Source organism: Prionailurus bengalensis, chromosome A1 (genome assembly GCF_016509475.1).
Source record: "Prionailurus bengalensis isolate Pbe53 chromosome A1, Fcat_Pben_1.1_paternal_pri, whole genome shotgun sequence".
Taxonomy (NCBI): domain Eukaryota; kingdom Metazoa; phylum Chordata; class Mammalia; order Carnivora; family Felidae; genus Prionailurus; species Prionailurus bengalensis.
In genome coordinates this window covers 158336117-158480295 of record NC_057343.1, presented here as the reverse complement: position 1 = coordinate 158480295, position 144179 = coordinate 158336117, and the positions used below count along the sequence as shown (strand labels likewise).

The following is a 144179-nucleotide window of genomic DNA, read 5'->3' as shown; positions in this document are numbered from 1 at the left end:
TAATTTCTCTTATAAATGATGATAGTCATTTATAGACTGGTATTAAGAATCTTGTCACTGAGAACCCTTTCCTTAGACTCATTAACATTGAGCTCTAGGCAATTGAATTAATTAGCTTGGAAAGTATCTTCAACCCCACTTCTCCAGGATGCAAATAACCAAAGAGCTCAAAGAATCAGATTTATTTTCTGCATACAGCTTTTCTAGGAGGAAGTGAAAACTGACAATATTATGACTATTGCTAATACTGCTACTACCAATAACCATAATAATGGCTACTATTTATTGATAAGTACTATTAAGCACTTTATATTTAAGTTTTTTCTTTATTCAATATGTAACATATTATTTGCCAGAATACAAAAGTTACAAAAGAAACAAAGCATCAACAAATTAAATGTGTGTGTGTGTGTGTGTGTGTGTGTGTGTGTTATGTATGTGTGTGCTTTCTTTCAGTTCCTTTCCTCAGTCCCTTGGTTCCTTTCCCCAGAGAACACCACAATTATTGGTTCATTAGGTATCCTTCCAGGATAACAAAACAAGTATGTATTCATATATTGTAAATCCCACTATATACACATAAATATATATGTGTGTGTATATAGTATATATGTATGGATGGATTTCTATACATATATGTTTTTTCTGTGCTTCCCATGTGAATTGCAACATTCTATTGATACTGTTCTACATCTTACATCTATCTTTTAATATCTCTTAGCTCTTCATATAAGCCTCTTTTTTTCAATGGTTACATGGTACATTATTTCTGGAAGTAAAATTTTTTTAAAAAATAAAACCTTAGATGGTATGGCATTTCTTATAGATTTTTTCCCCAATCTGTTACATTTACAGCATTCTATAATAATAACCGGTCTTCATTATGGACACTCATATGTCTTTGGAATCATTCAGGAAAAACTAAAATTATGTTTATGTTTAGTATAACTAGTGTATGTAATTTAGTATGCTTATTATAATTTTTCTTTAAAGCATATTCTCAACACAACTGTTTTTACGGATCAAAGATCCCTGAATACTATGTATCTTACTATCCACCCATTGGCAAGATTCCTCAGATTCGTTCATCGCACACATTATTCTTCACCACCACTAGGTGGTGCTCACACATTAACGTCTCTACCTGAGCATCTGCCTTTCACCAGGTCCTAGGTTAGTCCCCACACTGGACACGGCCAGATTTTAATGAAACTGCACCATATACCCTATGAAGTATGTTTCTAAGCCCGATAAACTTGACCCAGATCCCCAGAGTGAGGACGATAGTGGTAAGGTACTCTATTCAGAAAAGCAGACGTCTACCCACAGTGGTAAGGAAATGACTAAGGCGGGTGTAGTAGAAGTGACTGGACCGGACTGTTCTTCCTGGTCATGCTTTCAATAGTAAGTTAATCTCCCACTCCAGGGACTGGCCCAGTGATGCTGAACGGTGAGGCCAGCACCCAGCTCACAAAGAGCCCTTCCATGACCTTCCAACTACCACAGCCTGGCTGGCATGTGCACTAGGGAAAGAAGGTCTAGGCAAAGGACCACTGTGGGAGCCTCCAGTAGGATGGCCCTGCTCTGCCCTGGTATGTGGTCTGGGATAGAAGCTCAGCCTCTGCCAGGACAGGCGGCTTGACACAGGAGGCAAAAATCCAGATTGCCCCAATCTGTGAACAAAGCTTCTCTCCCCATTTCCTGGAGTTCTTTCCATTACATTCAGTCTCTCAAGTAACTTCTGAGCCACTTCCCAAAAAAAACACAAGGACATACTAACTTCAAAAAAAGACAGACCTCCATATCTAGGTCAGGGTACAAACATGGGCCACGGTGTGTGTGCTATACTCCCAAATGCTACAGTAGCACAGAAAAAGATGTGATCTGCGTGGACCAGGGCAAGAAAGAAGTCTCATGGGAGGTGGCACTTAGAATGACAGAAGTGTAATGCTTGGAGCTGGAAAGGCCTTGGCAAACATCTGGGGGGAGGGGGCATCCCAAACAGTTCCTCAGAGTCCTAGGGCTTCGAGGAGTTACCTCAGGAGTCTCCTGGGAAGGCTGAGTTCTGCACAAGCCATGTTTGAAGAACCCTGACGCTTGTTTCTGGTTTTTGTTTGTTTGTTTGTTGTTTGTTTGTTTGCTTGCTTTTTAAGCTGGAACCACTGGTCTAATCCAAACTTCTCATTTTACAAATGAGAACACTTAGCAGGATAGGAACCTTCCCTAAGTCACACACAGTAGGGAACATTTTGGATATGATGAAAAAGAAGAAGGAACAAGAAAGAACCAAATTTCTTCTGACCCACGGGCTAAAAAAGAATATTTTGGGGGGCACCTGGGTGGCTCTGTCGGTTAAGTGTCTGACTTTGGCTCAGGTCATGGTCTCACGGTTTGTGAGTTCAAGCCCCACATCGGGTTCTGTGCTGACAGCTCAGAACCTGGAGCCTGCTTCAGATTCTGTGTCTCCTTCTCTCTGTCCCTCCCCAACTTGTGCTCTCTCTATGTCTCTCAAAAAATAAATAAACCTCAAAAAAAATTTTAAAAAAAAGAATATTTGTCAAGCCAGGTGAACCTAAAGGCAGTTTACAGTTGCCTCACAGTTTCAATTAAGATATACATTTTTTCTGGGGCGCCTGGGTGGCGCAGTCGGTTAAGCGTCCGACTTCAGCCAGGTCACGATCTCGCGGTCCGTGAGTTCGAGCCCCGCGTCGGGCTCTGGGCTGATGGCTCAGAGCCTGGAGCCTGCTTCCGATTCTGTGTCTCCCTCTCTCTCTGCGCCTCCCCCATTCATGCTCTGTCTCTCTCTGTCCCAAAAACAAATAAACGTTGAAAAAAAAATTAAAAAAAAAGATATACATTTTTTCTTAGCAGAGACACAGGCATGGAGCCTCAGATGCAACATATATTTCATACTTACTAAACCCAAACACACAGCCATAGAACTTGAAAAGTAACAGAATACTCATGTCCATAGTCCAGATGCATTTTTTTTTCTTTTTCATCTTTTTCACTTACTTTCTTAAAGCCATTTCCTACTCTTTGTCAAAATACAATGAAGAAAAAGGCAACATTCCTTCCTGGGAGCCTGATCCAAGCTTGATCAAGCGCCTGATCCAGGCTTGGCAGTGGATACACTAGCAGACATTGGCAAAAAAACAAAAACAAAAACAAAAAACAAACAAAAAAAAAAACCTATCTCAGTTTGAATATTTTTCCTCATTCTCACCAACTTCTGTTTCCCCTTATTTTAGAAAATGTGAAATTATTTCCAGAGTAGGTTCAAGACTTTAAGTCAAGACATGAGTTTGGAAAACCAAGAATGAGCACAGAAAGATCAACTCTTTAAAAATGGTGGGAAATCTATTATCTAGGTCACAAGGAAAAGGACCCTGTTGCTTTTCTACTACCCTTGTGAAAAGAAAACAGAAAGTTCCTCCTAAGTTTCCTGCTATACTTAGGTGTAAGAAGCCCACCTCAAACCAACTTCAGCCAAAAAGAGACGTGATAAGCCCAGGCAATGGGAAGGTTCAGGGTTGGATCATACTGAACCAGAGGCAGGTGTTCCAATAAGTTTATCAGGTATCTATTTCTCCCTCTCTTGTCTCCACTTCATTCTGGCTGATTTCATCATCACTCAGACTTTCCTGAAGGGAAGGCAAAATGTCAACAGTTGGAGGTATACAAATGTAAAGCCTTCCAGGAACAGAACACCTGTATCCCAATAGCTCCAGGGAGTTGCATCTCATTGGCTCTGGTGGTATCACGTGCCTCACTTTGGACATACTGGTTTGGTTTGTTTTTTTTTTTTAGTTTTTGGTTTTTTGTTTTTTTTTTTTTTTCAACGTTTATTTATTTTTGGGACAGAGAGAGACAGAGCATGAACGGGGGAGGGGCAGAGAGAGAGGGAGACACAGAATTGGAAACAGGCTCCAGGCTCTGAGCCATCAGCCCAGAGCCCGACGCGGGGCTCGAACTCACGGACCGCGAGATCGTGACCTGGCTGAAGTCGGACGCTTAACCGACTGCGCCACCCAGGCGCCCCATGCTGGTTTGGTTCTGATGGGCCAGCCTGTGTCGCATGCCCACCCCCACAGTGGGATTTGAGAACTCACCAGAGGTCGTGTCCTGCTAGAACTGAGTCTTAAAGGGTAGAACCTAAACCAAGGGCCACTAGTAGGACAGGGGCAGTTCTCCAAAAGGGAAAGATAGGTTCTGCTGCTGGAAGAAGGGACGCAGAGCAAGCAAACACCACAACTGGCTACTCCCACCACCTGCCCAGCTCTGCTGCTCCCTCTGCTGATTGGATAATACACACCTGATACCTTTGGCAGTCAACAGAACCATTAGCTAAGCTACCCTGCCCATTCAACTATGTGATCATTAAACAAACTTTTTTTGTAGTAAGCGCTGAACTTGGACTGAGCTCATGTGGGGAGGGTTACTTCCAGGATCCACTGTGTCAGGAAGTACCACAGACTGACCAGATCCTCAGGGCCACATTTTGAGCCTTGACTGATTGTCAGCTACTTTTTCTTCCTTCCTATAGGTCCCGGTTACCAGCTGTTTCATTTTTCTTTCTGTTTCCTGGGAGTTTTTTCCTCTGCTAATTTTGGGCCTAGGACACATCTTTCCAGCTACCTTTGACACTCTTGAAGACGAGGAGCAAGATTTTCTTCTTCATTAGAACTAGAGATATACTGAGGACTGGGAACTATCAAAGATTCAGAAGTCTTGGGGTGTCTGGGTGGCTGTCAATTGAGCATCTGACTTTGGCTTGGGTCATGATCTCATGGCTCAGAGTCCCCTTTGGAGACCCTGTCTCCCTCTCTGTGCCCCTCCTCACTAGCGCTTTCTCTCTCCCAAAAATAAATAAACAAGCTAAGATTCAGAAGTCTTAGTTTTCTCATGCTCATTATTCCTGATCACCACCCTTTGCAGTTCCCTAAACTTAAGAAGTTCCAGAACCTTCATAACATTTCTGTCTCTTCTTACATGCATGAAAGTGGAACCCCCAGAATCTCTCTCCCACCCCGGATATTAGCAGTACCAGCTACCACTTACTGAGCACTTACTGTGGGCTGGGCACTATGGAAAATACTTCAGTATATTATGTCATGTAATCCTCACCTCTCCTCTGAGGGAGGATCCCATATTGTCCAATCTAATATTGTCCATCAAAGAGGACACTGGGGGCTGGAGAGATGAAGTCACCTGGCTGAATTCACATGACCAGTCAGTGACGGCAAGGGACTGAAACTAGGTATGCCTGACACTCAAACCATGCTCCTGCCCACTATGCACTGTCCTCCATGGATCTCTGCTTCAGAAAGCCCCTTTTCAGCATGGAAGCCTAAAGGCACAGAATGACAAGACCAGACAAGGGTATATTGGAAGACCACTTAGGAGCCCCCGGACTCAAGAACACCATTTGCACCTCCAGTGGTTACAGGGATGAGTGATTTCAATCCCGATGTCTGACAATGTACCCCTCCCCCACAGTCAACATACACAGAAGAGGTTATTATAATAAGGTTACTTTCCACCTGTTACCCCAGCTGATGCCTAGCCAAAATCACCTCTGTTTTATGTAATTGAGAGTTTCACAACCTTATTGCATTCAAGTGCCCTTCTGATAAGTGCAAAATTCTTACTACCACTGTCCCAAAGTCTGGATTGGTCCCCAGTAGTCTCTTCCCTTCCATCTGTCTTTTGCTTTACCCCAATGTCACCATTGTCACCAGTCAAAGGATTTCACTGAACTTCACTTCCTGTAGTTTGAATTACAAGAGAAATCCCCTTTTCTATTTTCCATCTATAAAACTATTGTGTAAAATTGAATATGATTTTCACAATATGCCCAACTATACCTAAAATATTTAACAGCTCAGATGGCATGGGCCCCAACCAATCAGAACCGCTCCTGGTCCTTACAGCATGCTGGTGACTACCACCAGAACATCTGTCCATCCACCCAGCCAGGAGTCCTGCAGTACTACCTGAGGGCACCGCTCCCGCCACCACAAATGCAAACAACTAAAGCAGGTCCTAGTGTTTCTGCGAATATAGCCACAGACCTCCACCAAGTAAGGAAGAAAAAAAACTGGAGGTTGCATGATTCTCTTTCTCCTTTCTTTTACATAAAACTTCCTTCCTTAACAATTTCTTCTTGTACGAGGGAATGGAATTTTCCACCATGAGTAACAACAGCCAAGAGGGCTACTGTGTGTCAGAATGAGGACCTACACTCCATTGTGTTTCTATCAGGGGCATCACCCTGCTACTCATCTCAAAATTCAACTATTAGGAAACTTAGTGGGTTTCTATACAGCATACACCCACTTAGTCCTCCCAAAGGAAGCTTGTGAAGTCATGAGGGGGTGTGCCATTTGGTTTCATAATCCATGAACATTGACCCAGTCCTGGGAGAAGCCAACACCCAAAGCTGAGCACTTCTGCTCTTGTATGGATGAAACGAGGAGCTTGGTGACATGGCTGGGACCTTGGCCCCTCCTGTGAACATGCCGACATTGAGCCTTCAGGTCATGTCAGAAGTGAGGAGCACTGCTCAGTCCAGAGCAGGGGCACCTGGGTGGCTCAGTGGTTGGGTGTCTGACTCCAGCTCAGGTCACGATCTCAGGGTCCGTGAATCTGAGCCCAGCGTCGGGCTCTGTGCTGACAGCTCAGAGCCTGGAGCCTGCTTCGGATTCTGTGTGTCCCTCTCTCTCTGCCCCTCCTCCGCTTGCACTCTGTGTGTGTGTCTCTCTCTCAAAAATAAACATTAAAAAAAAAAAAAGAGCAGAAGGGCTCCAAAGAGGTGGGGCCAGAGTCAGAAGGAAGGTTAAAAACTTTCATGGATACAATGTGGCTGCTGAAAGGATTTATTAAGTCCATGTGAAGAACCCTTTGTTGATTCCCAGAAATAACTAGAAGGTCTTCACAAGGACCACTTCTCCACTGGTAGATTCAGAGAAAAAGAAATAAATAAAAACACTAAAACAGATTCTGTATTTTTGTTCACAAAAAATAAGGTATATTTAATGCCATCAAACTGTATGGAGAATCTGTGGGTAAGTGTTCCCGGGAATGTAAAGGCGAGCTCCCTTCCTCTGGATCCTACTACAGGCATGTTAGAGGAAGGTAGTCAAGGTACTTCTGGGATTCTGAGGAAGCAGAAACCTGAACAATCAGCTCTTGAGATCTCTTTAGCATGAAGTCAAACCTCCAATTCCTGGGCTTTTGAAAAAGCCCCAAAGTTCCCCAATATTAACAATTCCTGGGTTTAATCTCTCTCAGTCGTCTGACTGCAAACTCCCGACTCCCCTCCGACTGTGGGTGCAAAACCCCAGCTCCCTTTCAGTTCTGGGAAAGAACACACTCATGTGACCAAGAAATAAAATAACCCAAAAACTCCAACTGTAGGAAAATGGTTACATGTGTTAGGGTTCATTCATTAAATGGAACTAAGTAGCCTTTACAAAGCTGAGTTGGAGGGACAGAAGTATAGTCTTCCTGACCCAAGCAAGGGCAGAACAGTGAGCTTACTCACAGTCCTATGCTACTGTTTAAGAAAAAAATACATAAACAACTATCTCCAGAAATGTAGTTGCACTTAGAGAGAGGCACTTGAGGCTTGGGGTCAGGAGTAGGGGGAAGCATGTCTTTTTAAATGATTTTTGGTAGCAATGAACCAGAGTTAACTTTGAAACATTTCTAATGAGGAAGAAGGGGAAGCAGCTGCCCACACAAAAGAATTAGGGAACAAGTTGCAACTTCACTGAAGATGTCCTGAAAGAGGCAGAGGAGGGCTCTCCATATCTACACCCCGCATAAAACTGTAGAGATTTCCGGTCCCACAGTCCCTCTTTGAACACCTGCTATCAGGAGTTCCTCTGCCAGCCTTTCCCAATCACACCGTTAGCTCTGCGGGCTCTGTTCATGCATCCTCCTTTCTCTGCACATCAAACGTCAGTTCTACCTCCTTTTTTAAAGCCACAGATGGAAACTTCCTCCCTCAATGACCTACCAGTAAACCAATAAATCTCTGTGCATGGTGGGAATCATCCCACTACCTTAGGGCATAAGAATTGCCACATCGCTTAGTTTCTCTAATGAAAATGAAATCTGGATGTGCCCCATCCCTCCTTTGGGATCATCAAAGAACTCTAGAGTTCTAAAGTTTCTAGGATCCAGGAACATTGGGCAGGAGCCCTGAGGGCACCGTGGTAGCCATCCCCATCTCCCTGCACATTGTCCAGGCCCTCGGCTCCGTCTGTAGCATCCTCAAATGGGCTCAACACCTCCAGGCCACCTTCCTGCACTTCACACTGGTGTATCACAGCTGAGGATGCTGGATGGTGAGAGGCACACAGGTTCCCAATTCTCAAGACCTGCCACCCTCCCCCTGCCATCAGAGCCAGGCCCCTCCCTTCTTCCCTTCAAAGCCCACTTCCCATCCCCTCCTTTTTCCAGCTCCTAATGTTTCAAAACTAGTACTTTCATCATAAAACCCAATAGAGCATACACTGACCCCTTCCCAATCCAGGACAAGATAATCTAGAACTCAGAACACAAAGGCCTGATTGTCCTGCCTATAAGGGGGAAAAGGAAGTTAACTGCACCACAGAAAATCTCTCCATGGTGGTTATTAATCCAGTACGCTGGATGAATGTACTCAATCTTTGCTTGATAAAAAGAGGGAAATACTTTCGATAAATAAATAGGGACACTTTCACAAGGAGGTAAGGGCACTTCTTAGCTAGGGTAGCTGAGACCCATTTTCCTGAATTTAGTGCCAATTTACTATTGACTTAAGGGAGAAATTTCCACTGTAAAAAAAGCACCTCACAGGGGAGGTAAGCTTCCCAACGTCTGGCAAGTGAGCCTGAACACAAAGAGAATTTCCTGCCTCCTGGAAAGGACATATCTCTGAGTCTTCCTCTGAGGAAGGAAGGTCTTGAGTGGGAGCATAAACCCAAGCAGTTCTGATTCAACTAGTCCGGGGTGGGACCCAGGCAGGTATATTTTTAAAGCTCCTCAGGTGCATCTTATGTGCAGACAGACCCATATATAAACCTAAAGCTGTTAATTTCACCAGTGCCGTAGATTGGTTTCCTAATCCCAATCTCTATATCTCCCCAGCATATCCTCAAGTAAACATTCTGTGCATGTTCTCCAAGAATTCATGCTCTACACAGTGTCCAGAGCAACACATTTAGATGCCAATGTCCCCTTTTTAGTGTTAGGGCCCTTTTTCCTCCTGTGTCTCCCTTTCAGTACCAGGTGTTGGAAGTGGAGGTCCCAGTCACCCTCATTAGGACTTTAGAGGAAAGCTGAGACCCTTCTGCTTCGGTAGCTAGGTAGGACGTGGCAGAGCAGGGCAGTGATGAAATGGCAGAGCAGGGTTGCAGAAAGCTGTGCACTGGGGATCCAGGGTCTCGACAACTGAGTTGCACACCCTCATCTCCCCAGCTGGCCAGGCCCAGACTTCCCTTCTGTGCTGCACTCCCCACAACCACAGAGACAGATAAGCATGCCAGCTCTCTCCCCTTCCTTCACCAGTTGCGCCAGCTGTGAGTTCTACACCAACTCCCCTGCTGTTGACACAATGTGACTATTTACTCATGAGGCAATGAAGACCTTAGGAAGGGTTTGAAGTCAATCAGGCTTGTGGAGGATGGAGACATCACTCAAGTTGTCCCTCTCTGTCCTGCTATAAATGGACAGGGCTTGTCCCTCCCCTAACCTTCCCTAATGACAATGCTCTGCACCAATATTTCTAACCTACGTGTTCTAACAAGCACATTTCCCCAGACTTTCAGAGGGGATTCAGAAGACTTCCGTGTAGCCCTTTCCAGTTCCCAGCTCTCCGTGTGCCTGAGGGGTCCCAGAAATCCAGTTAGAGTGAGGTGATGCTCACCCTGAGCACAAGAAAGGCCTTGAAGGCTGGGTCTCCAAGCCATTTCATCAGTTGTATTGTTTGAGACCCTTGAGACCAGCCACTCATGCAACATCGTAGTTTGAGCCAAGACTCAGATGTTCCCTCTTGCGGGATGACTTTTTCATTTTCACAAAATACCCTCAGTTTCTGAGCATGTGCTATTTCTATCACACACAAACTGGCCTTTGTTGGCACCTGTCCCTACACTACAGGACCACAGGACAGCCTCATGTTCTGGCTCCAGCACTGCAAAGCCATGGGGTGACAATCTGCCTTCTCCAAAAATAGTTCGATTTTTTAGTAATTGAGAGTCCAAAAGAGAATCCTTAAAATTCCATATTCTGAAAACTGTACAGAAATTACTCTTCCACAGTCCTAATAAGGCTGCAGTTGGTTTCTCTTCCCTTCCCCACTGCCCTCTAGCTGCTGAGGGATTCTGACTGTTTGATCCAGACTTTGTCATTTAGCCTCTTCGCAACTTTCTGGTAGCCTCATAACTGAGGAAGTGAGGGATTTTGGCCTGGGGCATTCCCTCTCCCTTTTATGACCCTCTATTGGTCAGTTCCCACCACAGTCGTGATTAATAAATGTGGGATGTGTCCCCTCATGTCTGTATTATCACCTTTCAGTTCTCCAAGTTCCCAAGAGGGTTTCAAGAGTGATCACAGTTTTCATTTTTGGTCTTTGTTCTTCCTCATTTTTCTTACATCAGTAAGACATGAAACAAGTTTCAAATAATACAGACATCTACAGAGCAAGGCTGAGGACCTGCGCCATCCTTCCCATGACCTTCCCCCTCAGAGGCTACTCTACCCACCATTTGCAATGCATCCTATGACCCTCCTTTCTAGGCATTGACATCATACGTAGTGGATGGATCCATGCACCGATATCATTTATTTCTTATATTTTATATACAGATATTATTTTGCATCTTGTAATACTTGATTATGTTTTTCACTCAGAAATCTTTCATGTTAGGATACATAGATATATCTCATTCATATATATGTGTATATATCACACACAAACATATAATACTCCCATAGCCTACACTTTTATATTTGTACAGAAGACACTGTCTTATATATATGATTCTGCCATTGGGTTTTCAGACTCCAGAAAACTCAGCACATACATAGCTCCCTCTTCATTGTTAACAGCTGCACCATCTTCCAGCCTATGGATGTGCCAAAATTGACCAGAAGCCCAATGAAGAACGTTCTTATTACAAATAGACTTGCCGTCTATCTTCAGTCAAGCCTCATGTTCTGCGGAGGAAGTCTGAACCCTGCAGGCTGTTGTGTGGGGCAGGATGCAGGGCAGAAGGGGATGACAGGAGGGCCTGTAGGCAAGGAAGGGCCAAGGGGCAGCTGTTTCCTCTTGATTCATCTCCTACCGTTCCGGTGATTTTGTTCAATCGTTACTGTCGGCTCAGATCTTTATTTGCCAGTTTTAGCTCCTTTTAGGTTTATCCCAAGCGCCCTGGACGAGTCCTTCCCAATGGCACTCCATACACTTGTGCCCAGCAGTGGCCTCTGCATGGGCACAGCAGCTGTCCTCCCATTACAGGGGTTCCGGCCCTGTGACTCACTGCCTTTGGGGCTTGTCCCTCAGGGCTCAGGAATGTTTTTCACAACCGGTTACACCTGAATGTAGCTTCTACAGCTACAGAAGGCAGGTGCTGTACATCTGATAATACGAAAACATTAATTTAAGATTTTGACGTATTGGTGACTAATTGATCTAGGAGGTTTGCTTTCCTCTAGTACTGCCTCCTTGGTCAAACAGACCTCAGACCTCAGTTCGTTGTAGGGTCATTTTAGCCAAAGAAAAGTGGGTTTCCCAAGAATGGCATGAAGCTGCTTTTGTTGTTGTTGTTGTTGTTGTTGTTGTTGTTGTTTTTAAATTTTGTTTTGTTTCAGCTACTCATATTTAGTCATGCTGTCAAGTATCGACCAGGTGTCCAGGAGCCAGAATTCCCTGTCATTGAGCATAAACTTCTTTTTTATTTAAATATGATTCTTAATCTCTGCTAACCACAACCAGTTTTTCATCTTCATTTTGCCATTAATTCCTCCCATTCTGCTCCTTCATGATCTACTGGCTTCACCTGGCTCCTCGCCAGCCTGGAGGCCATGGTTCGCTGTTGCAGCCAAGTGTCAGAGTCGAGAGTCCCCTGTCTCTTGGGCTCTCACTGTGGTCCCCTGACTTGCCCATTCTTGGCCCCAGAAGCACCCCTCAAGTCGGTCCCTGTCACCCCAGCACTCTCCCTGGAGATGCGCCCCTTCTTCTTGCCAAGGTTAACTCCACTGCCTGCCCTCTGTCCCTGATCCTCAGTTCTGGTCTGTGACCTTGCTCCATCAACCACCCTCTCTTTCACTCATATTTTCCTCCTTCAGCTGGTTCCTTCCTCTGCAAAAACAGACAAACAAATGTACTTAATGCTCCCTCATACTAAACACTTTTTCTCAACCCTGCTATTTCCTTAAACTATTGCCCTATTGTCACTTCTCTTTCTGCCAAAGGTCTTGAAAGGTTATTTTGCACTGCCTTTCTTCACTTCCTTACTGCCAATCACTACTTTAAATAAGTAAAAAATTAAACATAAGAACAATACCTTCAGGGGCACCTGGGTGGCTCAGTTGGTTGAGCGTCGGACTTCGGCTCAGGTCTTGATCTCGCGGTCTGTGAGTTCGAGCCCCGCATCGGGCTCTGTGCTGGCCGCTTAGAGCCTGGAGCCTGCTTTCGATTCTGTGTCTCCCTCTCTCTCTGCCCCTCCCCTGCTCATGCTCTGTCTCTCTGTCAAAAATAAATAAACATTAAAAAAATTTTTTTTAAATAAAAAAAAAAGAACAATACCTTCATACAGTAAAGATTCAATGAAGAAGGTATGGAATGGAAAATAAACAGCCTTTGCCCGGGAGTGAGATGAATAAGCAGAGCATAGAGGATTCTCTGGGCAATGAAACTTCTCTGCATGGTAGACAAAAGCGATTATACATCTGTTAAACCACATTCAATGGGTTGAATGTGCAGTACCAAGAGAGAGGCCTAATGTGAACTATGGGCTTTAGGTAATCATAATGTGTTTATGTAGGTTCATCAATTGTAATAAATGTATTCATCACTCTGGTGGGGGATGTTGATAATGGGGAGGTTATGCATGTGGAAGGGCAGGGAGCATATAAGAAATTTCTGTATCTTCTTCTACCCATTTATTTTTCTGTGGAATTAAAACTGCTCTAAAAAATAAAATATATTTTAAAAAAACATATACTTGAAACTTATATAATGTTACATGTCAATTATCCCTAAAAAATAAACAAACAAACCTGAGGAGGTGTCATAAATAAAGTAGGGTTCATGGTTACCATGGAGGCAAAAGGCAGAGAAAACAGGCCTTTTTTCCCTTATGGAGGACACAAGGAAACAGCATGAATTCACATACCCACATATACACACTCCACGTGTATGTGTACACACACACATACTGCCCCCTCTCTTCCCCACTGTATGCGCTGAGGATCTTTAGGCTGAATGTTGACCAAACCCTAGGTTGATCCCATGTGAGCAGCTTAGCAGAAGACTTACCCTGACCTGAAAATGATGCTGGAGTCATCTTGGAGACATATTGATGCTGTCCAGCCCCACTCTGGTATGTGGGGTGGGGTGCCTAGACATCTGTGTTAGTTCTCCATTTCAGTGCAAAAATTCCCCCAAATTTATCCACCTAAAACAACAAACATTTTTTCTTTTATTTCATATAGTTTTTGAGAAGCCAGAAACACTGGGTGGCTCAGAGTCTGTCATGAGATTGCAGTTAAGATGTTGGCTGAGATTTAAGTCATCTGAAGGCTTGACTGGGGCTGGAGGATCTACTTTCAAGATGGCCTCCTCAATGGTTATTGACTAGAGACCTTGGCTTTACTAGAGACTTATGACCTACTCTCAGAAGTCACATACCTCATCTCCACAACATTCTGTTGGTTCATAAATGTCAACCCTATTCAATGCAAGAGGGAGCCACACAGGACACCCATTCCAGGACCCCAGTATCACTGAGGGCCAGGTAGATAATGGGGAGGTTATACATGTTGAAGGGCAGGGAGTATATAAGAAATTTCTGTATCTTCTACCCATTTTTTTTTTCCTGTGGAATTAAAACTGTTCTAAAAAATAAAATCCCTCCCTCAGTTTTACAACTGTACTTCTGTATGGTTCCTAGTGTTCCACCAGTCCTTGCTGATTCTTGGGTGGCATCCTTGCTCTCTCTAGTGGACCTCAAACTGCCAACTCAACAGTCATCACTTGAGACTTTAAATAGTCTTCACACCTCCCTAAGTCTGCTTTCCTACCTGCAAATGACAGATACCTACCATAGGGAGATACTCATTGGTTAAATTGTTTTGATAACCTACCTTGGGAAAGGCATAAATGACAGATATGAAACTGCTAAAAACAGTTAGGCCTGGAAGGCATTGCACTCAATCAAAGAAGTAGATAAAACAGTCTGTGGAACAAGAGAGACAGCCATGTTTTCTTTCAGTGTTTGACTAAGCAAGATAGTTCCTACTGGTGACTCACTGCTTCTAAGAAGTTTGCCCTGAGAGTTGGTCATGAATACTGTTTGTTGCCTCCCTGACATGCCTTTTCTCCTTCCTTCTTCCTAGAGAACTCCAGCTTTCCTAGGGAATCTACTCCTCCTCAACATAGCCCATTCCCTCAGGAGAAGCTAAAACCATCTCCACTCCAGGTGTGGACCAGATCTTCTCCAAAAGTAGAGTTATCCCATTCCTTTTCATAATCTTAAAGTCAGGAGTGATCCTGTGAAGAATTTGGATCAGTAGCACAAGGTGAGGTTTACTGTGGGAACACTTCAGAAGTGACCCTCACTAGCTTCCTTGGGACATTTTTGTTCAGAGATGAGGCATCCCACCATCAGGCTGAGGGCAAACCCATCACATGGATAAGGGCAGCGAAATGGAGAATGGATCAGGGAAAAGCAGACCCCTGCTCTTGGTGGTGAAAGGGGATAGTAGACAATAAAATCAGAGTGCCACATGTGGTACAGAATAAGGTTGACTGACTATCCAACAACCTTACAACCAACTGTGCTGTCTCGTCTTGCTGGCCAAGAGAACTCAGCTATCAAGCACACAGCAATGTGCTTAGGCAAGAGAGACCCTGACTTCGGGGTGGGCATTTGAACCAGTACCAGCCCAGGAGATATAAGGGAAGTATGCTGGGGGAAAAGCATGAAAGGAGGAATGCCCTGCCTGTGCCACCCTCTGCCTTCCACCTTTGAACACAGCTGTGTAAAGATGGGTGCTTGCACCTGCTACAGCATGTTCACATGATTCTCTGAAATATCAATCTATGTGCTTTTTCTCAAAGTACCCTAGAATTCCTTAGAGGAAATCCAAGTCACAGCCTGAGGGGAGTCCTCAACCTTCAATCCCCTTCCAGCCACATCCATCCCAAAGGAAATAGGCATAATGCTCTATGAGATATCCTACCTTGGCACCAAGGGCTGGGAAAGAAAGAAACCTAATGTCACTTCCTTATTGGTGCCCCTAATAAAGAGATTCCTAATAAAAAGCTTGGTGTGGTTTGGCATGATTAGGTTGAAGAGATCAGAGGAATAGGGCTTATTCCTTCCCATGAAGCCAATAGCCAGAGTAAGACTACCTGTGGTAAAACACCTGGAAAAGTCAAAGAACCAGTTTTGAACTTAAATGATAATAATAAACCTCAGTGGGACAAGGGGACTCTTCAGTCACCAGTATTAATAGATGATACACTATTAATACTATACAGAGACTGGGCCTGGATCTTAGAAAAAGTGGCAACAAGGGAGACTTTCCAAATATAATATGGTGGAGCCTGTTGGAAAGCAGCCTAGTCTTCCGACCTTGGTTGAACTTCAAGTCCTCCAAGTTGGGGACCATCTCCTTATTCCTCTAGTCATTTGGGATCCAAAAGTATCCAAAGTATCTGCCTTTAAAAGTTGCTGTGAGGATTAGAGATGATGTATGTACAGCCCCTAATGCTGAGCCTGGCACACAGTAGGTACAAAGTAAGTGGTAGCTACCTGTGCTACTGAGTTCAGCACTGAGCAGCCCTGCATAGAGGTGGAAGGTGAAGAAACAATCCAACCAAAGGGACTACAGTTAGAATCAAAGCCAGTGGTCCTTTGTGGTCAAATCTAGAGAGTCCAGAGAGAGAACACCAAACAGGATCAGACTAGACTCTGATAAGGGACACAGCTTCACACCGGAATTTGAATGTGTCTGAGTTTGGAAAGGGCTGCTGGTAACATGGCTCATTCACCTGAACTGCTACAGTGGCACATCACAAGGGCTGAGAGCAGCCATGATTAACCTGGGAAGTCTTGAGAGCAGCTCAGAACCATAGCAGCCTGCTAAGCTGCCCCCTTTTCACCACCTCAAGCCCTGGAGAAGCCAGGACTGGTCCCAGGGTGAGCTCTGAGAGACCCTAGAAGGTTTGGCTGCTTCAAAGCATTCCTTGGAGCTTTTCTGTAGTCAAACTGCATTCAGGTACCCACTGTGTTACTTGGGAGATATGATATAGTCATTAATTGATCATTTAACTGCAAATCTAGCCATGCTTAAAATACACCTATTATGGCTCTTCACTGCCCATGTGTAAAGTCCTCAATATTTAGCTTGGTAAAGGACACCCATCATCTGCCCATCATCAGCTGCTCTGCAGCTGTCTCTCTCCCTTTCTCCCACCTCACAATCCTTATGCTCTATCCACACACAACTACATTCAATACCAAATGCTATTTATGTCTTTTTTGCTTTTCCTGCTTCCTCTGCTTGCAATGCCCTTTCCTCCCTTGTAGACTCACAAACACCTCATCTTTCAAGATTCAGCCTAGCTCACCTTTGTCAACATTTCCCTAACCACACTCAAGGCAGGAATAACCACTCTCTTTTGGTCAGTCTCATGCCCATACATACTTCTATTACACAACCTAGAATACTTTACAATACTTGTGTCCATTTATTGTGTCTGTATTCCCTACTGGACTATAAACTCCTAGGGACTGGGGCTGGATGAAATGGATGCTTGTGTCTGGCCCAGAGTAGTTGATTTAAAACATTTGTTGGATGGAGTCATGGGTGAATGGATAAGGGCCAGTGTGGATCTGTTAATCTTCTCAGTTAGGGTAATACAAGGATGAAAGCCCTTTCCCTACCCTCAAAGAGCTCACTGCAGATGGTAGAAAAGGGGAACAAAGGACAATGAGAGGAAATTAAGTCAGGGCACAGCATGAGAGCCCAGCTGTGGGGGTTACCAGCTCAGGCTGCGGTAAAGAGGTGGGTGCTCATGGATACTTCCTAAAGAAGATAACACATCATCTGGATCCTGTTGGACCAGGGGAGTCAGCCATATAGGGGAGGAGCAGCACTTTAGGCAGAGAGATTAGCAGGTCCAAAGCAATGTGGGTGTGTGCAGCAGAAGTGTGGAAATGGCTCAGTTTCCACAGAGCTTGAATAAAGGAGAAATGTGGGGGAAAGGCAGGGATACAGCTAAAGAGGCAGGGAGGACCAATCACACGGGGCCATAACCCCACTAGGGAATCTGGAGTCTTTCCTAAAGAAAAATGTAAAGCTTCTAAGAAAAAGAGAGAACATGGTAGGATTTGCAAATACAAAGAGCACCCCAGGATCTGTGTGGGGCCAGGCCTTGAGTCCAAGATGGAAATTCTAATAAGATATAGCTGAGAACTGATGAGGGCTGGTCCAAGACAGGGCAGTCAGGATGAAAAGGGTGCTCAGACCAGAGGGGTACAGAGGATGCAAAATTTGTTAGCATTAGGACACTCGGCATAAACAAAAGCAGGAGGTTGGGGGGAAGTAGCAGCACAAATGCCCAGTTTTCTTCCCTGGTCGACACGGCAGATGATGGTACTCATGGGAGCACGCACAGGTATGGAAAAGAGGAGGGTGGCTCCAATTTTGTTCACACTGAGGCTGACATGCCTTAGGAGCCCCCGGATGGGTCTTCTCAGCAGGCAATGAGCTATCCATTTCTGAGGTTTAGGAGAGGAGTCTGGACAAGAAAAATAAACACAGTACTCATCAGCAAACAAGTAACAGCTGAAGCCACATGGACAGATGAAATCTTTAAAGGAGGGTGTGTACCTAGTGAGAAGAGGATCAAGCCCCAGGATACATCACATGAGTGGGCAAAATTCTTGAGAAAGAGTCTGAGACAGAATACCCAGGGATACAGGAAGAATTAAAAAAAAAAAGAGCAAGCTGCAAATGACCTTTTGAAGCGGAGAGCTTCAAGACAGGGCAGTTTCTTGTGTGGTCAAGTTCTACAAAGCGGGCAAGTCATGAAAAAGCCTGAAAAATGTTCATTTGTGGCCAAATTTTCCCAGCCCTCATCAGCCTGTGGGTACACATGAAGCCACACTAATAGAACTAGCCACCGTTTCACACACATCACTAGCTTCTTGCAGGACTTCTACTCCCTGAATAAAAGTCCTCACTTCCCATTATTTCTGGGAGTGCCTGGGAGTGTGGCGCCCAAGCCCAAGAAACGTCCTCACGTGCTCTTGCATACACACCGCCTCTTGATGTCCACAGCACTTGAGGACAGGGCCTCCCCACAGCCCCGACCCCCACCGCCGAGATGGCCCCGAGGTCCACGGGTTCCATCTCTTCACGTGCCAAAGCTACACACCTTCATGATGCCAACACACAGAGTATTCTATGCTCTTCTTCCCTGAGCTGAAGCCACAGCATTTTCTGAGGAATTAAGAGGACACCCACTCTTTGCCATCTGTTTGTGTTCCATGTCTCACATAGTTCCTCGTGAAAATACCTTCTCCAGCTAGGGGGGCCGTCTGTCCTAAGGCTTCAGACACCAGCTGCTGGGACTGAGCTGTGGAGCAGATGACAGAGTCCTCCCCCACCCCACGTACCCCAGTCTCTGCCCTAGGTACTCAACCCCCAGGGGACCCTGTGTACACAGATCTTTGGGAAGATCACTCCACCAATTAACAAAAATTCCACACCCACATTTTTGAGTTAGTCGGTCAGGACACCTGGCCACACAGTGACTTAGCAAAGGAGTTTGAGCAGAATGTCTGATAAGAGTTTGATAAGGAGGTCAGATTGCAAGGACATGAGGAAGGAGTGGGAGGTGGGGAAACCAAAGACAGCAAACGTAACAGCAAGTTTCGTACAACTTGGCTGTTGAGAAAGGGCAGACGCAAGAGAGTAGGGTCAAAGGAGATGAAAGGTGGTGGTGGTGGTTTTTAACAAGGAGGGACTTGTACAGAATCACACACTGGTGAAAAAGACCCAGAAGCGAGGGCCGGGCGAATCCCAGACACTGAGAAGACACAGGCTCTGAGGGAATAGCCAGGTACAAGGCCTGCTGATGAACCTTGGGCCCAGGGAACAGAAGGTGGCTGCCCTGAGGTCCCTGAAGAGACCCAGGGCCTGAGAGAGGAGGGAGGCCACAGGAGTGGGAGCTAAAGGAAGGGGAAAAACAGAGGTAACCAATTCTGGGTTCTGCCCCGTGCTTATGCAGGAGGGAAGTGAAGGGCTGGGCTGGGCAGTTCCAAGCCCAGAGCAGGACAAGTTCCCTCAGGCCTCTGGAGCCTAAGCACATTCTTTTTGTTAACAGAGATCTCACTTATCAGCTCCCTGTCTGTGACTCAAAATCTGCGTTCTTCATTTTGCCATTTAACCTTAGTAATAGTTAGAACTGCTTCTAGGAGCCCATCTTCTTCCCTCTGTCAGTCACACGATGTTGGGGATCCCACCAACAAAATAATCAGTGGAGGTGTCCAGCACAGGCCCCAGTCCCACCTCTTGGAAAAGCATTTCAGTATAAAACCTTCTAGGGGCACTGGGTGGCTCAGTCAATTGAGCATCTGACTTCGACTTCGGCACGATCTCCCGGTTTGTGAGTTCGAGCCCCACATTGGGCTCACTGAAGTCAGCCTGTCAGCATAGAGCCTGCTTCCCATCCTCTGTCCCCCTCTTCCTGCCTCTCCCCAACTTGTGCTCTTCCAAAAGTGAATAAGTATTTTAAAAATAAATAAAATAATAAATAAATAACTTACTTCTCGGGGAAAAGGATGATTCACCTTCAAAGGTGGCTTTTCCTTGATTTATGTATTTAACTTACTGCACACAGAGGGGTCAGAACTGAACCTAGAACAGAAGACTCCACTCCCCCCCACTAGGGACTGTGGGGTGTGCAAAGAACATCACAACTTCCTGTCTTACAGCCCTTGCTTCATATCTTCGTGTCTTCATATGCTTCAGGTGAAGGTGGTAGGAAGGGTCACAAACAGAGGGTTAAACAGAGAAATACACCCTCATTAAGCCTGCAGTTGAAATCAGGGCGGATGTTGGAATTTGCTTTCATGGAAAACTGATGTTCAAGGGTCACAAAAGCAAATGCTTCTGGCGGCCAAGGAGCTAGCCATCGGTAGTAAACCAGAGTCCCTATCTGCCCTGTGGGGGTGGAACGCAGTTACTCAGCCCCAGCAGCTGCCACAGGTCACTGAGACCAGACTTTTCAGAGAAAGGTTGCAAGTCCAGACTCTTTTGTGAAATCTCTGGATTTCTATGTGTTGGGAACTAATAACCATCAACCAGACCAAGCAAAATGCCCAGGGGAGCAACCTCAAGATGGATGCAATTCACAATTTCAGTTTCACTTCCTCTAAAGTGATTTCACTGTGTTCTGTTTCATGAAAGATTCTGTCTCTGTGTGAGTTTTTGCCATCTCTGGGAGGGAAAACAAAGATTTGACTCTAAGGAGCCACTGCTGGCTCGGCCCCCTCCCTGGGGCTGGTCTGCATACTTTATATGCTTCTCCAAAGGGTAATTTGACTGTGCTCTCTGCCAAAGGGCAGGTGCTCCTGAAAGAGCTGAGGTCACACTGCCACCCTTGGCACAGCCACTGATTAAACAGAAGTATGCATTCTTCTCTGCATCTCTAGCTGATGAATCATACGAGACTGACATGACATTGGATCTGTCCCTTTAAAAATCCAGCACGCTGCTGGGCAAACTCCTCCTCCAGGGAGGTTCCTTTAAATAAGCGCCAGCTGGCCAGGCCACCGGTTTACACTCGGAGCATTACCTGCCATTGAGGATTCCTCCCCTGGAGGCGGCTGCCTGTCAGCATGGCTGAAGAGTTTGTGAACTGCAAAATCCAGCCCGGGAAGGTGGTTGTGTTCATCAAGCCCTCCTGCCCCTACTGCAAGAGGACCCAAGAGCTCCTCAGCCAATTGCCCTTCAAACAAGGGGTTTTGGAATTTGTCGATATCACAGCCACCAGTGACACTAGCAAGATTCAAGATTATTTGCAACAGCTCACTGGAGCCAGAACAGTGAGTTCTCAAAGGCTGGGCGAAAGCTCTCAGATTCCTTTATCTTGTGGGGGCTGTGCACAGGATATGCCTGCCTGTGCCTTTCTCTAGGACACCGCTAGGGCTCCGTCACTCAGTCGTCACTCAAGGCGCGGGAGGGCTCTGCGGGGTGGGGGAGGGCGCCAGAGAGAAGACACTGCTCCTGGGACCAGGCAGCTGGACTGCAGCCAAAGGTCCTCGCAGACCCTGTGCTGTGTGTCTGGGAGCGCGGGTCCAGCAGCTGTCTGGGGAGTTGTTGAGCCATCCCGAGTCTTTGTTTCAAGCACTGCCGGGGAAATGACAGTTTTCAGCTTGCAGGGCTGGGGCTAGAAGGTGGGGTGGAGGGGCCGAGTGTGATCCGTACGGTTCTTTTATGAACATGGGAATCGTGTGCGCTCTTTGTTCTGTGTTCACTTGGCCAAGTGGGATTTGCTGTCCTTCAATCTTTTCTCTAAGCTCTCTTTATTACCCAATTAGCTCATTCTTCCATATCTTCTCTAACTCCTCCCACTGGAAAAATCTAAAGGCTCGTTATTTGTCCCTTCTTCTGAACTACAGAAGTTTCCAGGCCTGTCCTGGTAGGAAGTTCAGGGGCCAGAGTTTCAGGCTGGCTCTCACAATGGCTTGCTGTGTGACCCTGGGCAAGACCCCACCTCGATGATCCTCAAGGACCTCCCTGGCTGCAAGATCAGTCTAGCGCAAGGCACCTCCAAGTCCCCTTTGCTCTTAGACCGTGAGCCCCACTAAGAACTGCTGTTCTCTACCTCAAAAGGTTTCCTCTTCCTCAGCACCCATGGCTTCTGGTGGGATGGACAGCCAACCAGGTAGCTTCTACCAGTTGTGGTACTGGGAGTGGTAACTGCCTGTCCACCAGCTCACGCCAGCCCTTCTCGGGATGCACGTTCTCAGACACAGCATTTGCAGAAGCACGTACCCTAGTTCCATTCTAGTTTGACTCAGGATTTTCTCTGGGTTCTGAGTATAAAGCGTTAGAGGCTGTTTCTCCTTTCCTCTCCTGTCAGAAATCAGTATTTTGGTACAGAGGGAGGCTAAACCTGTTAGCCTATTGCTTTCAGGGTGCCAGTTGTGAGCTGAGAACTCTTGTCTCTGCAGCGGGAGGGCTCAGTGGTCAGAGACTCTTGCTGCTAGGCTGGACCGCCAGCTGTGCAGGCTGCCTGGAGTCCGAAGAGAAAGCGGTGCCCAGGACCCCGCAGCGATGGGTGGATCCCTCTCAGCCAGTGGTTCCCAAATGTTGCTGCACATGAGAATCACATGAGGAGCTTTTTACAAAATCTACATGCCCGAGTCATTCCTCATACATGTTAAATCACATGTCAGAAGAAGCAGCCAGCAATAGTTTTAAATCCCCAGATGAAAGGGTACAAACTCTCGGTCTTAAGACGGGTAAGTTCTGAGGTCTCGTGGACAGCATGCTGACTGCAGTTAAGAATACTGTACTGTGCTCTTGCAATCTGCTATGGGAGGAGATCTAAAGTGTTTTCACCACACGGATGCAAAAGTTAACTATGTGAGGTGATGGATGTGTTCATCAACTTGACTGTGTTAATCAGTGCACAGTGTATATGTATATCAAAACATAATATTGGAGACCTTAAATATGTACACATTTATTTTTCAATCACACCTCAATAAGGCCGGGAGGGGAAAATGTTTGTGATCCTCAGGTGATTCCAAAGTCCAGCAAATCTTGGGAGCTACTTCTCAGCCTGGCATCCTCTATTCTTTAGCAGGAGAAACCTCTTCATTCAACACATTTTTTTTTTTCTATTTCTTCATAGAGCAACACTTTTTCATGTGGTCTTAAGTCTATTTTTGAAGTTTTAAAAATACTTCTCACAGGTTCTTGAGTCCTGAATGCATTCCTCCAAGGTAAAGAACAGATCCTTTTAAGGCGTATGCTTCCTGTTCCCTAAGAGTGAAGGGTTTATATGCGAAGAGGCTGGAGACCTGGAAATAGTTGCTATCTTACCCTGTAATGACCTGTAGTGACTGCCCACAGTAAGAGCCGAGCAGGACTTGACTGATGACAGAAACCTAGGTCTTCAATCAGGCCCTGTACCTGAGCAATTGTTTTGGTCTTACTCTGGCCAAAGCTCCTAGATCGGCATCTTGGCTTATTCTTTCTCTAATGCCCTTCTTTACTTTAAGTAGATCCAAGTTCATGAAGCTGATCATTTTCCTTCTCTCTGAAGAACTTCTTTGAACATTTCTTGCAAGGCAGATCTATTGGCAACACATTTCCTCAATTTTTGCTTGTGTGACCAAGTATCTCTCCGTCACTTTTGAAGGAGAGTTTTGTTGGGTACAGCAATTTTGAAACCACCAACTACATACTAGACACTCTACTGGACATTGGAAAACTGTTGTGAACAGAACAAAAACTGTTGCCTTTGTGGAACTGACATTCTAGTATACATGAGAAGTAAAACAGTATGGCAGAGGGTGGTCAGTGATAAGTGCTATGGGGAAAAACTAGGTAAGAAAGGGAGATAGACAGTAGGCAGCAAGGGACAGCTTTCAATGGAGTCATCAGGGCCTCACTGATGTTAGTAGATCTCAAAAGGAGGTGAGAGAGCAAGGCATGCAGAAATTCAGCAGTAGAGTATTCCAGGCAGTGGGGACAGCACATGCAGAGGTCCTGTGGTGGCTGCATGCCTAGCAAGCAGGTCTGTGTGTCTGGAGCAGTGTTGAGTTAGTAGGAAAATAGGAGGAGATGAGGTTGGAGAGGTAATGGGCAACAGGCTGGGAAGGCCTTTTAAAGCTATCATAAGGACTGTGGCTTTTAAAGTGCAATGAGATTCCACTGAAGAGTTGTCAGCAGAAGAATAACCTAATGTTCGTTTTGAAAGGGTCACTGGTGGCTGGGGGGGAAAAGTGACTGTAGGAAGGCCACCTGAAGGCTGAAGCTGGGAGACATCTGGAGGCTAGAGCAGTTCCTCAGATGAGAAATAATGGTGGCTTGTCCCAGGGACTTAGCCAAGGAGGTGGTGACGAGTTTCGGCAGTTGCAGAGCTGGGTCTGAGCACCCTGGAGCACAGAGGAGGAGCCGAGCTGGGGCTGGGGCCCCTAGAAAGGTGTGCCAGGAGAGTACAGGCCCCAGTAACAGCAAGCTTGCTTTCATGGTGGCAGTTTACTTTCTGCTCCTTGACGGTAAGAGACTCTCAGGTTCCTGGAAGAGGCGGCTGGGGCCAGGAGGGGTGCGCACAGAGCACGTGTTTCTCCTTCCTCAACTGAATCAACAGATTGTGGTTCTGTCACCGCTGCCCCCCACGCTGTCACATGCAGCCTGCAGTCAGCTCTGCGTGTGGGTTCCAGTCAGTCACTGCTGTGCCTCAGGTGGTTTTGCTCTTGCCTAGAGGGTGGGTGTAAGGGCAGAGGGGCCTCTCAGCTCTCGGGCAAACCCCCGTCTTTGCCAGATGGTGTGCAAAAACTCCACCCTGGAGACAGCCCGATCATATTTCAGAACCTGTCTCAGGTGGCTGGGGGCTGTTGCTGAGCTTTGGGTTTTCAAAGCCTCGCTTACTGGGGAGGAATAAACTGCTCAGTGTCTACCAGTCATTTGCAAATATGATCCCTGAAGCAGAGGAGTCCACATTACCTGGGAACTTGTCAGAAATGCAAATTCTTGCGCCCGACCCTAGACCTTCTGTATGAGAAATTTGGGCAGGTGGGGGAAAGGTAGTATAAACCTATGTTTTAACCAACCCTTCGTCAGTTATGATGCCTTCGATGACTCATATGTGTCAGAGGGATACCAAAACAGGTGAGCTACAGCATTTAAACATCTTATGATAAGCCAGGAATGAAGGGAGAGTCAGATATCACCACCCCTTCACCAGCTGAGGACAGAGCACACAACAGAGAGAAATGACTCTAATATACTGTGAATCTGAACATCAGGGACAGAGATCTAATGCAAATACTTGTCTGGCTGTATTTAGAAAAAACTCCTTCCTGGTTGTCCTGGCTCAGTCTGCATAAGGGCTCAGGTGTGGTGCCAACTGCAGAGAAACCAGCATTCAATCAGGGTGGTCTCCCTGCAGCCAGCCGAAATTCGTTTCCTGAAATGTGTTTATGTGGAGTGAAATTTTTAGGTCATGGGGACGAGCTAGACAAACCTGTGCACAGCATTCTCCAGCTGACAGACTTGTTGGCTTGAAAATAATTGTTTAGTGAATAATTTCATGCTTCTAACCAAGTTCTAACCGGAAAGAATATACATGAGGAGGTTGTAAAGTGATTTTAAAAGCTTTGGGTCATGGGAAATGTTAGAGGAAGGATAAGATGCCATTCTTTCTAACCTAATGATGAAGGGCCTTACCTATCTTGGCTCATTTGCTTTCTTTAGGTACCTCGGGTCTTTATCGGTAAAGACTGTATAGGTGGATGCACTGACCTAATGGATATGCATCAGAGTGGGGAGCTGCTGAAGCGGCTAAAACAGATTGGAGCTCTACAGTAATTACAGGTGAGTGAAGGGCAGCACGCCCGGCCAGGAACAGTGAGAGATGGTGTAATTCTGCTGTGGGTTTTTTTTAAGTTTATTTATTTATTTTGAGAGAGAGAGAACACCTGTGCATAAGTGGGGAAGGGGCGAAGAGAAGGAAAGACAGAATCCCAAGCAGGCTCTGCACCCTCAGCGCAGATCCCGCCATGCAGCTCAAAGGGACTCAGACCCACAAACCTGGAGATCATGAGCAGAGCCAAGATCTAGAGTCCAATGCTTAACTGACTGAGCTACCCAGGTGCCCCTGCTATGTTTTATTATAATCCAGAAAGACACTTTGGCTAGAGAAAGAGTGATGTGGGGTGATCTCAACTGTGATGTCAGGGCACCTGGGTGGCTCCGTCGGTTGAGTATCTGACTTTCGGCTCAGGTCATGATCTCACAGTTCCTGGGTTCGAGTCCTATGTCGGGCTCTGTGCTGATAGCTCAGAGCCTGGAGACTGCTTCAGATTCTGTGTCTCCCTTTCTCTCTCTGCCCCTTCCCTGCTTACACTGTCTGTCTCTCTCTCAGAAATAAATAAGCATTAAAAAAAATTAATTAAAAAAAAAAGAACTGTGATGTCATTTATGAGCTTCCCACTTTACAAAGAGATTGTGTCAGTGGGAGGAAATGCTTTCACTTGCTCTTCATTTAACAAATACTTATTGAGCACTTACTACATGCCAGACACTGTACTAGGCCCTGGGAATATGGTGACAAACAAAAAGGTAACATGGAACTTACATTCTAGAGAGGTAGACCAACCAAAAACAAGTAAGTAAATAATTCCTGAAACAAATAGAATAATGTGATAGAATGAGGCAGGGGGTAGGGAGCCAATTTAGCTAATAAGCTAAGGGAAGGCCTTTCTCAGCTGGTGGAGCTGAGACCTGGTTGACCAGAGGGGACAGCCATGTAAAGATAAAGCCAAAAAGGTTTTCAGGCAGAGGGAAGAGCAAGTGCAAAGGCCCCTGGGTGACAAGTATGGAATATTCAAGGAGCAGAAAGCAACCAAGAACAGATTGAGTAAAGTGCATGAGAATGAGTAGCAGCAAGAAATGTGGGTGGGGGCAGGGTGCACAGGCCCTGGTAAGTAATTTGATTATTTTACATGCAATGTGAAAGCAAGGTTGTTTTGCATTGCGTATGTTCGCACTGAAAATCAATTCAATTTAATTGGCTTCTCAAACATCGAAACAAAGCTTTCTACAGCTGTCACCCAAAGGAAATCATTGGCTGAATGGAAAGCCAGAGGGTGATGACCTCCTGAAAAAGGAACCCGGGTACTTGTGGGGTCTGACAAGCTCCTCTTTCCCCCAGCTCTTGTTACTGTTAGCTAGCTGTTAGGTAGGCCACACAGAGACTCGGTGGTTTTGATCAGTCAAAGGAGACTTTGACTAATGTATAGTTCTTAAACCAAATATTCTTTGAGGGGTGTTTATTAAAAACTTACATTTGAGCAATGCACATATGTAATTTGTGGTGGTTACTCGAAATAGAAACAGAAGTTTTAAAAAAAAGTCTGAAAAAGTGTAATTGAATACCTTGAAATAAAGTGGCCAATATCAGAAAGCTCCTAATCACAATTCTACTGCATCACCACAGCCAATGAACACTACGTCTGTTTGTGTTAGCCTTCTGGCCTCACCCCGTGTACCAAAGCACTTAAAAGCCAATTAACTGTGGTGCCAAATGTTTCCTATTCTGGAACACTTTTTAGCAATGTAGGCTTAGATTAAAAATAGAAGAAAACTAATGACTTACCTGGAGAGATATGAAAGACCACTGCCCCCACTACGTCTGTGTAGGGGTGGGGATTCGAGTCCCTTTTATTCGCAAGGTCTCTTTATTTGCATTGTCCTTCAGCATTATATGATCTCAGCATTTTGGTGCCAACTGTATCTCAAGGCTATAACAGATGTGCTTAAATAGCAAGAGTAATTGTTCTGGTAATGAAAGAAAAATGAAGGGAATTTACCTTTCCAAGAAAATCCACTTTGTATTTTGTTTTCCCGGCAGGGCAGACGCCAGGATGATACCCCCTTGAGAGCTGGATGGCATTTCAAAGGAGGACCACACTTCCTGGCGGATGGATCTGGGGCTAACGGCCACAGCAACTGTTTACTTAAAATTCTGAAATGTGTTCACCCAAAAAAAGGGGGGGGGTGGATTTTTTGACAAAAACAGCTTTTCCTTCTTTTGACTCAGTATTAAAAGTGGACAAACTTGCCCCAAACCACAGTTTGGAGAAGGTTGACAGACATTTTGGGTTTCTTCTCCATTGGCACTTTGGGTTCCAAAAGACCATGACAAGTTATAGCTTAGGATTGACTCAGTGACCCAAAAGACGTTCTTTCTCTTGGGCACATGTCTCTTATGTTCTCCATATGCTAGGACCCCTCTACCTCTAAGCCAGTGTTTCTCAACCAAGATTACTCCAATCCTCTTTAGGATTAATCTATAATTGGTTTCCTGCTATTGCCTGAAAGTTACTTGGTTGAGTTTAGCTTGATAGAATTTGCATTACAAAAACAATAGGTATTTTGAATGTGCTTTTTCAAGTTATATGTGTCTCCCAGTCATTATCCCCAGCCCACCCCATCCTATCTTGGGAATCACTGCTCTGAATCCGTGTTCTAACCTTGACAACTCACAGATCTCATAGGACATGTTCAACAATTCTGTTGAACCAGTACAGAGACTCTGTACTGGGTCTTAAGGACCCAACTTGGGAAACACCACATGAAACGTTAAGCACTGTTGGTCTTCACTTGGTGCCACAGGGATCAGAGGTATCAGTGTAGCTGCTACAATCACGGGGCTCCTCTGTTATGGAAGATGGTCATTCAGGCAATCCAGAAGAAGAGTGTATTGTTTAGATTATGAACAGAAGTCAAATGCAACATTTAAAATGTTACCACAGGAAATTTACAAACCCCTTCCCCAAGAGTATGTCTGTGAAAGGGGCCAAATTTGAGAAACATGGTCCTAAATGATTGTCTCTCCCTCCTTTGTCCTTCACTCTGTGAAAACTTAAGAGTTCTTCATTGTGAAGTTTGATCTAGAACTGCAACATTAAGTTAATTTCCTTCTGTGGTCTCTAGTGGGAATGGTTAATTTCTTTTCGAATATCCAGAGATGACAGTGATTTTTGCCTAATTCTTTTCATTGTTCCCAGTATCTTAAGGAATGGTATTGTGAAATACACCAAATTAAACTTTATTCATGTTTGTTCTCAATCATTATAAATAAAGGCACATGCTATTATCCTTCACTAAGTACAAACGGTTGATGTGATTTTTAGATTTCATATTGAAATGACAAATAGTTTGAATATGTCAACACTAACCTATTGAATAATGTTTAGAATTCAAAAACAGTCTTTTTCATTTCACATTCTATTTTTCCATTTCTTACCTAATACCCTTCAACCGGATTGCTGTCCATGATTGTGCAAGTTACACACTGCACAACACTGTGCCCTCCAGAGGTTGTGTGGTATTCAACCTGCAGTCTGTGATCCACTCCAGACCATTTGCTAACACTTTCTTTCACACTTCATCCTAAGATGCCCTTTCTTCCCCTTTGATTTACTTTCAAACTTCTCCTTCAAGGCCTGATTAACAGACCATCTCCCCTGTACATACCCTCTCTTCTCACTGCCTTTTGACTATAAAAAACTATTGCTCTCTCTTTTGTATCCCAAAGCACTCTGCATATAAGTACTTCAAAATTCTCACTGGGTTGAATTGAAGTTAATCTTCTGTACTGGTCTTGCCACATTCAGAAATACTCAAAGGGAGGAGTCTCAAACATCTTTGTCCAGACTCTAGCACAGAAGATCTATTTTATCAAAGCAATACATGAATGAAGTTTAAAATCTCAAACAATATTGAAACACTTAGGTGGCTCAGTCGGTTAAGTATCCAACTCTCGATTTCAACTCAGACCATGATCTCACGGTTCAGGGGATCAAGCCCCACATTGGGCTCTGCACTGACAGTGAGAAGCCAAGTTGGGATTCTCTGTCTCTCTCTCTCTCAAAATAAATAAACTTAAAACAATGTCAATACCTAAAGTACTCCTGACTCCACCCATCACAAAAACCCCTGTCTGACCATATATTTATGTTTCATTTAAGCCTATCTAGAAATACTGTAAGACATATTAGACATATATGAGTGTATAGAATGCATAGCTCTATTTAAATTACAGCCATGTATCTGCCTCCTAGGTAAAGAAATAAAGCACCTATATAACAGAGTACTTCTAAGGTACTGATAAAGCACCAGAGAGGCCCATGTGCCCCTTCCTAACATATCCCCTTCCTCTCTCCACAGAGGTAATCACTAGCTCACTCTTATTGTAATCATTCTGATATTTCCCTATGGTTTTACTCCCTAAATATCCCTAAGCGACACATTTTAGTTTTGAAAAGCAGTAACAAACACCAACCCAGCTGAGTAAGGCAAGGACAACATTATCATAATCAGGTGAATGGCCCCAGGAGAAGATAAGCTGAATAGAGGCTCTGGGTCCTAGACTGGCTTCAGCTTCCCTAGGAGTTTACCAAAGGGGCAGCCCCTGAACACTGGGCACCCCATGGTTGGGAAAGCTAGTGTGTGAACAAATACTGGGCATCCTCTAGAAATAGAGTTAATGGAAGGGGGCTGCTCTGCCTTCTCTCCTTCCATGGCCCAACTCCATTTGTCAGGAGCAGGTCAAAGCACACCACTTCTATGTGAGTGTGGCACACCTGTGCCCTCTCCTAGCCAAGTGTGTGGTCTGAAGAAATGTCATCAGCACAAGGCAAGCTAGGTACAGTTAAGGATCTGCTTCAGGCTCATTTGGGTACTCTGTGCTCAAGTTAGGGGAAAAAAAAGGATACAAACTGGAGAACCACCAAATGGATAATTACACTGCTCTGGTCTGGGCTGGTTGCCCTCTATGTCTGGGCACATCTCTCTTCCCTGTAAGGAAGGATCTCCTTTGCTGTCATTCTGGGTACTCTGTTTCTCTCCTGGGATGGACCTCCTATTTCCCACTCTTCGTACATATTTGTTACAGCTAAACTGCTTTAACAACGATGTAGTATTATAATAGATAGAAGCTTGTTTTTCTCTCTCATGACACTCAAGAGACAGGCAGGGGCTTTACTCCCAAAGTCACAATCAACCAAAGGTTGAATGCACCATTTCTGCTCACATCCCATTGGCCAGAATTTGATCTATGGTCCCTGTTAGCTGCAAGAGAGGCCAAACAATGGTGTCCCCAATGGGAACCCCTTGCTCCGCTATAATTCAGAGGTGTCTACACCAAAAGAAAGAAGGGGAGAATGGTTATAAAAACCAAGTTATCAGATTGTGACTTTCTCTTTTTTCAGTCTTTTTTATTTGGGAAGGCCGAATATCCTCCATGGTTTTTAAGAAAGATAATGGGAAGTAAAGTTGTAAAACCTTGCTTGGCTAAAAATGCTTTTATCCTACACTTATATTTGATTGATAGTTCATCTGGCTATAGCTGCTAGTTGGAAATCATTTTCCTCCAAAAGTTTGAAGACACTGATCATTGTCTATTGTTTTCAGTGCTGCTGTTAAGAAGTCTGTTAGGAATCATTTTGATTCCTAAACCTTTATAGATGACCTGCTTGGTTTTCTTACTTGTTTTGTACTGTGGAAGCTTATAGAATCTTCCCTTTAAGACCTGTGCTCTGAAATATTACGGTGATATGCATTGGTAAGGGTCTATTTATCTTCATTCATTTTGGGGGCTCCTTGAAGGTTTGAAGGGTCCATCCACAGTTTTATTGGATTATTTCATAGATACTTTCCTCCCCTCCATTTTCTCTGTATACTCTTTCTGGAACTCCTAGCAGTCAAACATTGGCTTTCCTGGACTTGTCCTTTAATTTTTGTTATATTTTCTCTTATTCTTTCCCTGAGGGATTTACTCATCTTCATCTTACTTTTCTATTGAGTTTTTAATTTCTAATATTATGTTTTTAATTGCCAACAGCTCTTCAGTATTGTCTGAATGTTTCTTTTTTGTAGAAATGTTTTTGTTTCATGAATGCGATATCTTATCTCTCTGAGGTTATTGTGTTTTTTTTAAACTTTTACTGAACTTTTTCCAACTATGATTTTTTCTTATTTCCCAGAGTTCTTTCTTGTTCTTAGTTGTTTTCATTTTTTCTTTTTCCTCTTGTTCTTGTTTATGAATGCAAATGTTTTTTTAATCTCTCAAAGATACTAATTATAGTTGTGACTTATTTATTTACTTATTGACAGAGAGTGTGAGCCAGGGAGGAGCAGAAGAAGAGAGAGAGAGAGAGAGAGAGAGAGAGAGAGAGAAAATCTTAAGCAGGCTCCATACCCAGAATGGAGCCCGATGTGGGGCTCCATCTTACAACCATGAAATCATGACCTGAGCTGAAATCGAGTTGGACTCTTAATCAACTGAGCCACCCAGGTGCCCCCAGTTGGGGTTTTTTAAAAAGCTCTCTCCTGATTCTTACATTTTCTCTTTTCCCTCTGAGTCCCTATTTTCCATTTCTGCTTTACATTTGAAGGCCATTCAATGTTCTGCTCTGAACAGGTGACATCTGGCCGTCTGTGCATATTTAAGAATGAGGCACCAAAACCTGGTTAGACGATTTGTGTGCACAGATTGGGCTCATCAACTGGTGGCCTTCACCACAGTCTTAGTTCAAATGCTACCTTCTCAACAAGGCCTCCCACAACACCTGACTTAAAATTTCACGTGGCATTCCCTATCCCTCTTCCTTGTTTTGTTTTTCTTTACAGCATTCATCCCCTAATACAATGCATAATTTATTTTGTTTACAGTCTGTCTTCACTAAAATATAAGCCTCTTGAGACCAGGATATTGTGTCTGTTGATTTACTGCTCTATCTACAGCATCGAGAAAACTGGCTGCACGTGGTGGGCATTTTGATAAATATCTGTCAGATGTTAGGATGAATACATCAATGAATAAATGACTCAATCAATGAATGAACGATCATGTGCAGATCCCTCAATGGTCAGTTCCTGGGTGTTTTTCTTTTAAGCTGTTCGTTTTCCCCAGTGTCAAAGCTGGGGCATTGGGTCTTGCTGCCAGGTTCTGTCTGCCGAGCAGGGGAAAGGGATTTGGCAGCTTCTGGGCCAGGGTGCAGTCTCTCATGTCCTTTCCTGGTTTCTGTCAGCTCCTGGCTGAATAATTCTCTGTGATACTCAGGGAGAAAAAGGAGTATCATCCAAAGGACATCAAGACATTGGCACAAGGGGTTTGCAAAGAAGGTAACAAGAATAACCAGGCAAAAAAAAAAAAAAAAAAAAAAAATCGTAGCCAAAGCTCTACTCCTTCTGTTTACTTTAAAAAGAAAGCGATTCAATCTCCTGCGGGTGTCTCATTTTCATAACGGCCTGCAGTCTGCTGCTTCCAGCCTGGGCCCTGGAGTGGGACACCTAACAGCCATTCCTCCAAATTCCAGGGCTGTCCAAAGATGGTCCTTATGGGGAGACAACTCGCAGGTTGACAGTGTGGTCTGTATGGCCCAGACCACACTATTTATATCCCCAGTGACTATTTATAGGCCATTATCTTAATATTTGGTTGTAAGAGAAAGCCACACGCCCTAATGCACTGTACCATAGCAATTGTTAGTAGGTCCTGGGATGTATGTTACAGAACCTGGCTCCTGAAATGTTTTAAGTAAAATTTCTTTCTTTTCTTAATAGCCTTTTCTTATTAAATACATTAAACATTTGAAAGAGTAGAATTTAATCTTGCCAATTAATGGGAGAGAATTCTAGCCTGGTCGCTTTAAACACAGGTGATATTTAAATTCAGGTCTATATTTATACACAGATTTCTATTTTCTGTCCCCAGGGGACTTTTCTGGTGAGCTGTGCAGAGCTGAGGGGGGAGAGGAGAAGAAGGGGTGTTAGGAGAGCCAATGAAAGTGCAGAGCTTCGTGTCACCCTCTGGGGTTGCCCCTAGTGCACCTGGGGTTTGATTCTTTATGGCTCTTCCTGCCCAGTCAAGGCCCCCTCCCTGCTAGCAGGGCTGAAGTAGCCTCCGGGTGCCTGCAGCTGAGCTCACTCAGGGAGAGAGAACTGCCTTCTCGATTTTCTCTTGTGTGCCTCATAAGACTTCAACTACTTTATACATAAAATTACAAGTTGTTTTTAAGGTGGGGTATGAAGGTATTTATTTTTGAGAGAGAGGGAGAGAGCACACAGGCAGGTGAGGGGCAGAGAGACAGGGAGGTACAGAATCTGAATCTGAAGTAGGCTCCAGGCTCTGAGCTATCAGGACAGAGCCCGACGTAGGGCTTGAACCTGTGAGCTGTGAGATCATGACCTGAGCTGAAGTCGGATGCTTAAGCAACTGAGCCATCCAGGCGCCTCCCCCACCCCGCCCCTTATTCTTTGTTAAAAAAATAATAATAATGTTTATTTTTGAGAGAGAGAGCACAAGCAGGGGAGGGGCAGAGAGAGAGGAAGATAGAAAATCCAAAACAGGCTCCAGGCTCTTTGCTGTCAGCACAGACAGCCCCAACATGGGGCTCGAGCCCACAGAGGTGAGATTATGACCTGAGCCAAGCCAGATGTCCAACTGACTTAGCCACCCAGGCACTCTATTTGTCTTTTGCTATTATTCTTCCAAGTCATCCTAAGGATCGGGTATGAATGTTCTTTAAGACAATCTGCGCTGCCTTCTAACCAGAGGTGTCAGACACAGACCAGAGGATCCACTCTGGGAAGGAAAAACCAACAACTCCTGGGAAGACCCAATCAGAGACTTTGGCTGGAAGCTGTGGCCACAAGGCCCGTCCCCTAGCATCTAGAATGCAATCCCCCTCTGTGGCAAGAGTGTGCACACAGGGTTGACTCTGATTGCCTTTAACCAGTCACCTGAGTGGAAGATGTCACTCACAAACACAGTCATTGGATGACCAGAGAGTGCAGAGTGTGAGGGAAGAAAAGGATGGATTACAGGCTGCCCTCTCAAAAGAGAAGAATGTGAGTAGACTGAGACAGAAAAAATGTAAGCTAACCTGAAAGTGGCCGTGGTTCTTTTCCCAACCCAGAAAGCCTGAGACAGGCAGCACCAGAGAAGGAATAAATGTGGCTCCGGGCCATTTTTGATGACAACTTATCCCACTCAGGTATGTCCCAATAGACTGTCCTTAATATAACAAGGAAAACTCCCCTTGTCCAAGTGAGGGTTGGAGCAATGAACACAAAGTGCCCCTTCACGCACACCTGAGCTGGCATAAGAAGAGAAATATCCCTTTGTGAGAATCTGGGGAGTGAGGGCTATGTGCTCCCCATAATGAGATGATCTTTAGTGTGAGGCCTCTTCTCTCCACTGATTATTCTTTGGCTTGTGGAGAGTGGACCCTGTGACCTACAGAAACCTGGCATGGTCTCAGGGCTGTTGACAGGGTCAGAACATCCACAGATGTTCCCATTTTCCACAGGTATATACAAAGACGTACCTTTCTATGTATCTTTTACTACATCTATTTTTTTTCTAGTATTTCAAAAAAGGTGAACAATTGGTCTACCTAGTTAGAAGTTTTTCTTGGTTTATTTTCTTGTATGGCAACAGCAGCAGGGAATAAAAGATAAATTCAGTTAAAGGATCACTGCATGTACATAGAATTATCTCTTCAAAACAGTTAATTTAGGGGCGCCTGGGTGGCGCAGTCGGTTAAGCGTCCGACTTCAGCCAGGTCACGATCTCGCGGTCCGTGAGTTCGAGCCCCGCGTCAGGCTCTGGGCTGATGGCTCAGAGCCTGGAGCCTGTTTCCGATTCTGTGTCTCCCTCCCTCTGCCCCTCCCCCGTTCATGCTCTGTCTCTCTCTGTCCCAAAAATAAATAAACGTTGGGAAAAAAAAATCAAAATAGTTAATTTACTTAAAAAGAAAAAAAGCAACTCAGCAGTTATAGTAGCTTTTGACCATTACTGTTTTCTCAGTGGCTAAAGCATAACCACTATATGTGGAGAGGCTGTGGTCTGTCCCATCTTTTAATATCGAAAAAATGGGGAGGGGAGTATTCAGCAGTTTGGAAATATCAGAAGCTATTGTCCTATACCAAAGAGATGGCTAACACCTGGTTCTCAACCTTCCTATTTGCACAGATCAGAATCTAGAAAACAGCCACAGACTAAAGGTAGTAGCAAATAATGGTTAACTCCTATCAAAGTCAGTGTATAATGAATTTTATCCCATGTTTCCCAGGCATTTTTAAAAGGTTATAGAATCTACCCATTGGCTGGAATAGGAGAATATAAAAGTCTGCATGCTCTGATGAAAGCAGCTTAGATAGACTCAGCTGCTATCACCGGAGGCCAAGCTCATTCTATGTTTTGAACATGTTTTCACTCATGTGATCTTCCCAGTGGCCCTATAAGCCAACTATTATTGATGAGAGAGCATGGGGCAAGCTGAGGGCAAAGTACAGGCTAACAGCACCCCCAACCCCAGGGTGTAATATGTGATGTTCCTCGGACACTCCTGGCTACCCAAGAACATAGGAAAGAGCTTTAAGTGCTTGCCATGGTGATGCAAGAAACAAAAGCAAATGAAAAATTAAATTCCCTTACTGCGAACAGCCCACTGACAAGTCCTTGAAACCAGCAGAGTGACCTCCCTCTAGAAGCTCGTTGTCTTGATAACATTTTGCTAGGGGCAAAAGAGCATCTTGGCTTCACATTATCCCAACCTTGAGCATACTGTAAGTCTACTTTAACATGTAAAAATTCCACTGGAAACTTCCTTTATCTCAACTCCCCCAGGGTATATGCTAGCAATCACACTCCAAGCCTATGGCCCCCTGATATACATCTGAAAGTCTCGTGACTGAGGTTTTACCAAACTGTAATAAATGGTGCTTCCCTAGCAACAGCTCACCCCCCTCAAGATCCTGGAAACCTCATTTCCAAAATAGCTTAGAGACCTACTCTATCCCTGACCCCCTCCCAACCTGAGGGCACATAATCAGTTACCCATCATGACCCCAGTGCAGCTCTTTCTGGCCACGGGTCCTGTCCCCATGCTTTAATAAAATCACCTTTTTGGATGTAAAATATCTGCATGCTGAAAACTATAGAAAGCTTATGAAGGAAATTGAAGAAGATATAAAGAAATGGAAAAACATTCCATGCTCACGGATTGGAAGAATAAATATTGTTAAAATGTCAATACTACCCAAAGCTATCTACACATTCAATGCAATCCCAATCAAAATTGCACCAGCATTCTTCTCAAAGCTAGAACAAGCAATCCTAAAATTTGTATAGAACCACAAAAGACCCCGAATAGCCAAAGTAATTTTGAAGAAGAAGACCAAAGCGGGAGGCATCACAATCCCAGACTTTAGCCTCTACTACAAAGCTGTCATCATCAAGACAGCATGGTATTGGCACAAAAACAGACACATAGACCAATGGAATAGAATAGAGACTCCAGAGTTGGACCCACAAAAGTATGGCCAACTGATCTTTGACAAAGCAGGAAAGAATATCCAATGGAAGAAAGACAGTCTGTTTAACAAATGGTGCTGGGAGAACTGGACAGCAACATGCAGAAGATTGAAACTAGACCACTTTCTCACACCATTCACAAAAACAAACTCAAAATGGATAAAGGACCTGAATGTGACACAGGAAACCATCAAAACCCTAGAAGAGAAAGCAGGAAAAAACCTCTCTGACCTCAGCCGCAGCAATTTCATACTTGACACATCCCCAAAGGCAAGGGAATTAAAAGCAAAGATGAACTATTGGGACCTCATGAAGATAAAAAGCTTCTGTACTGCAAAGGAAACAATCAACAAAACTAAAAGGCAACCAACGGAATGGGAAAAGATATTTGCAAATGACATATTGGACAAAGGGCTAGTATCCAAAATCTATAAAGAGCTCACCAAACTCCACACCCGAAAAACAAATAACCCAGTGAAGAAATGGGCAGAAAACATGAATAGACACTTCTCTAAAGAAGACATCCAGATGGCCAACAGGCACATGAAAAGATGCTCAACGTGGCTCCTCATCAGGGAAATACAAATCAAAACCACACTCAGATATCACCTCACGCCAGTCAGAGTGGCCAAAATGAACAAATCAGGAGACTATAGATGCTGGAGAGGATGTGGAGAAATGGGAACCCTCTTGCACTGTTCGTGGGAATGCAAATTGGTGCAGCCGCTCTGGAACACAGTATAGAGGTTCCTCAAAAAATTAAAAATAGACCTACCCTATGACCCAGCAATAGCACTGCTAGGAATTTACCCAAGGGATACAGGAGTACTGATGCATAGGGGCACTTGTACCCCAATGTTTATAGCAGCACTTTCAACAATAGCCAAATGATGGAAAGAGCCTAAATGTCCATCAACTGATAAATGGATAAAGAAATTGTGGTTTATATACACAATGGAATACTACGTGACAATGAGAAAGAATGAAATATGGCCTTTTGCAGCAACGTGGATGGAACTGGAGAGTGGGATGCTAAGTGAAATAAGTCATACAGAGAAAGACAGATACCATATGTTTTCACTCTTATGTGGATCCTGAGAAACTTAACAGAAGACTATAGGGGAGGGGAAGGAAAAAAAAAAGAGAGGGAGGGAGCCAAAGCATAAGAGACTCTTAAAAACTGAGAACAAACTGAGGGTTGATGGGGGTGGGAGGGAGGGGAGGGTGGGTGATGGGCATTGAGGAGGGCACCTGTTGGGATGAGCACTGGGTGTTGTATGGAAACAAATTTGACAATAAATTTCATATTAAAATAAAATAAAATGAAATCACCTTTTTGTACCAAAGACATCTTCAAGAATTCTTTCTTGGCCATCGGCTCCAGACCACTCCACCATCACCCCAAAACTTCATCACTATCACCATCATTTCTGTTCTAAAGATGCAACACACAGAGAGGTTAAGTAGATTACCCAGGATCTCTCAGCAGAGCCAGGATTTGAGTCCAGCAGGCTTCCAGGAGCACATGTGCACATACTTAGAACCATACTGTCCTTCACTAGGCCTTTCACCGTGAGGAAGACCTACAGGTATTTCCTGGTCCAAAGGAATGACTGAAGGGCCTTTGCAGGCCTCTGAGTGCTGAGCCACAACCACAAGAAATGATCTGATACTTCTCCAGCATGACTGTCTCTTAGCTCAGGGTTTCCCAGAATAGATTCTTCAGAACACTGGCTCCATGCCACATTGATAAATCTTACATGAAAAAATGGGTCTGATGGTCAAATGAGTCTGGGGAATGCTGGGCTGCACAACTGGCTGGCTGCAGGAGTTGCACTCATTTTCAAAGTCTATGCATTTTATCTGATAAACATTAAGAATTTACGCACTTGAGGACTTCCAGCATCCAATTCAATATGTAAGAAGCCTAGAAGTTGACACTCCACTTTAACAAGTGAAAAGCTGAATAAACCGAAACATTAATGGTGTTTCTTAGATCCATAAGAGAAATGAAGTCACAGGTTAAACCACTGCCCTCCACATTGGAGAGACTGACAGGCAGATACAGAGAATCACAACTGACCAGAGCAGGGAGCTCCATGAGGATTAGTGTCGGTGCAGGGAGACCTGAACTATAATCGGTGATTTGCTGGAGGCCCAGTGTGGACAATCTAAGAGTTAAAAACTCCAGGGAGCCCCCACTTTTTGTGAGGTCTGCTTCCTATTTTTCTAAAGAGATTCTCACAGTGAATATTGGAGAAAAGTCCCCTCATGCTTCCAGCAGGGGGAGGGGAGAAAAACAAAAACAAAAACAAAAACAACTTTGACACGTGCCACTGTCAGTGCCACATGAACACTGTTTTTCTTAACAAGGTCTATTCTCTCGGGAGTTAACTCTTTAATTTGGGCCTAAACTGCTGGGCTTTTATCAGAAACTAACTGACCTGGAGGAGGCGAAAACCCACCTGTACTCCCTGTAGTCTTCGACAAAGGAAAAAGGAAATGCCCATCTCCATCCTAGCCGTCCTATTGTACCCGGCTAGGGGAGGGGGGATGACGTGTGAACCTTACAGTCCAGAAGCACAGGCTCACTAAAAACTGACACCTACCAAAAGGACTGTGGAAGGCTTCCCCTCCCCCCACACATCATATAACCACATTATTGAAGTCTTATTTACAAAATTTACCCAGGACATCGTGAAAAAATAATAAGGTGTATTAAAAGGCAAAAAGCACAGCTGGAAGAGAGAGAGAGAGAAAGCCTCAGAACCAGATTTAGATATGGCAGGGATGTGGGGATTATCAGGCTGGGAATTTGGAACAACTATGACTAATATGCTAAGGGTTTTAGTAGATAAAGTAGACAGCACACAAGAACAAATGGCAATGTACACAATGAGTTGGAAATTCCAAGAAAGAAACAAAAAGAAATGCTAGAGATAAAAAACACTGTAACAAAAATAAAGAATGCCTTTGATGGGCTCATTAGTAGACTGACATTTGCTATGGTCTCAATGACCCTATCCCCCAAATGTACATGTAGGAATTCTTATACCCAATGTGAAGGTGTTAGAAGGTGGGGCTTTGGGGAGGTTATTAGGTCATGGGAGTGGAGTCCTCATGAGTGGTGTTAGTGCTCTTATAAAAGAACCCACAGAGCTCACTAACCCCTTCCACCACGTAAGGACACAGTGAGAAGCCAGGACCAAGGAACAAGGTTCTCACCTGGCATCTTGACCTTTCTAGCCTCCAGAAATGTGAGATACAAATCTCACTGTTGTTGATAAGATACTCAGTCTATGGTAATTTGTTAAGCAGTTCAAACAAACTAAGATGGAGGAAAGAATCTCTGAGTTTGAGATTATCTCAAAGGGAACTTCCCAAGCTGAAAAGCAAAGAAATAAAAGACAGGGGGAAAAAAATAGAGAGCAGGATATCAAAAAACTATGGGACAATTATAAAAAATGAAATATATGCAAAATGGGAACACCAGAAAGAGAAGAAAAAGGAACAAAAGAAATACTGGAAACAATAAGGACTAAGAATTTCCCAAAATTAATATCAGACACCAAGCCACAGATCCAGGAAGCTCAGAGAACATCAAGCAAGGTAAATGCCAAAAAACTGTCTCTAGGCATATAATTTCAAACTACAGAAATATAAGATAAAGAGAAAACCCTGTAAGAAGGCAGAGGAAAAAAATATCTAACCTATAGAAGAACAAACATAAAAATTACATCTGACTTCTTTTCATAACCCATGCAAGCAGTAGGCTGAAATACTTAAAATGTTGAGAGAAAAATCCCACCAAGTTAGAATTCTATGCCCTGTAAAGTTACCTTTCAAAAGTGAAAGAGAAATAAAGATTTCCTCAGACACACAAAAATGGAAGGAATTTGTTGCCAGTATTCATAACTGAACCAAGAGATAGCAATTTATCCAAAATAAAAATAGCAACAATGTATTTGATTGCATGTGCTTAGGTATATAGTATATGGACATACGTAGGCTTATGTGTAAGTGAAACAAGTGACAGCAATGATACAAGGGAGGGAAGGGAGAATGAGGATTTGTTTGTTACTTATGTGTGAAGCAATACAGTGTTCTTTGAAAGTGGATTTGGATTAGTTGTGAAATGCATACTCAAACTCTAACACAACCACTAGAAAAGGTAAGAAAAAAAATTGATATGCTATGAAAGGAGAAAAAACTAAATCTTATAAAATGCTCAATTAAAACTACAACAAACAAACAAAAAAACAACAGAAAAAGAATGGAAGACAAAAAAATAGTAACAAAGAACTGGGCAAAAAATAAAAAGTAGTAACAAATCCAAGTATACCAGTAATCACTTTGAATGTCGATGGTCAAAATGCACTGATTTAAAGACATTGTCAAAGTGGATCAAAAAATAAGGCATATATTTAAAATGTAAAGATACATACATTAAAACTAAATGGATGGAGAAAGATATGTCATGCTAACACTAATCAAAAGAAAACAGATAAAAGCTATACTAATTTTAGGCAGAGCAGACTTCAAAGACAAGAAAGTTACCAAGGATAAAAAAGGGCATTACATAAGTATAAGGGGTCAATTCTCCAAGAAGACACAACAGTCTTTATAAAGCTACCATTATTTTTTTAAGTGTATTTATTTTGATAGAGAGGGAGAGCACGAGTGGGAGAGCAGCAGAGAGAGAGGGAGAGAGAGAGAATTTCAAGCAGGCTCCACGCTCTGTGCTGAGCCCAATTTGGGGTTCAGTCTCATAACCATAAGATCATGACCTGAGCCGAAATCAAGAGTCAGACACTTAACCAACTGAACCATGCAGACACCCCAATAAATCTACTACTATAATTTAAGAATTCAATACCCCTCTATCAGAAATAGATCCAGTTGGCAAAAAGTCAGTAAGGACATAGTTTAACTCAAATCACATTCAAGCAACTGGATATAATCAACATCTATCGACTACATTCAAAACAGCAGAATACATATTCTTCTCAAGTTTACGTGAAGCATTCATGAAGATAAACCATAAAACACACTTTAACAAACTTAAAAGAATAGAAATCATAAAATATCTGCTCTCATACCAAAGTGGAATTAAATTAGAAATCAATAACAGAGGGGTACCTGGGTGGTTTAGTCAGTTGAGTGTCCAACTTTGGCTCTGATAATGATCTCACGGTTCATGAGTCTGAGCCCCAAGTCGGGCTCTGTGCTGGCACCTCAGGGCCTAGAGCCTGCTTCAGATTCTGTGTCTCCCTCTCTCTCTGCCCCTCTCCTGCTCACACTCTGTCTCTCTTTCCCTCAAAATAAATAAACATTAAAAAAAAAAGAAACCAATAAAATAAAGATACCTAGATAATTTCAAAATACATGGGGATTAAACAACACACTTCCCAATAACACATCATTCAAAGGAGAAATCTCAAGAGAAACTTAAAATATTTTTGACATATATAAAAATAAAAAAGAAAAATGATTCATCAAAACTTGTGGGATGCAGCAAAAATGGTATTTAGAGGCAAATTTATAGCATTGAATATATATGTATATATATACATACACGTATATACATATATGTATATATATATACACATATATATATATATAAAGAGACAAAGATCTAAAACCCATCATCTAAGCTTCTATCTTAGGAAACTAGAAAAGATGAGGAAATTAAAGCCAAATAAAGCAGAAGGTAAGAACAATACAAATAAGAGCAGAAATCAATGACACTGAAAATAAAATCAATAGAGAAAATCAACAAAATCAAAAGTCTGTTCTGTGAAAGATTTGTAAAATCAGTAAGCCTCTAGCCAATCTGCCCATGAAAAAGAGAGGACACAAATTACTAATATCAGAAATGAAAGACAGTACATTACTACAGAGCCCATAAATGAATGCTATGAGCAACTCTATGCCTGCACCTTTGATAATCCAGATGAAATGGGCCAATTCCTTAAAAGACACAATTTGCCAAAATTGACACAAGAAGAAATGGACAATCTGAATAGGCCTATGTCTGTTTCAGAAACTGAATCAATAATTAATAACCTTCAAAACAGAAAGCATCAGGCCCACATGGGCTCACTGGTGAATTCTACCAAACAAGTTTCTACAATCTCTTTGAGCATAAAAACTGAGGGAATATACTTCCTAACTCATTCTAGGAGGCCAGAATTACCCTAATAACAACAAATACATCATAAGAAAACTACAGGTCAATATCATTCATGAACACAAATGCAAAAGTCCTCAACAAATTATTGGCAAATCAAGTCCAACAGTGCATAAAAAGAATTATATACTTTGACCAAGTGGATTTATCTATCTCAGGTATGCAAGGCTGATTCAACATCTGAAAGTCAATTAACATAATCAATCACATTTACAGGCTAAAAGAGAAATCACATGATCATATCAATAAATTCATAAAAAGCATCTGGCAAAATCCAGCATCAACTCATGATAAAAACTCTCAGTAAACTAAGGATACAGGGGAACCTCCTCAACTTGATAAAGTATATGCACAAAAAGCCCACAGCTAACATCATACTTAATGGTGACAAACTTGAAACTTTCCCACTAAGATCAAGTACAAGACAAGGATGTCCCCTCTCACTACTCCTTTTCAACATCTTCCTAGAAATTCAATAAGACATGAAAAGAAATTGAAAGTATACACATTGGGAGACCCCAAAACTCCTGAAATTAATAAGCAATTATAGCAAATTTGCAGGATACAAGATTAATATACAAAAGTCAATCACTTTCCTATATACCAGTGATGAACAAAAGGAATTTGAAATTAAAAACACAATACCATTTATATTAGCACCCCTCAAAAAATACTTATGTATATGTGTAACAAAATATGTAAAAATCTACATGAGGAAAACTATAAAAGTCTGATTAAAAAAAAAAAAAACAAGAAGAACTAAACAAATGGAGAGATATTCTATGTTCATGGATAGAAAGATTCAATATTGTCAAGGTGTCATTTCTTCCCAATTTCATATATGGATTCAATGCAATCCAGTCAAAATCCCAGCAAATTTCTTCTTGGATATCAACAAACTCATTCTAAAAGTTTATGCAGAGAGGCAAAAGATTCAGAATACTGAATACAATATTGAAGAACAAAGCTGGAGGACTGACACCATTTGACTTCAAGGCTTACTTACAAAGCAATAGTAATCAAGATGGTATTGTTAAAAGAATAGACAAATAGATTAATGGAACACAACAGACAGCCCAGAAATTGACCCACATAAATGTAGACAACTGATTTTTGACAAAGGAGCAAAGGCAATGAAATGGAACAAAAACTGCCTTTTAAGCAGATGGTTATGGGACAACTGGACCTTGTTTTGCACATGCAAAACAAAGAATCTCGACACAAACTTTGTAATCCTCACAAAACTTAACTCAGAATGGCTCACAGGCCTAGATGCAAAATACAAAATTACAAAACTCCTAGAAGATAACATGGTAGAAAACTAGATGACCCTGGGTTTGGGTATGACTTTTTATTTTTTTAGTTTTTCATCTTTGTGATGGGAGGAGATGACTTCAGATACAACACCAAAGGCACAACCTATAGGGGAAAAAGTGATAAGCAGGACTTAATTAAAATTAAAAATTCTGTTCTGTGACAGACACTGTCAAAAGAATGAAAAAGCAAGCCACAGATTGGGAGAAAATATTAGCAAACAATGTATCTGATAAAAGATTGTTACCCAAAATATATAAAGAACTCTTAAAACTCAATGTTCAGAAAACAATCTGATTTTTAAATGTTCCAAAGAACTTAACAAATACCTCACCAAAGAAAATATACAAATGGGAAATATGCATATGAAATGATGCTTCACATCATCTGTGATCAGGACAATACAAATTAAAATTAGATACAACTACACACCCATTAGAATGGCCCAAATCCAGAAAGCTGATACCAACAAATGCAGGTAAGGCTATGGAGCAAGAACCCTCATTCATTGCTGGTGGGAATGCAAAATGTCCTAGTCACTTTGGAAGACAGTTTGGTGGCATCTGACAAAACTAAATATACTTGTAACATATAATCCAGTAATTGCACTCCTTGGTATTTACCCAAAGAAGTTGAAAACTGATGTCCACACAAAACCTGCACATGAATGTTTATGGCAGCTTTATTCATAACTGCCAAATTTGAAAGCAATCAAGATGTCCTTCAGTAGGTGGTAGTGAAACTAAACTGTGGTATATATAGACAATGGAATATTACTCATTGCTAAAAAGAAATGAGCTATCAAGTCATGAAAAGACAGAGGAACTTTAGAAGCATAATACTAAGGAAAAGAAGCCAATATGAAAAGGCTACATACTATAGGATTCCAAATATATGACATTCTGGAAAAGGCAAAACTATGAGGCAGTAAAAATACCAGTAGTTGCCAGGGGTTGCAAAAGAGGGATGAATAGGCAAAGTGAAGAGGACTTTTAGAGCAGTGAAACGATTCTGTATGATACTATAATAATGGATGCATATTATATTTGTACCAACCCACAGCAAGTACAATACCAAGAGTGAGCCCTAATATAAACTATGGACTTTGTGTGACTATAACATATCAATGTAGGTTCATCAACTGTAACAAATGCACCACTCTGGTGAGGGATATTGATAATGGGGAAGGTTGTCTATGTGTGAAAGCAGGAGTATATGGGAAATCTCTGTACCTTCTGCTCAATTTTACTGTGAACCTAAAACTGCTCTAAAAAATAAAGTGTATTTAAAAAAAATATGCTCTTAGCCTCACCAAATCCTACCTACATACAAATTTACAACGTCTCTCCCTTTGCCAAGCTATAGGAAGGGGACAACAAAGGATAAATGGTAGGGAAACAGCCTCCCTGAAAGGCATCTCCAGCTTGGAGGATATGGGGTAGGTCACTTAGGGTCCTAAGTAGGTGGGCTCAACCACACTCTAAACCCAGTCTGACACCCTGGACCATCCAGATGTACTAGATCAGCATCTGTGATGTGTTAGATGTGGAAGTTTGATTTGTCCTGGGCATTAGCAGCAGAGCAGTGGCAATAACATGGAAAGAAAGGCTCTCACGCTATCAAATCTCTCCAAGAGACACCCATACAGACACCCATACAGACTCTGTCAGCCCTTGAGGCCTGGCAGTTTTACCTCAGAACTTGTCAGAGCCTTTAATATACCAATGCACATTTTGAATTTCCAAAGTAATAATAAAGTACTCATTACTTCTCAAAGCTTTTAACCAGCAGTCCTTTCCTCAAGAAGCACCTCTCAGAATTTAAGTCACAAGCATTGAGAATGCTGATTTATTACCCTTTCACTTCCCTCCCCTGATTTTGCCAATTCTCATGTGCTTTTCTGTGCATTGCACGTAAAGGATGCTCAACTGGTACATCACGTCAATGATATCTTCCATGTTAGTGTCCTCTAACCTATTTACGCCTTAACAGATAAATGGCGTAAATCCTGAAGTTCTCAATAGTGAAACAAAGTCCATCAAAATCCTCATCTGCTAGAGCAATTCAAGCATCATTGTAACTCAGTCTGTGCCAAGAGTTGTTAGACCCTATGATAGCTGATTTATCAACATAGTCTTAGGCATTAGCAACTGTATAAATGGCATTGTTAAGACTGAAATCTTTCAGATTTCTGTTAACTGCAGCAAGCATGCCACTACCAAACACACACACACACACACACACACACACACACACACACACACACAGGTGTTTATGCTTTTTCTTCATGGAATGTAAAATCCCCTGGTCACAAGGCTGTGTTACAGCTATGACATGGAAGGGAGGGTTAATAACTTCACTAGGGGCATGCAAATCATTGCTCCAGAAACAAAATTTTTCTGTTTTTATCCAGTTTTGCTGCTCTTCACTGAACTCATGTCACAGGTTTACAGTGGTTACTGAACCAGTTGGAAAACATTTTTCTAGCTACTCATGTTTTATTTTCTTTCCTTCCTTCCTTCTTCCTCCCCTCTCTCCATTCCCAACTTCTTTTCTGCCTTTCTTTCTATCTTTCTTCCTTCCTTTCTGGTTTTTTATTTATATGACTTTATTCAGGCATATATTATAGGCCATGTAATTCATCCACTTCACTTGCATAGTTCAGTAAAAGAATGTTCATCAAAGCTGTATAGCTCCTGGGGCACCAGGGTGGCTCAGTTGGTTAAACGTCCGACTCGATATTGGCTAAGGTCATGATCTCTAACTTGTGGCATACAGCCCCACGTGGGGCTCTGCACTGACATCTCTGAGAATGGCTTGGGGTTCTCTCTCTTTTTCTCTCTCTGTCCCTCCACCATTCGTTCTCTCTCTCTCTCTCTCCCTCAAAATGAATACACATTTTTAAAAAATGCTATAAATTTTATGAAAACTGAAACTGAGAAAACTGGTTATTTTTATCCAGCTTTAAACTTATTAAAGTAAAAGTAAAAATAAGACTTCCAATCAGGAGGAGGAAGGGAAAAGCATGAAGTCCAAAGTAAGCCCATGTGAAGGGGACAGTTGGTTACTCAGTAACTCCCTGCCACCTGTGGTAAAAATTCCTGAGGCCCATAAAACTGGTTTAACCAAACTTTGTCCTTCTAGGACCTTCAGTTTAAAGTAGATTATTTGTGATTATGCTCTAATGCTGTTTCCAATTCTTACAGGAAAACTGAATTTTTTTTTTTTAATCAGAAGATAACAAAAAGGTAGGTAATTTTCAGGAAAAAATGCATACTGTGAGACTAGCAAAATCTGTCATTGTAAACAAAATAGATCTAGGGACTCACATTTCCTACTTAAACTCTCGCAAGAGTACACATACAGACTGTCTAAGGCTTTCTGAAAGTTAATTTTACTTTAATTCATTGAGAAGTCAGAGCCCTGCATCACCTCTTGGGCAAGAGAGTCAAAGGTCCAGCACACAGCATCAGCTCAGGGAAACCTCAAGCTCAAGAGGAGACTGGAAGGCCAACAGTCGTGTGAAATGAGGCCTGCAGGAGGCTTAGTGGGTGACCCTGAGTGTCTGAGTCCAGCCTCCCTCCCCTGACTCACCACCCTCAAACTCTCCCGCCCGCACTAAGCAGAAATAGTCCTAGGAGTCTCTGCTCTGCCTGGCTGCCCCATAGGCCGAGGCTTAGGGGGAAACTGTTGGCTTTTGGACAAACTCTTGTGAAGCAAAAACAGAAAATGAGGAAATGGTGAAAAAGCTAGAAAAACTATCAAGGAGACAGAGGAGGGACTTGGGTCTAGAGGTCAATGTTCAAACTGAAAAAGGAAGGGGAGGGGATAGGCTCTCAAGTAGTCAGGTGCTTCAGATCCAAGAGAAATGAATTGTTTAATGGGTTCTCAAAACATGTTCTGTGGACCAGCAGTATCAGCATCACCTAGGAACTTGTTTTAGATGGAAATTCTCAGGCCCCAACCAAGACCAGCAAAGTCAGAACTTTGGGGCTGAGGCCTAGCATTTTGCTTTTAAAAGCCCTTCAGGTAATTCTGGTAACTGCTACAGTTTGAGAACAACTGGTTTAATGAACTACTGAATTAAAGGTACTGGACTCTACTCAACCCCCTCCTTAAATGGTTTTGAGAACAAAGGATGTAATTCATGACACCTTTGTATGAAGGAAAAGGGTATATTAGTTTCCTACTGCTGCTGTAACAAATGAGCACAAACTTAGTGGCATAAAGTGACACAAATTTATTTTCTTATAGTTCTGGAGGTCAGAAGTCCAAAATCAGTCTGATGGGGCTGAAGTTGTCAGCAGGGCTGTTGCCCTCTGAAGGCTCAGGGGAGAATCCATTTCCTTGACTTTTTCAGCTTCTAGCGACTACCCTTCTTCCTTGGCACGTGACCCCTTCATCTTCAAATCCTTCCTCCCTACCTTGCCTCCTGTTGTAACTCTTACTGTACTGCCTCCCTCTCATAAGGGCACTTGAGGTTATAAGGGACCCATTCAGGATAATGGGATGGATTATTGAGATCTTTCCATCTCAAGATCTTTAATCATACCTGCAAAATCCTTTTGCTGTGGAAAGTAACATTCCCAGGTTCTAGGGATAAGAATGTGGATATTTTGGAGGCAGGGGGGCATTATTCTGTCTACCACAGGAGGAAAATGAGAATGTACATTTTCATTGCTCATATTCACATAAGTAAACACTGTAATGACACCTAAGAAACTAATGTAAATGATTACCTATGGGGAATGTGGGAAATAGGGCAAAGGGAAAGAGATGGGAGCAAGGCCTCTTTTCCCAAAGTATACTCGTTATGTTGTTTTGAACTTTCAGCCCCACAGACATATTACCTGTTAGAAAAAGTTAATACTAAAAAACAAAAAGAATGAGAAACTTTTTAAAAACTCTTGGCTGTTGAAATGTTCTACTTGAACATGGGACATCAGAGACTAAACCATGGCAACTCTGTAATCACAGAAGTTGTAAGTATTTAAAGAAAAGTGTTCTAATGGTGATGTGGTTACTAGAGGAAAAGGAATTAAGATATCAGAACACCCATTCTTGGGAACAAAAACAAGACAGGCATGAAGAAATAGATGAGGGCCTAAGCTCATCCTTTAAGAACATCAAGCTCTGACAGTTAAGCAGGGCAACCAAGAGTTTGAGAACACAGCTTCACATGCCAGGAAAATCACTTACATGCAGTTATAGGATCATTTGCATACAAACATGCGCAACACTGGGAGCTGCTCCCCCTCTGTTATTCACAACAGAAACTCTTCTGTTCCCCCCTCAGCTCTTTCTACTGACCTCCAACGGCAACTCCCGGGCAGGACCATTGTGTATATGTTCTGCATCCCCCTCAATGGTCCAGTACGTCTCTCTCTTCCATTTTGTTCATCAAGTCCCCAGAGAGTCAACCACCATGGTCAGTCCAAGTCCCACATGCCAGCTGACTCTGCCTACTCCTGACACAGGACAAACAAAGCCTCAAGTGTGAGGGTACTACTCACTTGCATTAACAAGTTTTTGATTATTGTTCCAACAGAAGCAATTTTGCCTTCTCAAGGGCCATTTATTATATAGAGTCTATGTCAGTCCCATGCTTGTTGGAGGGTTTGGGAAGGGGTCACAAAGATAAATCAAGACATGGTCCTTGTTCTTAAGTTATAGCCAAGTTTAAACCACCAATATATTAATATCTAAAATGCAATAAGTGCCATAAAAAAGGTATGAGTAAAGAGCTATGGAAAGACACATGTAGAAGCAATTACTTCTTACTCACATGCAGAAGCAATTCTCAAGTCCTAGAAGCAAAAGAGATATGATGTGTAAGTGGGGTTTTACAGGACCTGCAGAAGTCTGCACAATAGGGAATGGCAACCCAATCCAAGCCATGAGAAGAGTATGAGCTGTGTAAGTACACAGGTGATGTGGATGGATTCCACGTGTCCAGGCAGGACAATGGGGCTGGTTATGAAAGGCCATGATGGCAGTAAAAACTGTGGAGGTTCTTCTATAGGCAGTAGGGGTCCTCTGGAAGAGAGTGTTGCCAGGTCAGGTTTGTGGTAGGACCATAATTCCAGGGGAATTGTAGAAGCCTTTATTTGTTTAGACTTTACTGGCAATTTAGTAACCTGGGGAGGGACTGTATTATATAATGCACACTCCATTTTCATGTTATGATTGCCTCATCCTTCTCCTCCTCCTATCTGACCTCCTCAGCCCTGAAAAGTTCCACGCTCTTTTTCTTTTTCATTTTTTAAAAATTTACATTGAAATTAGCATATAGTGCAACAATGATTTCAGGAGATTCCTTAATGCCCCTTACCCATTTGGCCCATCCTCCCCCACAACCCCTCCAGTAACCCTCAGTTTGTTCTCCATATTTATGAGTCTCTTCTGTTTTGTCCCCCTCCCTGTTTTTATATTATTTTTGTTTCCCTTCCCTTATGTTCATCTGTTTTGTCTCTTAGTCCTCATATGAGTGAAGTTATATGATTTTTGTCTTTCTCTGACTAATTGCACTTAGCATAATACCCTCCAGTTCCATCCACGTAGTTGCAAATGGCAAGACTTCATTCTTTTGAATTGCTGAGTAATACTCCATTGTGTGTGTGTGTGTGTGTGTGTGTGTGTGTGTGTATATATATATATATACCACAACTTCTTTATCCATTCATCCATCAATGGACATTTGGGCTCTTTCCATACTTTGGTTATTGTTGATAGTGCTGCTATCAACATGGGGGTGCATGTGTCCCTTCGAAACATCACACCTGTATCCCTTGGATAAATGCCTAGTAGTGCAACTGCTGGGTCATAGGGTAGTTCTATTTTTAGTTTTTTTGAGGACCCTCCATACCGTTTTCCAGAGTGGCTGAACCAGCTTGCATTCCCATCTTTTTCTTTTTTAAATTGAGATATAGCTGACATGTAACATCCTGTTAGTGTCTGGTATACAAATAACGACTCAATATTTGTATACCTTATGAAATGATCACCACAGTAAGTCTAGTTATCATGCATCACCACATAGTCGTAATTTTTTTTCTTATGATGAGACCTTTTAAGATCTATTCTCTTAGTAACTTTCAAACAGAGAATACAGTATTAACTAGCCACCATACTGTGCATTACATCTGATGATGACATGTTATAACTAGAAGTTTATAGCTTTGGGCTTCCCTTTACCCATTTCACCCATCCCCAGTCCCCAACCTCCACCTCTGGTAAACACCAGTCTGTTATCTGTATCTACGAGCTTGGTGGCTTCTGTCGTTAAGATTCAACATATAAGTGAGATCGCGTCATATTTGTCCTTCTCAGTCCGACTTGTTTCGATTAATGTAATGCCCTTAAGGTCTATCCATATTGTCACAAATGGCAAGATTTCATACTTTTTATGGCTGAATAATATTCCACTGTGGATATACAACATTATTTTCTTTATCCATTCATTCACTGACACTTAGGTTGTTTCCATGTCTTGGCTGTTGTAAATAATGCTGCAGTGAACATGGAGGTACAGATATCTTTTCAAGTTGCTATTTTCCTTCTTTTCTTTCAGATAAATACCCAAATGTGGAACTGCAACATCATATGGTAGTTCTATTTTTAATTTTTTTAGGAACCTCTACACTGTTTTCCACAGTGGCCGCACCAATCTACATTCCCACCAGCACCACATGAGGGTTACCTTTTCTCCACATCCTAACCAATATTAGTTATCTCATCTTTTTGATAATAGTCATTCTGACAGGTGTGAGGTGATACTTCATTGTGGTTTTGTTTGCATTTCTCTGATGATGAGTGATGCTGAGCATCTTATCATGTTCCTGTTGACCATCTCTATGTCTTCTTTGGAAAAAAAAATCTCTATTTAGATTCTCTGCCCATTTTTCAATCACATTGTTTTATTTTGTTTTGTTGCTATTGAGACATAGGAGTTCTTTACATATTTTGGATATTAACTCATAAGATAAATGATTTGCAAATATTTTCTCCCATTCAGTGGCTTGCCTTTTCATTTTGTTGGAAAGTTCCAATTTCTTAACCCTATATTATGCAGAACGGCTTCATATTTCTCAAAAGTCTTGGCCTCAGCCAACACTCAAGCCACAGGGCTTACTTCTATGCTAAATAATTATCAAAGCATTTTTCTAAATAAAGGCAGTTATTTTGGTAAGAGAAATGCCAGTAGCAGCTGTTAAAGGGAAATATAAATTTCTTTATCTCATCATAGGCATCAGCAACATCAGCAATATTCTAAGTATCTTCTATGTAATGGAAATTATCTGTGAAACATAATTATGCGTGAGAAACACAGGCAGTATTCCCAAATTTATTTCAGCATTTCAACATCCAAGGTAAAATAATTGCAGGACGCTATGTTAAACTTGTTTTAAAAAAAGTTTATTTGTTACAAAATGTTAAATACTAAAACTAAAAACATATAAATCCAGGTCAGGCTATATTAAAATACACACATACCCTTCTTAGCAAAATTATTAAAGATTGAATTAAACAGATGCTTTAAATAAAATAAAGTACTCTTGAGGAAAATTTTTTTCTAATTAACTATGTCAGTGTAGTGTAGTTTTTAAAATTACAATTGAAAAGTTCAGCTGTCTTAGAAGTTAAATTTATCCAATTCTTCAGTTTTCTGTTACTGTCCAATATGAAGCCACCATGCTGGCTTGGACAGGGTGAATTTCAGTTATGTTACTGAAACGTCTATTTTACAAGCCTACTCTCTTATAATATGAACAGAGAGTGGTCAGAAGTATACAAAGGGTTATATAAGGTGAAAACTTGGCCATAAAGAAAAGGCCTTAGTTCTACCACACAGTATCTTCTCTAATTAAAATGATTGGTAAATATACTGAAGCAGAGATGTGCACAAAGCATACATTCATCTAGAAATAATCTTTCAATTTAAAAAAAATTCAAAAAGAGCACTCATTTCTCCAAGATAGTTGATAAATATTTTTAAATTTCCTGTTATTTTAAATTGAGTTAATTCAAAGGTATTGAAGAGTCTAGGTTTAAAAACTAATTTGATTACTGTTCTGACTAGTTCTGAAGAGCCATGACATCAGTGTGTCTGAGTCACTCACACAGGTGGTAAAGCACTTTCATAATAAAAACTACATGCTCAACACTAACAGAGCAACAGCTTCCAAACCTAACTTCCACTCAGGTCAAACAACCTAAAATAGTATCTATGGTCTAGGTAAATGTTAGATTTACAAGTATTTTCAAGAAATACTTTCTTTTGCTTTAGAACTTAATATTTTTTCAATTTCCTAGATTAAAAGTTACTGATTTAGAACATTAAGTGCTGTAATTCACACAGGGTAAGACTACGCTTAGGAAGAACATAAGACTATTGTGTTTTAAAAGACCTTAAATATGATGAATTTCTAGAAATCTACTGTAGTATTTATTCTTTACAATGCTTATCCTTGTCAAGTGGGATTTGCCAATAGTTGATGAACCCAAGTGATTAACATACAAAAAACATAAAATGCATTCCAGTAACCTTCATCAATACAATCTAATTAAAAATATATATAGGGCATTTTTACTGTCTTACTCTAACAGTGCTGATATACATCCAAGGACTAACTATATAGTACTTTGTCTAATACTATGGTATAAAACCATTTAGTTAAACCTTTGAATAGCTGGAAAAATTAGAGGTGTCCTCGAAAGTCCTTAGAAATTAAAAGAAAATTATATCCCAATACTGAATTACAAATGAAAATGATGTTAACAATAAATAGTAATCTGATCTTCCATCGCTCGGCTTGTGAGCTTCTAATGTAATTATTTCTGTTGACATTTGATACAAGAGACACTATAATTCTATCCTAGTACCATTTTCTCTACATGTAATGAGTCTCTGATTTATATCCTTTCTTTTAACTTACTGGGTTATCTTCAAGGTCAAAATTCATGCTACTCCTCATTAAATAACCTTGCGGTCCTCAGAATTCAAACAATTCAAGCTGCTGACATCCTAAGCTTAGTAAGTTACTAAACAAAAAACTCTTGAGCCTTTGCTTACAAATTCTCCAGAAAGCATCTCTTCCTATGAACATCTTTATAAATGATGCATTAAAGTCACACTGGTCAGTCACTTTTATTAACATCCTGGTCTCACAATGATCAAGAAAGCATTTGTTCACCTGTTATGGAACCAGAGCTGTGAGTGTTCTAATGCTGAGACACCACAAGGCACATCTCCCTTGCCTGAGGAGGTGGCAGCAGAGGCAGGAGAGACTTCCCCAAGGATGGGAAACCCCATGTGATTTCTTCCTTCCAGCATGCCTCCTTCTCTTCCCTTGATGTCAATGACTCTTTTTTGCTTTCAGAGAGAATGATGTTTGAGCGATGAAATACAGTACATATCCTGCCAGGAGATACACATAATTTGGGGGCCCCAGTACAAAGTGAAAATGCAGGGCCTTTCTTTAAATATTATGAAGAATACCAAGATGGCAATGGCAGAGCATTGAACCAAGCATGGGCCCCTGTGTTTACACACATTACATGGCCTTAAAGCCAGCTCTGTTTAGATCTCCTGCCCAGTCAGAATCCAGAGAAGAGACAAGGTGGCACAGTTGGGTTGTCCACATAAAAAAATAATTTTTTTTCATGATGGTTTAAACATTGTCACTGATTTGAATCCACGTGGCATTTCACTTTCAAAATTCCATGCAAATTTCTATTCCTTAAAATTTCAGACTGATCAGCTCTACCTTAGATTTTTTCATTATTGAAATAGTCATACCGGGTCTTTAAAATGCCCATTATTTTAATAGAGCAATTAATCAGACATGATGAAATTTTAAAATTAATCCTACATGATTTTTTTTCTTAATTTAAACATTTCTTAACTGGGAGGGGTACTAGTATCACTAAAGCAACAGGGCATCTTAAAGGGAAAAAATAGCTGTATAACAACTTTATATATTAGGATGGTGACGCCTTAGTTTTAGCCTATGGTATATTTTGTTCCCTTTTAAGATCACAATAGTAGTTTTTTGTTTGTTTGTTTGTTTGTTTGGTTTGTTTGTTTTCCAGAGGACTAACAAACACATTAAGCTGTATGGTAATTCTTTTTAACGCCCATATTGGTTTCAGTCACAGAATTTTACTGGAACACAGAGGTATCCCATTCTTCATAATAATAATAATAATAACAATAATAATAATAATAATAAAAAGTGTACGTATATAAAAGCTCTGGGTTACATTACTAAGCAACGACACTTCCGGGAGTGAATATACTTCCTGTATTCCGCAAGCTGCTTCAAGTACATATTCGATGGCCATCTGTGCTTTTCAACAAAACTGCGTTCTTCCACTAAAATTTTTAGAAAAAACAATGTTAATTGCAAATATTTTATTTTGGATCAAGTTTAGATATTAACTCTTGATTCCTTATTTAACAGATGGGATCCAAGCTCTGCTCTGTATCCTCGGCCCTTCACTCAATGCTTCCAAAATTGTTTAACATAATTTTGGTTAAATCAGTCATCAGGATTTATATTACATAATTTACAATAATATACATCTTGCCCACTTCTTTATCAAGTAGTATTTATGTTCTTTTTGTTTTTCTCCCAAATAAGACTTATTTTTCTTGGAGATGACAACAGACTTGCTTTTCATTTAATTAGTTTTCTTTATAGCTGACTTATTCTTCCAAACTGTTTAACATCCTCTCAATTCCATTCTCCACCCAACCACAGTCACCGGATAATCTAACTACTCTGGTAGCAGCTGCCGGTCTTGTCATGGCCCTGGAGACGTCCCTTCCTCAGAGCCCTGTACCCTCTTGCTTTCTAGGCCTGCTTCCTTCTTTTGTGTTGGATCCCTCCACTTGTAGACTCTAGGTCCTTCACTCAGTTTCTTTTCTAGTTTTAGTGAAGCACAACCTTTATTAGCTCCCTGAAAAAGGGGGTACATATGAAGTACTTTTGAGACCATGCTTGTGATGAAACATCTTTATCCTCTTTACATACAATTGTAATTTGGTTTGGTACCAAATTCTAGGTTGAAAACTTCCCTCAAGACGTCGAAGACAGAATTCCACTGCATTCTAGTTTCCAAAGTTATTGAAAACTCTGTTACCATTAAGATTCATAGTTCTTGGCAAGTGATCTGTGTTCTTTTAAAACTTTTAGATTTTTCTATTTGTAGTCAATGTTCTTGCACGTCCCAGTGATGGACCTTGTTCATTCATAAAGCTGAGCACTTAGTAGATCCTTTCAATCTGAAGACTTGGGTCCTTTGGTACTAGGAAAACTTCGTGTATTACTTCTTTGCTAATTTCCTCTCTCCAATTTTATTCTGTATTAACTTCTATTACTCAGATACTTCATCTCCTAGACTGAGCCCCCAGTTTTTTAAAAATCTTTCTCTCTTGTCTCTTTAGCTGTTTGTCTTCCTTTTTATGAGATGCCCTTATCTTTACTTTTCAACTCTTATGTAGTTGTTTCAACTCCATTATTTACTTAGGGTTTTTTGCTTTGTTTTTACTATCATATTTGTAATTTCCAAGAACTATTTCTTGTTCCTGTATTGTTTTAAAATTATGGGGGCGCCTGGGTGGCGCAGTCGGTTAAGCGTCCGACTTCAGCCAGGTCACGATCTCACGGTCCGGGAGTTCGAGCCCCGCGTCGGGCTCTGGGCTGATGGCCTGGAGCCTGTTTCCGATTCTGTGTCTCCCTCTCTCTCTGCCCCTCCCCCGTTCATGCTCTGTCTCTCTCTGTCCCAAAAATAAATAAACGTTGAAAAAAAAAATTTTTTTTTTAAATTATGGTAAAACACAGCATAAAATCTATTATCTTAACGATTTTTAGGTATATAGTTAAGCACATTCACATTGTTGTGCAACCAATCTCCAGAACTCTTTTCATCTTGCAAAACTAAAACTCTATTAACTACTGGTTTTTTTTCAAAACTATCCTGCTTTATGGATTTATATCTCTTATTCTTTCAAAATATTAATTTACAATTTTTAAAGTTTTTTTCCCTATTTTTTGTGCCTCTAAATTCTTTCTCTTGTGTGTTTATTAATTTTATTTTGGTTTTGGTATCTGTCTTCCATGTTGGACACTGCCTCAAGTAATTGCAGATCCCTGGTTATCTCCTTACATTTAAGAGTGAGACACTAGAAAGCTATTTGGATATCTTGTGGTCATGGGTAGGACTTACTGACTGGTAGAATAACTGAGCAGATACTTGTTGGGTTCACTGAAAGAATTCCCAAATGAATGCACCTGTATATTTTTTTCTCTGAGGCCAGAGAAAGATGCTTCAATTTCATGCCCAGAGTATGGGAGCCAGGCAAACACCTGGCTGCCACAAATCCTAGAAGGAGCCTGGAGGCTAAATATACAACATGCACAATTTCACATGACCCCTAAGTTTTCAGTCCAGCTCCTTAACCCATTCTCAGCTATACCTGGAGTTTGTGATTCTATAACATTTTTGGTTTAATTTCTCCAGTAATAAACCTCCCATTCCAGGATGATGAGGGAGAAGGAGTTGTCTGTCTGGGTGGGATGGAGTGCAGCAAAAGCTTCTTCATCAACTTTCAACTAAGTACTGCTTTCAGCCCCAACCCTTATTCTGCTTTCTGAATACCTGGTCCCTCAGGTTTCTAAGGCTTCTTGGTATTCTGCTGGCTGAATCAGCTTGTTTCTCATAGTATTCCCTTCTGTGGGTACTTAGGTTTCTTTCTGCTAAGTCAGTTCCCACTTCTCCATCTACTGTTTGACCTCATATATTATAATTCAGATTAATGAGGACCTGATCCAGGCTGCAGGACACGGATATAAAGAAACAATCTAGCAGCTCAAGGAAGTTAGCTGTAGTTTCATTAGGAAGAAAAGGTGACCTAAGACTACTCCCTTGGTTTAGATTTAAAAAAATAGAAAAGTTATCACAGGTGAGCTCTGGCAGCCAACAAAAACCAAAACAAGACAAAAAAAAAATTTGCAGTATATAATATGTAACACAATATTGGGCCAAATTAAACTGTGGGAATAATGAATCCATAAATGCCAAGGGTAACTCATATTCCTGTGTAGTGCTATTTGTTTTCAAAACAGTCCAGCATATAAAATGTATCTAACATTTAAAAGCTATTTAACTAAGTTCTGTTGCATCAATGCCAGGATTAACATGACATCTTGTCTATTCTCACCTTTCAATTTCTTTTTTTTTTAATGTTTATTTACTTTTGAAGGAGAGAGAGACAGAGTGTTGAGTGGGGGAGGGGCAGAGAGAGAAACACACGCACGCACACAAACACACACACACACAGAATCTGAAGCAGGGTCCAGGCTCTGAGCTGTCAGCACAGAGCCCAATGCTGACGCGGGGCTCGAACTCATGAACCGCGATATCATAACCTCAGCCAAAGTTGGATGCTCAACCAACTGAGCCACCCAGGCGCCCCTCACCTTTCAATTTCTAAACACGCTCAAAGAAGAATTTTTAGTCGAGAGAAAACAGTTCACATAATTCCAATAATAATTTGATAATATCTGAAACCGAAAATGGGAAATTATTTAAGGGAGCTGTAAATTGATGGTGACAAGAACCCTTCCAACTTCAAGTGACACTGTGAAGTACGTCCAGTATAAGGCAACAGGGAGGAGGAGAGGTGACTACGATACTCTGGAGGGGACACGGTCCTTTAAAAGGGCAGCTACTTGCTCAGTTCCAGGTTGCTGCCATGTGGGAAGAGGGGCTGAGAGTAACCAGGTCTTCCAACTTTTCAAAAGAAGACAGAAATGGAAACTGTTACAATTTTTACATGATGACCACTAAAAAAAAGTAATACCACGTGGTCCAAATAAGACACTTGGCAGACTATATTCAGCTACATTCAACCCACAGATTTCCAGTTTGCGACTACTAAATTAGATTAGCAAATTCTCCCTTATCCACCAGGGGCTTTTTTCACTGCCTACAATGACACACCACAGCAGGTCCTAAACATAAACAGGTACCAGTGAATCAGAACATTCGTGATACCTTAACTCCCATCCAAGGAACATAAGACAGTCACTGACATTGCCTCATCTTCTCACCTACCTTCTTAAAGCACACCCTGGAGTCCTGCTTCTCACTCTGCCAGGCAGTCATAACATACTTCACAGTCAATTGTATAAGTGATAAAATAAAAATTTATAACCCAACAGATTTATAGAGCACCTTTCTCCTAAGGTTGTTAATAGTACTCCCTTGTGTGGCATACTTCTATACAAGATAGTAAGTGGAAAACAATCTTATTCTTTTTTTTTTTTTTTACAAATGAAGGGGACCTACGGCAGAATAATGAAGGTGGTTCTAAAATCACAATGTTCACTCGTTTCATTTTGAAAGAACTTCTTAAAGAATAACTGTATAAGAATGTCCCCACTAACAGCAAGAAGCAGACTTTATCTTTATGAATGGAAGGGGTTTGTTTCTTTTTTGCACAAAGTATATGGTTAGTAAATCTCTATATTCTGCTTTAATTTATTATGTTGCCCCACTGCACTAATAGTTAAATTATATGTAAGAAGGCTCCCAATAGGTATACAGTGTTTGTCACCTAACTGAATACAGCTGCCAAAAATAGACTATGTGTTTCCTAGTTTCCTATACTGTGCAAGAAGCTGAAAGAAACCAGAGATTTTCAAACCTGTTAGCAGCAAATTATCTTTTACAAGTAAAACTTTATGGAAAACTCTAAGATATAAAAGCAGGGGCATCCAAGAAGTACAAATTCCAGCCTTCTCTTCTTCCTTCCCTCTTCCCTCAGCTACTTCCAGCTCTCTGCCCCCTCTTCAGAAAACCTTCAGGCATCTCCAAGGACACGTCCCTGTTTAGAGTTTGAAACTACTTAACTAGGTGATCTTTAATTTCCTTTGCCTTTTAACTTGATTATTCCTTGAGCCTATTCTAGGTAACATGAGCAAACCATTGGATCTAAACTGTCTACTCTGATGACTGTTCTGTTCTCATTTTCTTTTTTCTTATGCAGTACTCAGAAACTCACACTGTGATTGGTTTTAAAGTTTATAATTTATCTTACAGATCACATTATGTATACTCTCTGTTCAGTAAGTTTTGCAACATTTATCAACAAAAAAACCCTGTTATTCCCAAGTAATATAATGGATTCCTATATAGATATACTTAAATATAGATATCAGAACAATAGAACTGCTATAAACAGTAAATGATAGTTTCAATTCTTTCACAAGAAAAATTTTTGAAATCTGTACTATTTAAATTTTGCTTCTGACTTAGGTGATTAAAACCAAGATCTCGTTTATCACAGCCAAATACCACCTGAGGTCACCTTAGCTCTCTACTTCAGGAAAAAAAGGTGCATTTAAAAATGGATGGAGCTATAAAACAATCATTAGAAAACTTCTTGTGTAACACAGGTCAAGCTACTTATATAGCCAGCTGATTCTAAGTTAGAGAGTCCTCAATTACCACACTGTGTTTTTGTTTTTTGTTTTTTCTAAATAGGCTTCCACCCAGCACAGAGCCCAACATGTGGCTTGAACCCACCGCCCTGTGATCAAGACCTGAGCTGAGATCAAGAGTCAGATGCTTCACCAACTGAGCCACCCAGGAGCCCCTGCACCGCATATTTAGAGGACTATATGATGCTGACTTATTTTTTTTAACTTTTTGTTTTTTAACAGCTACAATTCCTACAAGTTATGTCTCAAATCTAAGAACAAAAACAGTTTTCTTTTCAAAACAGTAATTAGCAACCTACCTGAAAGATCCTGAAACTCAGGCTTTTGGCTGAAGATGAGGTAGTTCGTGGCGATGAAATGGAGCAGCCAGGTTGAGAGGCACTCGGAGTGGTGAAACTGCAAGAGAAATGGAGTGTGACACCATGCAGGGACCATGAACGCACACCAGGCGGGGAGCACAGTCTGCGACGAGAACCCCACTGGGAGCTCACTGTGTCCATGTTTCCGCCTACTCTGAGAGCAGAAAGGAAAGGGGGGGAATTGCCAACATGTAATCATAAAATTATAGCAGTGAAGACACCAAATCAAATGAACAACAAGCTCCAGTTGCTGGAGCGGCTAAACGTCTGAAGCAGGGGCACCTGCACCAGGAGTTAACAAGACTGGCTGAGGTTCCTGAGGATTTGGTTTAAGCTTTTAATCTAAGGTCACGGCCTTCACCAATTGCACTTCTGTCTGGGTTGCAGAGATAAGATTCTGGTTAGCAAAGGTACACACTTGGCCAAATATGAACCCGTGCACCTGAGGAGCAAACCAAAAAATAGTTTGTGAAGGAAATGTCATCAACCTAAAGTATGAGTTTCAACGTGTACATATGTCTCTGAGAAGGTTCTATATGAACAGTTGCTTCAAACTAGGATATACTGTAACAGTGAGCAGGATTTCCAGCATATTTCTCACTCTGAGTTTCAACAGCTAATGGAAGGAAAACTCGGAGCAACACAGCTACGACATCATCACCTTTGTGCCAGTCCAGTGAGATCCATCTAACCACTCAATTCAGATTACAGTAACTTGCTGGCAGACAGCTTTGATACAGGAGTATAGTTCTGTTTGTTATTACTGCAGTAAAATATATGTAACATAAAATTTACCATTTTAACCTTCTTTAAGGATACCAGAGGCATTAAGTGCATTCATGTTACTCTGCAACCGTCACCACTATCTATTTCCGGAATGTTTTTACCATCCCAAACTGAAACTCTGTACTCAGTAAATAGTAACTCCCCTTTTACCCCTGCCCCTAGTCCCTGGTAACCACTACTCTATTTTCTATGAATTTGACTATTCTAGGTACCTCATAAACACTGAATTAGACAGTAGTTAGGCTTTCTCTGTTTATTTTACTTAGAATAATGTCCTCAAGGTTCATCTATGTTGCAGCACGGATTAAAATTTCATACCTTTTTAAAGCTGAGTAATATTCCACCGTATGTCCATGCCACATTTTATTTATTCACTCATCTATTGATGGGCATTTAGGTTGTTCCCACCTTTATGCTAAATATAGCTCTTAAAAGGGAAGCTCAGGGGCGCCTGGGTGGCTCAGTCGGTTGAGCTTCCGACTTCGGCTCAGGTCATGATCTCACTGTCTGTGAGTTCGAGCCCCGCGTCGGGCTCTGTGCTGACAGCTCAGAGCCTGGAGCCTGCTTCAGATTCTGTATCTCCCTCTCTCTCTAACCCTCCCCTGCTCATGTTCTGTCTCAAAAATAAAATAAAAAACATTAAAAAAAATTTAAAAAAAAAGGGAAGCTCAAAAATATAAGCAATAAGTAATGAGAAATTGAAGAAAAATTTATAATCTCAAATCTTAAGGAGGAAACTCCAGTATTGCTCTTCTAAAAAGTTATAACGTGGGAATATTTTCACATGTAAACCCACAGGTCCCTCTCATTTTCATTATACAAAATCACAAATTCTGACACTTTGTGCAAGAAAGACACTTTAATTCAGCTATGACCACGTCACATTTTAACAATTTTTATTCACCTTATCTTTTAGCAAATGTGAGTGATCTCAAGGAGACAGAATAAGAATGTGCAGCTATTTTAACAGAAGCCAGCAGACTATCAGATGATTAACCCAGAGAAGATAACCCACAAATAAAAGTTCAGAAAATGACCTAAGGGCTGTGCCTTTAAACAGAACGAAGATCACTGAAATGAATAGCTGGCTATAAAAACATGGTTATAATGCAGAATTTTATTTTTGACCAAGATTTAAGATGTCACAATTGTAGGCTTTTAGCCAGAGACAGAATGCATTTCACTGTAAAAACTACTTTTCTGGAAAAATATGTGCTAGGTTTAAACTGCAATAAATAACAGAATAAAAATACTATAAGTCAAATGCTATAGCATTTAATAGTTCTGTGAAGAATAATAATGGTGGAGAAAACACCCAGAAACTCACGAGGAAAAGGCCAGAAACCAAACTGGTGGCCTAAAGCAGCCAAATATTAATGCATAGATCGTAAGTAAGATAAGGAGTTTAAAACTTTAAGATGAGAGTTAACAGGACTTCACAGGCATCACCAATGTTTGGCTAGATAGGATTTAAAAGGGAGTAGGGCTAAGGAGATCTTTACTTCAATTCAGAGAAATTAATCTGATTTAGGGAAAGAAGCTTCTTTTGTATTTTCGAGTCCAACTTGATGGATACTAACCTGAAGGTAGAATCATGGTAACGAACCCAGAAAGGTTAGAGAAGGCCAAGTAACAGAACACCAAACTGCTCCACCACATGGAAGGTATGAAGGACGCTTTCCTGATAAACACTACAAAACTAGCAGAGAGGATAACAGAGTGATCGGAAACCTTGCTTATTCAGAAAGCTACTCAAAGTCTAATTCTGCTAAAAGACAGTTTCCCCTTCTATTAGAGAAACAATGAAGCAAAGTTTAACTAAATTTTGACCAACAGTATGAACTGGTTGGTGAACTAAAGCCTCAAACTAGGAACTTCAAAGACAACTGAGCAAGAAAATTATCCTATTACCTTGGATTTGTAAATCGCCAAGTTAGGGACCAGAATAGAATAGACTAGAATAAAGGAAGACTGGTAAATGGAGACTTAATCCTAGAAAACAGAATAGTCTTCAGAAACAAAGAATAAAATTCCAAAGGAGTTGGTATCTTACACTTTTATTTTTATTTTCATTCTTTTTAACGTTTATTCATTTTTGAGAGACAGAGAGACAGTGTGAGTTGGGGAAGGGCAGAGAGAGGGAGACACAGAATCCAAATCGGGCTCCAGACTCTGGGCAGTCAGCTCAGCACCTGATGAGGGGCTCGAACCCACAAACTGTGAGATCATGGCCTGAGCTGAAGTCAGACGCTTAACCGACAGAGCCACTCAGGCACCTCTGGTATCTTACACTTTTAAAACTGAAGAGAAATAAGTAAAGATAATTACATAATCAAAACCACACAGTCATGGAAAAAATGTCTGACAAAACAATCATCAATGACACTGGTGAGGAAACATATACGTATGTGCATGTGTGCATGTGTTTGTGTGTGTTTGGGGGACGGAGGCACCTAAAAAATCCATGCAAGCATACAAGAAGTTCTTTGAACTAACAGGATACTACAAGATAAGGAAAGAGAAGCTCATGAGCATGTTTTTTGTCTCACAGACTTCTTAGAATAGTATGAAAATGACACACCAGAAATGAACTGAGGTTGTGAAAATACTAAAAAGGACAAAAGAGAATTTTTAAACTAAATCTAGAGGGTAGCTATTTATCCCACACTCAGTGTAAAGATTATTACAAAGATCAAAGTTACTCGGTGTTGTGGGGTTTTTTTCTTTTCTTTTTGTTTTGTTCTCTTTTACTTGCAATAGGAATTACTACCAAAGTCTACTCACTGGGCTAGAGACCCTTGCGGTGTTGGCAAGACTTGCCCTCACGCAGCATACTGCACTTGTGCATTCATCGGCCAGCCAACAGCCTCGGCCCCAAGCTCCAACCATATGCAAGAGTTTACTCGGTTTTGTAAATTCGTTTTTATTTTTAAAATTAACTACATACAATGTTGAGATTTGATTATGAAAGAAATGAACCCCAAAATCATTAAGGAGACAGTAAGATCCTTTAAATGAATTCCATCTATACCCAGAAATATACATGTTGCTTAAATGAATTCATCCCAACCTGGAGGCAAGCATTTAGCTGTCAGAGTCTGTCCTTGGCCCCATTATGTGGCTCCATTTTAGCAACCTGAAAACAAAGTGATTATATTTTTCTAATTTTGGATATCAAAACTGATAGGGATAGCCAATATGTTGTATGCCAGATAATATTTTACAACGTCCTGATAGTCTCCAAAGATGGGTCAGATATACTCCTGTAAAAGAGACCAGAAGGTTCAGCTCACTGTAAGTTCAATATATACCATTACATTCCATGACTGCTGTAAGCCCTACAAATCTCATAAGACAGGGGATAGAATGGTAGAATAACCAAGGGTAGGTTGACATGTCTGGATACATTTCTTACTCCTAGGAATAAAAGAGTTGGAATGAGGAAACAGCAGATTTCTGACTGTAACAGTATCTCCAAGTTCCAGAAGGAGATTTCAAAAAGGCAGACTGAGTTTGTTTATAGATCTGAGTTTATTTATAGATCATACTGTAGGATCTTTGTACCTGCAGTTATTCACAATTAGCTTAACTATGTAAACTCTGTTCCCTAGAATGTGTAGGAATACAGTCCTTAAAAACAAAATGGCTCTAAGCTTAGAAGCCAGAAAGTACAGTGTGCTGGAGTGACTGTCAACTGAAACATTTTTACTGAATATATTCATGATACCACGAGCCAGATCAACAAAAGGCATTTGCAAAGATTAATGAAGTAAACCAATACTTCCTACAAACAACTGGGAACTTCAAAACATGTCCCTGAAGTGGAAGGATGGATGAATGAACAAATAAATGAGTTTAGCCTAACCATCTCTATCAGTGTGTACAGACCAATTCTATCATTTGTCTTTCATGAACCCTAAGATGTGATTGGGTGAAATGCAATGTAAATTCCATTTCCTATAATGCCTATATGGCATAGTAAAGCAACATATTTAAATGACTCTAATAGAGGCTGCCATTCAGTTGAAACATTTCCTATCAGCAAATTCGACCTCCTTAGAAAAGGACTGTGCAAAAATCGTATGCTTCAAAATTGTCTAGCCACAGAAATTGCTGTGAGGGCACTTTACCCTCATTTCACCAAACTTCCAGACTAAGACAAACACTAATAAATCTCTCCATAAGCAGAAACATTTTTTAAGTATAATTTTTAGAAGATTTTTTTTTTTTAAACCAACAACCAGATGCATAGGGCCAATTACCTTGGCTTTCTTGAGCAGGTCAACTATATCCAGGTTCATGGACGCCAGTTCCCTGCTTGGCATGCTCTGCAGCTGTGTGATGATGAACAGCTCACAGATGTGCTGCAGTCTGGACACCTGATACATCTCAGCACAGATCAGAAGACACATAGCCTGAAAAATGCCAGCTGATGTGGGAAGGGAAATAAGAGAAAATGGACAATAAAGCCATTTCTTTTATGACCTGAAACGAAATAACAACAGGCAAACCACCACCAACAACAAAAAATGCTGACCGTATCATCCAATGCACAATAGAATGCACAGAAAAGCTTTGAGGGAGTGAGTCTGCATTATACACTATTATGCCATTTTATTTATTTTTTTAATTTTAAGATTTTGTTTTTAAGTAATCTCTGTGCCCAACACGGCTTGAACTCACAACACTGAGATCAAGAGTCCCACTCTCCACCCACTGAGTCAGCCAGGCACCCCTATTAGGCCGTTTTAAAAAAAAAAAAAATTAATTTAAGCCTTTACACTCCAGAGTGAATCTTTTCGATGTTTTTTTTGTTTGTTTTAAGTTTATTTATTTATTTTGAGAGAGAGCACAGGCAGGAGAAGGGCAGAGAGAGAGGGAGAGAGAGAATCTCAAACAGACTTCACACTGTCAGCGCAGAGCCCCCACAGGGCTCTATCCCAAGAACTGTGAGATCATGATCTGAGCTGAAATCAAGAGTTAGAAGCTTAACCAAATGAGCCATCCAGGCGCCCCCATTGTTTTTTTCGTTTTTTGTTTTTGTTTGTTTTTTTTAATTCTTCAGAGAAGGGGAATCTACAATTGCCCTTAATAACCAATTCTCAGGCTACTGTGTAATTCCTTCTGCTAGCTAAACTAAATCCTTGCAAATTTTTCCTCTCTTGCCTTTACTCCCAGGTTTGTTTGTTTATATTGTGGTAAAACAAACATATCATAAAATTTATCATTAACCATTTTAAAGTGTACGGCTCAGTGGCATTGAAGTACATCCACATTGTTATCTAACTATCATCATCATCCTTCTCTAGAACCTTTTTCTTCCCAAACCAAAACTTCGCACCCATTAAGCAATAACTCCCCATTTCCCCCTTCCCTTAGCCCCTGGAAATCACTCAGGTTATGCTATTTTAATTAATTATTAAAAAAAAATTTTTAATGTTTTTTTTTTTATTTTTGAGAGAGACACAGAGACAGAGTACGAACAGGGGAGTGGCAGGGAGAGAAAAGGAAACAGAATCCAAAGCAGGCTCCAGGCCCTGAGCTGTCAGCAAAGAGCCCGACATGGGGCTTGAACTCAGGAAACAAACCATGAGACCATGACGCTAGCTGAAGTCAGCACTTAACCAACTGAGCCACCTAGGTACTTCTTGTTATTATTGTTGTTTTTTAAACTCTTCCTTCTAAGTGATTTTTCAGGTAATTCTCTTTCTAACCCCTCCTTAAATTCCTCACATTGTTTTGTAGCTAGGAAACAAGAACACTGTGTATGATCAATACTTAACTTAGATTACCTTTCTTTCCCAATGCAAACATTTTAGTATCTGATCTGCTTTTTGACTATTCATTTTGACTCACTTTCCCCCCACACCTTTTACCGACTTTTAAAGTGCTTTGTCCTATAGTTGTTCGCACTTCTCTGAGCATTTTTGTAATTAGTAAGAGAAAACCTAAAATTTGAAGCTTTAATTACTCTAGTGGGAGGATGACTGAGAAACAAACTTTTCTTTTTTTTTTATTTATTTTTAAATTTTTTCTTTTTTAACGTTTATTTATTTTTGAGACAGAGAGAGACAGAGCATGAACGGGGGAGGGTCAGAGAGAGAGGGAGACACAGAATCTGAAACAGACTCCAGGCTCTGGGCGGTCAGCACAAAGCCCAACGCAGGGCTCGAACTCACGGACCGTGAGATCATGACCTGAGCCGAAGTCGGCCACTTAACCGACTGAGGCACCCAGGCGCCCCAAAATGAACTTTTCTTATTTTAAATGTGGGTCCAAGTTTTTATTTAATATACAAATTTGCCAGTACTAAAATAATGAAATAAACAATAACACACATTCTGATGAGAATTGATCTTTCCTTTTTATCAAGCAAAAATGATAAGCCAGTCTTTAACACTGACAGTAGCAACTATAACTGGCTCCAAAGTACTGTACAGCTCGCTGCAAGACCAGAATTAATTCAGTTAAAAAAAGGAATTTTCTGGGGCGCCTGGGTGGCTCATTTGGGTGAACATTGGACTTCGGCTCAGGTCATAGTCTCAAGGTTTGTGAGCTGGATTCCCATGTCGGGTTCTGGGCTGACACCTCAGAGCCTGGAGTCTGCTTCAGATTCTGTGTCTTCCCCTCTCTCTCTCTCTCTCTGCCCCTCCTCCACTTGTTCTCTCTAAAAAATAAACAAACATTAAATTTTTTTTTTTCTTTTTAAAAAAGGAATTTTCTTTTTTTATCTTCTAAACCTTTCACTAGAGGGCTCATGACTTGTTTAAAACTTAAGAGATTTTAATAACACACTGGGAAATCTTCCAAATCTAAAAATGAAAGCAATAAATCTGAAGAGAGGGATGGTCTGAAATGTGTGTTTTCTTTTTATCTTCACTAGGCCAGGTTCTGTTATCAAGGTCACGGGCTCCTGAATGAAGTAAACCACCAGAGATTTGCTCTGGTCCTGTTTGTGGTGGGAGCCATCTGGTGGCCAGAGGATGAAGACTAATTAAAGGGGCTTCCTGCATCCCAAGGCTCTAGGCCTTTTGAAAGGATTTTGCAATTTCTCCAAGGACCCCCTCCCCTCTACTTCCCCCCCACCCACCACCACAGCTGGAAAAAACCTACAAGATCTGTTCCAACCTGCAGCTGCCAAAGATGATTAGTTCTTAGACAAATACAGTCTTAAGTCAGTGAGTAGGGAAATAAATCCTATAGTCCACTAGGCATCCTAAACATCTTAGATAAAGTTTTTGGACAAGTTAGCTTAAGGAGAATATGACTTTAAAAGTCAGAAGAAGGCCTTAAAAAAAAACCCACATTCTCTGGGCCACAGATAACTAAGGGGGGGGGTGTCTCAGAATATCCAAAGTCCTTGAAAGTGCCTCAATCAGAAGTTAGAGCCATAAAAGCAACTACCTAACCCTCTTCTCTTTATGGAAGGATAGTCCTCCAAGGAGCTCTCTGTCCCAATCTATAGAATTAGAGTGGTCACTGGGAACCATCAGACACCTCCATTTCTAGGGTGCCCACAGCACACTATTGGTGCTGGCTGGGACTTACGCCTGAGTCTGAAAGCCTGAAAGAGGTATCCAACCACTGCTCCTCCACCTGAGCTGACTGAAAACTGACTGTTATCCCAACACCACCTCCACCTGATTAGCACATCCCATGATGTCAACTCTGATAAGTCTTACACAAAAACAAATTTCACAGAATGCAATTTATCAAAATGAGTGACAAGGAAATAAAGAATTAGGAGATATTACTCGATATTTATACTGCTCACCTGGGCAACAGGAGTCTGTGTATAGATATTCTAAGAATGACAAGAAAGTCTCTTTGGAAACTCCATAAACTGGAATCAGAACACTCTTTGCTTCCATGTAATTCCCATTAAACATAGCTGCCATCACTTCACAACGGGCCACCAGGATGGCCCTGTGGGCTGGCACTGTTGTACCTGCAAGGTTCAAAGGGGAAACAAAGTTAAGTTACATAAACTTGCAGAATTCTTAGTCTAGCAATTGTCCTTTTGATGACAGTGGTATTGCATTAAGCACAGCTAAGCTGATGTCAGAAAGCAAATTTTGGGGAGATGACCAGCATCAACCAGAAATGTTTTAGTTTTTATCTGAAAAACAAAGAGTTCAAAAATGACTTTGAAACCAACAATTAGAAGACAGGAAATTAAGACTGGCAATTATTTGCTACTTAGTTCATATTTTCTGAAGACAGAAACACTGACATGAAATATTTTGCTTCCTATTTTTATAATGAAACATGTATCCTTTGCAATTGGCTTGAAATACCATCACCCATTCTTACCCGTGTGCCTCCCAAGAAAACACTGCCATTGCCCGTCTTGGACACACTCAAAGAGCAGGTCCTGGCCAGGCTTCCCCTTATCAGAAACAAGAAACTGTAGAAAGTGAACTATCCCTCGGCTTAAGCAGTCCATGTGTTACATACAGCAAATATGGTGAGGGGATCTTTTATGGAGTCAAAGGGAGCATTTCAGACCTTCTGGAAGACTTGGGATGGGAATGACCTAGTCCCCAGGTGTCTCTCCAGGGTACCACCTCCTCAGGGAAGAGTGCTGCTTCTGGGAGAACTGGAGCTCCTTTAACTTTTAAAGGCCCCTCAGCCCATACCCTTCACTGAAGCTCAGGAGACTACACCGGCTCTCTAATGAAAGCCTGCTAAGGTCTGCAGCTACTGTGCCACCACACCAAGGCAGCACCAGATGGCACGTGGGTGGAGAAGCACTTGTCACCACTCCCACCACCTTAGAAGACCACGAATCCACAGCAGCCTTCAGTTCAGTCTAGATCAGCTTCACACACCATTTCTGAGCAGCCACCATGAGCCAATCACCGTGTTAAGTATTAAAGATACAAAGATGAGGAAGACAAAACTACCCTGCTTTCGGGCAGTCAAGCTTTTAGTTTGGTGCAAGACACCACAGCCGGTGTGAATGAGGAAGACTTCGAAAAAGTATGAGCCAAACCACTCCACTCTGCCCAAGAGTCTTCGCCTATACCTCCTTAAAGTCTCCTACCTCTCAGGAGCATATATTCTTCTCTAAAATATTTATAATGATTGGATTACTCAGCCTCTTCAGGTCCAAGCAAAACACCTTCAGGTTCAGAAAAGAAGGGAAGAGTTCCACCTAAGCCCAGTGACTTTCTCCAAAGTCAGTACGATTCACAAACAATGCCCACCATTGCCAATTCTGAGCTCAGTGCTTAGAGCTATGATTTGCACAAATGCACCTCCCACGGGAGCAGGGAGAAGAGGCTACATAATAGTGAGCATTGCTACCGGGCCATCACACACCTGCTAGCAGGCATCATCCCCTCTTTGCTCCTTCCCTTCCCTGCCCTTTTGCCATTAGGCGGCCTGTGTCCACCGATGGGTGGTTTCCACGATTAAGCATGCTGGAGAGCGCTGTACACAGCAATTGACAAAGAATTCAAACAGGTAATACAATTGGACTTGTAATTCTAAGGTTTAAAAATATTAAGTAGTGAACTATTGAAGAAAAAGAGAAGGAAAATGAGAAGCATTGCTTAATTTTATAGCCTGTTATTTGGCTTGAGAGGAGGGATTTAAGATTGACCAAAAATGCCAAGTGGACAGGAGATGGGGAAAGAATTTGATAAGCAACCTTGTAATTTTAACAGAAATGTTCCATTGACAATATAGTTCCAACAGAGTTACAAAACTAGCAACAAAACACTCATTAAAGCATTTTCAGCCCATTTCAAGCTCGGAATTTGGTTTGGAAAACCGTTATATCTCCAGTTAAGAAAACCACAACTTCTGTTTCTCACCTTTTCAAACTACTGTTCGGTATTATAAATTGTTCTATTGTGAAACTGTAACACTATACCTCAGTACAGTCACATTTTTCAACATAGTATATAAGCTGTATAAATATAGAAACACTGTATAAAATATGCTGAATGAACACAATCCAGGGCTTTTATACCAACCAGCAGTAAGATAAAGCTGAAGAATTAAAGGAGAAAAAAAGCATCAATTTTCTAGTTAAAAGATAAACATGTTCTTTGAAAATATCAAGGCCTAAAGTAACTTTTCTTTTGTAGTATTTAATTTCTGTTAGTTTTAGACTTAAAAAAATTTTTTTTAATGTTTATTTATTTTGAGCACGAGTAGGGGAGGGGCAGAGAGAGAGGGAGACACAGAATCTGAAGAAGGCTCCAGGCTCTGAGCTGTCAGCACAGAGCCGGACTCGGGGCTCAAACTCATGAACCGTGAGATCATGACCTGAGCCAAAGTAGGACACTCAATCAACTGAACCACCCAGGATCCCCAAAACTTTTTTTTAAGAAAGAATGTTTAAGACCGAAATAAAATTTAAAATCCCAAGTTTTCTAATAACGCAGATTATCAAAGATCTTTGTTTTTATTATATATTAAAATAAAATCCTACATTTGTCATACCTTCTTCACATTACTTTCCAGGTTTTAAAAACCAAATGTTCAGAATGTTTCTGTTTTACTATGAAAACAGGAAACTTGCCTAGGACAAGAGAGACTTAGAGTATGTACCATCTGGCCTTTAAATATACCTTTATAATAATGCACCATCTCAATCCTCATGACTGCTCTACCAGGTAGAAATGAGTATCCCCATGTTATAGGCAAGGAAACAAGAGACCAGATATAAAGTAAAGCAGCCACACCAATATGGCAAATATGCACCCATGCAAGATCCCAACCGGGTCTTTCTAGTCCTGACCACTACCCCCTCCACAAGCTTAGCACTAAAAATGACCTTTTAGAACCTTATGGTTTACCTTCATCACTCTGGAAACGAAAAGACTTAACGATGCAAGCCACGTTAAGTGACTGCCCTAAGAACACACTCTTGTGGGAATGCAGAGCCAAGGCTAAAGCTCGAGTTGCAGACCTCAGGTTCAGCCTTTCTCCAGAGGGGACAACACTGCTCCCTTCTGCACGCTAGAGCTCCCCTCCTCAAACTCTTCAGAAGCTAAACTTGCCTCTCCTCCCACAGGTGGCCAGATGGCAGAGAAGCTGTTGGTAGACCCTGCTTCCACTCATACCTGCTTGTCTCAGCTCCTGGCTCCTTGGGAGGCCTTGGTTTTTGAGCTGATGAGAGACAAAGGACAGCCCAGGAGCTGAGCATCAGCACAGCCCACAGCGGGCCCTCCCGCACCCAGCCTCCACATAGGTAGGGGCCATGGGCAGATGCCCACAAAAGGGTTAGGAGGTAGAATTGTGAGAGAAAAGCAAGAGACTATAAGGAGAAAGAATTCTCCACATCATTGCTTATTTCTTTTCTCTTAACATATGTTTTCATATGTTGCATATTCCCTTCGAACATCTTTTCGGTGGGTTACATTAACATGATGTTTGGTGTGAAGGCTTCCTAGGCAAATTATAAGCAAATGCGGTCTCTTGTTAGCTTCCTCCCCCCCAAATCATTCTTTATGTATTTCAAGGTCACTCTTATTGTCCCATTCTCAATGTCTCATCTCACATTTCAAACAGCACTGACTGTAGCTTATCTGAAGGCACTTGGGAAAGTTTCCAATTCTGCCTTGGCCAGTGGCCAAAGTTAAAATGAATCTTTCTGGGGGAAAATTTTAAAAGGCAAGTGACTATTAGCTGCCATCCATTTCTATCATAAAATTAGCATCATATCTTGCTTTTAGTAATAGCCCACCTGAAGTTCTATTTAATACATCTGGAAACAACCCCTAGCCTTCTTGCACAGTTAAAGGTACCTGACTCTTCATTTTTATGATTAAGCTTTTAATCTACTCAAGTGGCAAAATCATCCAAGCGAATAATCAATAATGGGCATTAAAACAGCTTACCGTTATTAAAATTAGGCAGCATTACTTTCCTACAGAGATAAAAAGCAACTCTCAGTTGCTCTGGTGATAATTCTCAGAGTACTATGACGAATAAGTGTAGCAATATCTACCAATGCCTAATGTAAGCTGGGCATGGCCCTCAATGCACAGTTAGTTCCTTTTGCTCAAATAAAAAGAACCGAACCAGTTACAGGTAATACAATGTAAAGGGGGCTGGTTTCAGGTGACTCAAGAAGTAGCATCTTAAAGAAATGAACAGACAAAAATACACAATGAGGTGATATTACAATTCACTCCATTGCACACTGGTCCCTAAATGTTAATGAAGCATGTGTTAAGGGTAAAAAAAAAAGTGGAAAATATAATTTTCTTTCACTTCCCTAGATTCTGCTGCAATTCAAACAGTACTAATCTATATCTGCATTACAGAATAGTCATTTCTTCATCTAAAATATTCAAAGCTGAAATAGAGAGTTAGGTAAGAAAATAAGGAATAAAAACAAGTAATGAACTTTGCAAAAAAATTAGCCATACCTTGTATTTCAAAGACAACATCAGCAAGCATTGGTTTATTAAGGAAAAACTTCAGGGAAGTGTTATAAAACCACAGAGGTTTTCTGGCTTGATAAGTTTTGCAATTCCTTAGACAATTTATCTATAAAGGAAGACAAAAAAAAAAAGGAAATGTACAATATGCTTTGGTAATATATATAGGTTGGTTAGAGAATCTGGAAAACTGTACTGAAATGTCTGAAGAAATAAGGATTACCTAGTCTACGGCATCTCTGATCATAGCTGTCAGGGGAACTTGCCCTCAAGTATGGCATGTGCTACATGAGAATAAGCCCTGTGCAGTATTCTTAGCAGTGAGTGAACCGGCTAAATGAAAACTCACTTCGCTGGCTGAGACACGTGGGGTCCCAAATCCATGCAGGCCTCTGTTACCTGGGAAACAGACAACAGTCCAACCTCCTATGAATGCCTAGTAAAATATGTTTACATACAACCTGTGTGTTTGTTCACTTTAAGAAGGTACATACACAAAAATCTGTTTGTAATTTAAAAGAATACACATTTCCCCCATCAAATCATGTCCTACTAGGATCAACATTAAAATACCTGAGAGTAATGAATAGGTTCATCTCCATCTTAATGTATAATCTTATAATCCTAAGTGTCTTTCTACCCACAGCTGGGACTCCTGGAATCTAGAAAAGGTTGCCTGGATCTCCTATCCAGAGTTCCAGAGAACCTCTTCCATGACTACACCTATCTGCACTCTCACATCTGCTTGCTCTAGATGGTGGCCTCCAATAATAGTGGTCATGTGACTTAGCAGTCTCCAACCCGTCTCTAGCCTCCACCTAGGATTTAGCGCTTGGTTTACCTTTCTGTAATCTTTCAGACATTTCTTTGTTCCAACCCCAGAATTCGAGAGCCAGCCCCTCTCCCCTCACCCTCCACCCATTTTCCTTGCTGAATCTCAGAACCTCTGGTTGGCTATCTAGGGAATACAGAAAGCTTTATCCCTAAGAAATAACCAAGCATACAACTGGAACAATAAGAATAAATGATACCTAGTCTCCGTTGTGGATTAATCCACTATGGTGGGAAGTTAAAATCTTTGGTAAGAGGAAAACAAAAATATTATCCTTACTCACAAGGAGAAAGAAAACACTCCAGAATGATTTCCACTAGCAAGGCAGAGAAGCAAAACAGGATCATACAAATCCTAGTCTTATAAAGTCTATTCTCAGATTCTACATACAACATACCTTAATACATATCTAAGGAATTGGTGGAGAGAATTCAGGGAGAGCCACACACAAAGCAGAGCAAGTCAGAGAGCATCAAAGAATTTGGTAACTAGCAAGGGCTTTAGAAATCATAATTTATCCCTCATTGTAAGAAAGTCCTGAGGAGACATGCTTAAAGCCAGGGATAATTTATGGCCAACTCACAATTTAAATGTACATTTCCTGATTCCTAATTCTGGAATATATTTCTGTGTTGTACTCAGTTAATGAGAGAGACCCTGACCCCGGAAAAGCACAAGAAGAAAGCACAGAACTCCTCTCTCCTCCTGTGCAAAGGAGGAAATTTAGTTCAATATCATGGAATCCCATAGTCCCCAGCCTCCTCTTCCCCAACAATTTTTTTTTTTTTTTTTTTTTTTTTTTTACCTCATTACTCAAAGCAATGACTGTGTTCAGAATCACACCCAAGGAAAGGCTTGGGTTTAGAACAAAAGGCAACACTTCTGTCCTAAACATTCATATAAAGATTATAAGTCTATGTATCATAAATAATATGTAGATGTATATTATATATGGATGGATGGAGATAGATAACAGATAGATAGGTAGATAGATAGATAATCTTATAAGCAGATTCCTGTGTGATCAATGCCTTGAATTTGAAGAAAAAAATATTGAAGGATAGTTGTTTGGACAGAACACTGATAAACGTATTATACATTTTCACTAGTCTATAAACAAGTAATCTAGAGAAATTTTGAAAAACAGAATATAGCTTTATGCGCACATTTCTACAAAAGTGTTAGTTGGGTTAGACTGCAAGAGCTACCACTCTGCCATACCCTTGTAGAATTGGACAGCTTCTGTATACCAGCTTCAGTGTGTTATTGAAACAAGAAAAGTCTTGCTCCTTAATTCCATGTTACTTCATTTACAAATTTTTTTCCCCAACTCAATAAGCCAGGAATCTTCATTAAAAGCTAGTACAGTTTTAAAATCTTAACTTAAAAAATAAAATATTAACTTAAAACATCATTAACTTAGGTTATAGAATTGACAGTCATCTGTATAAAAAAATTAAAGGAATATTTTTTCTTACATTTTTTCTTATATTTTCTTACATTTCTTCCATTTAACATTTCTTCCATTTCTTACATTTACATGTCTATATTCTGCTAGGCATTGCACATACTTACCAAAAGGTAAGTATAAAAATATCTACTGTAGCCAATTTGTTTATCACAGAATCTGAAATAAGAATACACTGGCTAAATTTTATAATGTAGTTGTCTCAAAATAAATTTATTTTTTTTTTATTTTTTTTATTTTTTTTTTTAATTTTTTTTTTTCAACGTTTATTTATTTTTGGGACAGAGAGAGACAGAGCATGAACGAGGGAGCGGCAGAGAGAGAGGGAGACACAGAATCGGAAACAGGCTCCAGGCTCTGAGCCATCAGCCCAGAGCCCGACGCGGGGCTCAAACCCGCGGACCGCGAGATCGTGACCTGGCTGAAGTCGGACGCTTAACCGACTGCGCCACCCAGGCACCCCAATAAATTTATTTTTGAAGCCCTTCAGACTCTTTACAGTCTAAGTGACTGGAGTTTTAACATGCACATGTTTATGACTTGTTACAAAGTCTACATTTTATAACCTTTGACTTATCATTTTAAACCTGTACAAGATGAGAAACAAATCCCTAACTGTCCACCTGATCAAAGAGGTTTCTTAGGACTCTTGAAAAGGGTACACAGGGGTGCCTGGGTGGCGCAGTCGGTTAAGCGTCCGACTTCAGCCAGGTCACGATCTCTCGGTCCATGAGTTCGAGCCCCGCGTCAGGCTCTGGGCTGATGGCTCGGAGCCTGGAGCCTGTTTCCGATTCTGTGTCTCCCTCTCTCTCTGCCCCTCCCCCGTTCATGCTCTGTCTCTCTCTGTCCCCCAAAAAATAAATAAACGTTGAAAAAAAAAATTTAAAAAAAAAAAGAAAAGGGTACACAAAGAAACAGCCTTGCTCCAGAAAACGATCTGGACTTAAATTCTGAGAAGTGAGAAAGCATTCCCTTTAACAAGCTTAACTGTAACCAGACAAATTCAACAGCACTTCATTCTTGACATAGATTGCATATTCCTGGAGCTCTAGGGAAATGTTTCAGAGGATGGAATTCACAAGTCAACATTTTAAAGACATGACTCACACATATTCTAATTCTTATATGAATTAAAATCTGAGATAGTGAGAAATAATACAAGTTTGTGTTTAAAATATTTAATGGCAAAAACAGATTCAAGAAAAACATATTTATATGTTATTGACTCTTCTAATGACTCAATATTATATTATCATAGTATATCTGTTAAAATTCAGAGAACATCAAGGTAAACTGATTTGCAATAAAGTAGTTTTACCTTTCCTGGTGTTTTCAAAATGCATTTAACTTTCTCGATTACATTTGAAACATCCCCAGAATCTTTCAATTTCTTCCTGATATCTTCTTCCAATTCTTCCCACTGAAAAGCACCTATAAACAAATTAATATATGTTGGATTTTTAGGTAAAAACAGGAAGTACAGAAAGTAAATCTCTTATTAGATACCAATATTCCTTCTTTATTTAGTATTTTCTTTTAATTTTTCTTTGCCAAATATATATCCTTGTAATTATACTAATACATTTAAACAGTTCTCACATTAAAAAAAAAAAAATCAGTTTGCCTTCCCCTAAAGTATTTCTCTAAACCTGAAGTCTTCCTCCCTAAACAGCTGCCACCTCTTTGTAATAGACAGTCAGCTAAAAATGACAGTAATGGCCAGAATATCATTGGCCATCACAAGTAGTCCTTGCTACACTCAAATTATTTACTTGCTCTAAGTAAGAAAGCAGAGGTGTTTGTTTTTTTTCCAAGATTGAATTAAATCATACTAATCATGGACAGCACTGACTACCATCAGGTAGAAGAATAAGCAGTAGGAACAGAATGCATTCAAAAGGTCTCACACATTGTCAGGGTCAGATAAGGATGTTCTATAGCCAACTCTACAGAACCAACCCGAAGAAGGGAGGTAAATAACGACCTGATGAGCTATATGACCATGGCACTGGAGCAAAATCACTGCACTTCGTCCCTCCTCCCCTTGTCCTCACCCCAACCCACTTCCAAGCTATCTCTCCCTAGGCTCATTTCACATCTGTCTCACACTGTTAGCCCCTTTCCTCTGTATGTTACAAAACTCCTGTGTGATGGTCAGCGAAAGTTCACCTTTCTCTAAGCACCCTCTTGCTTGGCTTATAGCAGCCTCCTAACCAGCGTACCTACTCCTCCTTGGCTTTGTCCACACTGAATTGATCCCAATGCTCAATGCCAGTAAGTTTCTAAAAGTATGATTCTGATGATGATATCTGAAGAGATTACTCCCATCTATCCCTGACTTACAGAAAGTCCTAACTCCTTAAAATATAGTTCACCCAGGTGTAGTGAGGGCGAGCATAGTTGGGAGACTCAGGCTCCGGTTCTCTCTCTGCCATTACTGGTGTGACTTTAAGCAACTCATTTCACCTCTAAGTAACTCAAAACCCTTTTCTATCAGTTCTTAATCTATTTCTTCTGATGTTTCCCTTTATGTATCCAGAACTTCGCCAGATGCCTTCATAGACATTAGGGATGGGGAGAGCACATGATAGACATTTATTGAAGCAGTGAGATTGGGCAATTGCAGCCAGCCTGAACAACCAGATCCAAGCTGCTCTGAAGAGTCAATTGGTAGTCCGATGGCTCCCAGGCGTCACTCCAGTCAACCTCTGTGGCACTTGGCACTCTTGAGTATCTTTAAACTTCTCCTCACCTGACCTTCAGCATTACTACAGTGTATCCTGAGGAGAGGGGAAGGGGGAAGGAGAGCCCTGATCAGGGCCTTCCGCTACCTCTGTGGTGTAAAGACTCCTACCATGGCCACACTCAAGCCACCAACATGGAATCACAGAACACGAACCTGGGAATAAACATAATCGGCTCTCATGAGCTGGTGCCAGCCAGCTCCAGCTCATCACTGCTTCTTCCTACCTTTCATGCTCTTTTTCTGACTTCACTGTCAGCTCCCCTTCCTCTTCAGATTCCCAAAGGTATGCTGTCTAGAAAAGCCCATGGTTTTTTTTTTTTTGTTTTAATTTTTCTGCACTAAGGATTTTTAAATTTAAGGTCACATACTCTTTCAAAATCTGATAAATTCTTTGGACTATCTCTCTAGAAAATTTCCCACGCACACATAAAAATTACAACCCACCTTAAAATGTTAGAAGAAGAAGAACCTCTGAGAAGCCAACGGACCCCACTTCAGAATGATTTACTCTATGCCAGTGATTCTCAACTATAGCTGTGTATTACATTTACCTGGAGATCTTTCATAAAATATCATTGAGGAAGTCTCATTCCCAGACCAATTAAATTAGAATTTCTGGGGCTGGGGCCCAGATATCTTAAGAGCGCCCCAGGTGATTTTGAGGTGCACTGAGCGCGGGCCGTCACTATCTCTTCCTTTAAACATTTCATTCATTACTAAAACCCAGGATCAGTGGTATGCAGAAATAGTGGGTAATTTTTACTGTCTAAACTCGTGCATGCTAAAGGAGAACACACATATTATCTCTTAAAAATAAACTGTATTAACTAATGAATACTTACACAGTGTCTCCATTCAGAATATTATCTGAGAGAAGGCAAGAATAAGTCTAAATATATGGGGTTATTAGTAGGTAAATCCCTATAGGCCACTCATTTGTCTAAGAATAGACACAGAAGGATCCAATAACTAAAAATGAAAGTAATAGTTCACAGGGCACTCTAAAGATTGGGCTGTTCTTACAATTAGAAATGCTAATCAAGTCATTTTTGACACGTTTTTGTTCAAATAAAGCAATAATCCTTATACCGGGAGTTTTCTTTGCTTTTTTTTTAATTGTGGTGAAAACACTTAATGTATCTATCCTTTTGACAGAATTTTAAGTGTACAGTATTGTTAACAATAGCCATGATATTGTACAGCAGAGATCTAGAAACTATTCATCTTGCATAACTGACTGGGATTTTCTATTTAGTTGACCTCTCAGAGCACTGATTGACTTAGGTTCTTAGAGAACATGATATACTCGTGCATGCAAGCTGTATTTTTAGGCAGTGCAGAAAAGAGCATACCACGGAAGAATTCCAAGAGCTAGGATACCAGGCAAGCTGAAGATGAAAGCTTGTTTCCACACGTTCATTTTCTCTGGCAGCACTTCAGTAAGTGATGTGAAATTCTAAGGGCCATCTGTGGTACGAAGAGCTCAAAGCAAAATTCTTGAGGTCCTTACATATATTTCAATTCCTAACCATCTGAAACTGCGTGAGTCAGGACTTTGCAAGCATAAAGACTATCAAGTATTGTAAGAATGTCAGAACTGTATGCCAATACAGGATTCTGGGTCGATGAAGACCCAGAAACCGCTGGCCTCGCTCCTTCTCTTTGAGTATTAGTCTTTCAGAACTTATCCAGAGTTAGCTGTTATCCAACAGAAAATTAACATCTGCAAAACACATACTTTTACTGTGTCTATTTATTTAAAAATTTGATTAGAATAAACTGGAGCCTTCTGTTAACCAGACTATTAAACAGATCCCTCCTAAATAGAGGACCCATATGTCCGTGGTGACACAACACACACAAAATTTCAAATTCCTAAAGATTAAAAAGAAGTGTGTCATTTAGAGAGAAGACATTCTTTGTAATTTTGTTTCTTAAAAACAAAAGAAGCAGGAGATAGATTTAATATGGTTTTTCAGTCCTTGTTTACTCAGGGCAAATATTCCTGAGCTGTCTGTGTCACGGAGTTCTGCCTCCACATTAGCAACCCAACAGACACATGTACAAATGGCTGCTGTCTTCACTGTCCACCCAACAGAACTAGCGGGTAGGCCAGGGCTTCTGTGAGGAAACCATTGCCTAACTGGGTCTTAAAACTTGTGATCGGTTCCAAAGTTTTAAAATGCTCAACAACAGGGGCGCCTGGGTGGCTCAGTCGGTTGAGCGGCCGACTTCGGCTCAGGTCATGATTTCGCGATCTGTGAGTTCGAGCCCCGCATCGGGCTCTGTGCTGACATCTCAGAGCCTGGAGCCTGTTTCGGATCCTGTGTCTCCCTCTCTCTGACCCTCCCCTGTTCATGCTCTGTCTCTCTCTGTCTCAAAAATAAATAAACGTTAAAAAAAATTTTAAAAAAAATGCTCAACAACAGCAGCAAGAAAAACAAGCAAAACAAAAACCCCCATAAACCTGTCCTCTTTACTGAAGTCTCAAAAAAAAAAAAAAGTAGGCTTAAACTTTTTCTTTGATTTGATAAAAAATATTTTCTAGGGGCGCCTGGGTGGCTCAGTTGGTTGAGAGACCGACTTTGGCTCAGGTCGTGATCTCATGGTTTGTGAGTTCGAGCCCCGCATCGGGCTCTGTGCTGACAGCTCAGAGCCTGGAGCCTGCCTCTGATTCTGTGTCTCCCTCTCTCTCTGCCCCTCCCTCACTCATGCTCTGTCTCTCTCTGTCTCAGAAATAAATAAACATTAAAAAAAATTTTTTTTTAAATAAAAATAAAAAAAAATATTTTCTAAATAAACAGTAAAATATGCACAAAGGCCAGAGGATGAAACAAAATACCAGGGTTTAGACATTTGAAATAGGAATTTGGTTGATTTTTTTTCTCTTAACAAGTGTTCTCCATTTTTCAAAATTGTCTTTACAAATACAGCCTTAATGTCTTTTTAAACATAATTTAAACATAATGTAACTTTTGCTTGAGTCAGAGGTTATACTCTATAAATAAAGAATAGGTCACAGGCACCTGCTGAAGCATTTAGTTTTGCTTCTCCCCAAAGCATCAGGATCTCCCTGCAGCCCCAGGTCAATGGTCTGTGGCCCAGCTCTTACCTGACAGCACCTCTTCTCTGAGCCTTGACATACAAGGAGAGAACAGAGCAGAAATGCAACATGTTGGTGTCAGGTTAGGAGGCCTGTGCACTGACTGGGTTGAGGGCTTGTAGCTTAGCAAGCTCTCCCCGCCACAACTAAGGGCAAGGGCTACAACACGGCGCTGACAGCTCCAGCTCTGAAGAGCTCACATCAGTCAGTGCGCCTGACCCCATTTTGACTTGGTGCCCTCAGACTGATAACTGGGCTCCTCCCCTGGGCCCTGGACTGAATGCCAGGCTCTTAGCCCCTGGCTGTGGCCGGCACTCAGTTCTTCCAAGAGCAGGTGTTGCAGCTGCTTAGAGTCCAAAGCACTAGCACTACCTGGGAGACTGTGTGAAACGCAGAATCTCATGCCTCACCCCCTGGGCCTACTGAATCAGAATAGACGCATGAACAAGATCCCCAGCTGACCTGCATGCATATTAAGTTTGAAAAGCACTGCTCCAAATGATAGACAAGCACCAACCACATAGTATCAGAGTAATGACCTTCCTGAGGTTGATCTCCAGAGCAATGGAGCTGCTTTACTAAACTCCTGTCTAGCCTGCTCTATTCCATCTCTATCACCAGAGATGAGTTTGCCCAAACCCAGTCTGATCATGTTTAAAATTCTAGAACAGCTTCTACAGGTAGCTTCCACCTAGCTTGCCAGCCTCGTCTCCTGCACACCTTCACCTCGTACGCTATGCTCCAGCCATAGGAAACTGTGTGTGGTTCCTGGAAAATAGCAGTTCCTAAAGATTACATTTTCCTTAATGTGTGTTTCCCAACACATTAATTTATCTCAAATAGCATCAGAGTGAATACATAAGGGGACTGAGGGATGGAAGAAACTTTTTTCTTTCCCTTTTTTTTTCCATCTGCATGTATTAATTTTGCAATTTAAAAAAACAAGTAGGTTCTGTCACTGGAGACACAACAAGCCCTCTTACCGCTACCTTATCAAAGAGGATATAACTGACTTCAAAGTATTAATGTGCCTTCAAAAGTATTCAATAGATACTGTAGTAAACTTGCTGAATAATTCAACAGTAACATCATCGAAACGCAAAGCCAAACACTTCCTTCATAGTTCTCTAAACATCATGAAAGACATTTTTTTTTCTTTTACCATGTAAACATTTTGGATTTTCAGAATTAGCCTTAAATTCTGAACTGTGAGACTCAAAGTTTAAACATAAAAGTCTGTAGTAGTAAATGACATCTTTAGTCTGGTTTATCCATGTGATGCTTCACAAGCCACTAGAGTCTACTCATTAATTCACCCAACACTTACCCTGCCGCACTGAAGGCACTGGCTCTGTAGGAGTGGTTATTTACGCCTTTGCCAAGCCAATATTCACTAAACAATGGTTTAATTAAGACCTATCATTACCATTCTACTTTTATTTTATTTTATTTTATTTATTTCTTATTTATTTTTTTATATGTGAGAGAGACAGAGAGACAGAGCACAAGCAGGGGAGAGGCAGAGAGATGGAGACAGAATCTGAAGCAGGCTCCAGGCTCCAAGTTGTCACCACAGAGCCCAATGCAGGGCTCTAATTCACAAACTGTGCAATCATGACCTGAGACTAAGTCAGACACTTAACCTACTGAGCCACCCAAGTGCCCCAAAACTTTTTAAAAAAGTAATCTCTACACCCAACATGGGACTTAAACTCATGACCCTAAGATCAAGAGTCACATACTCTACTGACATTCAGCCAGCCAGCCATCCCCATATATGTACATTTTAATCCACTTAAATCTTCATGCTGCAACTGTACTTTTCAAAACCATTGATTTTTATTTTAACTTAGAAAATTATATAACCACAGCCCAAATGAAAAAAAATAAAATCTTATTTTAACATCAATTATTTTACATCAATTCTTTTCCATTCTTATATGGGATATTTAGATATGACACCTTCAATTCATTGACTAAAATGACTCAAATAAAACTTCTATTTTTTAAAAATATAGTTGCTACAGCATTTAAAAGGAGAAGAAAAATAATTGATAAGCTCAATCCTAAAAAGATTAAGTACACAGAAGAAAAAGTAAAACCTAACATAGTCAAAGTTGGGGCTCCTGGCTGGCTCAGTCGGTGAAGGATGTGACTTTTGATGTTGGGGTTGTGAGTTCAAGCCCCACATTGGGTGTACAGATTACTTAAAAATAAAATAGTTAAAGTGGATCAGATCTCAGCTTTAACTTTAGATACTGTTTCTAGTTCCTAAACTGAATGTAAGGACCCTGCTAATTTCTCTCAATGCCCTCCAAAATCTAACAGTAAAACAGAAAAGGGAATTAATGGTCAGGTTTTAAGATGCAGAGATTTATTTCCATTCATACTTTGAAAATTTTATTTCTTTAAATTTAAACTAGATAAAAAAACTCTTGTATTTTCACATTTTAGATATTAAAAAAAAATACTACCATACCTGCTCAGTAGGAAAAGAAATTACTATTTTCACAAGTAGATTTAAAACCAAGGCAAATAAACTTATAAGGAAGATGGAAAGTGTGGACCAATTCCTGTATATAAAGTAGATACTCTTTTATGTATAATCCTTACCTCAGATGGTAGAAAGAAGAGAAATGTGAAACTAACCAATACACCTGAGGACCACAGGCACACTTCATTTCAAATCTTACAAGAATGTACCAGAACCACTTAACAAAGTACCTGAATAAATGAAGCGCAGAATGTCCGATAAACAAGAACAGAAGAGGGCGTCTTTAACGATGACACGTAATGGTGGGTTGCCTGGAGAATCCTGGCTAGCACCTGGAAATGCAGTATCTCTGTTTATGGCAAAGAGGTCCTGGGTGGTACGGATGATACTGGAATCCTGAATGTCAGCGGGACTCTTCACATTGAAAAGCAGCATGAAAACATGGCTTACGGCACAGAGAACAATCTTGTGGGCCTCGGCAACTTCCTTTAAATCTGGGTTGTAAAATACCACGTCCACACACTGGCAGCAGAACAGCAAATTATTTAAATCAGAGTTATAATGCGATGCTTCAGCCTTTAAGACAGGCATTTTTTCTATTTCAAAAAAGAAAACAAATATGATAAATTATTCTTTAGGTCTATAGACCCAAACATCTCAGGTTCCTTTTAAACACAACAAAAGAATTCTTTTTAATATTATTAAGTTGAACCATATGAAATTGCCAACATATGGCCATTTTTGACCTATGAAAACAGCAATTGTATTTAACTTAACCTAATTATAAATATATATAAATTAATTATTCTGAGTTAATAGTCACAGAAATATCGTAATTTTTATAGTGCAAGTGAAAATTGTACTAAATGCCATAAACAGCAATAAAATAGTACTTCTCACTATTTGTGTGTCCCCAAATAAGCTATTTCAACAAATACTGAATTTTAGTATGTTGGTAGTTAATCTTTACTTTATCCAAATAAAAAATTCAAACAAATTACTGAGTAAGTTCTGAAGAACCTAACCCACATTTATAGTCATTTTCCTCTCGTGGTTGGAAATGGAAGGGAAGGAAATTGTTCAACTTAAAATGTCACCTCTCAAGGCCAAAGCTCAGAGTCTTAGACTCCATTGTCTGAAACCATCTTGACCATTTTATTTTGATCCTAAAATTAAATATTTTTTTCTTCCTGGTAAAACAAGAACCAGCTTTTTCCTCTCAGCACACCTGAGGTAAAGTGCTGGCTAGACTTCCCCATTTCCAAAAAAAAGGATGTAATCTTCCATTCCCTAGTGTGATCACTAACAAAGATTAGCCCTCGGTCAATTCAGAATATCCCTACAGAGGATCACACCCTAGGCCCTCATCACAGACTCAAACTATAGAATGTCTGCTGTCTAGCTTTTATCCAAAGCTGAGCCAAGGAAAGTGTTATCTGGAAAGTGTTGTCTGAAGGATATGCAGTCTTCTCAATCAGAATTCAAACTTCTTTAGTAATGAAAATTTTTTCCTCTAAAGCAAAGCTCCAGTCTATAAAACAGATAATAACAAGGTAATTTGGTGGCTAGGCTCTTCCTGAACTATACCCCACTCATCCTTCTCTCCACTGCCTAAGGCACCTTCACAGACCTTTCATGGCTAAGAGCAATCTGAAAGCCACTTGCCCCAGAGCCCAGGATCAATCCTTAGAACAAGTCAGCATCAGAAGGAATGCTCAGGGTGATACCTAACAGAAGGGCACAGGGACAGCTGAGGCTGCATTTACAGACACTTCTGAAGGCCCTGTCTACTAGGTCACCTACTGCCCCCAGCACTGCCCCCAGTGGAGACCCACATGAGAAATTTCTTTTAGTGCTAAATGGCATGAAATGCTTTGCTTTCTCAGAGGAACTTTGCTTTTCTCAGAGGATCTGCTTTGAATAATAAGAATGAAGAAATCATCTATCTATCTACATTGTTTATTTGGCTATTCCCCACCCATCTTCTCATCCAGAAAGTATTTAAAGCAGCAAGCTTGCTACATAACAATGTCTCCTCTCACTTTGCACACCAGGAAGTTCAAAGCAAATGTGTATCACTCATGATTTATATATCTGCATGTGTGTAAAAACCCAGAATTGACTTCCCGTACTAATTTATTATTTTCTTGATTTTTAATTTATATTGATTTATTTAACAAATACTTATCAAGTACCTGCTTTTTAAAACAATATCCATAACAAATTGATCTCACAGAGTACTATTATATTATTTCTATCACAAAATTAGGCAAAAAATTTGGGGCATCTGGGTGGCTCAGTCAGTTAAGCATCTGACTCTTGATTTCGGCTGAGGTCATGGTCTCACAGTTTGTGAGTTTGAGCCCCACACTGAGTTCTGCACTGACAGTGGGGAGCCTGACTGGGATTCTCTCTCTCTACCTCTCACTCTCTCTCTGCCCCCCGCCCCCGCCCCTGCTTGGTGCTCATGCACACTCTCATGCCCATGATCTCTCTCTCTCTCAAAATAAATAAATAAACATTAAAAACAATAGGCAAAAATTTTAATAAAACTTAATTTTGATAAAAATTGTATTTATTTATTTTTAACTGTATTTTCCTCTAACCTTGTGTTATTTTTTTTTTTTAATTTTTTTTTTTCAACATTTATTTATTTTTGGGACAGAGAGAGACAGAGCATGAACAGGGGAAGGGCAGAGAGAGAGGGAGACACAGAATCGGAAACAGGCTCCAGGCTCTGAGCCATCAGCCCAGAGCCTGACGCGGGGCTCAAACTCACGGGCCGCGAGATCCTGACCTGGCTGAAGTCGGACGCTTAACCGACTGCGCCACCCAGGCGCCCCTAACCTTGTGTTATTAACACTTTCAGACATTCAAAAAAAGTTGAAAGAATGATACATAAGCACACACATGTCCTTTACTTAGAATCTGCAATTATTGATATTTTGTCATGTTTGGGGTGCCTGGGTGGCTCAGTCAGTTAAGCCTCTGACTCTTGGTTTTGATTCAGGTCATGATCTCACAGTTTTGTGAGTCCAAGCCCCGCATCAGGCTCTGCGCTGGCAGCATGGAGCCTGCTTGGGATTCTCTCTCCTTTCTCTACCCCTTTCCTGCTTGCACTCTCTCTCAAATAAATAAACTTAAGGGAAAAAATTTTTTGTCATGTTTGCCTTATCTCTAGATAGGCACACACTTACACATTCCTGTTGCTGAACCACTTAAGAGTAAGTCGTGATCATCAGGATACTCCAGCTCTAAATACTCTCATATTCATTTCCAAAAAATAAGGACATTCTTCCATTAATCACAGGACCATTACCATACATATGAAAATTAACAATAATTCCATCATGTCATCTAATGTCTAGTCCATATTAAAATTTTACCCAACTGTCCTAAGAGTCTTTTAGCGGTTTCTATTGAACTAGTATCCAATCAAGGTTCACACACTGCATTTGGTTGTTATTTCTCTTAGATATTTTTTTTAATTTTAATGTTTATTTATTTACTTTTGATAGAGCACAAGCGGTGGAAGGACAGAGAGAGAGAGAGAGAGAGAGAGAGAGAGAGAGAGAGAGACACGGAATCTGAAGCAGGCTCCAGGCTCTGAGATGTCAGCGCAGAGCCCGATGTGGGGTTTGAACCCACAAACTCAGAGATCATGACCTGAGCTGAAGTCAGACAGTTAACCAACTGAGCCACCCAGGCGCCCCTCTTAGATTTTAATCTAGAACAGCTCTTCACCACATACATTATTTTTTAAAGAATCTACAGATTCAAGTTAAAGACTATTCCTCAAAATGTGGTCCAAGTGCCACCTGTTTCAGAATCACCTGGAAACTTATTTTAAAAGCAGATTCTAGGCCCCATCCCAGGTTTACTGAAAAAGAATACCAGGTGAGTCATCAACATACTCAAATTTGGCAACAGTTGCTCTAAGACTTGTGAAGTGATCGATAATAAATATCAATCGAATGTGCAGACATTGGTTAGTAAATGCACCTGGTTGTTCAAGCTGAGGTGGTCTAACTCCATGAAACGAGTTGCTCATTTTCCTTTTCTTCATTTTTTCACTTGTCTTCTGATTTAAGGCTTGAATCATAAAATACTCCAACTAAAACATGAACCAAATTTTAAGTAAAGCGTCAACAAAATTATGTATCTGACATGGTTATTTGTACCCCAAATCACATTTGCCAAATGTTCAAATGCTGGTACCATCTACAAGTACGCTTTAGCAAACACTTGTAAACAAGTTTTTCATTTAAAGACAAAAAATGTATCAACTAGAACAGACTGTGCCTTGTCTAAGCATAAATAAACTATCCATTCAAGAAGGAACTGTTCATTCTCTTGAATAATCAAGAAAGCCCAGCAGTACAACTGTGGAACTGTCAATAACTGTCTCGTGGGCAACCACAGCAGTTAATACTAGAGACATTCAAAGCAGGGCAGATCTGGCTCTATGTCACAGATGCTCATATCAGCTAGGGATGTTTTCATATGTTCTATTCTTTTCTTGAATAAATTACTTTGAAATACATCCTTTATATGGGAAATTACAAATCCTAAGCACATACACACGCACAGCTCCAGGCCTATGCCTTGACACTGTGAGACTTGGGGCAAAAATACAAACAGAGATCCATGTACCACATACACAAATATTTAAACGTCATAAATAAAGAACTATTACGTAGAAAATATTCTATCCTACTTTGACAGAGGTATCATCATAAAAGCCGAGAAGGCCAAGTTTAGATTTAAATTCTCAGACGACTCAGAGCTTCATGTAGCACAAGGAACTGTCCTGTAACTCCTGGGCCCGGAGGCTGTTCTTTCTTCTCACCCTCTGCTCCATCCCACACCTCGAGGAGCTTTATGTATGCAAGTAGACATACACCCCCAAAGTCTGCCTCCCCTCCCCCATTCCTCATAAGCAGTCACCCTTCGGCCACCTGTCAGAACTAAGGACATACACACTAGCAATGCAGTCCACCTTCAGGATGATGGACCCAGGAAAAAGGCCTGCACAGGCCTTGGAAACAGACTGAGTGCACTGCTAAGATAATTCTGGGGTCCTCGGTTTTGGACCATGGTCACAACACTGTATAACAGAACCTTCTGCTCTGTGTTGATGGAAATGCTCTGTAATATCTGTGCTATTCGACACAGTAGCCACTAGCCACATGTAGGTACTGAGGACCTGAAATGTGGACAGTACACCTGAGGAACTGAATTTTCTTTAATTAATTTAAATACAAATAGCCACATGTGGCTAGTGGCTACCATATTGGATGGTGCAGGTCTAGAAGGGGCTACTAGCTGCAGGTGGGCAAATGCGGTTGGCTCCATCATCTCCTGCCATATGTGGGAGCAGGGATGGGGTGCAACTGGAGGAGGGTCTGATGGGGCTCCCTAAAGCTCAAGGGCATGTATTCTTCTTCCCAGGTTTTCATCCTCGACTCTCAAACACAAGAGTTTTTCTTTTTTTTTCTTTTTAAATATAATTTATTATCAAGTTAGCTAACATATAGTGTATACAGTGTGCTCTTGGTTTGGAGGTAGATTCCCATCATTCATCGCTTACATACAACACACAGTGCTCATCCCAACAAGTGCCCTCCTCAATGCCCATCACCCACTTACCCCTCCTTCCTGCCCCCCGCCCCATCAACCCTCAGTTTGTTCTCTGTATTTAAGAGTCTTTTATGGTTTGCTTCCCTCTCTGTTTGAAAGTATTTTTTCAAACACAAGATTTCACTCTGACATTATCATCTCCATCTATATTCCTGCAAATGCCACTATTTCTTACACTCAAGATCGCAGCTATACTTCACTACTCAAGAATCTGAAAAGGGTCACTCTGATCTTATTTCCATAGTCTCACTAAGTCTTAGGGAAAAAAGAAACTGTCATGTCTTTTCTCCCAACCTTGACCACATCTTCAATCCTTATCATGCCTCCAACCCTAATTGCAACACTAGGTGTTAGGAACAAAGACAAACAAGGAGGAGGAAGAGAAAGAGAGCAGAGAACATGGGAGGTGGCAGGTGGGAAGTGTGACCATGAGAATTTCAGGTTCGGGAGGTGAAGCAGAACACAAGGAGACCTACATACCCCAAGAGAACCAGGCCCCTCCCTCCAACAAAAGAAACCAAACTATCATTTTCCCCCAGTTTCCTAGGTATTTCAGGGAAATACAAGATTCTTAGACTAAGACTTTTTTTAATCCACTACAATATTAGATTTGAGTCCTGTCTATCTTTCTAATAACCCTTTCTACTTTTTATTTGTCACTGTAAATAAATTTAAAAAGTTTCTCACAGTCATTGATAATATCAATATTATGAGTATATCTTTCTTAATGCAGCTATATTATTGTTTCTCTACATTACTGAGTTAAAAATAGCCACTTACATGTGATAGAAATGAGGACCATTTATATTTGGTTCCAAGTTTAACATTGGTTGTTATTTGGAGTTTAGTAACTTCACAACAAATGAAATTTCTACAGTCATCTGTGGAGACCTCAACATTTGGACACAAATCTACATAATGAATAATCCGGCATACTGGAAAGAGTACTTGATGAAGAGCTGGGGAACTAACAGAGAAGTCTAAAGTGCTTCTGCTCAATGAAGGGTTTACACTGGTTTAAACCTCTTATCCGTGTTTACCAAATTTGTCTGCTGAAAGGAGTCACCTGCTGGGGAGTTGAACGATACTTTCAAAGGCAGTTTTAAATGGCATGACTCCACAGTATTCTCCAAGCACTCCAAGGACCATGCAGTCCTAATATTGTAGGGTAGATTCTGTGGGCTAAGAAGGGCCTCCAAATGCCTGCAAGACCCAACAAATGCCATTGCAACAGAGCAAACAAATCCCAACTTCTCACATATCCAACAACAAGCTATTTGTAGAAGTAGTTTCTATGGATATTTTTGAGCTGCATCACTTAGGAGTATACGAAATATTGCCGAAGCACACACAGAGGAAGAAAAATCATTCTTTTCAAATAGTAGATAGAAATAAAAACCTTTCAGAGCCCAATGATCAGGTTATGAGGCTCACTGAACTGTGTGAAGATTACTAATAAAATTGACGTAAAAGGCTTGTGTGAGTAAACATGCTTTTGATATATACAACAAAAACCAATAAAGTGTCACCAAGTGGAAAATTCCAAAATATTTTATTAGATGATAGAAAATGTTTAATTTGGAGAGAAAAATAAAATTGTAATTTGACTCTGACAAAACCTTTCTTCTACTCTCATTTTATTTCTCAAAGTTAAAACCAATCATGTTTTTAAAACTAAAGTTCTAACTGAGGTTCTAGAAAATACCTTCCCAGCCAACCGGACAAAGGACCTTAATTTACATAACAGGGATTACCACTTACCACTCCTCCAAAATACTTTCCTATGTAGAAGTCATCAAGGCTATGTAGTTCAAGATAGGTGGCTCCTAGTTCTTTAGCAAGTTGGATCCCTTCGGTTGTACTGACACAGCTCCCTCTGTCTGAGGTACACAGTGGGCATGTACACGGTAATTCTTCTGAGAACATAAATACAAGTGACAAAGAGCTTTGAAATTAAATAGGAAAAAATATACATAGACAATCTAAACATTAAACAACAAAGTAAGAGCTCATACGAGAACCACAGTTCAGGGACAGTTAGTACACCCACCATCTATCCACTAGACTCTGAATAAAAAGCATCAATGTTAATATAAAGCTCCCCAAAGTAAACAAGCTTTAAGTGAAAGAAGAAGAAACCATATTTTAGAAAAGAATTTAAAAATAAGTGAATATACATTACCAAGGCTATTATAGTAATTAAGCCAATCAGCTAGTAATGGAGGACATGTTTCCTTTTATACAATCCTGACATCCTGAGTATCAGTACAAATTTAACAATTTAATTGCCATGGGTTGGGTCTTTGTTCTTTTCTTTCTTTTCTTTCTTTTCTTTTTTTTTTTTGGTGATAAACTTGAAATATATTCACCAAGTTGACTAGATCTGAATCTTCAAGGCTACAAAACTGCCACTTTCTTTGGAGATTTCACATAAAAGTACATTCTTATTAATAAAACATCTTAATTATTAGACTCTAAAGTATTCAACTACAAAGACCAAATTCAATCACTTATCTTTCTCTTCAAGATTAAAAAGTCATAAACTAAAAGAATAAAAACGTTTTTATTAAAAATGTGAACTATCCCAAGAGTCATGGTTGTACCATGTACAGAACTATGACTAGGAAGTTGGTAGATCAAGCATCTATAAGAATACTTCTTAGTAAAGCTAAAAATGTATGTTCATCTGTGAATTCATCAGCTAGCTTTGTTTTGTTTCATGACACATCAGATATGTCATTGTATAAAAGACAGCCAAGTCAAAGGGGGATAAATCCATTTCTAGAAATGCATTTTGTTATAGATTAGCTTCCCTAGAGAATCAGACTCTGAGATGGAGACTGGTGTGCAGGAGGTTTATTGGGGAGGGAGGTGCTCTTGGGAGCAAACGGTTTCAGGGGTGAGGGAAGTGGGGCTGGGCAGAGAAAAAATTTGAACTGCAATATAGCTACAACAAAGATCTCAGCAGATCCTACTGGAAGTCTGAAGCTCAGATGGCCTTTTAGAATGAATGGTTCCTCATTTGGGGGAAAGAGAGCTGGGCCTTTGTGTCCCTGTATCAAATAAGATAATGAGGGCTGCCATGGGTGAGGCAGAACCTTGGGTAGGCAGCTTCTACCAGCACAAGGTAATTCCCAGTCCCTGGGAGGAGATTCAGCTGTGAATCAGCAGCCAGCAGTTCAGTACCTGAGGGAGGAAGTATGGTGGCCCTCAAAGGGCATTTGGGCAACTTACCACAGCATACACAGCAAAGTCCTTACCAAGCACCTACATATAGATAGAGCATGTATATATACATATGGAGTATACTCTAAGGAGGTTTAGTGCATGTGCCTGCTATGTACATAACTATGTAATAATTTCAGCTTCACTGAAAGCATTTTAGAGCTCAGAGACCAGGAATTTACATCCTCCTTCTGCAGAGGAGGAAAGTGAGGATCAGGGAAGATGAGTGCCCTGGACAAGTCTCCTGGTGTGTCAGAAATGGAAAACAATGATACAACTGTTACTTGCTCTATCTGGTAAGTAAAGTGAAACTAAAGATAGGATAAAAATTTAGTCTGAGTGAAGAATTACTGAGTAAAGATACAGTGATTTAAAAGTTAAGTGTGGGTTCTCAAAATTAAGCCATGAATTCTGAATTTTTGCTTTTACTTTTAGTAAAAGATCATTTTAGTTCTAGAGCACATAAAGTTTTTATACAGAATTTAGCCTATCTTGAAAAATAACACAATGGTATTTCACATTCTTTACAAAGATTGATAAACAGTGCCTTTGATTTTCTGAAGACAGAAGCCTTCTTATGTCTACAAAGCTCTCCTTATGTTGATGGAATGGGGTGAGTAGGCAGACCATCTTATTAAACTGTATTTCTGAACAAAAATAAAGCCAAGTGCTTCAAGTGGAAAATTAAGTGAATGTAATGTAAAAAATTTTTAACAAGTAATCTTGATTTGAAGGAAAATACAACTAATTTCAGGTTTAACCCAGCTGAGAAAGGTTTTCCACTGTGTGTAGCCATTACCCTTACTGACACACATGCCTAGAAAACCCCTCTTCACATCTAATCTTCACAATCTCCGTGTGTCACAGAACACCTCTTTTTGTTCATATGCACCCGAAAGGAAAAAAATGTCTCATTGTTATGTGTTGGATATAGCAGGAAAGCCAGTAAAACATTTATGGAATAAATAAACCTATATTAAGCATTTCATTAGGAACAATCAGAGGACCCAAATAATTTTAAATTGTGGTGTTTTCTTCAGATCACTCTGTGAGCCTACCTCAGGGTCACAGGGACTCTGTGAATCAGTGTTAGACTTCTCATTAACACTGTAGTCTTCTTTACTTCTCTTACATGATAATCTTTTAAGGTGTTATCAGAAATGTCTATTTTTTTTAAAGCAAACACAAAGTAACTCTGGAATTCAAATGAACTGCGTCTCTTTCAAAGCAGCAGCTTTCAGAATCTGAAGGGTGATTCTTACAATGTTGCCAGTGCCTGAAAGCTTTAGAAAGAACTTTTAAGAACTCTAGCTTAGCGATGTACTCAGCTCTATCAGAACTTCAAAATGAAAAGAAGACAGGATGCCCATTTGGGGGAGCTCAAGGCTGTGAATACCCTGAGGCATGTTCAGAAAAAAAAAAATTCTCTTTTAGAGATAGATTCAATATTCAGTAAAAAGCCAAAAATTTTTTCAAAGCCAAATGTGATGAAGACATACATAGATAGTCAAGCTTGTCAAAACACGTGTAACAAAGGAAAATAGTAAGACTGATTGTTTTTGCTGAACTATTTCTAAAAAGAACTCAAGAGAGGAATTACCAGAACATCCAACACAGCTACATGTATCGCAAGGGACTCGGGGAGGGAAGCAATACAAGTCCTTGGGTTGAATATCAGATTTAGCTTGGTAATTAATTATTTTGCAATCACATGTCTATGTGAAATTAATTTCATCTTAAGACCACTCATTCACTAATTGAACAAATGTTTACTGAACACCTACCGTATATCAAACAAGAAATACAAAAATACACAGACACAAGCTCAGAGTCAACTGGGCCAACAGAGACAGGACTGCACAGAATTATAATATAATAAATATAATAAATACTAAAATAAGGGTGTACAAAATCACCATGGGAACATAAGAGAGGAAATTAACTCTGCCTGAGGGATTGTGGAAGGCTTCACAAAGGAGGCACTGGTTTACTAGACAAGGATGAATTTGCCATACAGATAACAGGAATTGTGCAGAAGGGCACTCCAGTCAGGGGTGGGGAGCATATGCAAGGTCTGGATGTGAGGAAAAAACACAACATGTTAGCTTCCAGTTTCAAAATGGAAAGCTAAGCTCACATTGCAATCTCCTCTCCCAGAGAAATCACAGAAATGATTAAATAAAGGGGAGGGAGAGGAGAGGGGGAGGAAGCGAGAAAGGAGGGAAGGAACAAAGGGAGGGGTTGGGGAAGGAGGAAGGGAGATGTGCATATACAGCCACACTCAAAAATTAAGAGGAGAGAATCTCATCAGCCCAGAAACTGGGAGCACCTGAAAGGCTGAAGGCAGATAGCATACGACCAAAGAGGGAAGCTGAGGCTCAGGGGACAGGTGGGAAGTCTTGCACTGGAGAACATTAAGAGTACTCAGTGCTCACTGATGGGGGCACAACAAGGAGGCCCAAGGGCAACTGAGTGGAGATTAGTTGGGAGACTTCAGTGGAAGCAGCTAGGCTTGCAGATCTCATATGAGCTCTCACTCCTACCCTGACCCCAGAGAGCAACTGGACAGAGGAGGAGAAAGGCGTTAATCCAACAGAGAATGTAAACTGCAAAATAAGGCAAATTAAGAATTATCCAGGGGCGCTTGGGTTGCTCAGGTGGTTGAGCACCCGACTCTTGATTTTGGCTCAGGCCATCATCCCAGGGTCATGGGATCAAGCCCCCAGTCGGACTCCATGCTGAGTATGGAGACTGCTTGTGATTCTCTCTCCCTCTTCCTCTGCCCCTCCCCTGCTCATGTGTGTGCACACACATATCAGCCCACTCTCAAAGTCAATAAATAAACTTAAAAAAAAGAAAAAAACTATCCAAAGTTTAAAAAGCATCCATACCATGAAATAAAATCTCATCAGATGAAAGGACTTAGAATGCCCCCCCTCAAAACAAGACTTAATAGAGCAATCAAAACAAAATCTTAAAGTAAATATAATTAATTGAGAGAGGTTTTCTTCTTAAAGTATTTACATTCTTAACACATGAAAAAGAAAATCAACCAATTAGAGATCTTGGATGTGAGAAACTGTTGAAATAAAAAAAAAAAAAAAGTAATAATGTAAAAGAGCAGGAAAGACCCAGTAGAAGTAATTTGTGAGCTAGGAAAAAAGACCAAAGAATTCTCCCATAATACAACACAGAGAAATAAAGCGTTCGGAAATACAAAAGAAAGATAAAAGTAACAGAGGAGACATCCAGAAGTCTCATCATCAATCTAATAAGAGAACAAAAAGGACAGAGTAAAGAAAATGTAGGGAAGGTGGTATCTGAAGAAATCATGAAGTTGAGACTTTCCCAGATCTAAAGAAAGACCTTAAGTTCATCAAGTAGTTCTGTGCAACAGGTACATAAGACACAAAAGATTACACTCTACAAGGCTGAAGAAGCAGTCAGGAGCTATATCATGAAGGATCTTGCATTTTAGATAAGACTTTACAAGAGAAAATTATTGAAGTGAGATCCAAATACTGAATGAAAATAATGGAATCAGTAGGAACCCATGATTAAAAGAAATACATGGTTCTATCCAATGAAAGGGTCTTGAAGCAATGACACTTAAAGTTATGAGCACCCCTAAAGTCCAGATCTTGGTTTCTAAATATCATTGCTCACCAAATGGAACCCGGGCTCCCTGAAGAAATGGCTGATTTCCAGGGCTGGAGCAGGCAGAATAAGGTGAGCCTAGAACATCTTATGTCAGAAAATAAGGAAGGACTCAAACATTAATCAGAACTAGCTTGAAAAGCCTTCCTTCATGCAAATTTGGGGTAATACAAACAACAGAAAGAATACGAAGAAAACATTATAAAATATGTAATTTAAAAAACAAAGCCATGAATCATAATGATTCTAAAAAATGTGGGAGCAGAGAGAAGGGAAAGCTCTATTTAGAGAAGAATACCAACTAATAAGTGTAGGAGGAATGACAGAAAATCACTATTTTGCAATCACAATGATCACAACTGAAGGAATTATGCAAAATAATGGGCTCAGATTCTCTAAAAATGTCAATGTTATGAAAGATAAAAAAAAAAAAAAAGGATGGGGAACTGTTCTGGATTTAAAAAGACTAGACAGACATAACAATTAAATGCAATGAGTAGTCCTTAATGACATTCTGGATTAAAAAAAAAAAAAAGTTTTGGAACAACGGAAAATGTGAATATGGATTGTATTTAAAATAATAATACAATAGATAATAGTATGTCACATTTCTTGAATGATGGTTGCATTATGGTTGATAGAAGAATGGCACTGTCTTACATAACACATGCTGAATTAATTAGGATTGAAGAAATCCCATAATTTTATAATTTACTCCCAAATGAAAAAGAAAGAGAGAGGATGTGTGTGCATGTGTGTATTTGTAATCTCTGGGATTCACTGTTCTATTCTGGTCAATTTTCTTAGGTTTGAAATTTTGCAAATAAAAGGAAAAAAGAAGAGAGTTTCTAAGGAACATTAAAGCAATGACTGTCATGATCTGACTTGTATTCTAGGATGATTATTCTGAGAGGATTTATTTCAGGAAGAAGCAAGGCAAGAACAGAAGGACCAGAGGCCAATTTACCATAAAGCCGATGAACCCTTATCTTGTGGGTCCCTTCCAAAGCCCTGGGAGAAACCTAAGCAATAGATGGTTAACATCATCATTTGCTTTTGTAAAATTTGCAAAATAAGATATTCTAACTATGCTTGGTTAAGACCACTGTCTCTTTTCCATTCCAACTCCCTTCACCTTCCGTCAGGCAGCTCTGAAGTAATGACAGGCATTTTGGGGATCCTGCTAATGGGACTTGAAATTTAGGTTTAGTGGGATATTATCTGTGGTTTGTAGTCACTTCCTTGTACAGTTAAATGTTTGACAACTGTCTTGGTACACGAATAGCCTTCCGGAATGCTTCTGTCACCCAATGTGCAGACTTTTTTGGTGTCTTGAAGACAAAGATGCCAAGCTGAAAGAGGAACACAACACAAACTATAATGCCCAGCACCAAAAAGATGTGAAGAGCAAAGAAATACGCTGGAAGAAAAACTAATTCTCATATTCTTCTCTACATAGAAAATAACAAAAGCAGTTACCTTAGGAAAAAGTGATCAAAGACTGCACAGCCAAAAAACATAAGGAAAATTAAAGAAATGACAAGCTGCTAAATAGTAGAAATGTTTTTTAAATGTCTGTGGTATTTGACAGCTTTTTAGATTTGCAACTCACCATGCTTCCTTTTCTCATTCTAAATATTCATGAGTGTGCGTGTGTGTATCTGTAATGTTGTAGTTTTTTCCCAACAAAGACCTCTGAAATTATTTAAGTTTCAGGTCCTACAAAATCAGGAACTACCCCTTGAGACCAAAAAGAAGGCCACTATGACAGATAATTACATGACTAAGATCTGAAATCCAATGAAGAAAAAGAGAACGCGTGGAGTTTGAGGTTTATTTGAAATGTAAAACCAAAAGGGCTTCTTAGTCAACTGGATATGGGAAATGGGAGGAAAGCTGGGTTGGATGATTCTAGTTTGGGTGAATGAATGGGTTTGACATCATTCACCAAGGCAGCGAACTCAGCTGAAAGAGGAAGATTCTGTGGAGATACTGGCCAGGAGAGAAACTAGAGCCAGAGAAACAGACTGGGTATTCATCAGTGTCTATACAGGGAAAGGTAAAGCAACAGATTAACAAATTCAAGGTCAGAGTAAACAGCAAGAAGTGAAGCCAAAGGATGAAACCCTGGGAAACAACTAGTGCTGTGTTGGTTCAATATGTGTACGGGGGTGGGGGGTGGTGTTGACCAGTAAGAAGACAGAGAATTAAAACAACCAAGAAACAAAGAATAGCTTTTTTAATTGAAGGGAGAGATGTGTTTGAATAACTTCAAAGGATGAATTGTTATTAAAATATAAATCAAATTAAAGGGTAAATGTAAATGGATGTCAAATTTGTCAATAAGCATTTAACTGGTAACCATGGGTGAGAACAAACGCAGTATAATTGCGAAAGTCAAAGTCAGACTGTAGTGGACTGAAGAATAAATGGGAAGTCAGGAAGTGGACTCAGGAAGTGTGGATGACTCTTTCAAGAATTGAGGCCTGCAATAAAAAGAAACTTAGAGAAGTAGAGGGGATGTGCGGTCAAGGAAGGGTCAAACCTACTTTGTGTCTTCTAATGCTAAATGTATACCTACCCTACCACTATGACCCCAAATCCTACTCCTAGGAAACTTAAGCATCATTAAAAGGAGAGTGAATAAATAAATCACAGCACATTCACACAACTGAAAATATACACCAAAATAACAAAATATAGTTAAGTGCAACATGGATATATGCCCAGAATATTAAGCTAACTGAAATTAGACACAAGGTACTACATACGGAATAATTCCTTTTGTATGAAGTTCTAGAATAAGTAGAACTAATCTATACTGTTAGAAGTCAGAATAGCAGTTATCTCCAGGGAGGGGTGCTATTAACTAGGAGGAGGCATAAGAGAGCCCTCCAAAGTGAGGCAAATGTTCTCAATCTTGACCTGTGAGGCGGCTGCATAGATACATGTACATGTAGGAAGGTATTAAGTTGCACTCTGGGATTAGGGAACTTTACATCCCTTACTTTGCTCTACCTTAATGAAAAGGAAAAATAATCAATGAATAAAATTTTAAAGCCAGCCTCACTGAGGAAATACCACTAAGATGGAACTATCAAAATACCACCAAATCAAAGTGAATTCCAAGTTGGCCCTAGGAGATCTGACAATGATATGCATAGCAGCGAATGCTGGCACTGGCTGAACCAAAAGAATCCAGCAGCCTTGGAGTCAACGCTTCCTCTCCCTCAGGCAGTGTTGCCAGTGTATTCAGTTTGCTCCTTACCAGCTACCTGAAAACCCTGCACCTAAGCCCAATTCCTTCTGCGGACAATCTATCCTTCCCACTGGATAGACCTTCAGAATGTCAGAAAGAATCTTCCGGGGCTCAGCGCCAGCCTCATACCTTTCCCATATCAAAAGAACACAAGTACTGACTTCCTTCACTACTGTAGAACAATTTAGAAGACAAATCTGTACCCATCAGAATCACAGCAGTAGTCCGTGACACTTTACTTTGATGTCTCACTATCATACCATGTGATGAAGAGATTAACGGCTGGCATTTGAATGCAGTGATTTTATTCCCAAAAAAAGCCCCATATTAATCATGAATAAACTTAGCACTATTTAAAATTATCATGGTACCTGCATTCTCATCATAAAAAAAATTAAATACTTACCATTTTGTCTGGTGCCAACAGCAGCAATGATTACTGGAACTGAATTTAATGCCCTTTTAATCACTGGAATATAATTATCCTTTACTTCGTGGAATGAAAACTTGTCATTTACGTTGTATTTGATCACAATGATGTCAGCACTCCCAATTAGATTTCTAGAGGTATACCAATCACTGTCAAAAATGTCCTAAACCAAAATGCAAAGAGCACTCTTTAGTCTACTTGTCTTCAAATGAATCATGAAATAAAATGTAACACATTAAATTTTTTCCTATAATTTTTGTAATTAATAAAAAGAATTTATTTTTAAATAAGTAACTATCTAAAATTAAAAATGTTTAAAGCCTACCAACTCTTCAATTTTTATGTGTTCATTTAGCCTATTCAGCAGTGTAGTTCTTGTACTCTGAGACAGATCTAGGGAATCACTGTCTGTGTGATGAAATACGCGATTTCTTTCAATATGTGCACTTAAAAATAAGCACTTTGTTTTAAAATTATGCCATATTTTTATCACCTAATAAATTTGAAAATGTTAACACTACGGCAGTAGATGCCAGAGCATCAGTATGAGTAAAGAAGCTTCAGAGGATTTTCTGTGACCCAATTAGACACTGCAGGAGTGTTCAAGTGGTTTAAATGGCAATGCATTGTGAATTCTGTGGAGTTCCATGTCTTTTCTACATATTTTCTTTTTTTAAAAAAATTTTTTTTTTCAACGTTTATTTATTTTTGGGACAGAGAGAGACAGAGCATGAACGGGGGAGGGGCAGAGAGAGAGGGAGACACAGAATCGGAAACAGGCTCCAGGCTCCGAGCCATCAGCCCAGAGCCCGACGCGGGGCTCGAACTCCCGGACCGCGAGATCGTGACCTGGCTGAAGTCGGACGCTTAACCGACTGCGCCACCCAGGCGCCCCCTACATATTTTCAAAATTTATACATACCTTTCAACTTAATCCATCCTTTGGACGGTACAGTATATATATAATGTATGTGTGTATATAGGGATGTATGACTTATAAAAAGATACTATGTATTATAAAGTGTCAACATGGTAAAGAATAGATTTTCAATTCCTGTTTTTAGCTTATATAAATTAAAAATTCAGGATAAACCTTTCAATCTTGAAATTTTTACTTTTGGACTACAGTTAAGAATTACCACTGTATAGAATCAGGGCCAAAAGTAATTTATTATGAACTCTACTCCTTAAAAGCTTTGATACTTCAAAAGTATTTTTCAAAGGCTTTATGTGAATAGTAGCATAAGAAAAATATGTTTATATATCTTAATACCACAGCTAAGTATGCATTAGTAGCTTTTTTCCTCATATTCTAGTTAACTATTAATCATTATTTGTCCTTTCCTGTGGCCTTTAGTATGTATTTCCAGGATATAATATGGCTAGATTAAGAAAATAGTTACATGTGGCTAACAGATCCAAAAACTGTTGGGCTATGAAAGTTTGCACTTTAAAATATGAGCCCCAAATAGGGTAATAATGCTGAAATCAATCAGTCAAGATCCATGTGACAGAGCTTTCATCCTATGATGGAAAATTCTGGAGAAGTGTTACACAGCAATACCCTTTAGAAGAGAGAGCTGCTTCTCACCAGGACCTCCACCATCCCCAGCAAGGCCTCCCCCGATTCCCTGCACCCACCCCAACCCACCTACTTCCTATGAGTACACTCAGAGTAATGAGAACTGCAAAATGTTTGGACATGGATTTTTTGAAATGTTTAGACATGAATTTATTGAAAGTGGGAGCACTGAAAAAGGAAGATTAAAAAAACCAACAAAGAAAAGTAGACAAACTATGGGGACATAAACAGCAAAGGCAAAGTCTTAAGCTTGGAGGAGGGTGGAAGAGGCGGGGAGAAGGGAAGTGGGACACAGATCAAGAAAATGTGAAGGCTTCCCAGCAGAGCTTCACACTCATGCTCTTTTCCAAATCCCAAACCACAAACCCATTCAGTTCCAAATGTATCTGCTATAGTATCCAAGTTCAAAGTAAACAAGCATAACAGGGTATATAAGTACAACAAAGAAAGAGAACAAAGTCAGATGAATGGGATTAAAAAAAAAAAAAAAAACAAACAACTAGAAATAGGTGGACCAAATGAAACAGCTATTTAACTCTGACAGAACAAATCAAAAGTAACTGCTCTTTGCATTCCAAATAGTTTAAAATTCCAGAGTTACTGGAGAGGTGTACTAGGAAAAAAAGGAAACATTGAGAGGGAAGTGTCAGGAGAAAATGGGTTTTGGCATCATTACCACGGATGTATTGAGGATGTAAACACTGTAAATAATTGTTCAGTTTCAAATCCTGCACAAGAAAAGTGTGCATGTGTTACCTCATTGCTTTTTGTGGAATATCTCTGGTAAACAGGAAAAGATCTAGAAATAAAATAACGTAACCGCACACACACAAAAAAGAGGATGGGTTTGAGAGAGACATCCTAAATAATGAACTACATAAAATGAATATGAAATGCATTAATTTAAAAGTGCCAAATATATATACCGCAAGGATCCAGAGTAAGGCCATGGATCTACAGAAAAAACAAGAGAAGTACAAACTGTCTCATTCCAATTCCAAGGAAATAACACCACATTCCTAGTCAAACTGTGTCAAAGAGAAAATGCTCCCCTGGTTTCTAGAAATATGAAGGAAATCAAATTCTCCCACCCCTTGTAAATCACTTCCAGGATTTCCTCTAGGAGGTTATGCAATGCAAAGCTTGGAGCCACATTGGGAGAATGGAAATCATTTTTTTTTAAATAATCTAAATTTTTGGAGCAAAACAATTGTATTCTACTTGACTATGGGCTGCAAAGTACTGTTTTGTACTTTGCACTTAGTACTAAGTACTAATACCACTGCCTCAGTGTGGTGGCAAATTCACTACATTTGTGTGAACCTTGAATGATGTATACGAAAACTTCTGCTTAGTGTGACACATGGCTATATTCAAGTTGTAATAAACACATTATAGGAGCTACCACCTACTGAGTGCCTACTACACGTCTGCTTCTACACTAAGAACTTTACACGTGCTCCCTCATTTACTCTTCAGCACAGCTCTAGGAGGCAGGGATTATTTTCATTTTATACATAGGAAAAATGAGGCTAAGAGAGGATCGCTGACTTAACCAAGGAAAATCTCTAAGTAGCAATGTGGGGATCTGAAAGCAGGTCCTTCTGCTGTCAAAACCTGTGCTCTATCTGCTCTGCTATATTGAATATTATGTTTCAGTACATGTCAAGTATCAGCTGATAAATACAATCCACCTGAATATCTCTGATGGACTTTTACTTACCACCAAAAAAAGAAAAGCACCTGAGAAGAGAAACTCTATAAATATATTCCCTCATGTTTGAAGATCATTATAACCCCCAAAGTGTACCTGGTTACCAACTCAATGCCTTAAACAGGACCTAAACAAACAAAAGGTTAAGATTAACACAATAAAACGCAACAATCAGTATATGGCAAAAATCTAGACTACAGACGCTTATTCTAATCCATTCACTTACTACAACTCATGATCACAAGTACTGTTTTTTGCTAAATTATCAACATAAACAGGAAAGAGCTAACAGCTCAAAGAAAAAACAGGAAATGTAAAACCTAACATCCAAATTCAGCTTATTTTCCCTGCATTTATTTACTCTACTCACTCAACATCTGTTCCACTGAGTGTAGTAAAACCAGTAAGTTTTTAGACTGTACTATCTTTCACAATGAAATGGCCAAAGTGAAGAAAAAAAAAAGTGTTTCATTTGCTTGCATAGACTCCAGCAAGTTCCTGATCAATGCTTCTTATGACCAGCAAGTTCCTGATCAATGCTTCTTATGACTACAATATGGGAATTCAATACCACCCAGTAATGGAAAAACTGTTTTGCATTTATTTTAGCCCATTAATGTAAATATCCTTTAACTGAAAATTTGTTTGGGCTATAGTGATCCTTTCTTGCCATAATTTGCATAAGACATTTTTTATGTACATTCCATACATTCCTTTAGAAAGGTGTATCAGTTCCCCATAGCACCTGATCTAGATTTTTAAAATTGCTATTTAAACATACAGTCTCACATAATGAGAATTTGTATCTTCTTTTTCAGACACTCAGCTTTCTTCTGTTACAAAATACAACCTTGAGCTTTAGTTATAATATTATAACTCCAATACCAGTAAAGAATAAGAAATTTCCAAATAAGATTAAATGAAAACATTAAAATTATTACTATTATTGCATACCTCAGTATTACATTATTGTGTACTAAAAATATTTATGTGTCACAGAGTAGATTCCTTTCTCCTTTATCAAGTACTCAAGAATCAGACTGAATTTTATCGACTTTATTACAATTTCTTCTAATTATTGCAAATTTTAAAGCTTTTTGAAAATTCCAAGCAGTATTATTATTTCCGATTTATGAGTCACTGAAAACAAATGGCTAATATATCAAGAGTATCTGCATTATTAAAATTAAAAACATGAATTAAAATTTTCAAAAGTGGATAGTGTTGCAAATGAGTGGTTTAAAATTAATTCTCAGTCCCTGTCTCTTCCTCTCCTTTCCAGGGGTCCTATTTCTGAACTGCCCCAGTGAAATTTATTTTTGCTTGTGTTGAGCTTTCAGAGGACTTTATTTTTAGAACACTAATATTACACTATCACCAACAGGGTAGGCATGAAAAAACATTGCTCTCTGCGGGTGACACTTGGTGACCCCGTCCCTTGGGGTTGTCACATTCAACTGCCAGCTACCAAGGGACAACCTACAGTCGTGCATTGTAGGAGTAAGCGCTCCAAGTTCCCACTGGGGCTTTTTTGCCTTCTAAGAGTGTTCTCTGACCAGGCTGCCCCCCGCCCGGTGAAACAAAGGAAAACGAAGCTTTTCCCAAAAATGTTTTAAAACTCTACCCAGGTGACCCGGACGGTCCACATCCGTGAAAAGGGAAAAAGGGGGAGGAGGAAAACAAATGAAAGAAAAGCTCCGTCAGCCTCGGCACTGAGCAGCGGCCGCCCCTTACCCAGACGGGGCAGTCGTGGACCACCAGCTTGACATTCCCAAACGCGCTGGCCTGATACTCGGTGAACACGGGACGTGCGACCGTACTGGTGGCGTTCAGCAACAAGCTGCTTTCGTCCCCCGAGACCAGCGGGCTTCTCCCCAGGTAAGTGCGGATGAGCCCCGACGGCCGATTGTCCTGGTGAAACGCGTCCCCCTCGTTCCCGAGCGCCACGATGTGAATGGACCTACACGACAGGGAGGGGGTGAGGGGGGAGAAGAGGCGCGTGGTCAGCGCGAGGATCTCTTTAATCAGAACAGGAAGTGCGGGGGGCAGCGCGCGGCGAGGATGAGCGAAAGCCCCTCGCGCTGGGGCGCACGACACGCGTTGGGGTAGAGACAATGGCAGGACCGCGACGCGTACGTACATGATCTCAAATCCAAGGGCAGGGCGGCGACTCGGAGAAAAGCGGCTCCTCGCGGCCTCTCGGGGCCAGGCGGCGGCGTATTCACCCGCAATCAGCTCATCCCCGGCCGCGTCTCCTTCGCGCGCCTCCACCGCGGTGCGGCCGACGCAGAGCGGGCCCTCGCGAGCAGGCGAGCGAGCGACCAGGGGGCCGGAGACGTGCGAGTCGGGCCGTGTGCGCGCTGCCAGCCAGTCAGGAAGTGCCCGGGAACATCCCGAGCGGCCCGCCGCTCCCCGCCTCCCCGGCCGCCGCCGCCAAGAGTGGCCCGGCGCCCGGGCGCTGCAGCCCCCTCTCTGCCGCGCTGCCCGGGCCGGGCAGCTGTCGCCTTCTGCTGCCGCGGCTCCTCCTTCTGGCCGAGAGTGAGTTAGGAGAAAAGCCGGGGCCTCCGCCCCCTCGGCGGGCCGGGCGGGCGGGTGCAGCACGTGCTGGCCTTGGGGGTCGAGCGGACGCGGGGGGCGCGCTCCCCGCCGGGGCCCCGGGCCCAGGCAGCGGCTGCCGGATACAAAGGAGCGGCCCGCGCAAGGGCCCCGCGGAATATAAATTAATAAATACAACGCCCAAGCCGGAGAGCTCCTGATCGCCAATCCGCCTGCAGCAAGTTTGTTCAACTCGAAAGGCTGTAACCAGAGCCAGGGAAAGGGGGGTGGGGCGGTGAGGCCCCCGCTCCCTAAAGGCTGGGGAAAAAGGAGGCTGGGGAAGCTAGGCATTCAAGCCTGCTGGCCGCTCCAGCAGCCCAATTTTTTTCCCCTTTTGGCCTTGACCGAAAGTGTTTTACCACGTCTCCCGCTTTGTCATTTGTCAACATGCACTACAGCTGTTTTCTAAAATCATACTTGGGAGAAAAAAATAAAGGCAACATTCATGCTGGGGCAGAAAGAGTTCTTTGTTCACACAGCAATTAATTTGCTAATATCGCTTTTGAGGGATTATTTACTATTTCAAGCTATATTTGGCATAGTTTACCAAAAACTGCAGCTTTTCTTTTTTTTGAGTGCTGGGGTTCTTATTGTGATAATGTTAAGTTACGTGTGAAGTGTTTAACATACGGATAAGCTAAATGCTAGTTTACTTGGAGATTTTCCAGTGCACATTAAGGCTACCTATTTAATAACTCCTTAGACCAACTGAAAAAATAACGTTCATGCTAATAATGCAAGGATACTTCAGATTCCTTCATGATAACTCACTGAAGTAAAGGTTATGACTGCCTCTAAAGGGCCTCGAACTATCCCAATGCAAATGAACACCCGAGTCCACTAATACCAAGAAGGGCCAGAGGTTACTGTGGGACTCAGCTTCTCCATAAACATGAAAATTCTCACAAGTGCTCTGTGTTGAAAGAGTTATTTCTCCCTTTCCTTATTTATTCATTTTGCCCTACTTTAAAATATCTTTTCTCAAGAGAGCTATTTTGAGGGTATGAGGTACTGAGGAGGGACTGAGGTACTGAGTAGGGGAGTGAAAAGACTAGGATAAGAGGCCTTTGGAATGTGAACAGCTTTTGATTATGGGCCCTTGTTGCTCAGTTGGAAGCAGTATAATATAGTTTCTCATGCTCATAGGGTATAGCAAGAGGCATTATTCATGTAGTCACTGATTTTTATTTTTACAATTTTTTTTTAATGTTTATTCATTTTTGAGAGAGAGAGACAGAGAGAGAAAGAGGGAAGCAGAGTGTGAGCAGGCGAGGGGCAGAGAGAGGAAGACACAGAATGTGAGGCAGGCTCGGGCTCTGAGCTGTCAGCACAGAGCCTGATGAGGGGCCAAACCCATGAACCATAAGATCATGACCTGAGCCGAAGTCAAAACGCTTAGCCGACTGAGCCACCCAGACGCCCTATCACTGATTTTTTTTTTTTTAAATCTATTTTCCCTTGCACTAAGTATAATTTCCCTTAGTCTTTAGAACCTAAACCATCCTGAAATATCTAAGAGTATAGGATCACCTTTTCTCTTGGGTCCATAGAAAATATATTTTGTCAATCCCTTCTGGTAACCACAGGTCAAAAACAAAGACACTAGAATGGATGAATGCAGAAAGAAATTGTGGTATGTACCTGCAATGAAATATTATTTGGGATTAAAAAAGAAGGAAATCCTGTCATCTGTTACAATATGAATGAATCTTGAGGATGTTATACTAAATGAAATAAGCCAGTCACAGAAAGACAACTACTGCATTATTCCATTTATGTCCGGTATCTAAGGTAGTCAGACTCTTAGAAACAGAAAGTAGAATGGTGGTTACCAGGGGCTGAGGGTAGGAGGAAATAGAGTTGTTCAACAAGGAGAGTTTCAGTTTTGCAAGATGAAAAAAACTCTGGAGATCTAATGCAAACAAGGTGCATATAGTTAACACCACTGTAATGTATACTTTAAAATGGTGAAGATGGTAAATTTCATGTTATATTTTTATGTTTTGTCACAATACAAAAAAGGGGGGTGGGGATTGGGAAGTGGCAGGAAGAAGCATGCATTTTCTCCTCCATTATTGAGTATGGGAGCCAGGCCCATGGTAGGTAGCATGGGAGATACGAAGATACATAAGACTCAGGTGTTACCCTTGAGAAACCAAGTCTATAATTAATGGTCGCTACATTGTGAATATTAATGCACCCAATCCTTTGAAAACATACTGGTTGCTTAAATAATTATAATACAAGCTTATGCATTCAGCAGCAGAGGTAGGTACAAAGTACAAGGTTAAAATTCAGTGAACATTAAGAAGAGACTGTGCCTGTGTGTCACCAGAGAAAAGTTCACAGAGGAAGTAAACAGTGGCTTGGGTCCTAACAGATGAGAAGGAATTGCTAATATGAAGAGGAGGGAGGTGGGAAGGGAGAGAGTTTTAGAAGGAATAGACAGACATTATATGAAAATCACATGCAAAGGTGTAGAGACATGGAAGATCATGGTTTGTTCAGGAAACAGAGCTGAAATTAACACTGGTGTGCAGATTCCTTTATTACAGCAGACAAAAAAGAGAGTGGTAGAGGCTTTCCAAGAGATTTCAAAAGTCAGACCTGGGAATACTAACTATAGATTAGGGGTCCCTCTGTATATACCAGAGAGCTCAGCTAGATGCTTACCAAACCCATCTTCTTTTCCAGGACCCATAGCTGAACTACATTTTCCAAAGCTTTTACATGTAGATAAGGCCATATCATTAATTCTGAGTAGCAGAATATAATCCCTACTGAGCTGTTAAGAAAAGTGTGCCTTCTCTATTCTCTTTTATCCCTCTCTACTAACTGGGTGAAGCCAGGTCAATGTTGAAGCCATTGTGTGAATCTGTTGGTCTGCTGCATGGAGGAAGATTGGGTTCCTGAATGAATGGTTAGAGCAGAGCTGCTTCACAGCATGCATTGTACTGAGACATGAGTGAGAAAATAGATCTTTATTGAGTTAAGCCAAACATTTTAGGGTCAATTATTATAGCGGCTAGTGTTACTTATCTTGGCTAATACGAGATCACAGATGGTCTATTTCTTGATATCGTAAAGATTCTTTTTATAATTATCTTAAGGCTACTTTTTTTAATAATTATTTTCCTCTTATTTACAATTTTTATTTCGTTTATATATTTGTAGTTTCCCTCAGTAGCATTTAATTAAAAATTTACTTTTACTGGGGTATAACAAATTGGATTATCATTAGTCCTCCAGTCTCAAGGTCATGGGGAACACACAAGCAAGCACCTCCCACCCAAACAACATGCTTCCCTATTTTTGCAGTGGAAATGCCACCATTTTCTATTCATTCTAATAGATGCTTTTATCTCCAGATACAATGTAGCCACATAAAAGCGTTAAAGTATGTGTGAGGTAACTCAGAGAGTTATTACTGGTACCCAGATCATGAATATTAATATACCAGTCTTTGAAAAATATGCTGATTCCTTAATGACTAGAGAGGAAGCAAGTGTTACTATGGGTAGGTCTGAAGAATTAGGCTTGGCATTAAGATTTTTCCAACTGTGTTTCAAAGGAACTAGTTTTCCATCTGAGGAGGTGGGGGAGAAAGATACCTAGAGAGGTCTGAGCACCACCTTCTCCCATCTCATAGTCAATCAGAGCAGTGTTATTGTCATCTAATTTTATGTTGTTGTTTTTTCAGTTTATTTATTTTGAGAGAGAGAGAGAGAGAGAGCGAGCGCACAGATCATGACTTGAGCCAAAACCAAGAGTTGGACGCTCAACCGACTGAACCACCCAGGAGCCCCTGAAAGAATATATTAGAGTTTCAAGTTTATTTTCAGTAAAAAGAGGGTATTTCTAACATTAAGAGGAATAAAATTTTAAGGCTGTCTAGAGCAAGGGTCTCTAAAGTGGGGTACAGAGGATGAACCTGAACCTGAAATTTGAGAATAAAGTATTTGGACTTCTATGTACAAACACATATACTTTTATCAAAATAAAGGGAAAGAAGTCAAGCTTTAATAATATTGAATGTGAGGACTGGCAGCAGCACCCCCACATGGTCCATAGGTGGACAGGCACCTGGGGTGCTCTGGGGAGAGGGTGGGAGCACAGCAGCACACAGAACAGAAGGGGAGGGCTCTCTCCATTGTTCGCTTTCAACATATTGCCACATGTTGCAGTTTCTGTCTCACTAAGTGGATTTATGTAGGATATTTAAATGAACTGTTACAGCATGGACCAATGGAGATAGTGTTAATAATGCAAGAATAAGCAAACACAGTTGGCTGCGTTGACATTTCTGATGTCCTTTGGAAGCCACATTGCAAAGTAAAAAATGAATGACTTAATCGGATCTGACAAGTTGGCCATAATCATTGAAATAATAAGAACATTTGTTTTAAGTATGAACTTACATATACTTTTGCTAACTGACTTCACCCGGTGTGTATCATAGTTAATAGATAATGATATTCTGAACTGATTACAATTAGCTAGCCATTTAAAAACTACGCAAACATGAAGGCAAAACTCGGCATCTCCAGCATATTGAGTAATGTACTATTCAAGCCAATACTTTAAAGAAAATTCATATATTACAAATGCTAAAAAGCTTTGTCTGAGCTTTCATAACAATGAATGTCAAAAAGCAACATACGATAGGGAAAATAGTTTTTTTCTTGCCAAGATGAAAATCCCTGAAATTATACATGGAACACAAATGGAAAAAAACAACTTCATTTCTTTGACAGTGAATACCTTGAGAATATGCATATGAAACACTGCTAAAGACCCAAAGACACAAGTATTGGAACAAGTTACACAATGTGGGAAGTTTACCATAAAGTTAAACTGAAAGCACAGATGTTTTTAATATGTCTCACGTTATGGTGGATAGATTCTGTTATGATAGATTCTGTTTCAGTGTGGTATTTACTACACTATGTTTTGATAATGAAATACATTTTAAAATGACATTTTTTGTGTGTGAGCCACGAAAGAAAAACTATAGTAGAGAAGATATTCTTTCTTAACTACATCTTGAAATGATGTTTTAAATAATAGTTGAATTTGTAAAAATAAAAACTGTTTTATACAAAACTTGTGTAGTGTAATCATCGATGGATTCATTGTTTTGACTAAAACTTTTTAAAAAAATGAAGGGGAGGATTCCAAGCTAAGGTTATATGAGAGCATTCATGTGAAATTCATTCATGGTACATTTTATAGGAAGTTATTCCAGCAAAGAAGTTGGGGCCAGAATACACAGCACTATAAGATGTTAACAATACAGTTAGTTTTGTGCAAATGAGACTTGTAGAGAGTTTTTAAAATTTTTTCTTCATTGTGAAGTATAACACCTGTACACAGAAAATTGCATAAAAATCATCACAAATTAATAATTATAAAATAAACTTTCCTAAACATCTCCCAAGTCAGAAAATAGGGTATTATCAACATTCATGCAAGGGTACAGGCATGTGCAGACGCACACACACACACACACACACACACACACACACACCTGGTGCCCACCCCCTTCCCCCCCACCCCTCAGTTACAGTTATCTTTTCTTCCTTAGAGATAATCATCACCTGACTTTTGTGATGATTATTTATTTTTCTATATAGTTTTACTACATGTGCATCCCTAAGCAAACATTTTAATTTTGCTTCTTTTTGAACTTTTTATAAGTGGCATCACACTCTATATACTCTTTTGTGTCTTGATTCTTATGATCATCATCATTTGTCAGATTCATTCATGTGAATGTAGCTGTGGTTTGTTCCTTTCATTCATTTTTATTGCTGAATAACATCCAATGGATATATACACAACCATTTACTTTTCCATCCCATTGTAGATGCATATGTGGGTTATTTGTAGTTTTTGCCTATTACAAACAAAGCCTCAAGGATCACTCTTATTAAATATAGTGGGTATGCTACGTCACAGGGTATGTGTATGTCCAACTTTAATAGATAATACCCAACTGATTTCAAAAATCATTTTAATTATTACACTCTTAACTTCAGGGCATGAGAATTCTCCCCTTAATCCTTTATATACTTGAGTATACTTACTACATGTCAAATATGATAGTAAGTGTTTTACTATTATTGACTTATTTACTACTTATTAATATTTAATATCCGCCCTGTTGAGTACATGTCTTACTATCCTAATTTACAGGAGAGAAAATTGAGGCACAGAAAGAGGCTAAGTAACTTGCCCACAGTTATACAAACAATGAGTTGGGATTCCAACTTAGTAGACTGGCTCCAGAGTCTATGCCCTTACCCACTACACTGTGTTGATATATGAAAATACTTCCTTCATTATGTAATTTTTGTGAAGGAAAACATTGCATGTAACCTATAAAAATGCATATATTATAGGCTTTTTTAACCTAGCTAAACATTTTCCAAATAAAATTTCCATGGGTTTTGAAGCCATTTGTTAAAAATATAAACATTTACAACATCTTCTGATTAGAGTGTAGAAACAAATGAGTAACATTAGGCAAGTTGGAAATGTATGTATCTAATATCATTAGATATTAACAAAAATCTTTACATAAAAAGTGGGCCTGAAAAATAAGCATTATAATTTAGTAACACAGCTAAGGAAGCAGTTCTTCCATTCAAATTCATTTATCTTCATGAGATCTTTTCAGAGAAACTTGAAGTAAACAAAACGTAAAAGCAGACATCTACATTGCTGTATCACAAAGAGTTAAACTAAGAGTTAAGAAAAATACTGAATTATTGTTCTCTCTAAAAAGCTCTAACAGTAACATTTTAAAGAAAATGTATTTTGTGTTATTGTTAATACAGTTTAAAATTATTTAAAATATAATTTCCTTCATCTTTATTTCATCTATTGATATCTTTATTTCTGTATGTTTTATTGTATTCATTATATATTAACAGGAATATATGCATGTAATTTATAAAGATATTGAGAGTGTGTTCAAAATTCTTTCTTATCGGGTACTCAGTCAAAAAAAGTTTGGAGACTACAGATCTGGTAGCTAGGGCTGTGCTCTAGAGAGCAAGTTTAGGAAAACACCATAGTGGAGTCCTGTGCTGTTGAATAGGGCATCAGGGCTGACTGCTGGGGTGAGAGAGAGGTGGGGAGAGAGGAAAGAAAGAGGAGATAGGAGGAGGCAACACAGATAAACTGTCGACCTACGTGCCTAGAAACCTGCCTGGTAAAAAATGTATTTATATTGTATTAACTTATCTAATGAGAGATAAAGCTTGCAAATTCACACAAAAATCATAAAATTCAAGATTAGCATCTTTTTGTTTTTACAAGAGCATGCATGTACTTCACATAGAATAACCTAAGCAGAGTCACATGCCAAGTTCAGTAACCATACAGTCAGTCATGAGAAAAGTTGACTTTATTCATTTTATTACTTGGGTAATTCTTCCCAGAGAAGTAGCTGACAGTTTATTACTTCTTTCTTCTAGTGGATTTCTTCTAAACTACAAGGCTGCAATGCTGTCAATTCTGTTTGGAGAAGCCAAGGTGAAAATCCAGAATCTAACTACCGTAAACTCTTTCAGAGAAGGTGTAAAATGTGCATTTGTTTGTTTGAATTTATATTACCCGCCCACCTCTATCATTGTGTGCAATCATGTTTTTCAAACAATCGTTCTGCTTTCCAGTTAAAATGTTACTTAAAAATACCAGAACATATGTTCCTTTGAACCAGGACTGCTTGTTGCTACCAGCATTTTTCAAAGGATTGAACTTCAAAGAAATCAGGTTGTTCAGCCTTCAATATGCCTGCTCTGTTATTTAGTCCTTGAAAAATATATATACAAGTATCTTTATCAAACATTATTGATTGTATCATTTACTTATGCATAATATTTGTGAATATTTCCATTTGTAGCTATACAGAAATATATCTAATATAAATATTAGATTTAAATGGTGTAATACTCTGCTGATAGACCTTTGTGAAAATCTTAAATACATGAAAAGATAGATTTTTTTCAATATTACTATAATCTGGCTCTACTGTTAACTGTACTAAAAGTTGTGCCATTTACAATGGTAGTTTCCTCGTAAGTCTTCCCTATCTCTTATATTCCTTCTACTTGCTATCTCTGCTATGCATCTGTGCTACGACCATCCATTGGGCATTATCCCAACTGGGCATTTTACAAGGCTGCTTTGAAATGTTCTCTTTTTTTGTTTTCTCTTTTATGTTTACTTTGAGACCCAGAGAGAGCATGCACAGTGTTGGTGGGGGAGGGGCAGAGATAAAGGGAGAGAGAGAACCCCAAGCAAGCTCCGTGGTGCAGAGCCTGATGAGGGACTCATTCCCAGGAACCCCAAGCTCATGACCTGAACCAAAATCAAGAGTTGGAGGCTTAACTGACTGAGCCACCCAGGTGCCCCCTCCTTTTTCATTTAATGGCAAGAACAAACCAATTCACCTCACTTCTGCCCTCATACAATACTTCTGATCCTTATTTTTCTCACCTTGCTTTTTACTTTTCACACCCAACTCTATAATCTTGTCTGCAATGAAAAACTATTTTACAGTGAACAATTGAAATTTTCTTAGAAGCTTTTTTTTTTTCTCTAAGAAATGCCCAGCTGGTTAACAGCTTGTATCCTTGGGGAATAGTCCTTTGGCATTCAAACATCACCTAACTCAGGCATTTAAAACTTTCAGTTTATCTTAAGGACATTTTTTTTTTCTCTTCCTTTTGTTTTTCACCTTATCCCGAGATCCCCTGGGCATATTCTTACTGACAGTGATCTCCATGGTCCTCTTTAGAGCCCATTCAATGTTTTAAATCTTAATCTGAGACTTCAGTATTATTATTTTTTATTGCTATTCTCACTACTCATCTTCAAATTAAAATATCTGGACTTGCATAGTTATTATTATCTTTCCAGTTATACTACCAGTTTCTTTCCCTGCTATAGCCAGATCCAAACTCCATTCCCAACTGGTAACTTTCCCCTACTACTACAGGGCCGATACTATTTCTGCTAATGAAGGGGCTTGTCCAGTGTTCTTTCTCAAGATGTTCGGTGTAACAAGCTCCTTCCAGTTTTAGGACCAGGGTGGGACAAGAGCAATTCAATCTACATTAAAAGATTCAGCATCTTCATTCAAAAGTGTCTAGACTTTTCTCAGTGAAGTGGTAAGTAGCAGAAACAAAGCAAAGATGCTTTTGGACTCATCCCGGTGTCAATTAGATCTTCTCAAAGTTTCCACTGAAATATTCCCCTAAAGAGAGGAACTTGAGCAATACCCCTTACCACGCCCACACCTAAATCCCCATCCAGGCTGCAGCGTAAGTTCCCCACTGCAAGCCCAGGGCTTTAAGTTCTCAAGTTTTGTCTTTTCAGTCATAGTATATTCTTGCTGATTTAGTATAAAAATAAAGATTAAATTACTTAACAGCAGGTAAAATTAAAGGGTGTGCATATTTATACTGTGATGTTCCCCCCCCCACCACATATTTTGCTTTACTACCAAATTGGCAAATCATAAGAACCCATGAAATTCTGAAAGGCAAGAAAACTCTTCTTTCTAGTGAAATCTAGCAAGACATGACATTTTACTGAACTGGTTAGTTAGCAACTACCTTTTTATAGGTGAACAGAAACAAAAGGATCATCGGTATTTGTTATTGGAATGGTTGCCATGTCCGACAAAAATCCTGTTTTTACTGGTCATTATGTCCAACTCTTCAGAGTAGTGGGAAAAGTTTATGATTCTGTGAACAAGAAGAATGAGACACTCAGAAATGTGCAACTCTGCCATAACACAAGAAGCAATGAAGTAGAGAATACAAACAAAACAAAGCAGACACACACAAAAAAAGCAGTTTGCTTTGTTTTGTTTTGTTTTGTTACAAGCATTTTGTTTGTTTTGATACAAGCATCACTAGCTATAGCCTTAAATGGAACAGTCTGTTACTAGGTCACTACCCATGAACAGTCATAGATTATATACACTGTTAATAACTCCCCACACTAGACTCTAGAATTAGGAGACACCTTCAGCCACTGGGTTTTATTAACTCACTATGATTTCTAATACATGACTTAGTCCTGTTGCATTAACTGTGATTACAAGGATGTTTTGCTTACAACTCAGTCATGGTCTCAAAGCTTTTTATTTCAGGAGCTAAAAATGATGTAAATACAGTTGCTGTTCTAAACAACTGAGTTAGAAGTGTCACAGGGAGAGGCCAGCTGGGCTGCTCAGGCTGGCCTCAGGATGACATTGCCTCAGTCAAGTCACATTTTCCAGGGCTCATTCCTCAGTTTTGCAAGTCCAGAAACTTAATTTTGTCAGGGTGCCCAGAGCTGATCCTACTCAATGGATGAGTTTGTGCTAACTCAGTGCACAAGAAGCCAGTGTATAACCTAGATTTGCTCATTTATAATGAGAAGGGTAACTATTAAAGGGCCCAGAAACTTATGATATGTGGCCAACACCTTCTTTTCCCTGTAGGGAAGTCTACATGGGAAGCCCACTATTATCCTTTCAGTTGAACAAACGTTTTGTTTTGTTTTTTAAGAGAGAAAGAGAGAGAGAGAGCAGGGGAGAGGGGCAGAGGGGGAGAGAGAGAAAGAGAGAGAAAGAAAGAGAGAATCTTAAGCTAGCTCCACGCCCAGCGCAGAGCCTGACACTGGGCTCGATCTCAGGATCCTCGGATCAAGACTGATCCAAAATGAAGAGTAAGACACTCAACCAACTGAACTACCCAGGTGCCTCTCAACAAGCATTTAATAGGCATCTAAGGTATAGGTCATTTTGATCCCAAGGATGTTTTGCATATATAAATAAATGGTTAATTGGAATTAAGCCAGCAAGTGGAAATTTGTGCCAATTTAAAACTTGCTCAATCTTCTACAGTTCTGTCTTCTGATTGGCAGATTCAGGCTTAGGAGAGACTAAGGTCTATCTACATGATGGGATTAGCCACAAAGATCATCCAACAGCCACATTTACAAAGCCATCTTCTAAATATGGTTCTTAACCTAGAGCTTCAAAGGAATCTAATAGCCCATGGAACAAGTATGCAAACAACTGTACTAAATGCACTTGTGTTCTTTACTTCTAAATTCTCATATCAGGGAAAACTTGGTATCTTCTAAACTTCTAAAACTTAGAATCTTCCAGAGCCAACCTGGGCAATCGGGACTATCAATACCACCTGCTAATCAATATTAGGGCATTTCTAGAGTGAATTCTTCCTGAATTTTACAGCCACTTTAACCTAATATCCTCCTTGCTACAGGCCCAGCTATAATGTATCCTGGTCACCTAGATTTGCCCATGCATTTTTCCTGCAAAACTTTTCTAGTTTACCTTCTGTAATTCCAATTGGGGTAGAGGGGAGAACCAGACCATTATTCCTTTATCCTCCTGAAGAACTGTTCTTCTGATCCAAAGAGCCATTTGCTATACTTCCTTCTATCTTTCCTCTTGCTGTCATTTAGCAACCTCCCACTCAACCACCAACCTCCACTTCATACATTGTTCACTATTTTTCTCTCTGCTCCAAATATGTTCATGATCCTCCATGATGTCGATGTCCACATGAGTTACTCTTTCAACTTCTTAGCCTCTCTTCTTTGGTGACCTTCACCTCCACTCCACTTTATCCCTCCTTTTCAATGTCCTGTCCCTAGGCATTATCACTACCCACAACTGTTCCACACCTACAACAACACATTCAGATATTCCACAACCTGGACACGCAACCTTCATCCTTCCATTTCCATCATTCAGTTGCTCCCTGCTCATGCTCTCATACAATATCCAAACCCTTGACCCTTCCATGTTCTCCTTCTCTGATAGCCCTCTTCTGTCTTTAGTTCCCACCCTATCCATTTGAAATCCCATGGTGCATCTCTTTGTGTTTAGCCTCACATCCCTTGTTCTGTAGTCCTTAAGTCCAAAACTCCAACCCCGGATCAATCCAGCTGTCTAATTTTTTCTATACCCATATTTTGATGGCTAAATCTTACTATAGAAAGTCATCATGCAGATTGGTGGTGCTACAAATTCACAGTCTCCAACTTCAATTGAACACTGGGTATTTCTTGCCAAATGTGGTTATTGCTCTCATTCTCCAGAGTGGTTCAAGCCTTCTCACTGTCTTCTGTCTCAGACTTTGACATCTCCTCCCTCCTTATCTTCCCTAATGTTTTCTGTCCCAGAGAAAAAGGAAGCATCATGGCGTGCCTGGGTGGCTCAGTCGGTTAACTGTTGAACTCTTGATTTCGGCTCAGGTCATGATCTCACAGTCGTGAAATTGAGCCTTGAATTGGGCTCCACACTGGGCATGGAGCCTGCTTAAGATTCTCTCTCCCTCTCCCTCTTCCCCTCCCCTGCTTGTGCTCTTTCTCTCTCAAAAGAAAGAGAAAAGAAAAGAAAAAAAGAAAAGAGAAGAAAAGGAAGGGAAGGGAAGGGAAGGGAAGGGAAGGGAAGGAAAGGAAAGGAAAGGAAAGGAAAGGAAAGGAAAGGAAAGGAAAAGAAAAGAAAAGAAAAGAAAAGAAAAGAAAAGAAAAGAAAAGAAAAGAAAAGAAAAGAAAAGAAAAGAAAAGAAAAAAGAAAAGACAAGACAAAGGAAGCATCAGATGGGGAACTACCCTCAGCTTCCCACTACTAAGCCAACAAATTTACATGTCACCACATACATCCTTTTCTTTGCCCTTCAGTTACTGTGCAATAGATTCCCTCATCTTATTTAAGGCTGGTATACCAGCCTCTGGTAGTGCTGTGTGTGCTTCCCCTTTTGACACTGGAGGAACTGCACTCCATCTGTTTCCCCTTTCTTCTCTGGTGTCTTCGACATTTACCTCTCTGCTATTCAATACTGTCAGTATTTAAACATGTCTGAGTCTCTAGTTACTATTTTTTCTTCCCCATTTGGCTCAAAGCAACTTTTTTTTTTTAAAGAAAATATCTTTTAGTCCTAAGTTATTTAATTACTTCACTTGTCAGGACTTGTATGCTTATCTATAGCAAATTTCTAGTGTTTTCAACAGACCATTTTAAATGCTGCAAACTTGCTTACCTGGAAAATGGTTAGGACTTAAAACTCAAGTATTATACAAGTTTTTATTATTGTAAATTATGAAATATACAACAGCACATGTTTTAATGAATAATTATAAAACAAATACCCATTTAACCATCATTCAGGTGAGGAAATACCCCAACCTATGCATCTCTTCTAGATACTTTCTCACACTTCTACAGGTGACCACCAATCTGAATTTTATGGTAACAGTTTCCCAGCTTTTCCTTATAAAGTTTAACTCTTTCTTTGCCTGCTCAGGCCCACTCTTCTCACTTCTCCACCCTGCTCTATATACAGGGAAGCTAGCTTGTATGAACTGTATCAACAAGCTCCATTGGCCTCTGGCTTCCACTTGCATTTATCAACAGGGAGATCAGATGGAGTGGAATGAAATAGGATATTTTCCTCCCCTGCCTCCTCTCCTGGAGAGTCTCCCCAAGGGCTAGCTGGGTTGGTTTTATTACTAACTGTGTTCACCAGGGTTAGGCAGAGAAACAGAATCAACATGGTGTGTGTGTGTGTGTGTGTGTGTGTGTGTGTGTGTGTGTGTGTTTATATATATATAATACTGTTATACATCCTGAACTGACATAAATGTCATATATATATATATATATATATATATATATATATGTCATATATATGTATGTATATATGACATACATATATATGAGGGAGAAGGAGAGAGAGAGAGAGATTTATTTTAAAGAATTGGCTCATACAATTGTGGAGGTTTAGTGAATCAAAAATCTGTGTGGTAGGTCAGCAGGCTGGAGACCTGGGGAAGAGTTGCAGTTCAAGCCCAAAGACTGCTGACAGAATTCCTTCTTGCTTGAGGGAAGTCAGTCTGTTCTATTAGCCTTCAATTGATTGGATGAAGCCTACCCATATTATGGAGGTAATCTGCTTTACTCAAAATGTACTTATGTAAATGTTAATCTAGAATGAATGAGTCACGGGAGTGAAAGGCACAGCATAGGGAATATAGTCAATGATATTATAATCGTGTTGTATGGTGACGGATGGTAACTACACTTGTGGTGAATATAACATAACATAGAGAAGATGAATCACTATGCTGTACACCTGAAACTAATGTAACATTGTGTGTCAACTGTACTAAAAATGTGTTTAATAAATGTTAATTACATATTTTAAAACACCTTCACAGAAATCTAGAATAAGTTTGACAAATGCTGGACACCATGGCCCAGTCCAGTTGGTATACAAAATTAAACATCACAACAACCAAAGGTCACTGTTCCTATGAGACTTAACTCTTCATGCAACTCTCTCCCTCTGCGTTCAATCCGCTTACCCCCTCCCATCTAAGGATAGTTATGCCTCCTGCTCTTACTGGCACTAGGACACTGTACCATTCCTTATAGCTTTTCCCAAACTCTTCCCACACCTTTTATTAAACAATCTTCACTTGCCTCACTTGAGAATATCAATACACTACCCAAGTGTGTAATCCTAGAAAATAGAGTTGCCTGCTTTAGAACTTGATGGTGTGTGTATTCTGTTGTGTCATGCTTTCTTTGTTCAATGGTATTTACAGAAGTTTCACCCATATTGTTACATATGACAACAGTTCATTTATTTTCAGTACTGTATAGAGTTCAAATACATGAATGTATCAGTATTTATATATCCATTCTAGGGTTAATGAATTTATGCATTGTTTCCAGTTTGGGGCTATCATAAACAATACTGCTATGACTATTCTTTACATATGTCTCTTTCCCTGTCCCTCTGCCCCTCCTCCCCCATGCACCTGCACATGCTCCCACTCTCTCAAAAACTAAAAAAATAATAAAAATAAATAAAAGTAAGTCCTTTAAAACCTTTAAAGGTCAGCTGGTAATAATGCTTGTGAAGTAAATTTCTCTAATATAATTTCACAAAGGAAAACTAATTTCTGCTTTAAACAGGCTATGTTTCCACTAAAAGAATTTATACATTTTATAATATGCAAACATGAAAAAATATTGCATTCAGGGGTTGCAAATGAAAAAAAAAAAGAACTGAGCAATTTAGAGAATAATGAATGCTATTTCCAAGACTAAAACATTCAGATCTCTGCCAAACTCTTTCACTTCTACAAAAGTAAGTTTTAGTAAGACTGTGTATCTCTGTGTGTGTTTCTGTGGTGTGGTGTGTTTATGTGTATCTATTGTGTGAGAGACTGTCTTGTGTCCATGTGTCTGTGTTTCTGTGTGCATGTCTGTCTGTGCGTGTTTATGTATCTGTGGTATCTTGGGGGCAGGAAAGAGAAGGTGGGATTTTAGTGGTATAAAAGAAAGGAAGGAATCCATTTCTGTTGGAACCCATCTTCCATTGGATAAGAAAATAATAAAATACATTTATTTTTATTACAAAAAAACCCTTGACAATAGGTGAAATAATTGAATAATTTTATGTCTGTAAGTTTTAGACGTTTTAATAAAACTTTATCACAAAAGAAATCCATGTCCATTGTTGTATAAGTTTCACATAAACACATCTGACTACCCATTGATAACCACTTTATATCCTTCCAGATATTTTGATGTATATATACATACATATTTTTGCAAAATCGGATTACTGTCAATAAACCTTTTCTTAGCAATATGACATGAAGTCAACAAATACTTGTTAATTCCATTCCTAAACCATAGCAGAGTACAGGATATATGGAAAAAATTAAGAAAATATCTGTTAAATAAATGGAGGAATCCTTTATGGTTGTCTTTGGTAATATTTTTCCTGTTGGCATGTTTATATATTTGTGAATTCCATATGAAGTGAGGATTTTAGGCCTTTGTTTTTTATGTAACAAATGCTGTTTCCCCCTATTTACACTTAATTTTAATTTTCCTCTTCCAAAAGAATAGAAAGTAACATTTGAACATATAGCTTAATCTCACTGAATAAAAAAGTCACCTGATTTAAATCAAATGGGGCTTCACTGCAACTTTTAAAGAAATAAATGAAGCAAATGCAACAGATGAGAGCAAAGTGCTGACTGCTCCTCACTAGAGGTTCTGCTCTATTTAAATAAAGATATGGGAGTGATTTGTAGATAGTAGTGTAGAATATGCCAAAAAGCAGTACATTTTTGAGTCAGAATGTCTTGGTTCTTATCCCACTTGTGCCCTTCAGCAGCTGGGTGATAAGGGAAAAATCACTTAATGCCTCTAAGTATCTGTAAGCAAATGGTCTCTAAGTAGTATTCCATCCCTTAAAGATTACTTCCAGAATAGATACTTATTCTTAAATATGAAACAAAATATATCTAAACCCCCAAATCAGGCTCAGTTCCTCTGCCATAAATTTGATGGTAACATGAGAATATATATATGTATATTATCCTGTTTTATTTTTGCCATAATTATTTTTAAATACCTGGGTTTTTTGAGTTATGTTTAATACTTCTTGCAGAGAAGGTTTTGTTTTGTTTTCTTTTCTTTTCTTTTCTTTTTCTCTCTGTTGGCAGAGTTGGTAGAGAGTCAACTCTGTGGACTAAAAGCAAGTATTTTGTGTTCTTAATTTCTCCCTTGAGAGAATCTTGGTATCACGAAATGGAACTATTAGTACAGTTGTAAATGGAACAAGCTACTGAATGATCCTTTAAATATACTCCATTAACTTTAGTTCAGTAAAAGTAACATCATGGGGTATTTTAGTCCACTGTGTTTTGTTGTTGTTGTTGTTGTTTTTTAAACTAGGATATTATTAAACTAGAAACCTAATTTTACTATAGGCATTATTTATCTCCATTTTATAGATGAGGAAACCCAGAGTCTAGGAGATTAACAATGTGTCCCATTTTTTAAAGTAGGAGAGCTGAGACATGAACACAGGTTAGCCTGGCTCCAATCATTCTGAAAACACCATTCTCCTAAATATATATACATCCTGTCCATTCATGGAAACGTGCCCAGCTGAACCTCAGCGTGGCAAAAATAAATGCTCAATAGTTATTGCAACCACTTTATTACAGGAGAACTCAGTGGTGTGCAAGCTGAAAGTAACAATCTCCTTTCTCCAGCTGTCCTTCAAATTTGCACTGTTACAACTGTCTGTGCTCCACCTTCACTATCTTGAAACCCCAGGTAGATTTTATAGTTCTGTGCTGGCTCTCATGTAATAAATGAAGTTTTAGTACCTAGAGTCCAGTCTGGGGTAATAATCCAAACACTAATCTCATTCCATTTAAAACTTTCCTTTCCTAGTTGAGTTTTGCTGGGGGTTGGAGGGTGGGGGCGGAAAGCTCTTACTTAACTATGTGGTTGTGACCAGCTTTGGTGCCCTCGGGAACCACAAATAGTCAAAGGTGACTGTGCTATATGGAACCCTACTGGTAACCTCCTATTGCACTTCTATCTGGTTTACCATCCGGAGAAGCCCATGGGCTTCTAGCAGCCTTCCTCCCTCACACTGCCCCTTCAGGTGGAGTCTATTTTGTGGAGATGTTAGGCTGGGTCCCTCCACAGGTGCCCATATCTAATCCACAGCTTGCTCCCAAATAGCCTTCCCTTTCTTTCCTCTTGAATAGAACGTGCCCATTTCATTCCAGCTCCACTGGTTTTGCCTACTTGCCTTTCCCACCTTTCTTCCTCTCTGTCAATTGAAATGTAATTCCAGCTGATCTCAACACACACCCTTCCCCATGAAGCTTTTCCAGATTTACCTATTCCTACAATGGTTTTCCCAGTTTGAAGTCCTGAGCACTACAGTCTGTCAAAAAAAAAAAAAAAAAGGCAATTTTACCTAAGAATATCTTGGATGAAGCAATAAAAATGATCAATTTTATTAAATATTGACCCTTGGATATATGTCATTTTAATATTGCGTGTGAGTTAACAGGAAGTATGCATAAAGCCCTTCTGCTGCATACTGAAATACATGATTGCCTCAAGGAAAAACTAATAGTATACTTGTCCTGGTCTGTGACTTGAATTAGTGACTTTTTCCATGGAATATAATTTTCACTTGAAAGAACACCTGACAGAAACCATGGTTATATAGCATTGAGTGTTTGCCAGAGTATTTTCTAAAAAATGAAAGAAGGTTGTCATTTCAAGGAAAACAAGTGACAGTGTTTAATGCCAATGATAAATTTAGAACAAAAATTAGAATTTGGGAAAACTTACATCTGGCACCATAAGTTTGACAACTTGTGGTGGTTATGTAGCTATGTCCCAATATTCTTTGATCCAGTTCTCCTCAAGAGGCAGGGCTTAGTTTCCCAACCATTGATTGTGGGCTCAGCCATTTCTACTAAATAGAATATGGCTGAAGTGATGAGCTGTCATATTGAGATTAGGTTATAAAATGACTATGCTTCTGTCTTAGGTGAGCTCTTTTATATTCATATTCTCTCTCTCTCTGTCTCTCATCACTCATCTAGGACAAGCTGTCAGGTTGTGAGGTAGCCCTGGGAGAAGAAAGCCAACTGCTACACCTTGAAAACACTCAAGCAGCCTATGGAAAGGTTCACTTGGCAAGGAACTGAGGCTTGCAAGCAACCATGTGAGTAAACTTGGAAGTGGATCCTCTGAAGCCTGCCAAATGGCACATGAGTCAGTTTGGAAGTAGTCTGTCTCTCAGTTTAGCCTTGAAATGACTGCAGCCCAGCCAACAGCTTGATTGCAACCTTTTGAAAGACCCTGAACTGGAACCACTCAGCTAAGCCACTCTGGATTCCTGACCCACAGAAACTGTGAAATAGTTAAAATTTATTGTTCTAAGTTGCTAAGTTTGAGTAATTTGCTATGCAATAATAGATGATACTATAGCTTCCCCAAACGTAAAGACTTTTCTGATAAGAGCAGTGGTAATATTAACAAAGAGGGTTTTTTGGGGGGGAGAGGGGAGAATAGAGGAATACCGGGAAATTGTTGAATGATGAAACATGTCAATGGAAGGTCTACATAAATCAGAGGACCAATATTATCCAAATGATCAATGCATGATGCTACAAAATCATGCATTAATAAAAGATCCAGTCAAAGCACACAACAGACCAATAAATTTAAATGTAACAGAGTATATTATTTCTATGTTGCAACTAACCCTTAGGAAACTACCACCTATTGAATGCTGATACAGGATCAAAGAAGACTGTCCACACTTATCAGCAAAGAGTATTAACACACTCCTTCCTTATACAACTACATATCTGTCTAAGGCTGAAATTTCCTCATGTATTTCAACCAAAATAGTGTACTGTAACATTAAATTCAGAGGCAGATTTGAGAAGCCAGATGTTTTCCATAAAATTAGACATGTGAGAGATTTGCAAAAACATAAACAATATCACTCATCTCACTACGTGTTTTATTTTGAAAAATATAGTGATTTTTCATGAAAAGATTGTTATTGTTATTTTAAAAGAAACTGTATTAGTTGTATACTGCTGTATCACAAGTCATGCCAAAATTTAGTGGCTTCACAGTATTTATTTCTTATCTCACCATTTCTGTGTGTCAGGAATCCAGGTGCAGCTTCTTTGGGTTCCTCTGGCTCAAGGTCTCTCCCAAAGTTGCCTACATTCAAGGTGTCCACAGAGCTGCAGTCATCTTAAGGCCTGCCTGGAGCAGGATCAGCTGCTCAGCACACTTACATGGCTGTCAGCAGGACCCAGTTCCACACTGCTGTCGATCAGACACATCAGTTCCTTGCTATATCGGTCTCTCCACAGGAAAGTCACAACATGGCAGCTGGCTTCCCTCAAAGAGAGAGAGAGAGAGGAGCCACAGTCTTTCTGTAACCGAATCTTGAATTGGCATCTCATCATTTTGGCCACATCCTTAAAAAAAAAAAAAAAATCAATTAATCCAGCACATGCTCAAGGGGAGGGGATTACACAAAGGCATGAATACCACCAGGTAAGAATCATTGGGGGCCCTCATAAAGACTGCCTACCATATGAATTAACAAGTATTTTCTAAATTTCTCAGCATTAATTTCTAATAAGTTATTATCAATAGATACAAATCACATAAACAAAAATTTGGGGGGGGGGTTCTCAATAATTTGTAAGAGTGTAAACAGCTTTTGAGACCAAAAAGTTGAGAATTGCTATTCTAGTAATACAAACATTGGCTTTCCACATGGTAAAGATGCAGGGCATTTTTTCAAGAGCTGATAATTCATGTCTTACTTTTATTATTATTCATAACTATAAACTCTTTTCCCCAAAATGATAGTATTTATAATAGCATTATAAGATACACAAGTACATAGTGAAATACAGTAATGTTTGCCAGAAGTACATATACAGTGGGTATAGTATCAAGACTTATAAGTACTATATATACCATATATTTATCACATATCTGAGGATACTGCATTAAAAATTTTTAATAATATTTATTCAATATACTAAGTGCTTACATTGATGCCACCAATAATTGGTGATTTTATTATTATTTTGTTCAGCAAATATTTGGAAAACTCTGGACAAAGAATAGTATTAGAGTTAGAGATTTATAAAGTTTCTAAAATAATTTAAGGCAATATTCAGATGTGATTTCCATGAAACAGAATTTAATGATAAAATGAATGAAGTGCAAGACTTTGGGGTGTGGAAAAAGGAGAGGAAGGAGGAAGAGAAGACATAGAGAATAGCCAGAAATAAAACACAAACTTATCTTATGAAAGAAAAAGAAGGTTATGTTAAGAAGTATAGGATATTGCTAGCATCAGATACTTATAAAACTCAAAAAGAATGAAGACTGAAAAAGTTTTAGATTTGGTGATAGGACTTTAACACACACACACACACACACACACACACACAAATCCAAAAAAAACAAAAAACAAAAAAAACAAAAAACTCACACAGGGCCAGAATCAAATCTAAGTAGGAAGTAAGAAAGCTGAGACCACAAAGGGAAGAGAAAACTTTGGTCAGTAACAAAGTAACAAAAAAAGGTTGTGAGATCTAAGGAACAGGAGATCTAAATATGTACCTTCCTACTGTTCTTTAAGAACCAAAGAACTGACAGCATTTACTCTTTATACAAGCCAATAAGGGTCAATTTTGAATTGTATTCAATTACATTAAACCAAATGGTTTGATAAACTAAATTTTAGGGCTGCCTGGGTGGCTCAGTCAGTTAAACATCTGACTTTGGGTCAGGTCACTATCTCACCATTTGTGGGTTCGAGCCCGGTGTCTGGCTCTGTGCTGACAACTCAGAGCCTGGAACCCACGCTATGTCCCCCTCTCTCTCTCTGCCCCTCCCCTGCTTGTGCTCGGTCTCTCTCTGTCCCTCAAAAATAAATAAAAAACGTTAATAAAAAAATTTAATAAACTAAATTTTAGAGATACTGCTTTGACTAAGAATTTTTCTATTTTTTTTTTCTTGCCAGTATGCTCTAAGCCTATCCTTGATTTGTTCCCTGTACTAAGTGTTCCTAATATCTGGTTTGATCCTGGCAAAACTACAGTTACAAAAATTTGCATGACTATCTGTGATAATTTGACCTTTGCTAAGGTCAAAAAAAATTTTAAGAGCTCTGTTTCAACTCCCTTACTTTACTGATCAATAAATTTGAGGCAAGGGAATGTAGTTCCTACAGGTGGCCACATCAAGCCTGGCACTAATATCCCAGGTCTCTTAACTTCTAATCCTGGGGTCCCTTATTGGCATCACATTATGCAACATTACTTTTGATGATATTTTCCAAAATTACTGCTGGTGTAATTTTAACAAAAACTTGATACTTTGGGAGAAAGGGTTTGAGGGCGAATAAACCTCTGAAAAACAAGGGACACTGAATTGACAAGAATTGAAAGGTGTTAGCTTTTAGGATTAAATATTTCTGCTCCCTGGTACTATTTTTGGGCTTCCTAAATCCATCATTCCTTTTGCTCAAAATGATATATGGCAGGACCTTGTCTCTTGAGCCTTCGTTTTCATCACAAATAAATCAACCACCCACATTCTGCCCCATTTACTCTTCTCCACAGACTGAACTCCAAATCTCTGGGTCCACAGGATCTCCAATTTCAGCTAGGAGCGCAGTTCTCTGGGTCCGCATTTAAATCTCAGTTGCTAGGGCCAGAAGCACTCCCAAAATTGAGGGATGAGTTGTAGGAGATGGCAAGAAAACCCCTCGGAGCCTGCACCACATCCCGGGGCCTTTGAGAGGTCCTGAGTGTTACAATACCACACACGCAATTCAGGACCCACCTTCCTGCGCCTGGAGACCAATGTCTGTCCCAGGCTCCAACTGGCGTGGCTCTGCCCTGTGCGTGACGTATGACGTCACGCGTTTGGCACGTGCCACCAGATCTGCAAGGACTATCCCAGAGGCTCGTGGTTACACGTGTTTGGAAGTGGGAGGAGGTGGGCCTTAGGCTATTGGTTTTTCATTTCCAAGTGGGAGGCTGCTGGTGGAGGGCAGAGGCTGCAGCCTTCTGGTCTGGGCGGGCCTGGGACAGATGCGTTAGGAGCGGCCGAGCTGGAACTCCGAGGGCAAGGAGGCAGCCTGCACCTGGCACCTGCACGGAGCGCACCGCACCCTCATTCCGACGGCGCACTTCCAGGAGAGCTGGCCTAGGTGAGGACAGCCCTCAGTGCCATCAGCACCTTGTCGCCGCTACCCCAGGCTACCTTCTGCTGAGAACAGCTCTGCTTATTGAAAGGAGAAGGGTTCTTTCATCTTTATTTTTTCAACTGGGTGATGATGAAACTTCAACCAAGAGATTTTGAGCTTTAGCGAAATGACACCATTACCTGAAAGTAAAGTAAACTTTATGTAGACTTTAAAGGTACTTAGTTTTTAAAAACATACTGATTTTGCCCCCAAAGGCTAAACAATAACTATTTAAAATGGTATACATCCCTGACGTCTCAGGTCTTCCTCATTTTTTCACGGGAGTTCTTCCTTGACATGTCAATTGATAGTGACCCAGTCTTCTCTGTATGTTGATCTATTTCATTCCAGTATCACATGGGATGACCTCGTTTATTTGCTTGTTTATAGTGTCTTCTATAATGCAAGTTCAAGGAGAGCTATGATCCGGTCTGTTTTATTTATCTGCTCCAGTTTCTGGCACGGTGCCTAATGTTTGTTGATTAGATGAAATGTTTTCTGACTCTGGCCACCCAAAGCTGGCACCCTTGCTCTTGCTTGCATAGGTGACAACATCCTATGTATGTCAGTGTTCTTGTATTCATAATATTTTATTGTAATTGTCGCTGAATATGTCTGTGCTACACTACGTGCTCCTTTATTTAGAGTAAGGACTTTTATTCATTTTTGTCTCCCATGTGCCTGGCATACAGTGGACACTCAGATTTTTATTGAAAAGGTGGAAGTTATCCAAAATAAAAATTTTAATAATCTGTATCTTTTCTAAACTTTAGACTATCTGAGAGTATTTCTCCTCTTTTTGGTATTTTTTCCCCCTGATACTGAAAGCCACTCACTCCAACTAAGAGAAGTAATAATATGTGTGGTGAAAATAATTCAAAATTTTGAATAGAGAATCTAGATAAGAGTCTCTGTTCTGCTATTTTCTGGTTTGGAGATACTCTAAATTTTTCAGAGCCTGGCTCACCATTTGTAGATAGAGATAATAATACTTACATATGGTCTATGTAACCATTCTATTTCTTTAGATAGAATCCTAAAAAAAAAAAAGCCAAACAAAACACAACAAAACAAAAGTGGCTTAATACACTCTTTTAAAAGAAAAAAAATAAAGATTCTCCATTCTCCCATCCTCTGCTTAGATAACACATATTAGACATATTTAGTTTTGAGTTTGATTGAAACTTATTCATGTACAAATGTGTAAAAACCACAAATTAGGCAGATACAATTTAAATCATTGGTCAGAAACACTTTATTTTAAATAAAAGGCATTGTTTTTTACATAAATGTTACATATAATCTTTACAATTTAGGACTGTAGGTTATTTATTAGTCTTTTAACATATAAAAATTGTGTACAAAATAACTTAGAAATACCTAAGAGGATTGGTTGGTACTGGCTGAAAATAAATGTAGTCTCATGACAAGTTGAGATAAATTCACACCTAGTTAATTAAGTCTTGTCAGCGCTCCACGTCATAGAGGTGTCATTGACTTGCTGTTAACGTGTTTGGTGGAAATAAAGAATGGGATCCATCATTCAGTGTATTCATTTTTGCCACTGTTGAATGAACATAATTTTCTTTTTTGATAATTATGTAGAATTACATGGAATAACTAGTTTTCTTTTTCATTGTGCTTGAATATTATTGGTTTGACCAGAGAGATACTTAAGTATTTGGGTAATTAAGTTATACATTCTGTGACCCTAAGTGAAGGGACCAAAATACACAATCTGTATTGGTTCCTGCAAAGGTTATTGCAGAAGTGGATAAATTTAAGAGTTCTAACCAAAAGCTGTAAGAAATGTGGACTATGAATACTTAAGTGTATTTAATATGTATTTATTTGCTTTACTTGACATGCTTCAATTTAGATTGCTTGTTTCCTAGGTGGAAGAATCTATCAAGATATGTAGCTGCTCAAAAACCCTTATTGGACAATGATAACTACAGATTGGATGAATGATATGTAAGAAAAGAATGATTTTAATTTAAAATGTAAATTTATAGCAAAATTTTCTAATACTAAAATAAGATCTATTTTTCAATCACAGGTATATATAATATATGTATTATGTATATGGCATATATATATGGTGTGTGTATATGTATATATACACACACCATATATATATATATATATATATATATATATAACATAGTTTAAATTCACCATAAAACCTGAACAAGTTACTAGTAAAAGAAATGGCTTCTCTTGGTTCATAGAAAATAGCAATAAGGAGTTGATTCTGTCCCACTGGATGTAAGCTCCAATAGAATAAGGGTTTTGTTTATTTTGTTATTTTGTTCACTCAGTGCTGAACAGTGAGGGCACATAGTAGCTGCTCAGTAAGTACTGAATAAATGAGAGAAGCCTCCTCCCTGTTATTACTGGAATAGCCATTAATGATAATTTTGTCACAAAAGTCATTATAGGAATTTGCTCTCCAGGTTTTTATTGTCTTATTGTTTTTATTAAATATTAGGAAATCACATATATTTATAAATCGTTGCAAGACATAAATAAGTAATTACATTGACATTTGTGCACACAATTAAGTTTTAGAAGAAAGTAGGGTACTGTTACCTTGGAAATTGTTGTGTACACTTGGACAAATCCTGTGTCTTAGTCTCACCCTCCGAGATAGCAACCAGTACATTGAATTTTGTTTATTGTTCCCTTTCTTTTTCTATACTTTTACCACACATAGGTGTACTCCTAATATATTGCTTAGTTTTGAATATTTTTGAACTTCATATAAATGAGATCTTGCTATTTTTTCTGTATCTTTTCCTCATTCAATATTATTACATTCCTGAGATTTATTCATGATGTTGCGTGTAGCTATATTTTTTCATTTTTACTGCTGTGTAATTAACTATTATGGATATATTATAATTTGTTAACTCTGTAGTTAATAGATGTTTGAGTTGCTTACATTTTTTTCATATTACAATTAGAGCAGCAGTGAACATTTTAGTCCATGTATCCTGGTGCCAGAGGGGATTTTTCCAGGATTGAAATTGGTGGTCACAGCTATGCATATCTTCACTTGTACTTCATAATACTGTTTTTTGAAGTCATCATGCCAATTTACATTCTTATTACTACTGAATGAGAATTTCTGAGCTCTACGTTACTGCTATCACTTGATACAAGATGAAAGCAATGAGAATTGCAAGGAAAACTTGAATGTAATTTATGGAAGATTTGAACATTGTTTTACAGTGACAGAGCTAATAGGCAGAAATTAGTGGGCTATGTAAGAATTGAATAATATAATCAATAAGCTGAGTTTTTTCATAATGTACATGTACTTATACATCTTTTGACTGAAGAATATATGATTCCTTTGTATGATTTAGGACATTTATAAAAAATTGGTCATGTACTTGTTCACAAAAGAAACATTAAAGTCAGGAAAGTAGACATTTTATGGGCAATATTCTCTGATCTAAAAGCCAATCAAGTAGAAACAATAATAGAGTATCAAATCTTAATAACTTGGAAATTATAAAACATAATTAAGATTGTTCTTGGAGCAAAGAGGAAATCACAGGAAGTATTATAAAGAACTCTTAAAAAATTTATGGGATAAAGTAAAAGATTTATTTAAAGTACTTTCATTATTGGGGCGCCTGGGTGGCTTGGTCAGTTAAGCGTCCGACTTCAGCTCAGGTCATGATCTCACAGTTCGTGAGTTCGAGCCCCACGTCGGGCTCTGTGCTGACAGCTTGGAGCCTGTTTCGGATTCTGTGTCTCCCTCTCTCTCTGCCCCTCCCCTGTTCATGCTCTGTCTCTCTCTGTCTCAAAAATAAATAAATGTTAAAAAAAAAATAAAATAAAAAAATAAAATAAAGTACTTTCATTATTGAAGAAGAAAGACTAAAATAAGTAAATTTTGTATTTAAATTCTTTCTGAGTATAAATTAAAGAATAAAGAAGAATGTATGAGATGAGAAATAATATAGATACAGAAGATTAAAATAATTACATTCAGCTCAGTGACAACATACTTGAAAATCTTATATAAGAGGATTTCCTAATGAGATATAAATTATTAAAATGGCCCAAGAAGAAGAAAATTTTAATGTATAAATTAACATATATGAAATGTAAAAGTTGGTAAATCTAATTTTTAAAACAATAATCAAGACTAAATACTTCCACAATGGAATTCTAGCTAGCATTAAAAAAAAGCAAGGGGGGAATTTTATTGTATATAAAATAAACTTCTGGGTTTTTTTTAAGATTTTTTTCAATATATGAAATTTATTGTCAAATTGGTTTCCATACAACACCCAGTGCTCATCCCAAAAGGTGCCCTCCTCAATACCCATCACCCACCCTCCCCTCCCTCCCACCCCCCATTAACCCTCAGTTTGTTCTCAGTTTTTAAGAGTCTCTTATGCTTTGGCTCTCTCCCACTCTAACCTCTTTTTTTTTTTTTCCTTCCCCTCCCCCATGGGTTTCTGTTAAGTTTCTCAGGATCTACATAAGAGTGAAAATATATGGTATCTGTCTTTCTCTGTATGACTTATTTCACTTAGCACACTCTCCAGTTCCATCCACGTTGCTACAAAGGGCCATATTTCATTCTTTCTCATTGCCACGTAGTACTCCATTGTGTATATACATTTAGGCTCTTTCCACAATTTGGCTATTATTGAGAGTGCTGCTATAAACATTGGGGTACAAGTGCCCCTATGCATCAGTACTCCTGTATCCCTTGGGTAAATTCCTAGCAATGCTATTGCTGGGTCATAGGGTAGGTCTATTGTTAATTTTTTGAGGAACCTCCACACTGTTTTCCAGAGTGGCTGCACCAGTTTGCCTTCCCACCAACAGTGCAAGAGGGTTCCCGTTTCTCCACATCCTCGCCAGCATCTATAGTCTCCTGATTTGTTCATTTTGGCCACTCTGACTGGTGTGAGGTGATATCTGAGTGTGGTTTTGATTTGTATTTCCCTGATGAGGAGCAGCGTTGAGCATCTTTTCATGTGCCTGTTGGCCATCCGGATGTCTTCTTTAGAGAAGTGCCTATTCATGTTTTCTGCCCATGTCTTCACTGGGTTATTTGTTTTTCGGGTGTGGAGTTTGGTGAGCTCTTTATAGATTTTGGATACTAGCCCTTTGTCCGATATGTCATTTGCAAATATCTTATCCCATTCCGTTGGTTGCCTTTTAGTTTTGTTGGTTGTTTCCTTTGCTGTGCAGAAGCTTTTTATCTTCATAAGGTCCCAGTAGTTCATTTTTGCTTTTAATTCCCTTGCCTTTGGGGATATGTCAAGTAAGAAACTGCTACGGCTGAGGTCAGAGAGGTCTTTTCCTGCTTGCTCCTCTAGAGTTTTGATGGTTTCCTGTGTCTCATTCAGGTCCTTTATCCATTTTGAGTTTATTTTTGTGAATGGTGTGAGAAAGTGGTCAGTTTCAATCTTCTGCATGTTGCTGTCCAGTTTCCCCAGCACCATTTGTTAAAGAGACTGTCTTTTTTCCATTGGATGTTCTTTTTAAGATTTGTTTTAATGTTTATTTATTTTAGAGAGAGAGAGAGCGTGCAAGTGCAAACAGGGTAGGGGGAGAGAGAAAGGAAGACAGAGGATCCAAGGCAGGCTATGTGCTGACAGCAGAGATGCAGGGCTGATGCATGGCTCATACTCATGAACCATGAGATTGTGACATGAGCCGAAGTTGGACACATAACCAACTTAGCCACCCAGATGCCCCTATACCTCTTTTTTAAAAAAGGAAAAAGAAAGAAAAAGGGATACTAAATACTCTGAAAGATACAAGCCTTCTCAATTCATAGTCACATAAATTTAGGACTCACCTGTTTGTACAGAAAAGAAAGGCAAGGACAAATCTCATTTAGGAATATAGTTATGAAAACTATATATGAAATATGAGCAAGTGAATCTAGCAAAATATCAAAGCAATAATATGCTATCATCAGGTACACATTATTTTCCAGGAATGCAAAGATGGTTGCAATATCAGGAAAGCTAATACAGAATTTATTATATGAACACATTGAGAGGAACAAAAAAGAAGTGATCACATCTATAGATTATGAAATGGAAGTTGATAAAATTCACAACCATTCCTAATAATAATGAACAAAACCAGAATGGGCATAGAGGGAAACTAAATATGATTTAGATAATTTAGAATAACATTTTCTGTTGTTTTTTTGGTAAAAAATTGAAATAAAATATTGAAGCTGTTTTCATTGAAAACAATCATAATTACTCAACATTGTGTTTTGAAGTCCTGGTGAATGTATTTAAATAAGATAATAAAATAATTGATATGGACACAGGAAAAAGTAAGATGAAATTATCTTTTTCCCCCTTTGATGTCAGTGAATACATAGAAAATCTGAGATTAGTGGAAACACCAAGTTGAGGGGCAGGAGTAGGGAATACCACTAGACACAATGAATGAAAAAGAAGATCAGCAGATGCTTTCCTTAACAGAAAATAAAACATACTATAAAGTCACTGTCGTCAAATCAGTATTATAATGACAGAAATAGATCTGTGAACCAGAATAGAAAGTCCAGAAATAGTTCACATATATGTGTGTGTGATAATAGTGGCATTTCATATCAATGAGAACAATAGTTTATTAATCAGTAGTACTAAAACAATTTGATATTCAGATGGAAGGAAAGAGCAACCTATTAAAAATGAAGAAGCATAGATGGATTAAAAATTTTTAAATAGGGGTGCCTGGGTGGCTAGTCGGTTGACCTCCGTCTTCGGCTCAGGTCATGATCTCACAATTCGTGAGTTCAAGCTCCACGTGGGCTCTGTGCTGACAGCTGGGAGCCTGGGTCCTGCTTCGGATTCTGTGTCTCCCTCTCTCTCCACCCCTACTCCGCTCACGTGCGCTCTCTCTCTCTCTCTCTCTCTCAAAAACAAACATTAAGGGGCGCCTGGGTGGCTCAATCGGTTAAGCGTCCGACCGGCTCAGGTCACGATCTCACTGTCTGTGATTTCGAGCCCCGCGTCGGGCTCTGTGCTGACTGCTCGGAGCCTGCAGCCTGTTTCAGATTCTGTGTCTCCCTCTCTCTCTGACCCTCCCCCGTTCATGCTCTGTCTCTCCCTGTCTCAAAAATAAATAAAACGTTAAAAAAATTTTTCAAAAATAAACATTAAAAAAATTATTTAAACCTTTTTTATTTTAAAAAAAAAATTGTTTTCAGCATTTATTTATTATTGAGAGAGAGAGACACAGAGCATGAGCAGGGGAGGGGCAGAGAGAGGGGGAGACACAGAATCCGAAGCAGGCTCCAGGCTCCGAGCTGTCAGCACAGAGCCCCACGTGGGGCTCGAACTCACAAACTGCAAGATCATGACCTGAGCCGAAGTCGGTCGCTCAACCAACTGAGCCACACAGGTGCCCCTATTAAAAAAAAAATTTTTTTTAATAAAAAGTTACTTTTTAGAGAAAGAAAACCTAAGAAAATATAGGAGACTGAATGTTTAACTTAGGGCCTGGATAAACTTTATTAACAGAAAAACCAGAAGCTTTAGAAAGAAAATATAGTTTAATTTGACTGTGTGAATATTTAAAAATTTAAAAATGCCTTTCCGGTTTTTTACATAAATATAATTTTTTAAGACAATGCACTTTTCAAAAATTTTTTTGAAGTTTTTTATTTATTTATTTTGAGAGACAGAAAGAGCAAGCAGGGCAGGGGTAGAGAGAGAGGGAGAGAGAGTGTGTGTCAGTGTGGAGTCTGATGTGGGGCTTGAGCCTAATAACTGTGAGATCATGACGTGAGCCCACACCAAGAGTTCCTAGTTTATCATAGTGGGGAATGATATTGAAGCCCAGAATATAAGTAGTAGGGGTGTTCTTTACAGGGCTAGCAATGTTTCTGGCCATTCCAGTCTGTACAGCTAGACAAAAAATGCATGCTTAAAAATCATTTTCAATTCTCTTTAACATTAAACAATGTTTTATTTTGTTCTTTTATTTCCTGAGTAGGTCTATTTTTTCTCTTATACTGAAATTTTGATTCTTAACATTATTAACTAAAACATGTGTTTATCTTGCACTGTAAGAAACATGATTTCAAATAACAAAACTAATATTAAAACTACCAAGAAAATGACTGAAGGAAATTTAAAAGGTCGTTGTAGTTCTTTTTGTCCTTGTAGTGTTCTGAGCTGTGTTCTTTTTTTTTAAATGTTTATTTGTTTATTGAGAGAGAGAGTGTGAGAGAGAGAGAGAGGGAGAGAGAGGAAGCAGGGGAAGGGCAGAGAGAGAGAAGGAGAGAGAGAATCCCAAGGAGGTAGAGCCTGATTTGGGGCTTGAACTTACGAACTGTGAGATCATGACCTGAGCCAAAATCAAAAGTTGGATACTTAACAAACTGAGCCACCCAGGTGCCCCTGAGCTGTGTTCTAAAGTCACTGGACTTAAATCATTTTTAGGTGTTGGAAGAAATTTTAATATACAGCTATTTTTTAAAATTTCTTTGTTTTAGGGATTAGTTCTTAAAAATACCTATTTTGAAAGTTTTTACATATGTATGCTTTTTATCTCTGTTGCATTACATATTTTCATTTTCTTTACTCATGTTTATCAATACTATACATATTAACTTGCTACACTTTTATTTTATATTTTCAGATACACAGAATAATAGACGGTCTGCAGTGAATATACCCAGAATTATTTACCAAATAAAAAAGCAGAAAGGGAAATCAAAGACAAATGTTCTTGTTGTATCTGTTTTCAAGTTCTTATTGATTGAGCTCATAATGAATTAATTATATCAGTTAATTAATTAGGACATGTCACATGAGTTAGTATTCACTATGATGGGTAAAGTAAATAAAAATAAAGTGCTTCATATGTAGGGGAAAAGTTTTCTTCCCATAACGTGTGATAAACATTGTATGTATGTGTGTGTATGTATGTATTTATGTATGTAATGTGTCTTATGTGTTCTGTAGTTACATATCAGTGGTTGACTCCATGACGAATTTGTTAATGGTAAAATTTTTCATTCTATCTGAAATATAAGTAATATACTTGATTATATTCATTCAGGAAATATTTTGTAATATTGTAAAATTATAAAAGCACTGTCCAGGTTTTGGGAATACAGCCTTGAGTGAACCAAGACCCTGAACTTAGGGAGCTTATACTGTGTTGTGGGAAACAGCCAACAAAAAGTCTGACCTTGTCAGCTTCCTACCATCTAACCAACCTCCGCAATTCCTACAACGGGGCGGCAGTACTAACATTGCAATTTCTGTCTCCTATACGTCCTGCCGTTTTACTGTAACTATTTGAAGACTTCCATTGGGCTTTCCAAGTCTACTCAATATTAATGGTACCCTACTGAAATTATAGAAGAGAATTATTAAAGAATTTTTCAGAGGAAACAAAATGTTGTAAATATATCTGTTTTGAAATATTTTTGAAAAATGTATATTTATAAGATATATAGCAGATATTTAGTTGGGTATTAAAAAGATGATTTTTTGCCTTGCAGAATAATTTTATTTATGGTTACTTTTATTTTTTATTTATTTTTACATATATTTTTAAATATTTTTAGTATTTTTAATATTTAAACATATTTTTAAATATTATATATTTATTTTGAGAGAGAAAGAGAGAGTGGGAGTGGAAGAGGAGCAGAGAGAGAGGGTGGGAGAGAGAATCTCAAGCAGACTTTGTGGGGTCAGTGCAGAACTCACAAACCCTAAGATCATGACCTGAGGCCAAATCAAGAGTCGGAAGCTTAACCAACTGAGCTACCCAGGCTCCCCTCTAGGGTTACTTTTACAAAATAAGTTCCCCTAATATTTTTCAAATGATTTAAGTTAGAAATATCCTGTTGACACACAAGCTGTCTCTAATTCTTACTATAATGAGAAGGTCTGTATATTTTCTCTTGTGACCCAGGATTTCCCAAGCTTGGTCAACTTATGATTGTAAGTAGGATCACAAGAATAACAATAACCTATACTTCAGTGGCTTTGCCCCACCTGCAGAACTTCAAATCTGTACAAAGGCTTGAATCTTCTCCCTTCCCTGCAAGTATTTTTGGGAATTCCCAAAGTGTCTAATTATTAAGAACAAATCTGGTCAGCTGCCTTGCAAGTAGCATCTGGTTGGCATTTGTGACTACGTCTATGGATACTACTATGTCTCCCTGGGCACTGTTTCAGTTTTGGCTCTTTTCTGGACACTGCATCCTCACAATGCACTCCCACACTAATGTGATGACACTTTCAGAGAGCCAAGATCTTTGGCAAAGTCCTGAAAATGCTTTCTTTCCCTTTTTCTTTTACTTTCTGTGGGGGATACCCTAATTGTATAGCTAATTTGTGCTCACTGCCTTAAGAAAGCTTAGTAAGACTGTTTATGGCCTCTCTTTCCTTCCATCTACTCCGAATCCCTACTGGAGGGATCTGAATGACATACACCAGCCTGTGCTCAGAATCACTCTTCTCCCAAGATAATTAAGGCATCGTTACTAGACTGTCTTTGCTAGAGCTGACCCTTGTACTTAAATCTGTGTTCTCTCCAGAAGGATCCTGTAGTCTAGTGTATATACATAGGCTTGTATCAGTCTGCCCCGTCAGTTCTCCAACATCAGGACCTATCTGAGCCTTTAACAGTAGTTGTGGAGACGTCTCCTACACACTAAATTTATTGATATAAAATTTTTCACTAGTCTCTGAGCAAAGTGATATACTATCTTACTATCTTACTTATACTATCTATCTTATACTATCTTATTTTATACTTCATGACATAAACTTGATATTTAATCAGTTAGGCATAAGTGAATAATCATATGGAAACAGTTTTTCTATAGTGTTTTTTAAAATGTATGTGCTTTGTTTGCCATGACACAATTTTAGGGGGCATAAAGAACCCAATAAACATTGCTTTTTATTAGTATTTTCCTTTCTAAGCCTTGTTTGTGTACGTATAACTTTGGGTGGTTATAAACTAAATTGTTTTCCATACTTTTTGTTAAATTTAGTTTATGCACATAGTTAGATTTTTAAAGACTCCACATTTTACGAATACAACGAGCAGAAGCTTTTCCATAGTGTTGGGGTAACAATAATTTGATGAATGCTATGTACAGGTAGTCCCTACTTTTCAAAAGTTTGTTTTATACCCACTGTGCTTTTATAAAAGACTTGATAGTACTACCTGCTTTTACTCTCTGGAAGAAATCCAAAGAAGAATTTCACTTTTATGAAAAGGAAAGAAAAATGAAAATAGCATTCAGTGTTTGTGTTGCGGCGAGCTGTTACCGAGGCTGTCCAGACCTGAGGAGCAACAGTGGCCCCACCAAGCTCCTTTCCCAGAACTACACTCAGTATCAAGCAGCCATCATAGCTTTGAACCGTGTCTTTGAGCACCTATGCTTTACCTCAATTGATTTTGTGTATCACTTAGCAAGAAGTGTCCTAGGCTATTGGAAAGGCCTAAGAGAGGTTAATTTTTGGTCTGGAAACACTCAAAAAATTTTCCATATAAGTTAGTGATAATTGCTTCTTTGCTTTATTCCATTTCAGCTTATAAAATATTTCATAGGAATAGGGAAGCTCTTCTTTCTGATAGCAGGGGAAACCTGTATTTGAATTACTTCCAATTTATGCCATCCTGAAGAGCCTTGCATTAACTATTTTTATACAAATTATTATAGAGGATTTTTAAAAATTGGGATATAGTCCCACGATGACAATTGGTATTGGTAATATCAATGTATTGGTATTGTTTGATATTTTCAGATTGCTTTCAGAACATTCCTACCTCTGACAGTTGTTATGAGAATTAAGAGATAAGTGGTATAACCTAGCTCTTAGCACAGTGTTAAATTAATTAAGCACGGAGGCCATTAGATTGAGGTGCCTCCAATGCCTAAACCTGTAAATGCCTCAAGATTATGCCGTTTAAATCAAAGGCAACAAATCACAAACAGCCAACTAGGCTTTCCTAAATAATGCATGCGCTTAAGCTAATACAGTCAAAATAAGTTCCTTGCTTTGTTTCCACGTCTTCCCTATGAAAGTCTTGGCCCTACCTACTGTCTGTGGAGAGCTCCTAATCACTTCTGGTTTAGTGATGCCTAATCAATTCTGGTTTGGTGATACCTGATACGAATAGATTTTTGTCCAAATAAACTTAAACTTTTTAATGTCCCTCAGTTTATTCTTTAACAACAGTTACTAGTACTTATTTGGCCTTCAGTAAGTGTCAGTATCCTTCCTTCAGATAATGATTTTTAAAATTATTTTGACATTACTAAGCATTTAATACATAGTCTGAGATGTACGTAGTCTCAAAGCATGCTGTGAACTGGAGGAAGATAGCACTGGGACCAACAGAACTCATCCACCTGTGAGGCTGGCACCAAAAAGAGATGGCTTCCAGTCAAAATCCCTGACTGGGCCAAGGATGATTCTGAAAGAAGTCATTCAAAAGACTTGATAGGTAATACTTGAAATCAGGTGAGTAGCTCTGTATCATTTGAGTTCGAAGAAGGTTTGAGGGAAGAATCTACTTAGGATGGTTCCAGCCAGTTGTGTGAGAAATGAAAACAGGCTGAAACCCATGTGAACAAGGCAAACTTAGTATTGACCTTCCCCCAAATTTTGCAAATTTTCCAAAAGCAAGATAACTATTGTATATTTGACAACAGTTGCCATTTATTGAACATAATTGGTCCATCAAATAAGTACTGCCAACTTTTTAAAGACAAAATTTAGGTTTAGAAAACATAATTTGCCCAAGTTTACACAGCCCAGTATGTAGGTGATAAAGTTGGAATTTAAATCTGGGTCTGACTGAACCCCAAAACTCTTCATTCTCGAAGCTGATACTGCCTTCACTTACAGTGTGTAAAATATTCATTTTCTTCTAAGCTTTGTGCAAATCAAAGATTCTCTTTTTTCCCGTATTAAAGCCTTTTAAATACAAATAATTTTGCAGAGCTTACATAAATACTATTTGGAGGTATTTGCAACTGTTTCCTAATTAATTTTGATAAGTATGGAGCACTCTATTGTGAGCTATAAAAAAAAAGAATATAGTAGTTAAAGAACATAACCATTAACATAATTTATTTTGTCTAACATTATTACCTGAAATAACATGATACATAAAGATATAGGTAAAAATGGTAATTAAGCAAAACCCAAAATATTATCATACATGGTCACAAACATAAAATAAGTGTGACAAGTTGCAATTTTCTTAAATCTCATTATCCCCTGTCTTTTTTTCATCATTCCTCTTCCAAGAAGAGATTCAGTAGAAAGCAAAGAACTTTGTTAGCATAACACATAGAGTCCGGTTATGCCTTTTAGCACGAGAACTGCTTTTCTTATAGATTTGTTAATTTCAAATTTCATAGGATGCCTAGGAGGGTGAGAAAAGATAAAAAGAGAAAACAAAAACTGGCTGAAACTATTTGGAAGCTAGGACATCAAGTGGTAGGCAGATGGATGAAAAGAAATTAGGGGGCCAAGGAGAGTGGAGAAGAGAACAGGGAAGAAGACCAGAGAACGAAGGTACTGCCAGCTGTTCCCTGGGGTAAATTCTGATAGGCGTATAACTTAATAGGACAAATAAAGGTTTACATTATCTTACAGACTTTCAGTCTGTGTGTTCATCGTCTAATAAGATTTTCTTTCTGGCAGTGGATTGCAGTTTCTAAATATTAATGGCATAATTATCTTAAACATAAGGGTCATGATGGAGGGAAACATGTTCTGCTAAGGTTAAGAGAAATGGTTAGGTGTCGTGAAGAGTGTTCTCAGATGAGGACTAAGGACAAATCGAA

At 39.8% G+C, this 144179-nt stretch overlaps 2 protein-coding genes and 2 long non-coding RNA genes across 5 annotated transcripts; 2 read left to right on the top strand and 2 right to left on the bottom strand.

Moving 5' to 3' along the window:
* The first annotated feature begins 21036 nt into the window (after nt 1-21036).
* GLRX (glutaredoxin) lies at nt 21037-29139 on the top strand. Its single transcript, XM_043594005.1, has 3 exons — nt 21037-21335; nt 25723-25842; nt 27881-29139. The coding sequence occupies exons 1-2, from the start codon at nt 21129-21131 to the stop codon at nt 25834-25836; spliced, it is 321 nt and encodes a 106-aa protein (XP_043449940.1). The 5' UTR covers nt 21037-21128; the 3' UTR covers nt 25837-25842; nt 27881-29139.
* Nucleotides 29140-53260: 24121 nt separating this feature from the next.
* On the bottom strand, nt 53261-108115 carry RHOBTB3 (Rho related BTB domain containing 3). 2 transcript variants are annotated; one of them, XM_043593970.1, is made up of 12 exons: nt 107206-108115; nt 106800-107025; nt 101746-101932; nt 92960-93111; nt 89561-89672; nt 85789-86154; nt 78534-78646; nt 74904-75024; nt 70289-70462; nt 66777-66943; nt 61669-61765; nt 53261-56235 (listed from the first exon to the last, which is right to left on the bottom strand). In XM_043593970.1, the coding sequence occupies exons 1-12, from the start codon at nt 107949-107951 to the stop codon at nt 56120-56122; spliced, it is 2577 nt and encodes an 858-aa protein (XP_043449905.1). In that variant the 5' UTR covers nt 107952-108115; the 3' UTR covers nt 53261-56119. The 2 variants fall into 2 exon arrangements, with proteins under 2 accessions (XP_043449905.1, XP_043449896.1); XM_043593961.1 differs by having other exon boundaries at nt 92960-93114; nt 107206-108109.
* LOC122491368 lies at nt 106835-132346 on the top strand. Its single transcript, XR_006299340.1, has 4 exons — nt 106835-106943; nt 115142-115199; nt 126141-126262; nt 132235-132346. It is a non-coding gene; the product is annotated as an uncharacterized LOC122491368 (long non-coding RNA).
* LOC122491370 lies at nt 117241-127418 on the bottom strand. Its single transcript, XR_006299341.1, has 2 exons — nt 127207-127418; nt 117241-117418 (listed from the first exon to the last, which is right to left on the bottom strand). It is a non-coding gene; the product is annotated as an uncharacterized LOC122491370 (long non-coding RNA).
* Nucleotides 132347-144179: the final 11833 nt, after the last annotated feature.

Excerpts from the sequence above, each read along its gene's own strand:
- GLRX (XM_043594005.1), top strand. The coding sequence starts at position 21,129 with ATGGCTGAAGAGTTTGTGAACTGCAAAATCCAGCCCGGGAAGGTGGTT. Across the intron at positions 21,336-25,722 it reads AGCTCACTGGAGCCAGAACA|GTACCTCGGGTCTTTATCGG; the intron begins GTGAGTTCTCAA and ends TGCTTTCTTTAG.
- RHOBTB3 (XM_043593961.1), bottom strand. The coding sequence starts at position 107,951 with ATGCCTAGCTTCCCCAGCCTCCTTTTTCCCCAGCCTTTAGGGAGCGGG. Across the intron at positions 107,026-107,205 it reads GCCCTTGGATTTGAGATCAT|GTCCATTCACATCGTGGCGC; the intron begins GTACGTACGCGT and ends CCTGTCGTGTAG. Across the intron at positions 101,933-106,799 it reads TCCACGACTGCCCCGTCTGG|GACATTTTTGACAGTGATTG; the intron begins GTAAGGGGCGGC and ends ATTTTGGTTTAG.